The sequence below is a fragment of the Xiphophorus couchianus genome, chromosome 11, assembly GCF_001444195.1.
Source record: "Xiphophorus couchianus chromosome 11, X_couchianus-1.0, whole genome shotgun sequence".
In the NCBI taxonomy this organism is placed as follows: Eukaryota; Metazoa; Chordata; class Actinopteri; order Cyprinodontiformes; family Poeciliidae; genus Xiphophorus; species Xiphophorus couchianus.
In genome coordinates this window covers 14159611-14296039 of record NC_040238.1, presented here as the reverse complement: position 1 = coordinate 14296039, position 136429 = coordinate 14159611, and the positions used below count along the sequence as shown (strand labels likewise).

Sequence of the window (136429 nt, the reverse complement as noted above, 5' to 3'; positions counted from 1 at the left end):
ACTTCAGAACCGGGTTTGTTGGATTCTGTTTCTGAGTCTGGACCTCCAGAACCTCCAGACTGCGGTTCTGGTTCTGGATATTACTGGTCGTGGAGAACCTGGACTGAACTCACGTTGGAGCCAATCACCACAGACATCTTCTCGATCACGTCCACAAAGATCTCGCTCTTCCCTCCCTGGAGAACAACAGAACCACGTCAGTGATCAAAACCAGCGGTCCGGTTCTGGTCGAACACAGCCAGAGTGTTGTTACCGGGTCTCTGCTGGACTGGATTGGTCTGGTGGCAGCAGAACTGGGAGCAACTTTATTCTGCTGGGTTTCCGCTCCAAACTACAACAGAGAACAACCAGAACCATCAGAACCAGAACCACTAGAATCATCAGATCCAGCACCACGGGTCCAGATTCTACCAGATAAGCTCGGCTTCACCTGGAACCTGGACCAGAACAACGAGTTGGATACGTTGGTCCAACTCAGCTCAGACTGGCTGGACCTGAAGAGCAGAACCTCTGCTGATGGAATCAGAGCCTGATGTGGTTCTGATCAGGTTCTGATCAGGTTGTGACCAGGGCCCGGCTGAGAGGGAGGTAATGACTCGGGGGCCCCAGTAGGGGGCGATACGTACCAGCCCCACGTTGCTGAGGTCAAAGAGGCTGAAGGGTTTGGAGGAGATGGCCTCTGATTGGATGAAGTTCTTCAGGACGTCTGATGATGTCGTCTGAACGTAGCCGTAGTCCTGGAGACATGGAGTCACAGCCTGAACGCTTTCACATGGAGCTAAATGATTATTCAGACTGACAGAGGGATTCATGTCTAGAGCAGGACAGATGGACAGATGGACATGGATCCTTCCTCGGGTCTCTGCTGCTTCAGTATTGATCAGTTTTCATGTTTCTCATTAGTTTAAAAACAGTAAAATAATTCTGATTATTACAACACAGAGACTGATCAAGTTTTTAACTTTTGTATTTTTTATATTTATATTTATTGACATTCTTCACACATTTTCAGTTAAATATCTCGTTACTATGACTGACAGTAACACAAAGCGCTCTGTGCGTGTGGGCGGAGCTACGGCTCTGTGCTGGTGGTCAGACCAACAGCACAGCGCCCCCTGTGGCCACAGACTCACCAGCACCTCGTCCAGCAGCTCGTAGATCAGGGCGAAGTTCATCTGAATGGCCTTCTCTGACAGGCTGCCGCAGTAATCCTTCACCAGACTGCTGAGCCTGGAGCAGAGGTCAGAGGTCACCACGGCTAACGGATCAGCAGCTGGAGGCGAACCAACACCAACCTGTTCAGGAACTCGATGATGCTGAATGGAGAGGAGTCAGCTGTCGTCGTGACAACCCAGTAGAGACCGCCCTGCCTGATGTGGACGAAGTGGAGGTCTTTATGGCTCTGCAGGAAAACAGAGGGTCAGATGGAGGGATGAAGGGAAGGAGAGAGGGACGGCAGCATTACCATGACAACAGGCGGCTGGTCTCCCGTCAGCGCTGTGACCTTCTCATAGAAAACGTCGATGACATCACTTCCTGCCTCTCCACGGTCTGAGTCTCAGAGTCAAGTGTTGAACACAGAAAAAAGCTGCACTCTGATTGGCTGATGCCAGGCTGACCAGAAACAGATCCAGACCAGGACCAGAAGCTAACTGGGTTAGAAGGATACAGTCCTTGTAGATGAGGTGGTCGCCCTTGGAGGACAAGATGAAGAGCTGAGAGATCATCATCGTTGTCGTCTTGGTCCCTCTGAGACAAACAGAAGGTTACCACAGACTGAGCTCCACAGCGCCCCCTGTCTGGCACGAGGAGCCACAGAACTGACCCAAACCTGACACAGCTGAGGCTGCATTCTGATTGGTCAGAAAAGAGCCCAGTTGTTTTTACTGGGAGCTCAGCCCGTTTAGGCCAGAACCAGGTTTGAGACAGGTCCAACCTGACCCGGTTCTGGAGTCTAGTCAGATACGGGCCAGATGATGACATCACAGCTTTACAACATTAAACGGATCAAATGTTTTTAATTTAAAGCAACAATTATTCTTCCTCTTCTCCGCCTGTTTAAATCCCTCTGTTGGTTCATAAATCACTGAATGGATTAAAGAGCTGCTGCTGCTGGATCAGAACCAGAACCAAACACGTAGGAGCAGCATTCAGTTTCTATGCACCACAGATCTGGAACAAACTTCCAGAAAACTGAAAACCAGATGAAACATCGAGTCTCTTCAAAACCAGGCTGAAACCTACCTGGTGAGCAGTGGAGCATCATAACCTGTGTCTGTTTTTCAACCTCTTGCCTTGTTTTTTTCTCGTTTTATGTTCCTTCTAATCATGTAAAGCTCTTTAAATTACCTTGTTGCCGAAATCTTTTATAATAATAAAATGACCTTGCCTCTTTTCCAGAATCTTTGGACCTTTGACCCCAGTCCCTAACGTCCTCTACCATCTTTTATTTCGATTTTATTTACCTCTGCTCCTGTAACGTTTCACTTCCACCCCTCAGTTCCACCAAACATAAACCTCCACATTCAGAAACTGACAAGAAGCTGTAAATGACCTCCAGCATTCGGGTTTAAATTAAATGTACTCACCACTGAAGGTAAGAGCTTGACCCGGTTCAGTTCGGTTCGGCCTATTTACATAAAAATCCTGAAAGTTTAAGTTGCCTCAGTTAACAGCAGAAGAGCTAATTTAGCAGCTAGGTTATTACATTTAGCTAAATTATATTAAAACTGAAGATATTTCATGACTCTAGCTCACATCAAACTGATCAACGTCGGAATAAACCATTTTCCTGAAATATTTAGAGGTCAAATTAGACATAAATGAAACGTTTACGAGCAGACCAGGCAGACTTTTAACCGGCTCAACAGCTAACAGCTAGCTTCACAGCGCCCCCTAGAGGAGGGGAGTAGAATGGATTGTTTTATCTGGTTTATTGAGAAGGAAAAATACTCAAATCTCATTACTGTTGATTTAATTTAAATTATTTAATTATTTCATCTTTTAAACTCTCATATTATTTACAGTAGATGCGTTTTAATAACCAACTAGTACTGTATTAATCTGACCGGTAGGTGGCAGCAGAGGAGAGTTTTGAAGCGGAAGTTGTTCATGTAAACAGAGTAAACCGTTTCCTCCTCACGCCGCTTCCTCCGAGCTGTGTTAAACCATGAAGTAAGTGATTTTCTCCTTCATTCAGGCTGCTTTTCTGCTGGTAGTGAACCGATGACCTGAGGACCTCTACCTGCAGACTGTAGCCGACCTGCAGCCGCAGCTGGTCCGGGAAGCAGCCGCTCTTCCGCTCCTCCCCGGACCTCATTCACAATCTGATTAGTTTAAAATTACGTGTATCAATAACTGGCTGATAAATCAGAACAAACCCATACTAGAACATCCCCAGAGACACAAATATTATGCTCTCTAATTCGGCTCACACAATAACGCAAAAACTTTATAATTTTAATTCTCGATCGTTTTCTTCCTGAGGATTTAAAAATGATTCAGCCTTATTTAGTTATGTGATTTGATGTGAAAGGTTCTGCTTGCTACCAGACGTTTCATGCTGGTTGGACTGGTTTAGTTTTTGTGGCCTTTAACTTGACGGCAGGGTCTGTCCTAGGGTATAACCTCCAGGGGGGCTTAGCCCCCTGAGGGCAACAGAGAAGGAGAAAGTCCTCAGTAAGATGGGAAATAAATCTGACCTGACTTCACACCGGAGGATGGATGAGACTCATGTAGAACAGCTCCTTTATCTGTTATAAGGAGATACATATTTAAACCTTGCATGGATTTATTAAACTTGATGTCCTAATTTGTCCAGTTTGGTTGTTGAGTCCGACTCGGCGGTTCTGTTGTGTCTGCAGTCCGCTGACGAAGGTGAAGCTGATCAATGAGCTGAACGAGCGCGAGGCCAACCTGGGCATCAAGGAGGCCGTGTCCTGGCACAGCGAGTACAGGGACAGCGCCTGGATCTTCGTCGGTGAGGTCTTCACCTGACACATGTTCCTACAGAGGCCTGAAGTGGCCAAAAATCTGCAGCTACTACAGGCACGGCTCAGCTAGGATAATAAGGTCCTTACTCACAGGTGTCAAACTCCAGTCCTCAAGGGCTGCAGTCCTGCAGTTTTTAGATGTGCCACAGGTACAAAACACTGAAATGAAATGGCTTAATTACCTCCTCCTTGTGTAGATCAGTTCTCCAGAGCCTTGCTAATGACCTAATTATTCTATTCAGGTGTGGTGCAGCAGAGGCACATCTAAATGTTGCAGGACAGCGGCCCTTGAGGACTGGAGTTTGACACCCCTGTCCTAACTGATGTTTAAATCGTTTACTATTGTTCTGTGAAACATTGCATTCATATTCCCTGGCTTCATTTCTAAATATAGTGATTATCCATTCCTCCAGTTTTTAACAGTGACAGATAACTGTGAGTTTATCCCGAATTTTCAGTAAAAATGCTGAAAATCATAATTTAAGTGACTCTGTCTCTGCTACTTCTTCAGCCTGACTTGATGTCTAGTTTTCATTCCTGATCAAAGTCTTTAAAGAATAAGAATTTTAAATTTGTCTGCTTATTTATTTTTTCTCAAATTGATTCTATTTGTGGATTTTGAAGGGAACATTTAAAGAGGAAAAATGTTGCAAAATTGTTAGTAAATATTTCTAAAGTAGTTCCACAAAATAATACATTTTGATTAATAAAAAAACAAAAAAATCACAAAAACATTCATGAAATCCTAAAGAATTTGCAATGATTGTTTAATCCATTAATTAGTACAAAGATTACAAAAGGAAATGTTAAAAATCTTTACGACAAGACATTAAAATGTAAGTAATAATAATGCAGTTAGCTTTCACTGTTTTAGTCGTCCGTATTTCCGTCCAGGTCCAGACAGGAAGTGATGTAACAGGGTGTGAATGATGACCTACACTGTGAGTGATCAGCTGTGTGTGTGTGTGTTGTGGTCCTGCAGGCGGGTTTCCCTACGAGCTGACAGAGGGCGACCTGATCTGCGTCTTTTCCCAGTAAGTCCCGCTCGCTCTGACCTCCAGAGGTCGTCCTGGCAGCATGGGGCTAACGCTACGTTCCGGTCAGGTACGGCGAGATCGTTAACATCAACCTGGTGAGAGACAAGAAGACGGGCAAGTCCAAAGGCTTCTGCTTCGTCTGCTACGAGGACCAGAGGAGCACCATCCTGGCTGTGGACAACTTCAACGGCATCAAGGTGAGCATGCTGAGAAACCCTGGTACTGACATGCAGCTTCTGGTACTGACATGCTTCTGGTCTCCAGATCAAGGGGCGGACCATCCGGGTGGACCATGTGAAGAACTACCGTCCTCCCAAAGACCACGAGGACATTGATGACATCACCAAGCGTCTCAGAGAAGACGGCTGTGCACCCACTGAACCTGCTGCTGCCGCCCCCTCTGAGGAAGACGAGCAGGAGGACGTCCCTGTGAAGAAAGCCAAGAAGGGTGAGGTCACTTCCTGCTGGCAAGGAACTCCCGACCCAAAACCAGACGCCTCTTAATTTCTTCTTTTGCTGTTTTTATTTCCCTCAGATAAGAAAGAGAAGAAGAAGAAAAAGAAAGAGAAGAAGGAAAAGAAGAAGAAAATGAGCAGAGAGTCGTCTTCCTCGACCGATTCGTCTCCACGTCCTCCTGCAGCCATCCGGGTCAAAGAGGAGAAACAGGACGCCGCCTATGACAAGTACAGCCACCAGGGGGTGCAGGAAAGAGGGAGGGACAGAGAGGACATGGACAGAGAGATGGACAGAAGAGAGGACAGAGACAACAGGCACAGAAGGAGAGACGACAGAGAGACGGAAAGGAGGGCGAGAGACGTCAGGGACAGAGAGACAGACAGAAGGAGAGACGATGGTAGAAGAAGAGAGGACAGGAGAGAGGAAGACAGAGAAGACAGATGGAGGGACAGAGAGGACAGCCGAAGAAGAGACAGAGACATCAGGAGACAAGAGACAGAGCGGAGATGAAGACGATGGCTGCTGAAACCGGAGCTGGAAGCTTGTTTTAGTTTCTCTTCAAACGTGTTTCCTGTGATGTCACATACTGCTGCTGCTGTAGCTGCATGGCACCAGCCACCAGGGGGCGCTGGCCAGAACCCGCAGCAGAAAAAAAGACTTTTACAGATCAGTTTAATAATAAAAAATAATAAAATGCTGGCTGAAACTTTCATTTCTGAGAAACGTTTGAAGTTCAATAGAAGAAAAAGCAGCTGGAAAATGCTGAGTCACTGGTTACTATGGTGATAACCTGCTTTTCTGACGCACTGGTCCGGACCGGGTTCTGATCCGGGTTTATCCAGACAGAACCGAATGTTTCTGAGACAGAAAATAATAGGAGCAAATAAAATCATTGTTTATTCACTTTTATTTGGTTACAACATCTGAAAAAAATGAACCTACCTCCAGACAGCAAACAGTAGAAATAATTTCTTCACACATTTTCTGTTTTAAACTGGCTAATCAGAATAAAGTGGCCGTCATGCCACACCTGATGCACACGCACAAGTCCATCACCACACTGCAGGTCAGAACACACACACACCTGTGGGTGGGCTTAAGGAAACAGGAAGTGTAATTTTAAATCAACAGGAAGTCAGTCTTTGATGTCATGCCAACTTGATTTTGTTTCAGTTGCAAGTGAAAAAGTTATAAATCCTTATTATTGCACCAAGCATCCAGGCTAACGATAATGCTAACACTGTTAGCATCTCTCCGGGTTCTACAACATGCTTGCTAACCAAACCGGGGAGGTTCAGAGGTCAGACCTGAACATTTAATGTCCATCTGGGATCAATAAAGACTTTTTTACCTGAATTAGCTCCCATTAGAGGAAACATAGTAACAACAGATGAGATCAGTTTATGTGAATGAACCTAAAACATTTTTAGTTTTAATCATTAAAACGTCCTGATAGTATAGCATGCTGGGTGTATAGCTTTAAATCATGATCTGATTTACTGCTTGATTTATTTTCAGCTACAGCTGCCACAAAAACTGCTGAAAACTTTCCAGATGAATCTTGTATCAGTATAATTTTTATCAAAGTTGAACCCAACTCAAAACATTCAGCAGTTTTTAGGGTTTAACCTGTTACATGCCAGCTTAGACACCTGATATCTGTTTTTATTTGAAAATAGAGAAAATAAGTTATTTTCCATAAGGAGTGTTTGAAGGGATTCAGACAGGACTTGGACCTGTCTGCATCCGATTTTATTCAGATTATCTCAGAGAGGACTGAACCCCAGACAGCTGCGGTCCCGGTCCGGACTAGCACACTGGCCCAGAACCGGTTTAACCAGATCACAGACCAACTACAGGACAGTGTTTATGTTCAACATCTGAAGTTCATCTCCTCATCAGTCAGAAATTTATTTGGAATCCAAAAGCTAGCATGCTCACGATGCTAAGCTAGCCTCAGCCAGTGGAACCCCTGACAGTGTAATGGTGGGCTGATGGAGCATCAGGTAGGTTTTATTCCTTATTGATGTTTTTATGGTGTTTTACATTCATATGTTGATTGAAGGTGTCTGTGAGGTTTAATTACCTGGAACGATTTAAAGGGCCGGAGGTTTTCTCCGGCCTCAGCAGGAAGTTTAAAGGTCCTAATAACAAAAAATGTTGTTGATGTTTCTTCTTCTGCTCACATAAACTGATCTTTATAGTAGCTTCAAATATTTTAAGCTTGAACTTTGACCCCAAATCTGCAGATTCTGCTGAACCAGCGTGTTCTGAGCTGCAGTTAGGGTCCAGTTCCCGGCATCTGAGGGATTCTGGAGGAGTTCTGAGGTATCTTCCTGCTGCAGTCATTAGTGAACCCGAACTGTTTGTATTCTGGTTCTGTCTCGATGGTTCTGTAGAGCTGAGCAGTACTCCGGGTCCAGCGGGTCTCATCAAAACTTCAGCAGCACAGAAAGAGGGCAGCGGTAGAAATGTAAGGCTGTGGTGGTGGACTGTTCGCTGCTGAATCAGAACCAGCAACCTCCCAACCCCAGGGTCGGTCCGGTTCAGCTCAAGAGCCCTTCAGAACGGAGTCACGAACACATGGTTCTGTTGGGTCGTTCTACTGAACCAGATCCAGCGGTTCTGGTTCTGCAGCCAACCTGAAGACATCCTGGAGGTTCTGGTTCTCCTCTCAAAGCTGAAGGGAAACACCAAAACCAGAACTGGTTCCGTCCCCTGCTGCCCCAAAAGAGAACTTCTGCAGGAACCAGTTGGCGTGGAAGTTCTGCCAACAGAAGGTCAAAGATCATGTGACCAAGCCCATTCAGGGTTCTGTCTGTCCAGAACCGAACCCTGGAGAAACGGGCCATCAACCCCGAAGGTTCTGCCAGCTGAACGGGTACAACAATCTGAAACGGTTTTGTCTCTGAGTTGGGACAATGTTCTGATCCACAGATCACTGACCAGAACCAGAACCAACAGAACTTTTATTTCAACAGCTTTTATCAGACCCGATCTGGACCGGGTCTTGTCGGTACCGGGCCGTCCTCAGCACATGGAGATGGTGACGTTGATGCCCAGGTTGCCGTTGTCGGCAAACAGGTGAGCGACGGACGTGTCGAACACCAGGCAGTCACTGTTCAAGATGGCCGCCGCCACGCCGTCATGGATGGAGTGGGGCGTGGCCTCCCAGGTGAGGCGGCGCCGGTTTCCGTTGAGTTCTAGGCGGTAGGCGAAGTTCTGGGCCTGCTTGCGGGCGCCGATGAGCAGAACCACTGCGAAGAACTGCTGGTGGCCCTCGAACTTCTCCTGCTTCTCCAGAACCAGCATGAAGTGGTGGCTGAAGCAGGACTGCATCATGACCCAGTCCACGGCGCCGGGGAGCGAGATGTCAGTCGCCAGGAACACGATGTCCTCGCCCTGCGGGGAGACAGCATGCTGACCTTTGACCTGCAGCTCAGACACAACCACACACACACCCAGGGCTGGACGCTACAGCTAGAAAACTTTATTATATTGATAATTATTGATCAGTTTTTTACTATCGGACATACAGCAGAGCTGGTGATGTGACCTTTAACCTTTTGTCCAGTTTTCACTCTATATTTTGATTTCAAAGCAGTTCCAAGGCAAAGAGGAGGAACTTGAAACTGCTGTTGCGCCATGTACCCAGCAGGCTGTTGCTAGGCAACCAAAGTCAGGGGGAATTTGAAACTGTCTGTTATCCTGCAGGCTGTTGCTAAGCAACCAGAAAGTGGGAGTTCAATGACCCAGGCTAAGTGGCTAAAGCCTACATCTCCCAGAATGCTGTGCAGTTCAGGATCAGAGATCAGTGAAAATATTGAACATTCATTCAGATCTTTTATTTATTGATAATGGATCATGTTTGATCTATTGATCATATCTATTGATATTGATCACATCTTTACCCCGAGGCTGTTCACATCGTCTCCATCCATCCATCCATCCATTTTCTGTTCACCCTTGTCCCTAATGGGGTCGGGAGGGTTGCTGGTGCCCATCTCCAGCTACGTTCCGGGCGAGAGGCGGGGTACACCCTGGACAGGTCGCCAGTCTGTCGCAGGTTCACATCGTCTCTGGGGACTTTAATCATGCTGATCTGAAATCAGTCCTCCCCAAATTCCATCAACACGTAAAGTGCACAACCAGGGGTGATAAAACTCTGGACAAGCTGTACACAAACATCAGACAAGCATACAGGGCTAATCCCTTAGCACACCTTGGCCAGTCTGATCACGTGTCCCTGCTACTGATCCCTGCTTACACCCCCCTGTGGAAACGTGTCCCCAGTACAACCCAGACTGTCACCATCTGGCCTGAGGATGCCTCTCACCAACTACAGGACTGCTTCCAGAGAACTGACTGGGAGGTTTTTGCACATCAGGACCTGGAGAACTACACCTCAGCAGTCTTAGACTACATCAGGTTCTGCACGGACAATGTCACCGGGAACAGACTCATCAGGATCTATCCGAATAGGAAACCCTGGATGACTAAGGAGGTCCAGGGCCTCTTGAAAGCCAGGAACGCTGCTTTCAGGTCCGGGGACAAAGCACTCTACAGTTCTGCCAGAGCCAACCTGAGAAGAGGCATCTGCCAAGCTAAGGCATCATACAGAGGGAGAATAGAGAAGCAGCTCAGGAGCAACAACAGCAGGCAGGTGTGGCAGGGTGTCCAGCACATTACAAGCTACAGATCCAGCAACCAGCCATGCACGGAAGGAACCACTTCCCTGGCAGAGGAGATGAATATCTTCTTTGCCCGCTTTGAGGCGACACCTTCCACAGCTCCATCACAGCTGCCTGTCCACAGCAGCTCTGCTCTCACAGTAGAGGAGTGTGAGGTGAGGCAGGTGATGAGGAAGGTGAACCCAAGGAAGGCTGCGGGACCTGAGGGTGTGTCGGGACGGGTGCTTAAAGACTGTGTAGACCAACTGGCTGGAATCTTCACAAAGATTTTTAACCAGTCCCTGTCTCAAGCCACTGTCCCTCCCTGCCTAAAGTCCTCTACCATTGTCCCCCTGCCGAAAAGAACCAACATCAACACCCTGAACGACTACCGTCCAGTGGCACTCACACCGATCATCATGAAGTGCTTCGAGAGACTGGTGCGGAGTCACATCCTGCTGAGCTGGACCCTCTCCAATTTGCCTACAAAGCAAAGAGGTCCACAGAGGACGCTGTATCCACTGCACTTCATGCTGCCCTGACCCACTTAGAGAAGCAGGGGAGCTATGTCAGAATGCTCTTTGTGGACTTCAGCTCAGCATTTAATACCATACTTCCCCAACGTCTGGTGTCCAAGCTAGCAAACCTTGGGCTCCCATCAGCCACCTGCAGTTGGATCCTGGACTTCCTAACAGGTCGCTCCCAGAGGGTCAGACTGGGCCCCCACACCTCCACTGCTCTGAGCCTAAACACCGGATCGCCACAGGGTTGCGTGCTCAGCCCACTTCTCTACACCCTCTACACTCATGACTGTGTCTCCAACCACCTCAGCAACAAGATCATAAAGTTTGCAGATGACACGACTGTTGTTGGTCTCATCTCAGGCGGGAAGGTGGAGCTGGAGTACAGGCATGAGGTGAAGCGGCTGTCAGAGTGGTGCAAAGTCAATAACCTGCTCCTCGACACCTCCAAAACAAAGGAGCTGGTGATCGACTTCAGGAAGAACAAAACGGACATCCAGCCTCTCACCATCAGTGGGACCTGTGTGGAGAGGGTCCCAGTGTTCAGGTTTCTGGGCATGGAGTTGGAGGACAAGCTAACCTGGAGCACCAACACCAAGGAGCTGTTGAAGAAGGCACAGCAGAGACTGTACTTTCTGAGAATACTCAAGAAGAACCGTCTCCCCTCAGACCTGCTGCAGGCCTTCTATCACTGCTCCATAGAGAGTGTGCTCACGTACAGTCTGTGTGTCTGGTACGGCAGCAGCACTTCCGCGGACAAGAAGGCGCTCCAGAGGGTTGTTAGGGCAGCAGAGAGAACCATAGGCTGCCCACTATGGAACAGATTTACACTTCCAGGCTCCACAAGAAAGTTTTGGACATTTTAAATGACTCTTCACACCCTGGCCATGGTCTCTTCCAGCTGCTGCCATCAGGCAAGAGATCCAGAGCAATAAAAACCAGGACAAATCGCCTAAAAAACAGTTTTTACCCGATGGCAATCATGGCACTAAATTCAAAGGCATAAGAACTTCTGCTCTTGACAACACTTTGTTATAAATGTAAATTCTGTTGCGACACCTCTAGGCGCTGCAACCATCTTCTGATGTCTATTTATTTCTCATTTTGTACTATTTATTTCTTTATCGTTGTATATTACGTATATACACATAACCTGCATCTTAACTCGAGTCGAGCAAATCTCAATCTCGTTGTAATCTGTTGATGACAATGACAAATAAATCTTATCTTATCTATCTTATCTAAAGCGTTTGTTATTGATCTATTATCCAATCAGAACCCGTCGTCTGGGTTCTGATCAGAACCATCACAACCAGTTCTGATGAAAACCTCCATGAACTCAGAAGTTTACATACATCTGGTCAGAATTAGGATGACTGAAGGGAGATATTGATTAGTTTACTGACAGCTTACAGGCGTTCAGTAGAACTAGCTCTGCTGGTTCTGACTGGACTCCAGACAGGTGTGTGTGTGTTCTGACCTGCAGTGTGGTGATGGACTTGTGCGTGTGCATCAGGTGTGGCATGACGGCCTCCAGAGGCCCCGCCCACTTGCAGGTGGCTCCAGGACAGGGACAGGTGTACGGCCTGAACTCACACAGCTCCTCATGGTCGGCCTTCTGGCTGTGGTGGAGGACCAGCAGGCAGCCGGAACCAGAGTACTGCAGGGAGAGAGGAACGAACCGGAGCCGGGTCACAACCAGAACCGAACCAGAACTGGATGTCTGGGTTTTGCAGCTGAGAACAGGTTCTGGTTCTGCTGCTTCAAAATAACATCTGAGTTTTTCCCCTCACTTTCTTTTTCTTTCTGAACTGCAGCGAATCAGAGTTTCATTATGAGAATAAAGTCTAAATTTGACCAGAAAAAACATCATGAAACTATATATATATATAAAAAAGCTTTTTTTAATGAGAAAAAATCTCCTAGAGTTAAGAGGACACACTTCTGATGCTGATGTGTAGAACCAGTACCAGAACCCAGATCAGGTCAGAGGTCAGGACTCAGATTTCTGTCCAATCCACTTCAACTTTAATGTGTCTGTAACAGAACCAGAGACGGCAGGTTCTGTTACACTGAGGCTGAGCAGCAGAACCAGGACCTGACTCAAACAGCCCCAGTACCAGAAAAACATTGAATTAATAATAATATTTATTCCAGATAAGGATCGTACTGAACCCCGTCTCTGGTTCCTGAGGGACCAGAACCAGAACCAGACGCTCTGACCACCTGAATATCTCATTCCTGGTTCTGTTTCTGGACCAGAACCGGACGGGTCCAGACTCTAGCTTTGTTTTGGTTCAGAAGGAATCCCCTTGACGTCACCCGACGCGCTCGCATGCGGCGGAAGAGTCGAGCGGAGTCTTCCGGCCCGGCCCGCCTCGAACCGGTCCGATACCTTACCTTGCAGGGGAACGGCAACGTGGAGGCCACATTCTCCATGGCCAGGTTCCGGATGCTGGGGCTGAGCGGGCCGCGGCAGGTCGGGCAGCAGCTCAGCTTCTGGCGGCACGGGTTGCAGACCAGGTGACCCGCCTGGCACTGCAGGATGGGCGGCAGAACGTAGTCGAAGCACACCGGGCACTCGAAAAGCGCCGTCAGCTCCGAGGGCTGACCGGGGAGAGCCGCGGCGGGCGGCAGCGACCCGGCGGAGGACGCGGCGGCGGAACCCGAGCCGGGGACGGAGCCTACACCGTCGGCAGCTGCCACTGCTGCGGCCGCGGCGGCGGCAGCAGCGGCGGCGGCGGCAGAAGCGGTGCCTCCGTGCTTTCCCCCGCCTGCTTTACCGGCTCCCAGTCCTCCACCTCCGGCTGAGGACGGACGGCTCATTGCGTCCTTCTGTGGTCCGGTCCAGTCAGCGGCCCAGCGGGCGGTACCGTCATTTACTATTTACGACCGGACGTCCCTCCGGGCCGCGGAGACACAACATGGCGGCAACATGGCGGCGGATAGTTTGTATTAGTTTGTATCTTGATCCGCGCACTACCATTGGCTGGTTGTGTTTGGAGTGACGGTCCGCTCAGCCAATCAGAGAGAGGGGGCGTGGCATTACATAATATTCAGAAGTGAAAGAACAAACACACAACGTCCCATATAATTTACCACTGATTTACATTCAAATCTGCTTATTTCTTAAGCATTAAATCAAAGTAAAATTTTATTTCATATAAACATTTAACTGAAGCATGAACAGTTATAAATCAAATTATTATAAATTATTAATCCTGTTTGGTCAATTCAGAAATGGTTTATTGATCCAAAGTGGACATTAAATGTTATACATGTTATAGACAGGAACGACCTCCTGTAGCAGTCTGTACTACAGCGGTCCTGTGACACTTCTGACTGAAGAGTCCTTTACACCATCACCTTCAGACTTTCTCCGAACCAGTACCGTCCGGAACAGAACCAAAACCAGAATCAAGGACCTGAAGAGGCTAAACAACCTGATGAAGAATGCTGATTATGTTATGGTTCTGCTGTGGTTCTGGTTCTATTCCGGTTCTGGTGCTGCTGCCCATCAGATCAGAATCAGAATTCATTTATCATCATTGTGCAAGACGCCAAACCAAATTTTAAAAAAAACAACTCCAGAAGGCAGAGCAAATAAATCAATAATAATAAATCAATATATGAATATCAGAAACACCCAAAAGCAACATGTAACGTTTGATCTGCAGCCTGGTGGAAACCCTAACCCAGCAGCTGAACCTGATCCTGCTGATGTAAAAGTCTCTGGCGCCCCCTGCTGGACAGTCAGCTGACGTCACATACTCCGTCATTCAGCAGCTGGGAAACTGGATCAGAAACTCCAGAACCATCAGCTGGTCCTGGTTCTAGTCCTGGTACTGGTACTGGTTCTGGTTCTGTTCACAGCAGGAATCTTTGATCTTCTGCTCTCATGAAAATATTTTATTTTGTTTTTCTATTTTAACATTTCAATGGAGGAATATTAAATCAGTTCAGTTTCTATGGAAACCCAGCAGAGCTGCACCTGGCCAGCAGGGGGCGACAGTAGAGAGGAAACGCTTCACTTTAACAGGAAAAAACCTCCAGCAGAACCAGAACCGGGTCAGTACCAGCGGCCGTCTGACCCGACTGGAGGTTTGAAAGAGCAGAAGAACTGAACCAGGAGAACTTTCTATGTTACAGTGAACAGTTATCAGCAGGAGACAGAAAACTATTAGGAGATGGCAGCATCATGACTGCTGATGCCCCGCCTCCAGGAGGGAATCAGCCAATCAGAACACAGAGCAGGTGTAGAAATAACTGAGAAAACAAAAAGTTAAGAGCTGGAATAACAGCAGATAATGCAGACTGGAGAGCAGTAGGAGAAAAAAGTCAACTTGTTTTCCTGTTTCACCACGTTTTGATAAACCTCTGCAGACTTTGACGTTGACAGGTTCTACAGGTCCGTCTGCATGATGAGCATGTTGCTGGGTTTCCTTAGAAACTTTTTAATCTCATCTGAACAATGATTTTAGCTTTGTGCACTGATAACCAGGATCCACTGGAATGAATAGATGAATGAACTGAACTGATGAACTGAACTGATCTGAACTGAGCATGCTCAGGCAGAAATCTTCAAAAGATTGAATCGGTTCATCTGATTCAATCGTGAATCAGATGAACTGCAGTCTCTTCTTTAACTGGATCAAAGAGGAACTGACTGATGGAGTTTTGGGTCAGCAGAACCAGACCTGGTTCTGTGGACAGAACCAGGTCTATCCTCCAGGCATGGTGGACGGTGTCCTGCAGAGTTTTGTCCTAACATGGTGCAGAGCCAGAGGAGCACTAACGACTCCACATACATCAGAGACCAGTGCTCTACTGCACACGCTCAGACCTTCATCACCATCCTCTGCCTCAGCCCCTCCTGCTTCCTCTCCTCCTCAGGCTGGACCCAGTCCGACTGTCAGATCAGAACCAGGATGGAGCTCTGCTGCAGAACTTCGGCCGTCCTGCTGCTGCTGCTGCTTCCAGGTAAGAACAGTGTAATATGGGTCTGTGCTCGGGTTGGACCAGGACCAGAACCAGAACCGGACCCTCCACTGGTACTGGTTCCTGAACTGAGACACAAAGTTCTGATGCTTTATTCTGAGAACAGAGCTGGTTCTGTGGAGGTTCTGGACTGACAGAGTCCATCACGTCCCACCTGGAGGACAGAAGTCAGGACCTTTACAGACTTTATTATTACTTATTACTATTATTATTACCAATGATATAATAATAATATTAATAACTGTACTTATTATATTACTATATTAATATTATAGTTAATAATATTTATTATTATTATTATTGTTTTTATTATTATTATTATTATTATTATTATTATTATTATCCAGTGATGCTGGTGGATTATTATGGGAAGCTAACGGCTGTTAGCTGTCCATCCATGTTAGCATTAGCTTGGTGTCTGGATCATTTCAGAACCAGGTAATCGGACCTGGAGCAGCCATCTGTCCGTCCAGCAGAACCAGAGTTTCCTCCACATTTCAGACAGAAACAGGAAGTTGGTTCTGGTGATTTGATTGGACCCAGGATTGTTTCTCTGAAGCTGAGGGAAGAAGAAGCGACAGACAGAGCGGCTCTGATGACACTCGCCCGCTTCACGCCTCCTGACGCATAAGATTCATTCAGTTACCCTTAATGAGTAAATAAATAAAATGTTTCTTTAAGTTATTGGTAATTATTGGGTAAATGTTGTGACTTGAGGACTAAGGCGTCACCTGATTGGTTCCCCTGAAGCCAGCGGAACCAATCAGGCGTTGGGGTTTATTAACGAGGCAGCAGCAAATATGTCATGATGTAATGCAGCACAAGTTTATGGTGACTTGATCTGTATCTGATTCTGGTTGTGATTTGGTCCTTAGATTTAAAGAGCACCCTGAGTAATAAGGGTTAGAATGAGGTAAACAGAGGGACGTTGAGCAGGAAGTTGATCTAATCTGGAGGTAAATAACCCCAGAGACAAGATGGCCGCCAGAGAGAATCAGCCTAACAAGGTAAATGTTTAGCCCAGAAAGACGTGGGAGGCGTCCCGTCTCATATTATCTCCCAGACGCGCTAAAGGCCGCCAGGTTCTGACAAACAGCCCCAGCTGGTGCAGATAGTGGGCCAGAACCGGGTCAGAACCGGGTCCAGTGAGCATGTCCATGTTTGTCCAGAGCAGCAGCGTCTCCTGTCCTCAGGAATCTGAAGGTCAGCGCCGCAGCAGCCGCTCCTTTTTAGTTCAACGAGCTGCTGCTGAACTCAATGAAACATGAATCGGACCCAGAACCGAGCCGAACAAGAACCCAGTTCAGTTCCAACGGCCACAGAGAGTAACTGGGTTTTTATTCCTGTTTCCATCAGAACCACATCAGATTCATTCATATTCTAGTTATAATTCACCTGGACCTCATTTCATCAGAACCCAGCAGCTTTGGGCCAAACCGGGATCACAACAGAACCTTAGCAGGCCCAGTTGGTTCTGCTGATGGTTCTGGGCCGTTCATGGATTTTATTACTGATTTATGGATCTGCAGAGTTTCCCTCCACCCTTATGAGGGTCAGAGGAGGAGACGGGAAGAACCGGAGATCAGGTTCTGATGGATCACCTGCAGGGTTCTCTCATCTGATTGGTCTGCAGCTGCAGGCATCCAACCAATAAAACATAATAAATACAGAAATATGAACTCATGAAAAATAATGCTAAACAACTTTAATTTTTAAAAGAGTTGAATCAGATTCTGATCCTGTTCCTCATTAATGAGTGGATTAGTGTAATCCTGCTGTTCCAGATTAAGGCTGAGGTGATGATCAGGTTAATTAAGGAGGGAATGAATCAGCTGCAGCAGGAAGCGCTGCGGATTAGAAACGATTCACAATCAGATAAGAGGACAGAAACTCCTGGAAACAAGTTAATGTTTGAAAAGAGAAATTAAAGAAACATGAGAAAAAGTTGTAAACTAAGTCTTTAAGAATGAATAATCCAGAGTAATCCGGTCTGCAGGGTGTTTTTCGGCCCATGGCCGCTTTGCCCAGAAGCTGCTCAGCGACCTTTTCTCCAACTACACCAACGCTCTGCGGCCAGTGGACGACACCGACCACGTCATCAACGTCACGCTGCAGATCACGCTGTCCCAGATCATCGACATGGTAACCACACCGCCGCCACCATCTGAGCGCGCTCGGCGGCTCCCCACTCTCACCGCTCCGCTCTCTGCAGGACGAGCGGAACCAGATCCTGACCACCTACCTGTGGGTCCGCCAGGTGTGGATGGACGCCTTCCTGAGCTGGAGGAGAGACGAGTACGACGGCCTGGACGTCGTCCGCATTCCTAGCAGCTACGTCTGGAGGCCCGACATCGTGCTCTACAACAGGTGAGCGGGGCTACGTCAGGTTGATAGAGTCTCTAGCTCCACCCTCTAGGGGAGAGCTACTGCAGGGGCGGGGATAGGGCACAGGGTGGGGATGCTGTAGGGTGGATAGTGCTTGTGGTCTTCAGGCCCTGGTCTCCTCCAGGTTTAACCCTTCCCTGTCTTTAGTGTGGATGATGAGTTCTCCAGGTGGGAGGAGTTACAGTATATGGGCGGGGCTGTGTCAGGTGAGCGGGGCTTGTGATTTCCTTGGGGTTTAACCCTCGCCTCTCCGCAGTGCGGACGATGAGTTCTCCAGCTCCATGGAGACCAACGTGGTGCTGCGTAATGACGGCCAGGTGACGTGGGACCAGCCGGCCATCACTAAGAGCTCATGTTCGGTGGACGTGGCGTTCTTCCCCTTCGACGTTCAGCAATGCCACCTGACCTTCGGCTCCTGGACCCACAACGGGAACCAGATGGACCTGTTCAACGCGCTGGACAGCGCCGACCTGGCCGACTTCGTCCCTAACGTTGAGTGGGAGGTAGGCGGTCACCGGCCGGGTCGCCCGCTGCCCGGCTTGCTGTGACCGACCTCTGACCCCTGTCCCGCAGGTTCTGCGCATGCCGGCCAAAAAGAACGTGATCCTGTACGGCTGCTGCTCGGACCCGTACCCGGACATCACCTTCACGCTGCACCTGAAGCGCCGCGCCTCTTTCTACATCTTCAACCTGCTGCTGCCCTGCATGATGATCTCCTTCCTGGCGCCGCTGGGCTTCTACCTGCCGGCCGACTCGGGCGAGAAGGTGTCGCTGGGCGTGACGGTGCTGCTGGCCCTCACCGTGTTCCAGCTGCTGGTGGCCGAGAGCATGCCGCCGTCCGAGAGCGTCCCGCTGATCGGTGAGGAGTTTCCTCTGTCCTGAACCTCAGCAGAGAACAAACGTCTCTGACTGGAGGATTCAACATGTCTGCTATCAAACATCAACATAAAACACAATTAAGACAGATTACCTTTGGGTCCAATTACAGACACACTAATGACTCCATCATTCAAGATATAATAAGCTTAAATATATAATATTATATTTGTGCAGATGAAACCTAATGATGACTCATCAAAACTAACTTATAGATATCTGGAATTCCGACTCGTCATAATTCGTTATGTCTTCGAATGAATTAGATATATTTAATCTAGATGGTTTTTCTATTCCAGATATGTTGAATGGACATTCCGACTAGTCAGGAAACATCACTGATAATTATTCTGTCAAAATGTCCCAGATTTACATAACGTATTAAAATTTAAATTAAAAATCAAATATTGTTTTAAGTTGTTTGACTGCAGCACTTTTATCTCTTCTAATAAACAGGAAATTCTTTGCGGATTTCAGCAGCCGTGGCTTCGATAACTAGAATGTAATTATAGATGAAACTGATTTAATGCTAAAACGGCCTGCCATACAACAACAAGAAGTACTGTATGTTTTATTCAGAAATGATCTCAGGCAGAAATGTTAATATTTCTCTCTGGTTTTTATATCTTCAGGAGAAATAAATATGAAAGTTAATGTGATGCAGTGAGAGATTATGTACATTTCTATGATTCTTCATTAGATAAAAAAGCAGGTTTTTAATTTCCCCTGTTGCAGTTAAAGCTGCAGGCAGATGAGGCTGATGCTGGATCCAGGCAGAGGTTTAATGTCAGCTTGTATCAGTAAAACAGCTGAGTTCAATCACATTAATAATCACATTATTATCACATCAATAATCATCAGAATCAATCGTACAGAACAGAGACGCTGCAGTTTGATCTAATAAACCTGCCTGGAGGCATAAAGTTATTTTCTCACTGAATCCTGTAATTTCTCTGAGGGAAGTTTTAATGAGCAGCAGCAGCGTTTCAGTCCGACTCCGTGGAGGAAACGGCTTCCAGATAAACAGATAAAGCCTCCAGCTCTGCTCTGCTGGGGGGGCGAAGGCGTTGCTCCTAATTAAAGGATTTAGATTCCTGGCCCGGATCCACATCGGGTCGCTCCATCAGAGCAGAACCAGGAAGAGTTTCAATCCTGCTGAGTCAGCAGATCAGCCGTAATGACTGTGGCAGAGCAATCAGCAGGAAGCCGGCGGGTCGATGCTTCCTGTCAGCGAATCCACCAATCACAGCTCAGGATCCGCCGATCCATTCAGCACCGGGTAGCTCCGGCAGCAGCAGCTTTAAATCCTCAAACACACCCAGTCACACACACACCGAGTCACACACACACACCTTGTCGCACACACACTGAGGACGGAAGAAGAAAGGAGCAGGCTGAAATCAGGCTTAATAAATATTCAGCTTTAATAAATTCATGTCTTTTTGACCTCGTTGCCGTGGTTACGATCATACGGATGAAATGGGAAAAATAATCTGTTTGTCAGTTAGCTGTGGTCAGGGTTGGTTCTGTTTAAAGGAGCAGTATCACGTAAAATCAGTTTTCATCATGTTGTTTTTCCCTGCAGGGCTGGTTTGATTCTTTCATGTGTGAGAAATCCTTTAATCTCCATGACAACCATTCAGCTTAGCAAAACGCCTGGGTGGACCTAGCCCTGCCTTCAAGGCGCAGCTCCTCCCCCTGTCAGCTCCTTCAGACTAGCCAGCAGCAATTAGCAGAGAACTGGTGGAACTACTGAGCTCATTATGGGAGCTACTTCTCAGAGCAATGCTGGTAATAATGGTAAAGGGTTAAAAGAGGAGCCATGTTGGGATGACTTCCTGGAGGCGGAGCTTCAGAGGAGATTCTTAAAGAGACAGAGGCCCAATTCAGAGCATTAAATAAGGAAGTAGCATTTTTTAAGTTGTACTTGATATTTTTATAACATAGTTACTGAGCTGTAAAATGGCACTATGTCCCTGGAAGACATGGTACCAGATCTTTAAGTCTGACCCGGTTCTGAGTCCATATGGTAACCTGTCTGTGTCCCACTAGGGAAGTACTACATCGCTACCATGACGATGGTCACCGCCTCCACCGCCCTCACCATTTTCATTATGAACATTCACCACTGCGGCTCCGAGGCCCGGCCCGTCCCAAAGTGGGCGGAGCTCCTCGTCCTCAACTTCCTGGCCCGGATCTGCTTCGTCAGCGAGGTGGGGGCCAGCTGCCTGGGGGGGGGGCCGTCCAGGAAGCAGCCGCTGTCCCGGCAGGAGTCCCACAGCCGGTCCGCCGACAGAGAAAGAGGAGCCAGCTGGGACGTCAATGGGCGGGCGTGGGGGGGGCGGGGCGAGGAAGAGGAGGGTCCAGGGGGGCAGGAAGTGGGGGAGCAGCAGGCAGGGGGGCAGAAAGCGGTGTGGAAGGAGGATCTGCTGGTCACCATCGACCACTCCGAGGAGAGAGAGGCAGAGCAGCCGGCCGGCGGGGCGACCCAGAGGGAGATCCGGGTCAGAACCAGGTGTGTGTGCCAGCACCAGCGGCTGCTGCAGAGCGTGGAGTCCATCGCCGGGTCGTACCAGGACCAGCGCGCCGCCCAGAGCCGCGTCGCCGAGTGGAGGAAGGTCGCCAAGGTCATGGACCGCTTCTTCATGTGGCTCTTCTTCGTCATGTTCTTCTTCATGAGCGTCCTGATCCTGGGCAAGGCCGTCTGACGGATCCGACCAGAACATCTGGTCACCTCCACTCTGCTGAGGTTTCTCACCTTTACAGCTCATCAAGTTTGAAGTTTTTCACCATGTTTTGCTTCGTGACCTTTGAACCCAAACAGAACCAAGCAGAATCTTATCCCACAACCTTTAGAGGAAGTCGGGTTTTCTGGAAGTGAAGAATACAGTCAGATTAAAATATTTGAAGCAATAATGTGTAGCTATTTGAACCAGGAGAACCTGGCTCCGGTTCCCTGCAGGTCCAAACGGCTCCGTTGGTTCTAGCTGGGATGAGTCGTTCATGGACCTGAGAACTTCCAGAACTTCCTCATCTTTGTTGATGATGTTTAGCTTCAGAGGTTTTTCCATTCTGATTCTTGAGACATTAAATGCCAACAGATTATCCGTTAATCTGATCATTTAGTGCTTTATTAAGGACATAAAATCATCTAACGTCCTAAAACCTGGGAGCTTTATTTTGGACCGGAGTCGGTTCTGATTCTTTAACATTTTATCCTCTTTATAAACCAACACTGCATGAGTCGCTCACTGTTCAGTCAGTATAATCAATCAGCTGAACCTGCGATTGTATTGATTTACAATAAATGATATTTATAATTATTCCCTGCTTCTGATTGTAATCTGTGACCCAATGAACTCTGGACCGGACCTGTTCGGTTCAGAACCGAGATCCAGAACGGGAGGACTGCAGCGCTCTCTGGTGGTGGATGACATACGAGTCACCCCCCCTGAAAGCATAAAATAAACAGAAGACAAAGCTAAACTAGAACTCCAAGCAGTTACAATCGGCAACTTTCCAGAATGGTTTTCTATCCCGCGAGGTTTCAAAAGCAGGACAGTCCTGAAGATTAAAGCACTGTGGATGTTCAATGTGAGCCAAACTGTGTCTCTCGTCACTTCCTTCAAGGACCAGGCCAGAGTTGTATTTGAAGAGGATTTAATGCGAAAAAGTGTGAAACTGAAACGAGACAAAACAGAAAAATGCAAATCAAACTGCGGTCGAATAAACATTACATAGATCTGATGGCTTAAACGGTTCATTTAAAGAAGTGAAAATGAAAACATTTACTGTTGATAAAGGGTGAAATAAGTAGAGTAAGTAAGTAAATTCTGCGCTCACAGTGAGCGCAGAATTTTACTCGAGTAGTGATGCTTCAAAATAATATTACCCAAGTAATATTATTACTTGTTCCTGAGAAGCTACAGTGCATAACAGCTTCTTGTAGAAGTAAATTTTTGGCAAAAAGTTATTCGATTTCATGTGTCATATCTTTCCTGAAGAGTCTACAGAAAGACACAAACACGCCCACAGGCTTTTAAGAACATCCGTTTGCGAAGGTACAGCCCCCTCTGATTTTGTTACTCTCAAAAGTCAAAGTCGCAAACAAATTTTATGCGACTCCATTTTGGGTCTTGACCACAGGCTGATATCTACAAAGCTGCACTGGTAAGGTCAAGTTGGCTTGACTTTTGATGCTGTTGGTATTTTATAAAACTTTAGCTAAAGTCGTATTGTGAGAATCACATATATAGATGTTACTTTCATCACTCTTCTAAACCGAAACTATAACCAGGATATAGTTTCACAGATTATTTAAGGGGTAGCTCTTTTTTATTATTTATTTATTTTATGTAGTGATTTTTTTTAAACTCACGAGAAGGCCTGATTCTTTAGGTTTACCATAATGACTTCCTTTCAAAGTGACGTTTCTAGCTAAATCAGCTTTTTGGGAACTTAAAGTTTTACTACTGATGAAGAAAGCTTTAATGTTCATTAAAAAAATAGACTTAATTTAATGAAAGTTGTACACTCATTGTACAAATAGGAACTGTACTTATAGCTGTAGGCTTTTATATATCAGGACATAATAATGGTGTGATCTTCAGCAGGTTCTAACATTTTTAAGTCTAATAACTGTGCAAAACACCCACCAAATTCAAGACTTTCAATATTTCTTAAATAAAATGTAAAAAAAGATGACTTCTTACAGCCTTGCTTTTTTCTTAGAATTGTAGGAAGGAAGTAGCAGCCATGAACTGCTTAGATGTGGCACCTAATGTGGCAACCGCTCATCAGGAAATGTGACCAGATGTTTGGACAGTTTGGTGGTTTGAACATAAAGCTTTGTTCTGAAATAATACTAAGATGGAGAAACATAAGCAATGACCCAAGAGAAGCATCTGTTCTGATGGCGGTGTTAATTTCAGTCCCTAGCACAGCTTTTTGTGAGAAATCTGCAGTGCAATCTCAACATCCGGATATAGCCAGGAGTTAAAACACAATGTTCTTCAAAAATAAAGCTGGCAATGTATCATTTCTGGTAAGAAGCAACACTTTTTCTTTTTTATATATACAAACATATACATATACCAGTGTTGCAAAGGCGTAGGAGACATGACTTTTTAATCTTGCTGATCAGCAGTTTCAATTCCTGATTTTGGGACGAAAAACATCAGTGTGACAAAATGTTTATGAATCAATGGGTAAAGTTTATTTCAAAACTATACTTCTCTATAAGATATATGTCAATATATCAGAGTAAGTATCAGAGTAAAATTATAGAAATATGAAGATGGGAGATGACAAATCTCAAACATTTAAGAGGTAACAATTCTAATGGAATAAATGTGGGAGTTTTAAAAGATATAATTTTAGGTCTAAATGTCTCTGATTAAGACATACAGTATTTCTAATACAGTCTTTACTTACTGCAACTTATTATAATTATTTCTTGTCTGGGGATATTAAGGAAATTAAAAAGGGGACTGATTCTTTAAATGTTGTTACAACATTATCTGATAAAGATGTACTAAAATTAATTTTTCTCTCAGTACTCAGTGTTCAATGAGTTTTGTTAGACAACACAGGAATATTCACATAGCCTTGTGCATATATTTGTGAATTTTGCATTTAATTTTTTCATGCAAGTAAAGAGAGAATGAGGAGAACATGGACATTTCATGCAGAAAAGCCCCAATTGGGATTTAAGTGGCCCGTTTATCTGTAGCATCTGGTTGAATCCACTTTTTATTTAACAACTTTTAGCACATAGAATCAAATAAATGTCAGAAAATTTCCTCAATACAGATTTTAGTCTACATTCATATGTTAATATTAGGTACAAATTAAGTACAAGGCCTTGTTCTGTTAGAAACATATTGTGATGGTTAATATATTGACCAAGGTCAATATATTATGTGTTGAGCTGCATGTGCAAGCAGATTTTGGCCAAAACCTTTTCAGTTATGTTGGATGTATGCAAGTGAATGTATGAATATATGTAAGTTAGCCTTTTTAGTTATGTTACATATCTGCAATAACCTTTTGGACATGGTGAAGCACAAGTTATCATACAACTAACCTTAATAAGGTAATACAGATGATAAAAATAACTAATGTCTGTCTATACATTTTGGGGAAATAATTGCATATGGACGTGTAGTTTTTCAACCTTTTGTCTGTTTTGTTCAGACTTGTATTAGTCGTGTAAGAGTTTCAACCCAGGCCTCTGTGTGTAACTTATAGGAAAATAGATTTTCTCCTAGCTCTAGTCTGACTTCTATATTTCTTTAATGTGCCACAGGAGAAACACCAGACATGGAGGATGATGATGACTATAATTACATGCTCTACCTGCAGAATATGAATATAACAGAGGACCCGAGCCACGTGGTCAGTGAAGTTGTCCAGCTGTGTGCCAAAAAGACTGTTAACATGTTTGGTGCAAAATTGATCCCGGTGTTCTACTTTGTTAACTTCTTCCTGAGTTACCTTGGAAACGGCCTTGTCCTCCTCATTATCTTCAAGTATGAGAAGCTCACCACAGTCACAAACATCTTTCTGCTGAATTTGGTGCTTTCCAATCTCCTTTTTGCCTCCAGTTTGCCTTTCTGGGCTACCTACCATTTGTCTGAATGGATCTTTGGAGAAGCTCTGTGTAAAATGGTCAGCAGTGCTTATTTCATCGGTTTCTACAGCTCCATCCTCTTCCTCACTCTCATGACATTTGACCGATATCTAGCTGTGGTGCATGCGCTTGCAGCTTGCAAGCGCAGGAAGAAAAAGTATGCCATGATATCGTCTGTCATTGTTTGGTGTATCAGTATTTCAGCAAGTGTTAAAGAGTTGGTCCTTCGAAATGTGTTTGTGAACTCAATGCAAGGCAAAATGTGTGAAGAATCAGGGTTATCAGCAAGCAGTATGAGAGTCTGGCGTTTGGTCAGTTTCTATCAACAGTTCATGATTTTCTTCCTCTTACCTCTGATAATGGTCATGTACTGCTACATTAGGATCACACTGCGAATTCTCTCCACCCGGATGAAGGAGAAGTGTCGAGCCATAAAGCTAATATTTGTAATCATCTTCACATTTTTTGTCTGCTGGACACCCTACAATCTTGTATGCCTTCTTCGAGCAATTCATATTTCAGCTGGCGAGACAGACGAGGAAGAATCATGTTCCACCAAACAAAACCTAGATTATGCATATTACTTGACCCGAAACATTGCATACTTGTACTGTTGCATTAGTCCAATGTTTTACACATTTCTAGGGAAAAAGTTCCAGAGTCACTTCAACAAACTGGTGATTGAAAAAATTCCCTGCCTGTCCAGACACATTAGCTTCAACAGCCAGAGCACTAGAAGCACATCATAGAGAACACCTCACTCTGTTTACGAATACTGAGCAAACATGGAAATCCTGATCTTTTAACCGATACAGAATGTCATAATGCGCTCTCCTGACATGATACAATAATAAATAGTCTTCTCTAAAGGCTTGGCCATTATGATATGCTACACATTTAACTTCCCTTTTTCTCTGCAGGTCATTCCAGACTGTAAGCCTTTAGTTTCTATTTTGAAGGGAATATGTTGTTATATTCAGCCCCACAGCCATGACCTGCCAGATTTAAAACTTTGTGAAGCAGTTATATTTGAAACCTGGTCAGTTGAATTATTACTGTTGTGAAAAAAAAAAAAAAAAAAATACATTGAATGGTTTTGAATTTCTTCTTAAAATGGGTTTTAAATATACTGATATGTTTACAATGATCATTTTAATGTAAAGTGTTTTCAAACTGTGGCCATCTGGGAACAAACTCATATGAGTGATTTTGACAACTGTTGCCAACACATCACACTGAGAGCGGTCTGAACTGTTCAGAGAGGAAACATTGCAATGACTCATCAGAACAAGAAGTAGCAGAGAAAAAGGAACACAGCAGCTGAGATATGTGAAGGTCCACTCTCAGTTTGTCAAGCTGAAATGCCTTTGCAGCATCGTCATGTCACTTGTTTATCTGGCTGCATCCTTCTTGACATTATTACTTATACAGCAGTATATTTTTTATTGCCCTAATAGAGTATATGAAATCTGATTTTTTTTTTTGTCTTAATCGTTACAGTATTACCTAACTAGTCATTGATTGCATTAGCTTACTTTTTAACCCTTTCATGCATGAATTATAAGCCTTTGTGTCAGAATTTTTTTTCCATTTTTAAAATTTTTTTTCTTAAAAGGCATAAAAAAAGGTAGGAAATTTTTTTTTTTGTAAAAATAATTTTTTTATTTTTATGTGATCAATTGTAATTTTGTCCAAATACAAAGTTGTTATTTGAAAAACACATCAGTAGTATTGTTCCTTAGGGGTTATCTGATGTCACAATATTTTTTTTACTTGCAAGAGTCGTCTACAGTAGAAGGAGGGACCGGGTCGGTTCTCATGCTTTTTTGTCTGTCGGCCATATTGGATTTAACAAAAATAATTTCTTGCATTGCAGCTGATGGCCAGTAGTTGATGGTATATTTTATGATGCATTAGTGTCCACTTCAGTGGTCTGTGTGCATTTATAACATAAAAATCCACAGGAAGCACAAGAAAATGGCTTTTAGATAGCTGTCCACTGTAGTGACCACTATGCATGAAAGGGTTTTAAATTGTCATCTTCTCTTTTTTAAGTATGATTACTCTGTGTAACAGGTGGAATAGTCAGTAAACATAGCTTCTGATTAAGATATTAAGATAACAGCATTTAAAACTAAGATATAAATTATCTTCCAAATGTCAAACGCTTATTTTCTGCATTTAATTTCTTTCATGTAAACTTAATGGAAAAGATATTCTGTACCTTGTCTTATTGAATGTTATTTTTGTGGATATGAATTATAAAGCTTCTGTTCTGTAATGGACCATGGACATGTGTTTAATACATGCCAACATAAAACACATACGTCACACCGCAGTGCTGCGACAAAATTAATTTAAAAACACTTTCCTCTAGATTCCTTTAAGTCGTGTGGTACACTGGAAATTATTTTAATAGTTCAATCAAATGTTGAATTTAAAAAAAAAAAAAATTTTAATTCAAAGCAAGAGGTTGTTATGTGGTGAAAAATCTGTATACAAATCATGTAAAGCAGCACAAATACAGGATGTGTCAGCATGCTTTAAAATTACATGACAATTGTAGGCCTCATTCAGGATAACAATGAGGTGAATTACAGAAAAGAGGAACAACATCTTGTGGACTGGTGTAAAAAGACCAACGTGTTCCTGAACGTCGACAAGACAAAAGAGATCGTTATTGGCCTGGCTTATTTACAGTAATGTAAATAAATAAATTTACAGTAATGTAAATAAGGCCAGGGTCTTGAATAGTGTTAAACTTGGGATTCCCCATAGATTAAGTAAGACAAGAGATTAGCATGTTGAAGTTCAGACATGTTGCTGGCCAAGATAGATGTGGATTTGGCTCCATTGTATGGCCAAATAGAATTACTACACTATAGTGGAAAAATGTTTGTCTGTTGATCAAAAATGAATTTTAAGACACAAGAAAAAACTTGATAAAACACTGTAAAGAAATGTTATGAAAAGAACCATAATAATGTGTTGGTATATTATGATGCATTCAGGCAGCACTGCATGGAACAGGCCTGTGCCGCCTGTTCTACCCGTTGTGTGTGGGTGGGCAATGCAAGGAGGGACCTGCTGGGTGGGGCGAGAAACCCATTATATGTGCTTGCAGTTCTGGTTTGACGCCATAATTAAATATTTCAGATTTTCAATATCAAAGATAACCTGACTAATTTTAATTTTAATACCATAATTAAGGGAAGATAAATCAACAGAAACAGCAGCTCAGCTTTCTGCTCTCTTATTCCACACAAACTTTCTGCTTGTTTCCAGGTTTTTTTTTTGATTGGTGCCAAATATCGTCTTCATAATGACTTGAACAATTAACCACAACTTTGGAAAACTGAAAACAATTTATTCTCATCCAGGCCCGATCAGAACCTGAACTTTACAGATGTAAAACAGCAGGACATCCTGCTCCGATCTGAAGAGCCTGAACAACAGAAACAAATTTTTTTCCAGTTTTCTAGAAACGCCTACAGAACTGAGGCTTTGGTCTCCAGAGAACCTGAGTCAGAATCATGATCCACACCTGGACTGGTGGAGAGGCCGACTGACCAGAACCACTCCATCAATGACCCAGAACAATGAATCTCCATGACAACCACCAGACTCCAAACGTTTTGGCATTTGTCATTAAAATGGTTTTCCTCCTGCAGCGCTCGTCTCTGTATTTGGGCCCAGAGACGAGTTTCACTCGTTTCACTAATAATATTAATATTCATGCAGCAGAAATGGATCCATCTCTTGAAGATTTAATGTGGTCCAGTTTAGCCTGCTAAAGTTTGATAAGCAGGACACTACAACGTTCATCCTCTTGATCTGATCAAAAGAAAAACATTTTCCCATATAAACTCCAGAGTGCAGTGACGAATGGCGGCCAGCAGAGGGCGCCAGAGTCCTGCAGATTAAATAAACCGGGATTGCTATTGTGAAGGTTTGAGTTCATTAGAGCAGGACAAACAGGGAATCGTTCATTCCCTCAACATCTGATCCGACATTGAGTCTGACACATGAACCGGGTCAGTACCATCCAGGTCCGGTACCATCTAGGTCCGGTAGTGCCCAGGTCCAGAACTGTTCTGTTCAGTTGATGCTAAAGGATAAAACCTCGTCTGATTATCCACAGGAAACCAGCAAGCTGTTACCAGAGCAACCAGTTGAGATAACCAGAACTAGGACCAGAACCAGAACCAGGTCCACCCGATTTCCTTAATTTCGGTGGATGGTGATCGGCTGATACTTACATGCAGAGGCCGCGTTAACGAATATTTTCCGCATTTGACCATTTTTTCTTTTTTCAAAACGATACAAAAATTTGAAGCCGTTCTTCATTTTGACAGGTTATAATTAAGGTTCTCTCCAGTGTGGACACATAAATGTAACTACTAATACCCAGCTGGAAAAAACTATTTTTAACTAGCTTAACGAGACTTATTGTCGTTAACTAGCTAACATTGCGTCCAACAGCATTACTCTACTTACTCGGTGTGTTTAGGGGGAAAAAGTGCAAAGATGTTTGCGTTTTAATGGTTTTGTGCCATGATTGTTGCATAGCAACATGTTTGTCCTCAACCCACTGGCGCTTAACGCTAATGTTGCATTTAAAGGCGGCTCGGAAAAACGCATTACTACATTTTATCAACGGATTAAACCGTTTTAACGACTGTAAAAGTGCGGTGGACAGAGGGCACATATAATGGAAGTGCAGGAGTCTTTTCCGTATCATATGAACATACGAATAGTGGAAAGTTCACCACTCGGAGACAAAAACAAAAACAAAAAAATAAAATAAACAGCTTCGAAGCCAGGACGGGCACGGCTAACACTGTGGTTGGACATGCCACGGAGTTAGACCTTATTGTTGGGTAACAATAAGGTCTAACGCTCAACAAAACATCCCATTCTCCGCCGAACTACATATGCAGAGCATTATAAGCAAGCAAAGTCATAAAAACAAAACAAAACAAAGAAAGGCTCTCACTAACTGAGATTTGAGTCCTCCTGTTCAGGGCACAGAGCCGTTAAAATAAAGAATCGGATTGTTCCTGAACGTCACATTAAACTCCGCATGGCCGACTAAAATTAATATTACATGATTAATGCAGGCTCGGTTTGTCCTTACAAACATGCTAAGGGTGAGAACTCCAGGCCTTTATTGTGAAGGAGGCAGTTAAGACCATGTGAAAACAGAACCGGATCAGATCTGCATTTTATTTTGTTTCATCAGAGAGTTTTTATTAATAGGACATAAATCCATAATGAGTCAGTTTATCTGCTTAAAGCTGTAAAATGAGGGCGCTGCTGAGCGGTCAATGGCGCAGAAGTGGGCGCTGGCAGCTCCTGCCAATTTCGTTTAAAATTCTTATTCAACTCTGCTTTTCATTGTAAACCAAGTCTTTTGTTATCTACTTTTTTGCATTCTGGTCTTGTGTATATACTTTTGCACCACGTGGCAATGTCAGGAAGGGGAAAACCTCGTGCTATTCAGACGCAGCTGAAGTCATGCTCACAGGCTTGTTTGCCGCTTGACCCACGTGTCGTAACCGCGCCGACTCAGATGGACCGATGATGCTGATGAATTAAAATGGCTGCATTGGTTACACTCGAGGTTTTATTCTCATGAATTCAAAAGATGGGTTTCCTGTAAAAACCATGTCTGCTTTCACATTTTCTAGGTGAGTAATTATCATTTTTATTGTTTTTGCCCTGATTTTAAAGCCACACATTTCCAAGAACCAGTTTAAGTTTCTGCACATTTATTTCTAAACTTCTTCATCTGAGGATAAAATCCAGATTTGATTTCTGAGGATAAATCCTCAAGTGATTTGTACATCAACATGTCACTTCATTTCTTGTGTTTGGATGGACATGTGACTCACCAACATGCATTTAAAGGAGTTTTCTCGGAGCGTTATTTTTATTCCAACTGGTGATAATATTGTGAAAATGAGTTTTCCCATTTCTGTTTTGAGACAAAAGCTAGATCACAGGGTCTTACCCCAAAAGACATGTGGATGACTGGTATAGTTGACCGCTATAAGAATAGGCCGAATGATAATATGTTTAATAATATGTTAAGTTGGCTTCAGATTATAGCGTTTTGACAAAACTTGAGAAATGTAGAAATGCAATAAAGTTGAATAATGACTTTGGTTTTATTGCAAAAAGAATTTGGACAAAACCAGCAGCTGTTCGATATGCGCGTTTCTCTGAAACAAAAGAGCCAGAAAAGTTTTACCAAAGCATAATGCAGTTATTTCTACCTTATCGCTTTGATAGTGAACTCAAGCCTTCAAGTTGTGCAACCTTTGGTGAGTTTTACAGAACTGGTTTGTTTGGATTTGTTGATGGAACAAAACATTCAGTAAAGTCTGTTGTAGATTTAAGTAGGAGTGATTTTGAGTTGGAATCTGTGGACAATGTTACTGGTGATGTAATGCTGGAAGACGATGGGCTGAATGGTGTTCTGAGGTTGAACTGGAACGCTTGGAGTGTGTGGTATTACAAAAAGGAAGACAAATAGAAAACAGTGATCAGGAACAAATCCCTGATTTAAGTCTGCAGATTCTTATGGATTCCTGTCTGGGGCTGGATAAGGATCCATCCCAGTAAGTTTGGTGCAGCTCAGTCGAAACATGTGGAATCTAGAGCCAAACATATGGCAATGGTGTTACAGGTCACTTCGCCACGCCGCCACGCCCACCTACTCCATCGAAACCAGTCAGGGTTGGAATATACAACCACTTATACCACAGCAGGTACGGAAAACCACAAACGCAAAAATTCTAATTTGTAGAAATCTACTGTTAATCTCTTCATGTTAAATAAAAAATATTACTTAATATTTAAGTATTTAGTCATTATTTCAGCTTGACTCATTCAGAACTGTTCTGATCGTTTCCATAGCAACAATCAGAAGCAAGACCTTGCCCCAGAAGTCCAGTGAGCTCACTGATGAGGTCATAGATGACATCATGTACATCACAATAGATCAAAGAAGTTCTAAAGATTTAATGTGGGCTCCAACATTGAGCTCACACACTTTTCAGAGACCAGGAACAACGGCAGCCAAGATGAAGATCCGCGATCGCCTTAGAGCGTTTAGGGAAAAACTCCGTTTCCACCCAAAGGCGATTGTGGAGAGGGAGGACCCACTAAGCCCCATAAAGATCACAAAGAACATGAGACGCCTTGAACGAGACTTCAGACCTGTGGCACACCTTTCTAAAAACCTGTCTGCTTTGTCCAGCTGGCACTCTGTGTACATGAGAGCCTGTTTTTTCTGTCTGTACATGTGCACAGTGTGGTTTAGCTGGACATTTTCCTCCATCGTGCTCCTCGGGATTCTCCAACTTTCCATAAATTATTTAATTTCCAAAGGCTGGAGGATCCCGGGGAGCATCATACCCGACATGTGTGAGCCAGGGGAACATCTGAAAGGCACAAGTGTCTTACAGATGGTTCACTTGGCTTTCAATTCTGCTCAGAAAACCCAGGAGCTTTTTGGAAACATGGCCGACACGCTTGAGAAGATCAAAAATCTGTGCATTTGGGTCCGGCCAGAGCTCACAGTAAAGATCTACGTGGGACTCTGGCTGGTTTTGATCTTCTCATGCGTGTTGCCATGCCAGCTGCTGGGTTTTATCATAGGTGTTTCTGTAGGGATCAAGATTTTCATCATTGACTTTATCTTTGAAAGGTTCCCGAAGCTGCGGCAGCGGTTTAACACCCCCTACAACTTCTGGGCTAGTTTACCCACCGACCTGCAGCTGAGGGAGCCCAGAAACACCTGGTGGAGCAGATGGATTGCCACGGCAAGGGCCCGATGGAGCTCGGCCCGAAGGAGCATTTCTAATGCTCTTCTCGGTGCCAGAGAGAGGCGTTTTCTCCCTCAACGCTCTCGATTCATTGGGACCTTCCAAAAGTGGCGATGTCGGGTTAGGAGAAGGTAGCGGACAAAAGTGTGCCCCAGGTCTGTCTGGACGACGGCAGCAACTAGTTTTGGAAAGGCGTTTCAACGGCAAGGAACAACCGGCGGATGTCTTTGGGAAAAGGTAAGAAATGAAATCACACCTGACGTTACAGTTTCTCCAGCCCCTCCTCTTCAACATGATCAAGGATCTTTTGGAGAGGAGCTAAAAATAACAAATTCGGAAGATAAAAAAATCCCAGAACAAATCATTATTGACCATTTGAGGCTGGAGAAATCTGACTGGGACTGAACACTTATCCTGATGTGTTCAGTTAAATGAAATTATGGGATTGAAAGGTAAAAAGATTTGACAGGTTTCCTGTTTGCAGGTTTCTCTCCGGGTGCTCCGGCTTCCTGCCACAGTCTGAAATTGAGACTGTTTAGTTAATTGGTTTCTAAATTTTGCTTAGGTGTGATTTCTTTTCTTTTCTTTTCTTTGAATAAGACATTTGCCTGGGTCTGAGTTCCTGCCTGGGTTCTTTTGTCTTTATGGGGTTTGCATTTTCCCCAAGTGCATTAGTGGGTTCTCTCCGGCTTCATCCCAGAGTCCAACAAAATGACTGTTGGTTGATTTGGCTTGTCTAGTTGACCTTTGCCCCCTCTCTTCAAAAAGTAGTTTCCGGTTTGCAGGTTTCTCTCCGGGTACTCCGGCTTCCTGCCACAGTCTAAAATCACAACTTTAGTTAATTGGTTTCTATATTCTGCTAAGGTGTGATTAAAACATTTCTTTTGTTTTCTAAAATGTGGATTGCCACAGCAAGATGGCTGCCCCTTGCTGTGGTAATCCATCTGCTCAGGAAGGTGTTTCTGGGCTCCCTAAGCTGCAGGTCGGTGGGTAAATTAGCCCAGAAGGTATAGGGGGTGTCAAACCGCTGCCGCAGCTTCGGGAACCCAGCCTTGGCTCTTCTGTCTTCATGGGGATTGAATGTTCTCCAAGTGGGGCCAAAACTATCCATCCATCCAGCAAGGGGGCAACGTTGGTGGCGCAGGAGACGAATCCCTGAAGGCCGGTCCGGCGGACAATGTCGGCACAGGGGCCGGATCACCTGGAGGCGACGAGGGAGCCCTGGGACCACCTGGAGGCGACGAGGGAGCCCTGGGACCACCTGGAGACGTCGAGGGAGCTCTGGGACCACCTGGAGGCGATGAGGGAGCCCTGGGACCACCTGGAGTTGACGAGGGAGCCCTGGGACCACCTGGAGTCGACGAGGGAGCCCTGGGACCACCTGGAGTCGACGAGGGAGCCCTGGGACCACCTGGAGGCGACGAGGGAGCCCTGGGACTGTGGCTGGCCTTTATCTTCTCATGCTTGTTTCCATTCCAGCTGCAGGGCTTTATCATAGGTGTTTTTGTAGGTGTCTCATAGGTGAGAGATGGTGAGAGGCGTCGGGCAGGAGTGGGCATACTTGTTGCTCCCCATCTCGGCGCCTGTATGTTGGGGTTTACCCCGGTGTACGAGAGAGTAGCTTCCCTCCGCCCTGGAGGCGGATCCGGCGGACAATGTCGGCACAGGGGCCGGATCACCTGGAGGCGACGAGGGGCGGCGGGTCCTGACTGTTGTTAGTGCTTACGGGCCGAACGACAGTTCAGATTACCCACTCTTCTTGGAGTCCTTAGAAGGGGTACTGGAGAGTGTCCCTCCTGGGGACTTCCTTGTTCTGCTGGGGGACTTCAACGCTCACGTGGGCATTGACAGTGAGACCTGGAGGGGCGTGGTTGGAAGGAACGGTCCCCTTGATCTGAACTCGAGTGGTGTTCTGTTGTTGGACTTCTGTGCTCGTCACGGATTGTCCATAACGAACACCATGTTCAGGCATAAGGGTGTTCGTATGTGCACTTGGCACCAGGACACCCTAGGCCGCAGTTCAATGATCGACTTTGTCGTCATTTAATCTGCGGCCGTACGTCTTGGACACTTGGGTGAAGAGAGGTGCAGAGCTGTCCACTGACCACTACCTGGTGGTGAGTTGGCTCCGGTAGTGGGGGAGGATGCCGGTCAGACCTAGCAGGCCCAAACATGTTGTGAGGGTCTGCTGGGAACGTCTGGCGGAATCCCCTGAGACGGATCCCATCTCTGGCAGAACTTTGAACACGTTCTGGGGGAGGTGGGGGACATTGAGTCTTAGTGGACCATGTTCCGTGCTTCCATTATTGGAGCTGTGGCCGCAAGGTTGTTGGTGCCTGTCGCAGTGGCAACCCTCGAACCTGTTGGTGGAAACCTTCAGTGAGGGATGCTGTCAGGCTGAGGAAGGAGTCCCATTGTGGCCTGTGGGACTCCGGAAGCAGCTGATGGGTACCAGCGGGCGAAGCGGCATGCGGGTCAGGTGGTTAATGAGGCAAAAACTCGGGCGTGGGAGGAGTTTGGAGAGGCCATGGAGACATTGGGACATTGAGGGCCGGTGGGTAGAATACTTCGAAGACCACCTCAATCCCACCAACATGCCTTCCATTGAAGAAGCTGAGCCTGGGGACTCTGGGTTGGGCTCTTCAGTCTCTGGGGACGAGGTCGCTGAGGTGGTTTAAAAGCTCCTCGGTGGCAGGGCCCCGGGGGTGGATAAGATTCGCCCGGAGTTCCTTAAGGCTCTGGATGTTGTAGGGTTGTGTTGGCTGACGCGACTCTGCAATATTGCATGGACATCGGGGGCAGGTCCCCTGGATTGGCAGATTGGGGTGGTGGTCCCCCTGTTCAAAAAGGGGGACCGGAGGGTGTGCTCCAATTACCGGAGTGTCACACTCTTAAACCTCCCTGGCAAGGTCTATTCAGGGGTCTTGGAGAGGAGGTTCTATCGGATAGTTGAACCTCGGATTCAGGAAGAGCAGTGTGGTTTTCGTCCAGGTCGTGGAACACTGGACCAGCCAAGGTGTTGAGGGGATCCTTTTTGGTGGCCTTAGGATCACGTCTCTGCTTTTTGTGGATGATGTGGTCCTGTTGGCTTCATCAGGTCGTGATCTGCAGCTCTCGCTGGAGCGGTTTGCAGCCGAGTGTGAAGCAGCCGGGATGAGGATCAGTGCCTCCAAATCCGAGTCCATGGTCTTCAGCCAGAAAAGGGTAGAGTGCCTTCTCCGGGTCGGGGGTGGAGGGGTGGGTGTAGGAGGTGTCCTGCCCCAAGTGGAGGAGTTCAAGTATCTCGAGATCTTGTTCACGATTGAGGGAGAAGAAGGGAGCTGGAGATCGACAAGCGGATTGGCGCCGCGTCTGCCATCAAGCGGGCGCTGTACCGGTCTGTCGTGGTGAAGAGAGAGCTGAGTCAAAAAGCGAAGCTCTCGATTTACCGGTCGATCTACGTTTCCACCCTCATCTATGGTCATGAGCTTTGGGTCATGACCGATAGAACGAGATCACAGATACAAGCGGCCGAAATGGGTTTTCTCCGTAGGTTGTCTGGGCTCTCCCTTAGAGATAGGGTGAGAAGCTCAGTCATCCGGGAGGGACTCAGAGTAGAGCCGCTGCTCCTTCAACGACTACCAGCAGCAGCTGCAGCGCCGCTGCGTCTTTTCCGACTGGCTGGCCCGCGGCGCCGCCTGCAGGGTGGAGGAGGAGGTGGCGCTGGCGGGGAAGGGACGCCACGCGGAGGCGCTGTTCAGCTACCTGACGGTAGCCGCGTCAGCGAGGCTTGCCAACTCGACCAGAGGGAAGGTGAGAGGAGCGGACAGAACCCCGGGTTCTGTTGGAGACCGGCAGAACCTGATAGTGAATTTAAACTGGAGCTACAAACAGTGTTTGGCAATGTGTGTGTGTAACCATGGTGATGTGTGTGTTTTTGCGACCACCGCCAGGCCCTGCACCTGTACCGGGCCGGACACTGGAACCAGTGCCACCGGCTGCTGATCCAACACCTGGCCTCAGGTACGCCTGACCCGACCGGCTCACCACGCATCACGTGACTCAACCCGTTTCTCCCGCAGACTGCATCGTCAACGACAACCATGACTACCTGCTGGAGTTCCTGGAGGGCCTGGCGGTACCAGAACACAGCGCCAGCATCCAGGACTGGGAAACGGCCGGTATCAACATTTTGTTAAGAGGGATTTCACCTTTTCTACACAATCAGAGTAGTTCTACGAACTGCTGGTATGAGTTTCATATCAATAGCATAACATTTGAGGAAATTAGAGAGGCCATGCAAATATCAGCAGGCTAATAATAGGTTTGCTGTAAAATGCATGCCCTGCTAACATTGAGAAATAGAGTTAAGAGTGAAATTACTTTTTCTACATAATCACATTTGTTCCCTTAACTACTAGTATAAGTTTTATATCAATAGAATAATATTTGGGGAATATATACTGTATAAGGCCTTCATACATTGGCAAGCTAATAATTTGCTATGCCAAAAAATGCATCACCCTGCTAACTTGAAGAAATGGAGAGTTAAGATGGATTTCACCTTTTCCACGTAATGACACTTATTCTCTGAGCTACTGCCATAAGTTTCATATCAACAGGACAATAGACAAGGGATACAAATATTGGCAAGCTCAGAAATTAAAATGCATCCCCCCTTACGTTAATAGACTAGACAGTTAAGGATGATATAAAATGTTCTATATAACGGGCTTCTGCTTTGTAATGCTTTAAGCTATTATGGTGTTAAAAGAAAAATCGGGGAATTTCAGACCATCTGTGGAGAACATTTTCATCAGACACTGACTGAAAAACGTTCGACTCATATGTCTCAATAAAGCTGTAAAAACCGTATTTATTTCAATTAATCTGCGAAATAAAACCCACCGTTTTAGGGCTTACATGGTTAAGAGACGTGATAATGTTACAAATATCTTTAAAAGTTTCCTCTTTGGTCATATTTTAGTCCGTTTTCTCATCAATATGCGAGAGTTTAGAGCGATGCGCGCTCCCGAGACAGGGCATGCAATTCTCGGCATAACACCTGTTACCCAAAATGTTGAAAGAGCCATATTGGACCAAAAAAAACAAAAACAACCCAAAAACAAATCTGTTTGGAGCCGCAAAAAATTAAAAGTCTTATATAAGGCTTATAATAAAGGCAACACAGGCTTCAAGTATTTATATTAGCTATTCTAGCCTATTATCAAAGCGAATAAGTGCGTACATTCATGATTAAATGTTTATTTTCCTGCTGTGCGTCCTGGAAGGAATGACGCACCAGGTGACTCTGTTGTACGATGGTGCCTTAAGTTTACCTACAATATGAATGTGTTGTGTTTCATTGCATTGATGAAATTAAATAAATGCAATCAGAAAATCAGTTTTTTTAAAATGTCATTTTTATTATGAAGATTTGATAGGGAAATATATCGTTCCTTTTAAAACTCGTAAAATCTGCTCCCAAATGCAGTTTGCATAACGACGATCGCTCCTTGTAAACAATCACGTTAAGTGTGCGACCGAAAAAAAACAACAAAACGGAACGTGCTTAACGTGCCGCTTCTCTGGGCAGCAAGCGCAACCTGCAGTTATACAATAAAACAGCAGCCGCCTGAAAAGATAAAGTATATACAAATAAATTAAATACAGTTTAAGTTTGATTTCTGTGCAAATGCCAGAAATTGCACAGTGCAAGGGTGAAACCCTTTTTCCAGCTACTGAGTTTGTATTGCTTGATATTGTTGCAACTATAATAAAGCTACATTTCAAAGAGAAAAGTTTCGTTTTCCAGTGTTTCAAAGAATATTATAAAAATAAAAAAGCACTCTGTTAAAGTGCATGAAGAATATTTTTTAAAAATCGGATTCATTTGTGGTTAATCACGAGTCAGCTACAAACACTCGTCAGATTAAAAGAGATTAAACACTTTACGATATATACATCCTTAATAAGCACATTTCTACTAACATGACGTCTCATTATTATTATTCTAGATGCAAAGCATAAATTCACTGCAACAAAAGGAATTTTAGTGAGACATTTACACAGTAAAAAACAACCACATCCTAAAAGTTGGAACTCACGTTTTATTGGGTATACAAGAAAAATAAAGTCTGTGTCACTATTTGTTATTTTTTAATTGTAAACATTGATGTGACTTAATTTTTTCAGATAAAAAGTTGCGTATTTCTTTTGACTGGACACCATAAACAATAGTGTTGAGGCTTCCAGGTATGATAAAAAACAGAATGGTGAGGATTTTTCTGTAATATGAGTACTGCGGAAATCGATGCAGAGCAATAACACTAAATCCACTGAACGACAAAACCAGGTAGACAACCAGGTGAGTGCTGCAGGTTTTCAGGGCTTTTTTCTTCATTGATTTGTTCTTACTGGTCAGACATATCACAGCAATCTTCCCGTAGGTTAGAACAATGGAGCCGACCGATGCTGCCAGCAGCAGCACGGTGTAAAAGAGGCCATAGATGTTATTGATCTCCACACTTTCACAGGAGAGCTTAAACAATGAGGCGTTGTCACACAACGGGCTTGAGACAAAAGTCCTGCATCTGTTGAGCCTGACAGAGAGTCCGATCAGAACCGAAACAAACAAGAAGGGAACGCCCCAGGCGGTAACCGTGAGCTTCACCAGCATCCTGCTGGTCATAATCGCAGAGTAACGCAGAGGGTTGCAGATGGCAACGTATCTGTCAAAGGCCATGATCATCAGCAGCGTGTGGGAAGTGCTGCTCACCCACTGATTCAGAAACGCCTGAACCACACACTCATAGTAGCTGATGAGGCGCTCAGATGGAGGCCTCAAAATATCCACCAGCAGGCGAGGAAAGACTTCTGTAACTGCAATGATGTCGCTGACTGTCAGGCTGCAAAACAGAATGTACATGGGCTGGTGAAGGCTCTTCTCAATAATGATTAGAATCAAAAAACCCAAGTTAAGAGTCATAGTAAAAATATAGAAAGCTAGGAACAAGAAAAAGGCGATGTACACAACATCCTTTGTGAAATCTATGCCCTCCAGCTGGAGCATAAAACTGTTGTAGGTGACGTTTTCCATCAGTCTGAAAAACAAAAGCTGAAACCAGTAAGTCACAACACAGTAACAAAAGTCTTATCATAGAATCAATAAAAATAAATAACAGTAACAGGCAGCGCATGGAGAGGAGCGTGGTATCTGTGGGAAAATTTTACCATCTGTCAGCAGCAATGCTCCTGTTGGTAGATATAGTTTATCTTTGGATGGGTGTGCTTACGGTTGCATGCTAACTGATGTAATGTTAAGAAATCCATGTTGTGACTACAACTGTCTCAAAGGGGTTTGTCTTTGGAAAGGTTTCTTCTTCACACTTTAATTTGTACATCAGGTAATACTTCATTACCTAATGTAATGTACGTAATGTCAGTCTTATGCATGTAATGCATAAGACTGACATGACACTGTCATAAACATGACATAACACCTGTCATGAACTTGAATAATTCTTCATAAATATTTATGACTGTTGTCATAAAGTGTCATTTGGTAAATAATGACATTTTGAAAGCAAATTTGGCATTTGGTAGGGTGTAGATATTCTTCCATACTGAGTGATGTAATCCTAAAAAAAATCATGTGGTCATCCTTGCAGCTCAACAACAACACTTGGCCATTACATGTGCATCTAACCCTACATTTTTAACACAAATGATATCAAAAAGTTTGTTTCTCATTTTAGACGTTCCATGATTTTATAAGAAATTGTGAATCTGTTGAAACTGCTAAAATTTTGGACATGAACTAATTTTAGTATGTTTCTTTGAAACATTCTCTACTACTAAAAGTAAACAGTAAATAGAAAATTATGATTAATGTAATGTTTAGCTATAGGAGTTTGGGTCTATCTGTAAAAGAAACCGTTTTTACATTTAAGAGAATTTTCTACTGCTGGTTTCTCAAAGGGAATAAAATGTTTCACAAAATGGAGCCAGACTGAAGTCTAGCAAACTGAAGAAGCCTCCAAAAGTAAACTACAACAACAATAAAATTTTTTTTACTTTTTACCAAAGGACTGTTGATCTGGGGTGTGCCCTGTCAATCATCTATTGGCCCCCATGGATAGGTACCAAGCTTTTCATGACCCTCCAAGTGCCACTTACTCTGAAATCTTAGATCAGTTCCCAAATTTCTCACTTGAATTGGTGTTGAGTATTGATAACATCCATCATTCTAATTATCATATACACATTTAAAGCTACACCCTAAATGTAGCTCTGGCTGACCTAAACACTCCTACATACTTTTATATTGACCGGAGAAATAACTGTACCTCACAAGATTGTCCTATCCATTTTTTATAACTTTTGAGTTGGGAAGCCTTCTCAATTGGGGAGTCTGGCACCCAGACCTTCATAATTAACATTTGTGACATCACACCACATGTACTACTACACAACAGTCAGGTTTGGGCTGTGGGATAATGGATCTTGCAGACATGGAGGGTTGTGCCAGTCTGTGGTTGGCTCTATCCTGCACCTCAATTTTCACACATTGAAGACACCCAGTGCCGCCAGTCCCCTCATCCCACATCTTTCTTTCTTCTCTTCTTCATCAGACCCAACATCTCCTGGCCTGTTGTTTCTTAACTTCACCGAAAATATCAATCAACACATAACGCTTGGGATTCACAATTGACTAACTAGACTGTATTATCAATACCTGCAATCTGCATAGAAGTCTGACATGGAGAAGGCCTTGTGTCTTCCATGTCAGATAGGAGTCTGACATGGAAGACCCCCGTCTTCTCCCAGAATTCATCTGCACCCCCAACAGCACAATACAGGATCTCTGTGCTAATTCCTAACAGAAATACTACTACTGAAAAAAATGCAGTCGTCTAAAATAAACCTAATTCTGATGTTATGAGATCCCTGTCTAGAGCAACCTCAAATTTAAAAATTATCTACCATTGTGTCTGGCTTTGCTAAATATCAGATGTATATCAGGAAAAGTACTCTTAGTTAACAACTTCCTCACTGAGCATAACATTGATGTTATTTCTAACAGAAATAGTTGGATAAAACCATTGAAGCACTTGTACTAAATGAAGGACTGGAACTGAAAAGCACTGATCAACATGTAAAACAGGGAACCCACAATTGAGTAACACACTCTGGACTTGGTTATCAGTAAGAGTTCATGCTCAAAGTCAATGAGTCAATGCAAGTGACTGTATTTTGTCTATTCATGCTCATCCAGGAGAAGTGAATGCTGCTAGTAATCACCAGCCTGTCATGATCTGTACTGTTCAAGATAAAAGTGTTCTTGTTTTAATGACTATTTTATCTCCTCAACACTGGCTTCATTGGAACAGACTTACTCACTGATTGACTGTATGTAGCTTTGTTTGGGACTTGGCTGAAATGAGGCCTCTCTTGTCCCCTGAGTCTTAAAGACCAGCAAGCAATTCAATTAAATCTGGAGTGTTGTGTTCAGAGACTGTCATGAAGAGAGTTAATGGCTCCAAGTGGCTTTTTTCATTAACCTTCACTTCTCATTCTTCTGTGAATAAATAGTGTTTGACTTTGGTTAACATTTATTTTTATTTACTCCGTATTTAACCACAAAAATAGCTAATTGCCATTAAAAATTAATTTTCAAGTCACCAAGAATTTCTGCGATTGATTAAAACTGACTTCCTCAACTTCAAGAACTAGTCAAATATGAGTGGAAAGTCCTTATGTCCACTGATGCTAAAGGCTAGCATGCTATGATCAACCATAACTTTATAATGAAGCTTTACTAGCCTATTTACATGTGAAGTTCATAAGGCATCTAGTCAATATATGTGGGTTATGAATAGATGTTTTTGAAGGCAAGATGATTTCCAAAGCTGGGAAATTCAAATTTGATCCATAAAGAAATAACATTAAAACAATACTTCTATAAGATTTCTGAGAATTTATCTAATATGTGTCTGGTATTGATTTTCTGACAGTGACTCAAGAGGGAGGAATTTGTCTGAAAAAAGTTCCTGGTTTGAACCCCTGCTCTGTTCAGTCTCACCCCCTGAAAGAGTAAATAAATTATGTAATCCTGTTCATAATCAGTGATAAGAAGTTTATCAAACTTGAACAGAAATGTAAGTCCTTTTAGACCTTCGGGAATGTCACTATTGCCCTCCTGTATTTTGGTGTTATTCTCTGAGCCCTTATTAACGTCTAATTCTTGGTTTCCATGTTTCTCTCTAAGGGCTAATTAGCACCAGAAACTGTTTGTAAATGTTTGTTAGAGAACAGTTCACTGTGGACCTCATTAATGATTACATTTGCTTGAGAAACAACATTGCTTGTTCTTGGCAGTGACAACTAGAACAACCAGTGATGAAACTAGTGCATCATATTGAATCATTGGAGTGTTTTGAGCAAACTAATTGAAAAGCAAAAGTTGACAAAGTAAATACAATCGAAAGTCTTTACTAAGTAGTCTTGCAGCAAGTTTAATCCTTTGATAATTCTGTTATCAAGTAAGAATTAATAAAAATATCTATTCTAAAATAAAAATCATTGCCACGTAAGACTTGATTGCAACAATGACAAAGAAAGACAAACTGGTAAGTATGCATTGTCTGTAAAAACCAAAAGCTCCCTTCAAACCCTGCACTAATATCTGTCCCGGACCCCCATCTCCCAAAAGAAAAGCCCGAAGGCCAGATTTTCCTGTTATAATTAAAACATACTTCCAAAGTTTCCTGCTTTTTATTATACCCATGATGGTAGGATTTAGGCAAACATTTAAACCCTGTCAAGTGAGGGTAATCCAGGTTCAAAGCCTTGGCTCCAGATGTGGAGGAACTGACTCTCAGCCTTCCTGCTCATGCTCAGCTGTTAACCACTGCAGTGGTTAAAATATACTTTCAGACCAAAATCATCTGCACTAGGGGAACCCATGGTTTTGAAACTTGAGACTCTTCCACCATGAGCAGACCTTCAGATTCCATCCATTAACACTAAAGACAGCCTTGGCGTGTCAGAGAGCAAACTTGACTCGGTCAAACATGCAGACACCTGTTTAACACTCTGATTGTGTTATTTCTCAAGAGTTTCTCATTTAGATTTCCTTTCTTATTCTACCTTTGAGTGTGTGGTTCAAGCTTTTATTGCACATGTTTGGCACCACTTCCCACACAGTGCATATGGCCATGGCCTTTGACAGATACGTGGCCATTTGTCGTCCCCTTTTCTACAGAACAATAATGACCAACAGGATGATAGTAAAGCTGATAGTGCTGTCCTAGTTTGAACTGGTTGGGATTCAACTGGCTCTGACTGTGAGGCTAAATTGATGCAGGACGCTCATCGCCAACCCTCTCTGTGATAATTCCTCACTTTTCAAGCTCTTCAGTGAGAGTATGATCATTAATAATATTGATGGTCTAACGTTCACTGAGCTTCTGTTTGTAAAATCTATTGGCTGCATTGTTCTCAAGTATGGGAGCAAATTGTAGAAATTTTAATATGAGTTTCCAAACCAAAGAAATGGCGAAGAGACAAGCCGTCTTTGTGAATTTATTCTTGTAGACTCTGACTTGCAGATTCCTCCCCCTCTTCCATTTTCGAGGACTCTACAAGCTGTGAAATATAATAGCATCCTTTACAATACCCTCCAATCAATAGGACATCAATACTGTCCTATCAATTGAACATGTTCCATAACTGTCGTGTGTATTCAGGCTAAATATCCAGTTAATTCAACTTTACCAACATACATACACACACAGTCGTGTTTTCATATCTTGTGGGGACATTGACTTTCATTCATTTTCTGCATTTTACCCTTTACCCTACCCCTAACCAATTATTATTATTATACAATTATTTTATGACTCTGTTTTTATAAACCTAATCCCGTTTATATCGTGAAACAAAGGAGATTTCCTGGTATTGTATCCAGACATCCGTCTTGATCAGTTTCTACTGGCTAATTCAAATATATGTCTCTCTCCCAGGAATCCTGTTACCGGATATATATGATGACGTCATATCTCATTACCAGACTTCCTCTTTCCAATCACCGCACGTCCCGCCTACCGCAAAATGAAGTGACCTGTCAAAAGGTTTGATGGAAGGTTTTTTTGGTGTGTTTTGTCATGTTTTTAAACATCCATCTGTGGCGTTAACATATATAATTGTTTCGTTTAGTAATATAGTTCTTGAAATAAATAGGTTTTCAGGTTATTGTCATGTTATTGTATCCAAATGCTGAACAAGTTGAGCCATTGAGTTGAAAAATTTATAAAAAATGATCATCATTTTGTTTAATGTCTTCTTCATCAAGGAGAAGACAAGGAGCAAGAACAAACAGAGACTGGGTGCAGATGAGATGGCATCTGGGGGGTAAAGAGAGAATTCAGCATTAAGTGATTAACCGGCGCTTTAAAAAACAGAGGAGCTTGATTACTGACAAGGAGCAGGCTGGTTAGGAATGAGGTGCAGGTGAGAGAGGGGAGCAAGAAATGGAGAAAACATAGTTATAATAGGATAAATAACTAAACACAATGAATGAATACCATGAACATACCTATGGATTGATCTGAAGTAAAACAGAAACCAGGTTAATCTAATCAAACTAAGACAGAACACAAAAGGCAAATGAACAAAACTACAAACACAGAAAAACAAAAACATAAGATCCTGACAATAATACTTTAATTCATTGAATAGGAATGTAGTGTGAGGCACTTTTGGGTTTTTTGAACTTGATAAAGCACTTCACAAGTACAGGCCGTTAAAACTAGTAACTGTAAGCGAGACTGCTAAGCAAATGTTGAAATAATATTGAAAACTAATGAAAGACTAAAAGTGAAACAGTAAAAATATCCAACTGAAAATCCTATCAGGAAATTGATGCAATGATTGATTTATAATTTTGCAGGACCGTTTAATGCTCAGAGCTACACCAAATGCCCTGTAGGTTACCTGAAATTGGCCTAATGAATAATAAGTATCAACTTATTTACTAGAGCTTACAAAGGTGCAGCCAGAATCAACTTTCTTTTTGTCAAAAGCCAATCAATGCAAGAACACAACTCTGATAGACTTGGTGGGAAAAAACTAAACAATAAAGTTTGAGATCATTAGGCCTGCAGAACCAATAAGAACTGTCTAGTGACTGTTGCAAGTAAACATTGCAAAAGATTACATCACACGTTATCTTGGCAATTTGACCCTTCCCTCTTAAAGTTAAAAATGCATCAAGAAATACAATCGACATCAAGTAATCTGGAAAACAACTGTAGTACTCTACATGAATGCAGTGCGTATCAACCTGCTGGATGTACTGCTCTTTTAATATGTTAGATGTCAATTTCTTCTACCTTTGTCTGTAATTATTGTTAATTAATTTAATCTTTGTAGTAAATCTGTTTAAGAAATTGTAATTTAATGTAGCTTCTCGACCAACTGTCTGTTGTCTTAAACATTGCTTTGTTTTGCAGCCAGATGGAAAACTACACCTACAACAGTCCCACACTTCAGCTGGAGGGCTTGCAGTTTGCAGATTACTCAGTGAGCCTTGTCTTTTTCCTGTTTCTGTTTTCCTACATCATATTTATGATTATGAATCTGGGTATTTTAATAATCATTGTCTTTGAAAAGAACCTTCATCAGCCCATGTATCTGCTGTTTGTCAACCTGACGGTCAGTGACATCATTGGAAGTACGCATATTTTACCCCGTTTGCTTTCAGACATCTTGCTGCCTCCATCTGAGCGTCTCATCAGTTATTATGAATGTGTGGTTCAAGCTTTTATTACGCACATGTTTGGCACCACTTCCCACACAGTGCTTATGGCCATGGCCTTTGACAGATACGTGGCCATCTGTCGTCCCCTGTTCTACAGCACAATAATGACCAACAGGATGATAGTAAAGCTGGTAGCGCTGTCCTGGGGCGTGCCGTTTGTGCTGGTTGCTATTCTGCTGGGTCTGACTGTGAGGCTAAACCGATGCAGGACCCTCATCACCAACCCTTTCTGTGATAACGCCTCACTTTTCAAGCTTTCCTGCGAGAGTGTGATCATTAATAATATCTATGGTCTGACATTCACTGTGCTGCTGTTTGTAGCGTCTATTGGCTGCATTGTTCTCACCTATGGGAGCATCACAGCAGTCTGTCTGGCCACTAAGAACAAATCTTTGAACAGTAAAGCATTTAAGACTTGCAGCACACATCTGGTCGTTTATCTTATTATGTCCCTTAGTGGCGTCATGATTGTTGTTCTCCATCGGTTTCCCCAATATTCAGACTACAGGAAACTCTCAGCTGTCTTGTTCGTCATTGTCCCAGGGACCCTCAATCCCGTTATTTATGGTTTACAGTCCAAGGAGATACGAAATTTTTTATATAAACTTTTTATTTGTAGAAAATGTTTTCCGTCATGTGAAAGTAAATCTTTGATTAAGCCTGTTTAAAACGGTTGAAATAAATATCATCAAAACAAACAAGCATTTGCGGAATGAATCCACTTTTACCAAAAGTCAGTCATTCTTTTATTAGCATTCTTACAACTTACATATTAAGGATATAATATTAAATCACTATTTTCTCTAGATACCTCACTTAATGTTCTCTTTTCTGTCATTTTACCAACAGAGACAAGAAAATTATACACAAAATAATTGCTGTTTACAATTTAAAACATTCAGATGGATTCTTTGCATCTGACTTAAAATGATTATCAACAAAAGTTACAAACACAACTCCAGCCTACAGTAACTTCGTCATGAGTTGTTGTTTGGTGAGGAAAATGGACGTGGTGAACCCAGGTTGTAGAGCAAATGATGGTTTTAACAATGATAAACAACATAACACAAAATCTAGGCAGCACAGGTGGCTGAGTAAGCAAGGAACTGACAAACTGGTAGCACTGGAATTTAAACAGGCAGCGATGGCAAGGACACAACATCAGACAAGGTCAGATGGGGAAACAGACACAGGTGAATATAAATACACAAGGAGATAATCAGGGAACAAGACACAGCTGGGAACAACTAAGGCCAAGACACACAGACGCAGGGACTAAATTAACTAATAAACTCACATAAAAACCCAAATCCTTACAAACTTTAAAATAAAATATTTTGCAATATTTGTTTATTTGGTTGAAAGTAATTATTTTTGGCTAAGTTTTGCATACTATGTGCAAGTCAGACAACACACAACAAAACATTACTGTGGGTTTTGGGGGGACTGATGCTAACTTTAAAAAATATGCATGATATTTTCTAACAAAGGAGACAAAATATGTCTGATTCCTCACTGGACATTTATAAGGAACATCAGAGAATATGGTCCATGTTCCTTGAAAGGGTGTAAAGATCCATACACCCTTTATGAATACTGGGTTAGGGCTGGGATTAGGGGTAGCAAAGGGTACTGATTTAACATCTAGGTTCAGGTTATACACCAGATATATTACATCAAACAAGATAAACATAATGTGTTATTTCAACACAGGGGATGAGATCCAGGTTCCCCTTCTTTTCTAATTCAGAATTGAAGATTTGGTCTTCAGAATGGCAAGTCACCCGACTCCTCATGGTCAGCTTGCTGAATCCAATTTATTATAGAATTTTTAATATGTGTTTCAAAAACCAAAGAAAATAGTGAAGAGACGAACTGTTTGTCAATTTATTCTTTGCAGCAAGGAGAGTTTACTTACACAGCTTCTTACAGAAAATAGTACGTAGTTCTGGAAAACAAAGATTACACATTTTCTTTTTATACACGTAATTGCACCAAAAGCAATATCTCTGCATGCAGGTGTCCTACTTTAACTAGACAAAAACACACTGCAAGATATGCATGTTAAAAAACAATTTCAAACAATTTCCCTTGGCTACACACAGTTCACTCGAAGGAAAATGTTAAAGGTAGATTTTCCCTGACACTCACTAAGGATGAATCTATCAGGCTTCCCTATGGCTGCTGTGGCTGCAGTGTAGTTTACCACCATCAATGATGAATGGGTGAATAACAAAATGTACAATCACATTTAATAAATTAGAGAATGCGTTCCAATAATGCCCATTTTTCAGATTAGAAGTACCATTTGAAAATAACATTGGAGCAGGATACTTTTCATCAAGCCATACCTGTATTAAATAGTATTTTAATTTTATGGTGTGATATTCTAATTATAAATGTCATTTTTATTAACTGAAAATATAAAACAATTACTAACAGAAATAAAGGGTTACAAACATTCATCTGTGTGTAGCTGACATTTATTTTGTGTTTCACTGAAAATTCCTGAAGTAAATAGACTTTCAGGTTATTGTCATGTTATTGTATCCAAATGCAGAAGAAGTTGAGCCGGTGAGTTGAGGGTAAAGAATTCATGTAAAATTGATTAAACAAAAGCTTAGCAAAGCATGAAGGAAAAGACAGGGAGCAAGAACAAACAGAGCCTGGGTGCAGATGAGATGCAGTGGCGGAGCCAGAGGGGTGGCAGGGGTGGCATTTGCCACCCCCAACAGAGCCCTTGCCACCCCTACTGCCACCCCACTGGAAATGGTAATTTTAAAATATAATACTTATGAGATCGGCAAAGATTTGCCAGGAAAACTGTAATTTCCGACTGTCCCCGAAGGCAGCCCGATGCAGTAGCAGCTGCTCACTGACGCTGTTCATTGGTTAAGCTGACATGTGGTTCCTGCTTGATCCAAAACACACCCGCGGCTTTAGAGTTGAGGAGTTTTACAACATTTTACCGCTCAGCGGTAACCGCTGCGTTACCTTCCTAATGAGAGGCGGCACTTGTCATACATTTCTAAAAAGAAAAAAAAATGGTTGTGCACCGCTCCGTAGTGCCTCGTTTATTATATTAGCCATGCTAGTGCTGATAGATCGTGTTTTAGACAGATTCTTTTAACATATGTTGTAGTGCACATGCTGCCCTGTAATGTTTTATTCATTTGGCCAGGATATATCTCCCAGCTCTTGCTTGAAATGTGTGTGGTAAGAATATGTGAAAAACCATTGTTAAGTTTTAGAATGACTGAAATGTAAGTAGGCTATGTCATATTTGAATTATAACCTAACTAGTTACATTAATTCATTTAATTAATCTCTTTTTAATTTAGTATTATTTTAGCTAGCTACAGAAAACTAAAAACTATAGTTTAAATAATAGTTAAAATAGTGTTGTCTCTGCCAAACAGTCATGGAGTCTAAATACCAGGCTGTCTTATTTTGTGTAGAGCCCAAATGAAGAGAAAAGGGAATATCTCCCAGTTCTTCTTACAGAGGCAAAAACCAGGGACAGGCCAGGACCAGACAGAACCCTGGAGCAGTGACCAACCAGGAGACACCAGGCCCAAGTGTATCACCAGCAGGTTAGAGGCTGTGACAGAGAGTTATTAAGTAGTAAAATGGGTTAGAGAGACCCTCTACTTTACTCGACTTTGTTGTGTTCCTGGAACCTTATAAAGAGGTTTTTCATGAGCTGTTTAGACTTTGTAAGATTTCAGTTGTTATCCCAGTCAGTACTGCATCCTGTGAGCGAAGTTTTTCTGCTCTAAAACTGATCAAAAACCACCTTAGAACAACTATGGCTGATGACAGGTTAAGTCATCTTGGCATTCTCAGTGTTGAGTCAAGGAGGGCACATACCCTCAACATGGATGACTTTGTAAAACATTTTGCTTCTTCCCACCAAAATTGGAGAATTATGCTCTCTTGAGTGTGTCCTGGCTTTGAGTTTGCAATATGTTGTTCCCATTCAAAGCTTATTTGACCATAGCAGTGTTTCTCAAACCTTTATAAATACCACCAGGGTAATGCTGGTCAGCTCTGGTGGTATTGTCTTGCAGTTTACTATTTGGAACCAGTTTTATTTATTTGTTTTTGGTCATATTCTGGGCTCTGAGTTTACATTTACATGTTCACTGTTCCATAGTGCCGTTTAACGTCTTGTTTGGTCATGGCAAATCTTTGTTAAATAAACCATTTTAATTTGAGTGCGTGTGAGAAAATATTAGTTTCCTTTCGTTCATCATTTGTATATGGACCCCTCTGATAAAGCCTTGCTCACCCTTTGGCCACCCCTTGAAAAAAAGTCTAGCTCCGCCACTGATGAGATGGCATCTGGGGTGTAAAGAGAGAATTCAGCATTAAGTGATTAACCGGCGCTTTTAAAAACAGAGGAGCTTGATTACTGACAAGGAGCAGGCTGGTTAGGAATGAGCTGCAGGTGAGAGAGTCAACTCTTACAGGCAACTCTGAGTTGGTGTTTCCATGGTACCTCTATGTTTGGAAATGTGTTGAAAACACGTGGAGATCCTTTAAAGGGACGCCGGTTTTCATCAACACCTCAGACAATGTTAGTGCTCTCAGCAGAGAGGAGGCTGACTCTCTCCATCACACATAGAGCAGTAATTACTTGGTGTTACTTGGTATCATCTGAGGTTTAATCTGCTCTGCTTCTTTAGGGCTGTACTGCTTTGGATGGAGAACCAAACCTCGGTGATTCCTCTCAACCAGCCGATTGTGTTTGAACTGCAGGGCTTTGATGTTCAACCAGGCAACGGACCGTTCATGTTTCTGTTGGCTTTGCTCGCCTACATAGCGGCGCTACTGGGGAACGGTGTGGTGATCTGTGTTATTATGACAGACAAGAACCTGCACAGACCCATGTTTGTTATGATCTGTCACCTCATGGTCTGTGACCTGCTGGGGGCCACAATGGTGCTTCCTCGCCTCATGATGGATCTGTTGATGGAGCTGAAGAAGATCGCCTACATCCCAGCCATCGTCCAGGCATTCTGCGCTCACACATACGGTGCAGCAATGTCGACTGTTTTAGCTGCGATGGCTAAGGAAAGATGTAAAAGCAGAGCAGTTCATGGTTTTTGACTGCAGACTCAAAAATTGATGTCAGTTTAATCACACAGTCAATCCTAGTTATAAATCAGTGCAATAAACTAATTTTTTGTCCTACATTGACTGAATTATTATCATTACATCTGAGAAGATTACATGGGAGAATTTACTGTTGTATCTGAACGCTTGTAATCGTTGGTCAATTCAGTCATAAAACCTTTTTTTTTTACCCCTCCAGGGGGTCTTTTTGTGGGCTCTAGTGTCCCTTAAATGATAGTGGGCTGACAGGAAACGGTGAAGGAGAGGAGGGAAGACATGCGGCAAATATTGTCGGGTCCGGGAGTCGAATCCGCGACGGCCGCGTCGAGGACTCAAGGCCTCCAAATACGGGTCGCGCTAACCGCTACACCACCACGGCCGTCATAAAATATTTTAACTGCTTTTGAGGAAATTTTAGATATTAAAAAGTAATTTTAGCTTTAAGAAACTGCCTTCAAATTCAGGTTTGACATTGAACAGTTTTAAGGACTGTATGTTTTTCAGCTTTAGGGATTTTGTTCCCTGACAGCTCTGTCTCTCTGCAGGTATGTGGCAGTGTGTGAGCCTCTCAGGTATCACTCCATCATGACTTCGGCTCGGCTGCACAGCTGCTGCGCTGTGGCCTGGATCGTTGCTCTGCTGCTCATCGCTGTGCTCTTCTCCTTCCACATGAATGTCCCGCTGTGCGGTCGACTCATCCAAAATGTCTACTGCAGCAACCGGGGCATCCTGAACCTGGCCTGCATTCCCACTCCTGCCAACAACATCTATGGTCAGTGCTTCACTTTTTTAGACCAGAGGTGAAATACAAACCTTACGAATATGAAACAGAAGAAACAGTTTGGGGAATACTTCCATCGTTTTTTAAAATTTTGCTCTTGCCTAACATCAGCAGCTACATTAATATAGTTATTTTTATTTTTATTGCTATGATTGTACAGCAATCCACATGTTTGGCTATGATAGCAGTGGCCTCCCAATTTATTTTCACTTAATTTCCTCTTTGCATGAGTAAATGTATTTCCTCTTGGGACCCAAACAAAAATCTGGCCACAAGTGATACTTTAGAATTTTCTTGTAATATTTATGATATATAACCGCTTGTCTTTATTTCTTTTCAGGTCTAGCGATGACCTGGACTTTAAGCACAGGGACCTTCATCATCATCGCCTATTCCTACATCAGGATCCTGACTGTTTCCTTAAAACAAGGCAGAACAAACCGCAGCATCCGCAGCAAGGCTTTTCAGACCTGTGCTCCACACATTGTTGTTTACATTCTCTTTCAAATCGCTTCACTGATTGTGATTTTAATTCAGAGGTTCCCCTCTCTTTCCCAAAACATGAAAAAGTTCTTCAGCATCCTCATCTTTATCGTTCCCCCGATCCTCAACCCCATCATCTATGGACTGGTCAGTAAGGACCTGAGGGTCAGCTTTATCAAACGTTTCTCAACCAGAGTAAGAAACAAAACTTAGCGCTAACACTGCAGCTGCTGTTCTCACATTATCTAACTCCTCTGGTGGAACTTATGATTCTTATAGATGCTGTAAAAAGTTTAGATCGCTCATGATCTAAGAGGTCGCACATCATTTGGTATCTGTGACTGATAGAGGTGTGTATGCATGTTTTTATTTAACCAGGAAAATAACTTAACTGAGATTAAAACCGTCTTTTCCAAGAGTTACTGGGCCAACACAGCAGCAAAAAGCAGCAAATCCAAAATTTAAGACCAAATACACACAACCAAGAGACTGCGTTTAACCAAACAAAGGTTTAGTACCAGGAGGTGAGGGATCTGATGCCTCTGCCCTTCATAATGGATTGAATTGCCCCAAGGTAATAAGAGGTGATAACTTTACATCCTTCAGTTTACTATTCCAGGTGGCAGAAAATGTGAAAGCCTTTTTACCCAACATGACACATAAAACCACCAACAATCCATGTGCAAAGAACACAACAAGCTGCTTTGTATTTAAACCTGACACTCATTGAAATAATAAAGCACATTTTATTTAACGTTCCACGTCTGTTTATTGCAAGTTAAAGGAAAACAGAACAGTGTCTCTTCTTCGCTGGTTTATCCAAACATTCAGAAGTGGATTTCTTGGTCACACAGCCGTCCTGCCACCTGCCGTCCTTCTTCACGCAGAGAAAAGCCAATGATCGCACAGTGAGAACATATCGCGTTAACAATGATGAAGGTCAATGATTGGCTGGTTCAAACGATGAGGCAACCTGTGTCTACTCCTGGTGGATTGTCATCAATACAATTATTTTATCAACTGGGATAATTATTTAGTTTATTCTTTTCTACAAGTTTGTCTTATTTAAGTTTTTACCATAGACCATTAGACATTAGCTTAGCATCTGTATTCTTCCAGAAAGCATCTGGCCTCCAGCAGCACGAAACAGGACAGTACGCATCCAGATCACTGAGAGAACATTGATGGATAGCAGAAAAAACTAAATGCAGCATCTAAAGTCAAACCTCAACTGGAGCAATTATCCAGCAGAAAGTCTCTGTCAAATATAAGATCATCATCAGGTTCTGCTTCATGACTTCATCACTGAGAATATTATGGATGTTGTGTTTGGCGTTGCATGTTTCCAACAGAAACATTGTTGGATGACAATAATAAATCTGTACTAACTGTGGCAGCACCTCCTAATTACACTTTTTAAAGTAAGAATAGAAAATATAAAGGGGTTGCTGCAATTTTTATGCTTCATTAACTGTGAAAAGGTTTTTCTGGGAAAATTTGACTCTTGAATATTTGGAAATAAGCTCTGACACTAACTCTGCACAAAACCCCAAAATATGTGGACATTGTATTCATTGATTACGACTGTTTAATAATTGTGGGAGATTTCAATGTCTTTGTCCCTCTTTGTTGACAGAGGGACAAAAAACTGTGTGATACTTTGGTTTGATTCAACATGTCAGTCTTGACTTTATTAAGAGTTCCCAAACTCTTTGTAGAGTCTTCTCTTTGTGTTCCCAAAGAGAAGACAACACCCGGCGTGTTCTGCAGGGTTTGATCATTTTGGTGTTTCTGTTGGGAGACATCTGTGTGTCACTCCTTGTGACACACTCTCATGACTTGCAAGGAGAAAAGCTTCGTAACGCCGGATCGTAAGTCTTTGCTGACCAGACCGTAGATGATGGGGTTGAGAGCTGGTGGAACTATGATGAAGAGGATGCTAAAGAACTTCCTGATGTTCTGGGAGACAGAGGGGAACCTGAGACTGACAATGATGATAACTGAGGCTATCTGATAGAGCACATACACAACGAGATGAGGCACACAGGTCTGCAAGGCCTTCCTGTGAACGCTGCTGTTGCTCCTCTGCCGTTTAAAGGAGGCACTCAGGATTCTGATGTAGGAAAAAGCAATGATGACAAACACCCCGGTGCTCACAGACCAGGTCATGGCCAGACCTGAAAAACACAGGCAAGACAACTCAAACATTTCCATATGCAGTTTCTGATCGAACACGGAGCTTCCCTCTTAGTAAATGTCCTGACCGTAGATGTTGTTGGCAGGCGTGGGAATGCAGGCCAGGTTCAGGATGCCCCGGTTGCTGCAGTAGACATGTTGGACTAGATTTCCGCACAGCGGGACGTTCATGTGGAAGGAGAAGAGCACAGCGATGAGCAGCAGAGCAACGATCCAGGCCACAGCGCAGCAGCTGTGCAGCCGAGCCGAAGTCATGATGGAGAGATACCTGAGAGGCTCACACACTGCCACATACCTGCAGAGAGACAGAGCTGTAAGAGAACAGGTTTTTAACTAAATTGTTTTTTAAGCTGCTTTCTCAGGGATCCCATTAAGATGCTCTTTGTATTTGACATTTATCTGTTTTGAATTTATTTCTGTTAAAATAAACAGTTAAAGAAAGGGAAGTTCCTCTTTGAGGTGAAAGATAATATATGATCCAACTATTTCATTGTTAAGAACAATTATTAAAGTTAAATGTAAATTAGTGAATCCACCAAATGCTCCTGTAATGCAAATTTTGAACATTAAAAACTAAAAAAACATTTGCATCCCTGCAGTTCACAATGTTCTCACACCTGACCCGTTTTTTCACCTGTCAATAGCCATCACTCCCAGAATGGTCTGCATTGCAACGCCGTACGTGTGAACACAGAAACCCTGAGCAATAGCTGGGAGGTAGCTGATCTTCTTCTGCCCCATCAGGAAGTGCATCATGAGGCGAGGAAGCACCGCCGTGGCGCCCAGCAGGTCACAGACCACCAGGTGGCAGATCATCACAAACATGGGTCTGTGCAGGCTCCGGTCCGTCATGATGACACAGATCACCACACCGTTCCCCAGCAGCACCACCATGTAGGCAAACAGGGCCAAGAAGAAGAAGAGCGGACCATGTCCTGGTGGAACGTCGAAGCCCTCCAGTTCAAACACAATCGGCTGAGTGAGAGGAGTGAATGTCAGGTTCTCCATCCAAACGAGCACGAGCCTGTCAAAAATCCGAAAGATGACACCATCCGGATCAGGTTATTCCTGCAGAATCAAAGGAAACAACAATATTAAAGTGATAACAAAACAGCCTGTAATAAACTAAAAGATTATAAGGATATATACAAGTGACTATACTGTTATTTTCATAAGAAGCTGATTAAACATCAGCAAAACCAACAACCTTTAATATCCAGTGAAGCACATCAACAGAAAGCCAACAGTAACATCAGAGTCTCCTGTTGGTTGGCAGAGCTCTGATTATTGAGGAGTGTGTTGTCCATTTAATGATTTCACTTTTTAATGCCACCTGTTTTCAGTTGCACCATGGAAACACCGCGGCCTCTCCCTACCTGCAGCCTGAACATGCATCACTGAGTCAGGCACCAACAGTAAACTTCATGATTAAACAATCACTGACAATGTTCCAGTTTATGAACCTTTCTGACCATGACATGAATCTTGTTTTGCTAAAATCCCTGGTTGAAATTCAAAAGCCTTCATTTTTAATTCACTTGACCTATTTTTATTTACTTGTGAAAGTGTTGAAAGTGGTTCCAATTTCATCCAGTCAACTGATTGATATGAATGGTCTGTTTATAGTTTTTAGGTTTGTGGTTAGAGTTCGTCCTGTAATCGGTTGCTGGTGTTCAGAGGAACCCAACAGGTGGCACCTTCAGAGGGTTCATGTCTGAAAGTAGTGTGAAGCACTGTGGACTTGATAAAGACTATTTACTGCGGCTTTTTGTGGCTTTATTTCTTCGGTCTGTTCTGTGTCTTACATGAGTTAAGCTTTCTGTAGAAAGAGAGAAAAAGAAGAATTCACATTTTAATGTCCAGGCCCAAAGCATGCCGGATAATATCAGCCTGCAGCTAAAACCACAGAGGCCGCTGTGCAAGATTTGCTCCAGTAGTGGCTGAAACTCCCATGAAAAGTACTTTCCTTTTTGTATTGTCTTACTTCAGACAAACTATGTCCACCGCTGTAGCTCGTTCTAAGGCATCCCAGAGCATTCTCTGGATTTATAGCCTCAACTGGCTCCTCTCAGTGTGAAGGAGCAGAGGCTCTACTCTGAGCCCCTCCTGGATGACTGAGCTTCTCTCTCTAAGAAAGAGCCCAGACCCTGCAGAGAAAACCCATTTCAGCTGCTTTTATCTGTGACCCACAGCTTATGACCATAGATGAGGGTAGGAATGTAGATCGAAGGGTAAACTGAGAGCTTCTCTTTTGGGCTCAACTCTCTCTTCGCTAGGATAGAGCAGCTCAAGTCCAACTCAAGACCACGGCCTCGGGTTTGGAGACACTGATCCTCATCCTGACCGCTTCACACTGGGCTGCGAACCGCTTCAATGAAAGCTGTAGATCATGACCTGATAAAGCCAGTAGGACCACATCATCTGCAAAAACCAGAGACTGGATCCTAAGGCCACCAAAGCGGATCTCCTCAACACCTTGGCTGGTCTGGAAATTCTGTCCATGAAAGTAATGAAGAGAATCGGTGACAAAGGTCAGCCCTGGCGGAGTCCAACTCTCACTGGAACCGAGCCCGACTTACTGCCGTACCGAGCTCTGGTACCGGTCCTACAGGGACCTGCGGGTGTAGAGCTGCTCTAGTATTCCTCAACCAGAACCAACCGTCCTTCTTCTCCAGAACCGCTGAAATTCCTTTCTTGTTAATTGATAGTGTTAAACTTTTATAATGTAAAGCGACAATCAATCCAGATGATTGTCTTATCTAATCTTATGTAATCTGGACAACCACATAAACTCTGGTAAAAACCATCTCAGTACCGTCGTAGGACAGTGGTGCAGGAATTTAGTTTATTTTCGTAGATGAACAACTGTGAACATTTTCCTCAGAGAAGGTTCCCTTGTTGTTGTAGCAAGTTGTGTTATAACACAGGGTTACATGCAGGCTAAGTGAGTGGAGGATGTCACAGCTTTGAACATGAAACCTTTGACAACACAGTCATTGTTTAGAATGATGCCGGTATCTTCAGATTGCAATAAAACATCCATTTTTAAAACATCAGTGAATAAATGGTTTCAGTCTCGGGTCTACACCATGTTCTTCCTTCAAAGCAAGGTTGGCATCTGCAACTCGAAGTGGCTGTAAAAAGATTACACTTTTTATTTTTGCAAACTTGTTTAAGATCTACATATTTACAAAAAAACATCAACAATGTAATTAATGCAGGTTTCTAGATTCCGCTTTTCATCGGCCCTGTCCAACCAAGGCATCTGTTAAAAAACCAAAGGTTATAACAGCCTTTAAATAATAACCCGAACATTGAACTGCTGGACTTTGCTCATACTGAAACTTCAAAGTACCGAGAAAAACTCAGTGATTTAAAATATTTGATAGTTTCATAAAAGTGAGGACAATCAATCAATTCAATTTAAAGTTTTTCTTCAAGTGTGAGAAACTGACACGATGCTTGCATAAATTTGAGAATGAAAGAATCATCAACAGTGATCCTGTGACCCTTACTCTGGATCGGCGTTTATAACTTCATTTTTACATATAGTGAATATGAATCTGCTCACCATCAAGACAGTCAACAAAAAATGCCTTACATTCATGTGTCATGATTTATTTTCGCTATATGTGGGATACTGGGGAAGATCCTGCTGTACATGAAACCAGTTACAGATTATTGACCTTTTATTTTGTCTTTCATGTAGAGATTCTGCCTCTAAAACTATGAGGTCAGCAGCTCATTACAGCCTGGTTTTCACGTTCTGCAGACAACAGAGCCCAAACAGACCTGCTTGTACAACATTGCATTATTACTAGCTACCGTTCCTCCAACACCTTATGAATATAACAACAGGACAAAATGAATCAGTTCTTGCGAGCGGTTCTGGTAGAAAAGTGCTTGATGATGCTGGAGCGCAGGTCCTTACTGACCAGCCCGTAGATGATGGGGTTGATGGCCGGAGGGACGATGATGAACAGGATGCCGAGAAACTTATTGATGTTTTGGGAGGTGGATGGAAATCTGTAGTTAACGACTATAATCAGTGTGGCTAATTCAGAGAAGACATACACAACAAAGTGTGATGCGCATGTCTGGAAGGCCTTGGTGCGGATGCTGCTGTCGCTCCTGCCCTGCTTCAGAGCAGCTCTCAGGATCCTGATGTAGAAATAAGCGATGATGACGAACATCCCTGTACTCACAAACCAGGTGATGAATAAACCTGTAAGACACAGAGAGTTACAGGACCAGTCAGTATACACCCTGTGCATGCAAAATGACAATAAAGTCAGTCTAAGTCTAAGTTTCCTGCAACTGTCAGAAGTGGGAACTGTTTCAGTAAGATGAGCTTTTTGTTGTTCCCCGTTTCACTCTGATGGTCGTCTGTTTTTAGTTGCTCATTTGCACTGACCGTAGATGTTGCTGATAAGAGGCGGAGCGCAGGCCAGATTCATCATGGACTTATTGCTGCAGTAGACGTGCTGAATGGTTCGCCTGCAGTAAGGGAGATTTACGTGGAAGGAGAAGAGCACAGCGACGAGCAGCAGCGCAACGATCCAGGCCACAGCGCAGCAGCTGTGCAGCCGAGCCGAAGTCATGATGGAGTGATACCTGAGAGGCTCACACACTGCCACATACCTGCAGAGAGACAGCACAAAACACACTTCTATCTGTACTATGCATATTAATGTAGGATAGTAGTTTAACTCTTGGACAATAGAAGAAAATATCAATATGTTAGCACGTAGAAAAAGTCAATACAAACATAGATACCAGCAACAATTTCATGATTTATCATCTGTCAACAGCCATCACCCCCAGGATAGTGTGCATTGCAACTCCGTACGTGTGAACACAGAAACCCTGAGCAATAGCTGGGAGGTAGCTGATCTTCTTCTGCCCCATCAGGAAGTGCATCATGAGGCGAGGAAGCACCGCCGTGGCGCCCAGCAGGTCACAGACCACCAGGTGGCAGATCATCACAAACATGGGTCTGTGCAGGCTCCGGTCCGTCATGATGACACAGATCACCACACCGTTCCCCAGCAGCACCACCATGTAGGCAAACAGCGCCAAGAAGAAGAAGAGCGGACCATGTCCTGGTGGAACGTCGAAGCCCTCCAGTTCAAACACAATCGGCTGAGTGAGAGGAGTGAATGTCAGGTTCTCCATCCACAGCTGGACGGCTCTGTGAAACACAAGCAGGTTAAACTCTGCTGTATATTAGACATAAAGCTGCTATAAAAAGACAGAGCAAGTTTATCTGCATCAAAAAGTAGGTCACAGATTGTTAAATAATACCTGAAAACTAAACACCACTTAATGGAAAATCTTAGAGAAGCTAAAATCTTCATGAAAAACATCAACAGAAACAACAAAAGGTGATGTTAAACAATGAAGAGAGGATGTTCACATCTGATCTTGTTAGAGCATCAGTGTCTCTCCGTCCTTCTGGAGGTTTTCCATTTAAATCATTTCATATCTATTGGTTTCCCATAGCACCATCTCTCCCCGCCTGTCAGCCAACAACAATACCCTTTAATGTTATTCCAGTTTTAGAGGACAAAGTTCAAATTTACCCTGATTGTCTCCCTTGTATTTAACCCCCCCTGTGTTCCTTGTTCTTTGTCGGATCCTTGTCTCGTCATGTCTAGTACGTCTAGCCTTGTCTGCTGTCACTTAGTTTGACCAATTGCTACCAGAGATTAGCTACTAGCTCAACTCACTCTGTGTTGCCTGGATTTTGCATTGTTCATCATTAAATCTCCATTTCCTCTCCTGGGTCTACTGCGTCTGCCTCACCATCTCATACTGCAAATCGTGACAATAACTTTATTTGTGATAATCAGATTGGTTTGTTTTGTCTCATAGAAACCTGGCTGTAACAAGAGGATTATGTCAAATCAGCAAACCGTTTTTAATTCTTCTACATTCCTTGTGGTGCAGAGGTTGGGACAGGAGTAGAAGCCATTTTTCTGATGTATTTATTAATCCCACACCTGGCTACCGTTCTGTTGAACACCTAATCCTTTAGTCTTCAAATAATTCACCGTCCTTTTTCTCTTGTCCTCAAACTTTAGACCTTGTGCTGATTTATGGCATTGAGTGTCAAGAAATGGCAGAACTTCTCCAAAACCCTGTGCTGTAAACTCAACCATTGAGTTTATTTTAACTGAATTCTTCATACCTGAGAAAATATCGTTATATTAGATCTTTTTCAAACGTATAACAAATTTTAAAGAATCTCTTCCATGTTCAATTTCATCAATCTCAGACAAAAAAATGTAATCTCCAGCTCTTCACAGATTGATGTTCCACTTCACAGCGTTTCTTCCTTATTGCCTGTGGCATTAGACAATAAGCAGTATCCAAAAGCAGTTTAATTATGAGTTGTTTTCCTCTCCTCATTATTTTATTCCTTTTTAAGAAACTTCATTAAGCAAAAGATACAACAAACAAACATAGAAAATACATGAACAGACAAGCCTGTGTGATAATTAAATAATTATATGCAAAAATTCACATGAGTTGTGAGTCTGTTCTCTCAAAGACAAAAACGTATGAATGTCTCTACATGGATCCAAAGACAAAGACTCTTTTTCCAGTAAAGCCTAAAATCCTTTGATAACTTTTAGTTTCTCTGATAAATTTGTGTGGCTGAAAAAATAATTCTATGCTTCAGTTTAGGGTTTAGTATCCATCTTGAGTTAGCATCTGATAAGGATAAAATTGGCACACAGACGTTAGTAAAACTTGGTGATGGTGTGACAGAAATGTCTAGACAGGAACACAGCGCAGACCTGGAGGCAGTTTGAGGCGCTGAGCTGCGTAATTTGGGAGAAACCGCTTCGCCTCCCTGGTCCAGTTCCCCAGACAAACTGTAAACGCTCCAGTTGCTGAAGGCCTTTCTCCCAAACCATCCATGGTTTATTTCTGGTACCAGACCCAGAAACACAGATCTCAGTAGGACGTGGGAGGCGGGGAATCCGTTTCCATGGTTTAGTCGACAGTGGTAATGAATCATATACAGTGACATCATTTAACGGACATGTCAGTTTGCTCAAAAATGAGACCAGCACCAACGTGATGAGAGAGGAGAGGAGGGCGCTCCTTCATCTCAGACTGAAACTTTAGTTCTCTGCTGCTGAGGTGATCGCTGGCATATACTAATTCTTTACATTTCATTTTATTACCTTTTGGTTTACATTCTGTAACATAAAGAGCTGCATCTTTTAAGTTTTATAGCTTGTACTGAGCATCAATATAACATGTTTGTTGGTAAATCTATCACAGTTTAACCTGCTTGTGTTTCACAGAGCCGTCCAGCTGTGGATGGAGAACCTGACATTCACTCCTCTCACTCAGCCGATTGTGTTTGAACTGGAGGGCTTCGACGTTCCACCAGGACATGGTCCGCTCTTCTTCTTCTTGGCCCTGTTTGCCTACATGGTGGTGCTGCTGGGGAACGGTGTGGTGATCTGTGTCATCATGACGGACCGGAGCCTGCACAGACCCATGTTTGTGATGATCTGCCACCTGGTGGTCTGTGACCTGCTGGGCGCCACGGCGGTGCTTCCTCGCCTCATGATGCACTTCCTGATGGGGCAGAAGAAGATCAGCTACCTCCCAGCTATTGCTCAGGGTTTCTGTGTTCACACGTACGGCGTTGCAATGCAGACCATTCTGGGAGTGATGGCTATTGACAGGTGGGGGGGTGAACCAGTCCATATCTTACTGTTTATGTTGTTCCTGCAGTGTTTTGTAATGTATAATATATTTATTGCTAATTCCTGAACATTTCACTGCTCTGTCATTCAAACTGCTCTTTAATGTCACAAGCCTTCATGTTTTAGCAAGAATGTAACCAGGGCAGCAGCCTCCGTCTGAAGGTTGTAGCTGCTCCTAAATGACTGATTTCTGTGTTCAATTCAAGAGTGTCATGTAACTGATGTGCTTTTTTTACATTTTCAAAGAAATACAATTGCACGTAACTATTCTGTTTCTAAATTCATTGATAGTTGGTGTGCATATAAAGTTACATCCCCTTATATTTCGCCTGGTCCTTTAGAATAAATTTGTGTGTGAGGGCTGTTCTCTTACAGCTCTGTCTCTCTGCAGGTATGTGGCAGTGTGTGAGCCTCTCAGGTATCTCTCCATCATGACTTCGGCTCGGCTGCACAGCTGCTGCGCTGTGGCCTGGATCGTTGCTCTGCTGCTCATCGCTGTGCTCTTCTCCTTCCACATGAACGTCCCGCTGTGCGGCCACATCCTTCAACACGTCTACTGCACCAACCGGATCATAATGAATCTGGCCTGCACACCCACTCCCATGAACGACATCTATGGTGAGTGTAAATAAAGTATTTTAATTGATGAAACCCAGACTTCAGTTCTGGAAAACATCAAGACTTAACACCGCCTCATAAAGCAGAACAGTCTCTGCTCTGTCGCTAGCATTTATTTACCGTCTGTAATTCTGTGCCGTTCTGTGTTTTGTAGGTTTAGCCATGACCTGGTTTGTGAGTACAGGGATGTTCATCATCATCGCCTTTTCCTACATCAGGATCCTGGCAGCTGCTCTGAAGCAGGGCAGGACCGACAGCAGCATCCGCACCAAGGCCTTCCAGACATGCGCGTCACACCTTGTGGTTTATGTGTTTTATGAAATAGCTTCGCTGATTATCATCGTTAGCTACAGATTTCCATCCGCCACTAAAAACATGAAGAAGTTTCTCAGCATCCTGTTCATCATCGTCCCTCCGGCCATCAACCCCGTCATCTACGGGCTGGTCAGTAAGGACCTGCGCTCCAGCATCATCAAGCGTTTTTCTACCAGAACCGCTCGCAAGAACAGACTCTCTGTCCCACAGTGAATATTTGTTTCAAAAGCATTATTTATAAATAAATATGACCAGTAGCTCACAATAATGTAATGCTGTAAAACCCGAGTGTTTTTTTATTTGTCATCAGTAAAATCAGAGAAACTTCAAAGATGCTATATAATATTTTTTTTTGTTTCCAGTTGTTATTTGAACCAGTTTGTTAAAAATGGCAAAAAATATTAGAATAAATTGAAAATACAATATCTCACAGTGACCTTGATGATGAACCTTTCAAAGTCTCCAAACCACCAACAGCATGATTACAGTCCAACCAGCTGCCTCTTCATGACAGACATCACTTCACTGCATCGTTTGGCTTCTACATTCAACCTCCACTCATTTACCTGTGTGTTTGTCTGACATGTTTAAAGCTCAGACATGTGGAAGAAGACCTAAAGTAAAGAGCTGACTGTTACTGAAGGAGAACCGTTCAGCAGGAGTCAGATTGGGTCGGCCACCGGGAGTATCGGGAGGTTTCCCAAAGGGCCGGACTGAAATGGACTCTGGTTTGGAATCTGTTCTTATTTCACCCCTATAATGAATGACATTAGTGCTGCCTTCATGGCCAGTTTGGTGCTTTACAGGCAGTGAAACGCCAGTCTGGGTCGGTCTAACGTTCTGTGAGCAGACCTTCCCAATTTGAGGAGTAGAATAAATTCATCAGTTCATCAAAGGAGAAAAGAAGACCTGAATTTGAAAAACCTGTGATCAAAACCAGTCAATGCAGGACGCGGCCAAATGCACCAAATTAGCAGATATTTTCCATAGGGGAGGGGTCAAAGGTCAGTGACGGTCGGGATCAAGCAGAGGGACTCCAGCACTGCCTGCATGGCTCCGTCAGCCCATCGCCGACGTGTGTTTGTGTTTCTGAATGTGATCAGGGTCCACAAAGTTACACCAATCATTCATAAATAATCATTCTGCCTGATCAATTAAAATCAATCCAGACTGGCTGATGAAAAGGCCCATCTATTTACTGAATCTGTTTCCAAAGTGAAAAAGATCATATCTGAATATACAGACTCTCCTGTTTGTTTTCTTTTTTCTTCCAGCTCAAGGAAAACACAAATAGTCAGTAAATCAGTTGCTGCGTTTAGTACTTTTCTTAAGGTGATTTTTATATTGTTTTCTTATAACACTATGAATTCTTTGACAAACTTTAGTAAAAATTATTATTGTTGCTGTTAAGCAGCTGACAAGAACCATGTCAGCTGTGATCACAGAGTTGTAAAAGAGAGACATGACAGTCGGAGAAGGAAGAAGAAGAAGGAACCACTAAAAATGTTACGGTTGCAGCGTTGGCATTATGTGTTTCCCTGGTATCATATTAACCTCTGATAGAGTTTATAAATTTTAACTCCAATAGTTATGTTTATTTCGCTAAAGGCCACCTAAAGGTCAAAGGTGTGAGATAAACAAAACTGTTTAAAAGCACGACGGTTAATGTTGCCTCACTGATGGAGAAATGAAGCTTGAAAGAAGAGATAATAAAATCCATGCTGATGTAAAGAACACAGTGCTGCCTGTAGTCACAAAGCTTTGATGAGGCTACAAGCTGCTGCGTTTATCAGCAGCTTGTACAGATCCTGTTACTACTGGTAAAAAAAAAACACAGACATTTCAACAGACTGAGGGCTTTTCAGTGAACAAGGTTAACATGGAGCGACTGGTTGCCAGGGTTGGTTCCTCATGATCCATCCCATAATACTCTGTGGTGACGTAAAGAGCAGCTCCCTCTGAGCTCAGCAGCCTTTCTAAAGCTTAAACGTCTGATTCCTTACAGGGAGAAAAGGAAGACATGTCAGGAAGAACACGGACAAATTCATGTTGCTGTTCGTGAGAAGATTATTAAATGTGTTTTTATTAGTGCAGTTTTTATTCACATGTTATTTTTTTGTGTGATTTGAGGCACTGACAGTAAAATCAGTTTAAAGAAGTCTCATGATGGAAACCTTCAGCTTCAACACAGACACACACGGTCATAACGAGTGGAGGACCAGCATGAATAACAAGTAATTATTTTTAATTATGTAAAAGTTCATGTCGTCAGGTTAAGCGTTCACTGTGTGATGTTTGGAGCAAAGGTTGGCGGTGCTGAACAGCTGGAATCATCCAGAAACTTTTCTTTCAGGTCGGAGGAAAGCTACGTCTACAACAGCAACACGCTGCAGCTGGAGAGTCTAAATGTCTCCGGTGGATCCAGATATGCTGCGTTTGTCTCCATCCTTCTCTCCTATGTGTTCATCGTTGTTGCAAACGTTGGGGTTGCTGTCCTGGTTTTTCTGGACAGGAGCCTGCACCAGCCCATGTACCTCCTGCTCTGTAGCTTATCGGCCAACGACCTTTTTGGGAACTCTGTCGTGTTGCCCCGCATGCTGCTGGACGTCCTGCGGCCGCCCGCCGCCCACCTCATCGGTTACTACGAGTGCGTCCTCCAGGCCTTCATCGTCCACATGTTCAGCACCACCTGCCACACGGTGCTGATGGCCATGGCCTTCGACAGGTACGTGGCCATCGGCAACCCTCGGCGTTACTCTGCCATAATGACCAACAGGATGGTGACGAAGCAGACGGCGGGGGCCTGGGGAGCGGCGCTGATTCTGGTCGGGATCCTTCTGGGTCTGACGGTCCGGCTGAGCCGCTGCAGGACGTTCATGAGAAGCCTGTACTGCAACAACGCCTCATTGTTTCTGCTTTCGTGTGAGAACGTTTTCATCAACAACGTGTACGGCCTGGCCTTCACCGGCGGGCTGTTCACCGCTTCCATCGGCAGCATGGTGGTGACTTACACCAAGATCACCGTCGTCTGTCTGACCAGCAAGAGCGCAACTCTGAACAGGAAGGCGCTGAAAACCTGCACCACACACCTGCTGGTTTACCTGATCATGTGTCTCAGTGGGTTAATCATCATTATCCTGCAGCGCTTCCCTCAGTATGCAGAGGAAAAGAAAGTTGCAGCCGTTTTGTTTCACATTGTTCCTGGCGCCTTGAATCCCGTCATTTATGGCATGCAGTCCAAAGAGATTCAGAAATATTTTTCTAGGATGTTTTACTCCAATAAAGTTTTGATGTCGCCTTAAAGACACCTCACACTGTCTGAAAGCTCTTTCCTTTCAAAGAAATAACAAAAGGTATTTTATTATTGGAAGCTCCAAAGTTAAACCAGAGATTTAAAAAAGTCATTCTTATAGCAGCCATATATTTGTTCCTTTCCTTAACTGAGTTATTAATTAGGTGATTCAGTTCAGAGAATGTTTTAGTGATTTTTAACACTTTGCATCAGATTCACAACAAAACAGCCATCGTCTTTGAAATAATGAAAACGACTGAACTATTTTATCTTCACATTTCAACCAATACGATTGATAAGGTCAGTGGGTCTAACCGAACTTTGGACAGTTTATTCTGCACTTTGTCCGGCCATGGCCGGACTTTAGATTCATTTCTAACTGTTTGAGTCGAACTCCATGTTATCTGATGGTTTTCTCGACAAGAACAACCGGACCTGGAGGCCAAACCTGAAACGCTTTTCTGAAATCCAAAGAGGAGTTAAAGTATTGTTCCTTTGTTTTAGTCTCTCTAAGCTACTTTTGGGTCAGGAGGAGATCATGACTGACTCGATGCCTGTAGCTGTAAACAAGCCCGCAGCATGAGCCCTCCTCCCCCGTGCTTAAAGGCAGAAGGTGATGATGCTGATTAGCTGTTTACTTTCTGCTCTGCTGTGAATTATGATGAACAGATTTACATTCACGTTGAGCTGACTCGCATGTGCAGAGTTTTGTTTTCAATGTAAGCTGAAATAAGACTATTCCATCTTTTTGAAATTAAGGCTAAGAAAAACAATATTTTAATATTTCATAACTTTTTCACAATAAAAGCATGTTTTAAAGACGGTTTTGTGTTTTCATTAAGATATGTCTGCTGCTAAACAGAATATGGGCATCGTTATTCCAGACCTGCAGCACAGAAACCCATGTGACAAATTTTTAGTACCGAATCAGGAGAAACTTTCTGTCAGGATCTGTGTTTTTCTGTGTTTATTTAGAGTTTTCTGTGTCTTTGAGTCTCCGTGTTGTCCTGTCTCCCCCTTGATTGTTCCCAGATGTGTCTCGTTCTGTGATTACCCTCTGTGTATTTAATGCCACCTGTGTGTCTGCGTCTTTGTCGGGTCCTCATCTTATGTGCGTTCAGTCCTTCGTGTTGTCCAGTCAATTTACCAGTTGCTACCGGCGTTGAGCCCTGGCTTCTGCTCAGTCATGCTGCCTGGTTGTTTTTGGACTATTTTGGACTTATTTATCATTAAAACCATCATTTCTCACTTTACCTGGGTCTGCTGCGTCTGCCTCACCACCGTTACATGACACGTTCCAGGGTGTGGATTCATGAAATCTCTGAAGAAGGCCCACTGCAGCAATCACTCGGTCCATAATCAGTCCATGCACGCCTTACATGACGGATGACATGTAGCAAAATGACCATGACTACTTGTGAACAAAGTGATTTCAATCGGTTCTGTTGGACATTCTTCATCTTAAAGACTCGACTTCATTCTCCAACCAGCAGAAATGTAGATTCCTTTAATTTTCCATGTGCAGAAAAACAACAATAAATGACATGTTCTTTACTTATTGCTGCTTATTTCCACACAGTCAACGGTTAAGATGTTTGATCCAACACATATTAATGTAATTACTGGATCAACAGTAAATCAGGAGCAGCTTGCAGCTGTTGGCTGTACTGTTAAGTGTTTCTGAAGCCAGGTGGCTGGACGGGATGATGTCCAGGGATTTTAATGTAAATGATGTTAAATTAATTGTTAAAACATTTGGAAAATATGTATGATGTTCCTTCCACTCCTCGGTTGTCTCTGCTTTGTGTCCGTAACATAAAATCCACTCAGGTTTGTGGTAGAAGGAGGTCGAGGGGTGTAAATACTTTTATAAGCCGTGTTTAACCAGTAGGTGAACAGTAACCAGTCAGCGGTGCAACTGGAGCTTTTCTGTTTCTGGCCTTGGAACTTTCTAGAGCAACCAGCATCACGGAGACCAAGGAACACTTTCAAAATAACATCAAGTCAACCAAACAAGAAACAAGCTCAAATTCAAAAATATTCTATTGATTAAATGTTATTGTAATTCATGCTAATCATTGTAGATGTTGATGGTTGTTGTAAGGAAAGAGCTGTGGCTGTGTTACAGCAATCTGAGGAACCAGCAAGGAGGAATTAAGAAAGAGTTGAGTTTATACTGGGGAGGTTGATTACTGAATAAGAAACTGACGTCTGAAACAGACAGAGAGAAAGTGGCACAGGGGCTTTCAGACTGGAAATATGGGAGTAAAATTCCCCCATATAGCATCACATATGCTTTCATCTTTCTGACTTTCAAGAGACGAGATAAAGCAGGAAGCTAAATTAGGAAATGGGCTAAGGTATTGGTCAAGTTTCAGTGACTGGTCAGAAGAGAAGGAAATACTAAGGCTAAGGTGATTAAACCAAATTTGCAGAAAAGTTGCAAGTTTCAGCAAAATTTACAAAGGTTGAGTGAATTTGCATAAATAGTTTTGATCTCATCTTCCTGGATAATCATATGGACCTAATTCTGGTTGGTAGCTGGAGAAGCTATGGGGTTTGCGCTCAGTGACTAAGCCAATTAGCATTAGCTTTACAAGTCAGCACCAATGTATTTTTATTTTAGACATTTAAAGTGTCAGAGTGTCCAGGACCAGATGTGTGCTACTGCTGAGGTTTGTTTGCACATTCCAGCTGCAAACAAATGGTTTGTTCCTGCAGTTTCTCCAACATTGTGTAGCCAGCAGTTACACAGAGTTACACCGGCAGGTTGGACAGGAATATCGGAAACATTTTTTCAGTTTATTAAGAAAATGTTAGAGTTTGAAAGGAAAAATGCTCTCTCTTGATTCTTCATGGCTTCAAGTTCCTTTTTCCCTCCATCTGCTGAGGAAGGAAAAGTCTGATCGGTTTTCCTTCTATTTGTTTTACTGGAACAGAAATGATAAATATTTAGCCTTCCAGAGTCAAACTGAGACGGTGACCAGTGGCAGAGCAGTGAATAAAAACAAGCACAATCATATTTATAGAAATATTATTTATTGGTTTATAATGTTTATAGATATCATAGATATTTCTATGATTTAACCGTCTTTGCTTTCTTCCATTGACAGTAATGTGAAGTTACTGAAAACAAAGTTGCAGGTTTGCATTAGATTTTAAAGGAAAAAGATTTTGAAGCATTTAAACTCATTTTCTGGGTTTATTATTATTATTATTTTTAATTTCATAATCATGGTGGTTGGTGATGGTGAGAGTGGACTCCCCTAAATTTAACAAATGTCGTCTTTGTTTCTGTTTTTATTCAGGCGTTGACTGAGGGAAACCATATTCTGATCCATAACAGGAAATTCAATCCAAATTCATGAAGCTCATATATTTTTGCAACGGACCTTTTCAAACTCTTTCTGCTTCAGATAAAACAATGAAACTGTTGTATGTTGCTATTGTCTCTTAGATTAATGAGTCTTTTTGCATTATTGACATAGTTGAGATTTTAAGTTAATCCAGTCTGGTAGGATTTATTATCAGGGTTAAGCTGCTCGATTAATGTTCTTTAAGTTTCTTATGTTTAACTACATCTGTTCCCTAATAAATTAAAATAGTGTCATTTTTTTCCAAAAAAGTTAAACATCTAGAATTTCTTTTCATAGCAAATAACAAAATACAAACCAGGAAACTGACCTTCACGTTCCTGAAGTATTTCAAATTCTAAACTTTAAAGATGATACTTTCATTAAATAAAGTTTTTATTAATCGGGCTGATTTATAATTTTAGTTTTTTATAATATATGTTAGATGGCTGTGTGTTCTCCTCATAGTTTGCCTAATAAATTACAATTATAATTTGAAAACTGTATTCTGTTTCTCTTTACATTACCTTTGTCTTTTTTTCACTGTATGTGAGAACATGTTCATAATACTTAATAAAACAGAAATGAACACTAAAGTATAAATATGTTTGAATAAACTGCAGTTCTTGTGGATGTTTCCAAGTGCAGTTAAAACTCAAATTCAGTTCATGAACAGGTTCTGAAAAACCTGTTAGATAAAAATTTAGGAATAAAAGTTAAATATATTCTGAATATTAACAGATCATCATGTTGCAGTTTACATTTGAGTGCTTTTTCATTTTATCCCTTCATATCTGCCGTTGTATTCTTGGTGAACAGGATGAAAATCTTCTGGCGGACAGCTTTGATCTGCAGACCGTAGACGATGGCGTTCATAGCCGGAGGAACGACATGGAACAGGATGGACGCCATCTTCCTTTGGTCTGATAAGTCAGGGAATCGATGGAGAATGATGATGAGGGCTCCTGAAAGGAAGGTGATGATGTAGAGGACGAGGTGAGTGCCGCATGTCTGCAGCGCCCTGGTGCTGTTTGTCTTGCTGCGGTTGGTGAGGCACACCATGGCGATGCGCAGGTAGGTGAGCGTGATGCTGCCGAGCGACGAGCCCAGCAGGACCACGGTGTAGGCCAGGCCGTAGACGTTGTTGACCAGGATGCTCTCACAGGACAGCTCGAACAGCGAGGGGTTGTCGCAGAACAGGTTGAGCACAACCGCCCGGCAGCGGCACAGGCTGGCGCTGAGCCCCACCATCACCGCCACCAGCAACAAGCACACCACCCAGGCTGACACGGACAGCTTCACCACCATCCGGCTGGTCATGATGGTGGCGTAGTGCAGCGGCTTGCAGACGGCCACGTAGCGGTCGAAGGCCATGATCATAAGAACGGTGTGGACGACGCTGGCGTGGAAGTGGGCAAAGAAAGCCTGTAGGACGCAGCTGCTGTAGCGGATGTACCGCTGCGCGGCCGGTGTGAAGATGGTGCTCAGCACGGGGGGGATGATGGTGGAGGCACCAAGCACGTCGTTGGCTCCCATGTTGCAGAACAGCAGGAACATGGGCTGGTGGAGGCTCCTCTGCAGGGCGATCATGGTGACCAGGCCGATGTTGCACAGCATCACAAAGACATAGATGAGGAGCAGCAGGATGAAGGCTGGGATAGACGAATAAGGAGTGACCTTTAACCCCTCCAGCAGCAAGAGGTCTAGATCTAAAGTTGTGTTTTCCATAAAGGATCCGATTTAATGACGCCTAAAGAACAAAATCACCAGTTAATGTCAAAAGCAGCCAGTCTCACCTGCAGAAATCCTCAAATTTTCTCCAACCTGATGCATCTCTGCCTTCGCCTTCACAGTACCTGACATTAATCCAGTTCCATTCAGTGTATTTACATATCAACAATTAAACACAAATGTTGTCTGGAGGCACTTTACAAACAAAATGTCAGTTCGGTGAATTACTGTACTGTGTATAAGTGTGCATGTGATAAACTAATCTAATGTGCCACACCTGCACCCCACATATCCCAGCAGTGACACCAATCATAGTAACACTCACTCCAAAGCAATGTGTTATGGCTGCTGTGGGTCTCTGCCCTTTTTCCTTGTAGGGTTCTGGAGACAAGCCTTCTGCAGGTGTTATGTTTTTCCCTGATTGGTGCTCTGCTGCTTTAAAAGCTGCCATGCTGCAACAGACTGGAGGCTTTTCCCCTCTCCCTCCTCAGAACCCCATTTGGTTTGGTTTGTATCTTATGGTTGAGTTTTGTTAGGTTTGTTTTGCATTTGCTTATTTCTGGTTGGTTATGGGTTTAATTTATTTTGGTTTCTCATTTCAGGTAATTCCCTTTTCAGGTTTTATTTCTGTAGTATAACTTAATAAATTCAATTTTCATTTAATCAGAAAATCCTTGTGTGGTCTCCTTTAATGTTACCCCACCAAACGAGCCTGGTGGACGTAACAAATGGCACTGGCAACAACACGTTCAACTCAGCACTCCGGTTGCTTGAAACCTGAAGATGAAATCCACAGCTTGTCCTGATCTGAAATCACTTTGGGTGATTAGTACCTGAAAACCTGAGAGAACTCAAAAATTTTAGATCTTATTTTCAGATCCTCGGTTAATTACAGAAAGGTAACGTACCCCCGCCATGAAGCTGCAGAGCCCAGCTTGATCCCAAACACAAGCTCTGTTCAGAACCAGTACGCATCAAATCAGACAAACTGGAACCACAACGCCCCCTCACCTTTTCACACGCTGCACAACATGCACTGTTATCAAACCGTGCGTCTCTTAAAATCATCAAATCTCAATGAGGAATACCTGCTTCAATAAACACTACAAATAAAGCATGCGATGAGGCGAAGCAGTGGCTGCGTCAATATTTCACAGGAGGTGCTGTCAAAGTTCAGCTAATATAACCAAAAACAATCAGGACATGAACATTCATCTCTGCTTTGTATAGAGTTGGTCATTAGAAAGTGAGTACAGTAAAGAGACCAGATGTGATGATAAATGTGAAGCTTAAAGCAAAACAAAAACACTTCAAAACATCCTCCTCATCACTGGAGAGTAAAAACGGTTGAAGGTGAATCAGGTGATGATCTGGTGTTACAGCAACCTGACAGCAGATTCATCAGATCTCAACTGGGTTTTCCTCCAAGCAGTTTTCACTCAGTGGCCTGGAAAATGAAATGCCTAAAATCTGACAATGATGTTAGAAACGGAGCCATTTCTGCTCAAAACTCCAGATGTCGGTTTCTTTACTCTTGGTTCCTTTTAAAATGTTGATGAGGATGAACATGACTGGGTAGACATCACTGCCTATTATCACTACGATATTATCAGTACAGAAATATATCATGTGTAAACAGAGCGCTGCCAGCAACAGGGCCAAACTTGATGCCAAACACAGTAAAAGTCTGAATCGTAAAACTAACAGGAGACATTCAGTCCGACACTCACCTGTTGACAGAAACCTTCTCATCCACTGACTCCTCAGCTCAGCCTGCAGATTTATAGCAACATCGTCAAACTCGGGTGAAGCGTCATCACTGAACGTAAACAGCGATAAGTTGTTTCCAGATCCAGACACAGAGATGTTTCAAAATAAAAGCAGCCTTACATGCCTGTATCTGCTGCAGCAGAGACACATCCTGTCTCATAATCAGCTGATGGAAAACTGACTTTATGAAGATGAACGATGTCAAAATGTTTTAGGGAAATATTTAGGAATAAACCTAAGATGTGTTAAATTACATAAACCTATCAGCGTTGTGGGTTTCATCTGACTGATACATATTTTCTCTTTATTTGCATCACAAATAAAAAAGAACTAGATCTCTGTGCATTTCTCAAGATTTATTTATTTATTTTCGACTAGGCAGAGACTATGAAATATTGTATTCATTATAACGCCATCACTAATACAGGAAGAATAATTATTTTACTGAGTGATGTCATTCAACATGTCAATGAGTCTAACTGCACCAGTAACTGGAAACATCCATCGCTTCGGCTTTAAAGTCTCCACCAGGCTGCAGGTTGTAAAGTGATTCAACTTTATCCCAATAATTAAAGGTTCAATCATTTCTATGCAAACTGCTGTTCAGCGCTTTATTGACATAGCAATAAACATTTTTAAACAAAATAAGCAGTCCACTAGTTTTGAAAAGAAATGATCGTATGTCACAGGCATGAACACATGCTTAAGGTCACCAGAAGGGGGCAGCATAGCAAAAGGAAGAAAGCTTTGAAAATGGTAGAACTGCAGTATAATTAGCAAGAAGGAGATTAATGGTCAGAATACCGGAAGAGTTTCCTCATAGACAAACTGGGATTGATAAAACTATTGTCTGAGCTCATGAGGAGATGTAAGAGGAACACTGAGCAGCCAAGCACCTGGACCAGTCAGCAGGTTGGCCCAGTTTAAACCTGAGGCTCATTCTGGACCTCCTGACTGGTGGAAGGCGTGAAGACCAAAGTGAGACCCAAAGATCCGCCTGAGGCCTGAGTCAGTCAGGGAGATCTCAGAGGAACCATGGGAGGCATTCACTATAACCAGTTCAGCTGGACTGTCTCAGGAGGCAAGAACCATCAGAACCACACCTAACACCATCAGAACCAGAACCAACAGAATCAGAACCATCAGAACCAGAACCATCATCTTTATCTTTGGGTTTGATTTTGTAGCAGGTCTTTCCTCTAAGAGGAAAACCTGAAGCCAGACTGAAGTTTTCCAGTCAGAACTGGTGAACTCAGGACCTCTGGGATGAAGCTTCAGAAACGTTTCACATGTTTTCAGTAAGCAGTGACTGTGAAAACATTCACTGCCTTAGATGTTTTATTATTGTTTTGTTTTGTAAATCAGTCATGATCAACAAAAAGTGTTGCTTTTATAAGAAAACCTAACAATATTACGGCCTTAAAGTCACAGCATGAAACTTTTATGAAAAATCTGTTCTGTAACTATTTTTTGAAAAGTCACCTTGTGACTCATTAACATAAGAGACAATCTGTGAAAACATTTAACTTATCCACCTGAGCTCCTACATTAGTCACAAAAATACACCATTCCTGCTCAGTCTGTTTAAATAAACATTTAAATATATATATATATATATATATATATATATATATATAAGTTACATGCAGCAGCATTAATTGTCAAAGTGAAAACTGCTGAAATAATGAACTTGAAATAAAAATATTTCACATCAATAAAAAAAATCCTTGCATAATTGTTCCCTCCTTTCCAGTCAATATGTAGTTTTGGCACCTCTGGCTGCAGAGAGTCAGTCAGGCTGCTTAGTTTTCCTCATTCTTCCCACTAAACTGAGCCACTTCTGCTAGGTTGCTGGGGGTCTGCTGTGAAGAGGTCTGGGCTTTGACTAGGCCACTCCAGAGTCTCCACCGTGTTGTCGTCTAACCGTCTTCTAACCATGCAGGGAGATGTGAAAGCTTCTTAAGAAATCATTGTGTTGGAGCTTAATGTTGTGGTTTCTTTAAAAATGTTAGTGTGAGAATTTTTCACAAATTTGACCAAAGAAATTGAAACTGATATGTTGCTGGTAAAAAATAAAACAATAAATAAAATAAAAAAAGCCAGAAGAGTTTCTCAGCTAGGTTGCCTGTTATGGGTGGACACAGAGAAGCGGTTCTGAGAAGCAGAGTTCAGTTCAGCTGGTCGGAACAGAGTCCGGAGTGAAACGGATCAATCCGGTGAAAACCTGTTACTGACCTCAGAAAGGTTTTTTCATTCTGCGGATCCAAACCAGCGACTGTCTGAATCACACAGTGGAGAATGTAAAGCGCTGAGGAATGAATCAGGATTTCTGCCCAGATTAACAGGATTCTAGTCCAGCTGGCATCACTGTAAACTAAAGCTGCTCCTGTTGCCATTTGCTGGCTGATCTTTAATATGCCTGACCTGCAGATTCTGATGCCTTTTTTTTTTTTTTGTTGAAATGTTGCTAAATGTAGGAAGATTGTGCTGAGTTGGCAACAATGGGGTGACTATTGTAAACATGCAAACCTGACCTAGTGGGCCGGTCTGCCAGTCAAACGTCTCTCATGAGACAGCAATAAGGGACAGTGGCTCTGCAGACCTTTGCTGAGGTAAATGAGATCGGAGGATAAGATCGATTTCTCATGTAAGTATCGGCCGATCGCCAATCTCCTAAAATTAAGGAAATCAGGGCCAATAAATCGGTACACTTCTAAAGTAGACAGCTATCCTGGATTAACTTCCTGGACACATTAGTTTTTAAGACCAAGAAAAAATCTTCCTAGACTGAAAAAACTTGGACAGGAATTTCTGAATTTCTTTGGTCTGAACTCCATAAATGATGGGATTCAGGCTGCTGGGAATGATATGGATCAAAATGGCCGACAATTTCCTCTGGTCCGAGTACTGAGGGAAACGATGCATAGCTATAATAAAAATACCACAGAAAAGCATGATGAGATACACAACCAGGTGTGTGCTGCAGGTCTTCAGGGCTTTAGTGTTTATAGACTTGTTCCTGCTGGTTAGACAGACCATGGTGATCCGGGTGTAGGTGAAGACGATGCTGCCGATGGAGGAGGTGAACAGAACCACGGTGAAGGTCAGGCCGTAGATGTTATTGATCACCACGCTCTCGCAGGACAGCTTGAACAGTGAGACGTTGTCACAAAATGGGTTGGTGATCAGAGTCCTGCAGCGGCTCAGCCGGACCGTCAGGCCCAGCAGAATCCCCACCAGAACCAAGGCCGACCCCCAGGCAGAGACGGTCAGCTTCATCACCATCCTGTTGGTCATTATCACAGAGTAACGCAGCGGATTACAGATGGCAACATATCTGTCGAAGGCCATGATCATCAGCACCGTGTGGGACGTGGTGCCTAACATGTGGGAACAGAAAGCCTGAACAACACACTCATAGTAACCAATGAGGCGCTCAGCCGGCGGCAGCAAGATGTCCGACATCAGGCGGGGCACCATGTACGAGACACCTAGGATGTCGTTAAGCGGCAGGTTACAGAAGAGCAGGTACATGGGCTGATGGAGGCTTCTGTCCATGCAAATCAGGATCACAATCCCCACATTCAGCATCATTATTCCCAGGTAAGAAAGGAGAAAGAAGAAAAACACAGGATACAAAAATTTCTCTGAGACATCTAACCCTTCTATCTGGAGGGTAAAGCTGTTTAAGGTGTAGTTTTCCATCAACCTGCAGAAGAAACAGGAGGACATTTTTAAATGCAGAGATCATTCCCAAATAAATTAAATAACTACAAGCATCCACATCAAGAAGGCCAACTTACGAGTTCATAACACAACTATAATCATTTACCAGTTAGTTCCCTTGGTTCTGTTCAGAGACCCAGAAACCGACTGACTGAAAGGAAACAGCAGCTTCACTCTCAGTTTTATAAAGAGCTGGATCATCAGTGGGAGAGTCTTCAGAGTAAAACTAAACCAGTGGGGAGCGGGAGAAACTGTCAACAAACCATCCACCCAAAAACACCTTGCAACATTCGTCACGCATGTTCTTCCATAAACTTTAACATAAACTTACTTCATAATGGAAAGACAGCGCTGGAGGCATTCACACCTGAAATCCTGTTTCTCTTCATTCTGGTTTCTTCTGTACAGTCTTTGATGTGGGACCTGCAGGTTTTGGGCAAATCACCCCAGAGCTTTGAAGAGTCACCAAATTGGGTACAGGACAATGTATGAAACATAAAGACAGAAACTTTGACATAATTTCAGTTCAGACCTTCCTCATGCTCACAATTCATTCATCTTTTTATACTTGTTGCAGCTTTGCCATAAATTTAGTTTGTTCCAGAGTTGCAAATCTGTTTTTCTAATATGGAAGTGTGTCATGCTTTACTCAGTTAGCTGGTCAGTGTTCAGTGATTAACAAAGCCTGAAGGATTCATGACACAATGTCCTTCCCATATTTCCATCTTTATATCCCCATTGCAGCAGCTGCGTTTGGCCTTCTGCTCATCCCATCATTCACTCATGTTTGCTGATCAGTTTGCTGTTACTGCAGCATTTTGTATTGGTCAGTTTTTCTGTAAGATTCTTTGTGGGCGTCCAGCCCTCAGAGCTCATGACATTTGGGTTTGAAGATTTTTGCTCATTTTGGGCACAGTAAGTGTGCTCTGGTTTTGCCTCTCCTCTAATCTGGCCTTCGGCTTGTCTGGTCAGTAATTTATTCAATCCAGTGATTGTTTGTTTGTGCTGTGAAGACCACGGTGGTGGGCAGTGCAGTTGGACATCTGGAAGCACAGGAAGGTCCTGGGTTTTGAGTCCTGGCTGGGGGTCATTCTGCATGGAGGTCGCACATTCTCCCTGTGAATATGTGGGTTCTCTCTGGGTACTCCGGCATTTTCCCGATCCTAAAACATGACTGTTAGGTTAAGTGGCCTCTGTCGATCTGTGTGAGTGTGTGCATAGTTGGTAGTCCTGTGGGCGACTGGAGATGCCCCCCAATGACTCTTCTGATGCTGCATTAAAGAAGTTTATGTTGGTCTATTGAAAGTAATGAGGACCTCAGAAATCTCTTGCCTTCCACTGTGACCAGTGAGATAATTGAATTAGAACCTGAGGTGATCAGGGGACGATGGACAGGGACTCTTTGTCTCATTATGGTGCCAGGTGGCCTCCCTAGTTGTATTTGTGTGTTTTAGGTTCCCAGATGATCTGGTGATCATTTGAGCCAGAGTCGTCTGGAGATCGTCCAGAGATCTGAGTCCTCTTGGATGGTTTCTACTCTTAAACAAGAATGATGTTCCTGTAGTGGTTTGGTTTTATGTTGATCTTCTCTCTGCTTAAAGATCCAGTGATTTTCAGTCTTGACCAGACAGCTGCTTTTTGAAATTACTTCTCTCCTGAAACTGAATTATTATTGTCTTTATTTAAATTGCATTTGTTTTAAGACAGACTGAAAATGTTCTCTTTTAGCACTTTGTCTCCTTACAAGTTTACATGACAAACTTTCTTAGATTCCGATTTATGTTTTGATTTGTTTCCCTGACTTCTAGTCATGACTCGAACTTAGTTTGAGTGTTTCATAAAAGCTGATATGTGACAACATGTGAATCCCTACAGAAACGTCTCCTGTCACGTTTCCTCCCAGAGGACTAATTATCATCAGAAACTGTTGATAGTTAGTCCTCTGGGTTTTTATGGTGTCGCTCATTAATGCTCACTGTTGTTGAGAAACATGAATGTTGTTCCTGTTTGTTGTTGGACCGCAGACTAATGAAACCACCAGTGGGCCCCTGAGCCCCAAACACCTGAAACAGTTTGACTCCCTGAACACAAACAGGTGAGGAGCAAGACCTTCAAAGTTCAATCTCTTTACAAATAACTTTTTATGCTTCACTTCCTGTTTGCTGCTTTGAGTCCAAAAGCTTCCTGTCCTCTGACATCTACAGGGAAAAAATCTCTGTGTGCTTCTTGAATTGATAGTAATTTGGGGTCAGTGGGCCCCTCAGAGATGCAAATATAAGACTCTGACATATTTATTCTAATAAGATGATTCATGAACTAAAACAACATATTTCAAATTCTTTTTTATCCTTTTTGATCAAAACTCAGCTTGGTCTTTGAAGTTGGAGAGCCTCCGTACCATCACCCTGATCTAGAGCTCATGGACTCTGGCTGGAAATGCCCACTGGCTGTTCAATAATGTTAACACTACTTCCAGCTCAAAGGAACAACTTGTTGACCGTCATTTATTTTCAACTTCAACTGTCCAGGAGTGTGTATTATTCTGGAGTTAACTGAATGTGAGGAAACATGGATTTCTTCAAGAAACCTTCCATGTTTTTCCTGCTGCTGTTTCACATCCTCTCTTGATCTTTACATTGTTCAATAGTATCTACTTCCCCCTTTTATGTGGAGACATTTACTGATGTCCCAACATGTGTAGGTGAAGGACTGAATCCAGAAAATAAAAAAAGACATTTTAAAACCGATTCAATAAAAGGAAAATAACATATTAGCACAACTGTTTTTCCTTCTATTGCTTTAGTTTTGTAAGTTACGAACAGTAATCCAGGCCCCTGCAGGCCTCAAATCTCTCAGGTGTGTGAGTGACCAGGACTAATGAAATCAAACAGATTGATTTGACCTGGTTCTCTGTCTCTGCAGACACTTTGGTCTGAGTTTGCACACGTTGACAGCTGCATGTCTTCACCGCTGCCGTCTCTCAGGATTTAGTGCCCCTGAAATTATTTGACATGTTTATTGTTTTGTTTGATTTACTGCAATTTATTGAAGAGCTTGTTGTTGCCAGCTAAAGGAGAAACACAAGCTCTGTGTTTTCAGACTGAGACTTTGGAAAATGTTCTGGATCCTTTGCATGAGACAACGCTAACAAAATAAGTTAAAGTCTTTCACGGTTTGAGGATCCCAGAGGAGATCTTTCATCAACAGTTTTTGTAGTCAGGTTATTGTCTGAACTGTAATAAACATCTTTTAGTGTTTCCTCCCTCTGGGTTCATTATCAGAAACTGTTGATAAGTGTTTTTATGGAGCAGCTCACACTGGGAGTCATTAATGATTTTCTTTGTTCTGGAAACTTCCAACACTGTTCTGTTCAAAACATACTGATGAAACTTGCTGCTCACCAGGGGGCGCTGTGTCCCCTGAGCGCCTGAAACAAAGTTTGACTCTCTGGACACAGACAGTCCAACTGAATGTGTTTTAGCTTCAACAGGAAGGAGTTTTCAGAAACACTTTATGTTTTAAACGAAACTTTTGAATGAAACTGAAGGCCAAAGATAGGAACAATTGTTGGTATTTAATTGGGAAAAATACATTAAATTACTTCAAATGGGTTTTAAACTGGGATGTCAGGTTACACAAAGACAAATGCAAGCCTCTAAAATCTTTATTCTTTAATCAAAGAGATCGAAATGTGACAGAAAATTGTCCCGAGATAAAAAGGCAATTTTACATCACGTAAGCATAAAAATGACCAATAAAAGTTCTGTATTATATAAGAAACACACACACACAAAAAAAAACAATTCAGGTATTTAAATTCAGACTTATTATTATTAATATAATATTATTATTAAATCTTGGGTCATAAAAATAAATTTAAAAAACTAGCTGCTTGCATTTAAACAAAATATTTCATTTCTCAATTCCTATTAGACAACTTTTGTAAACCATAAAATATATTTTTTTTCAAGATGATAAAACTTTTCTAGATCTGAAAGCGTTAGAGAGGAATCGTCTTATTTCTTTGGACTGAACTCCATAAATGATGGGATTCAGGCTGCAGGGGATGATGTGAAACAAGATGGCCGACATTTTCCTCTGGTCCGAGTACTGAGGGAAACGATGCAACAGGATGACCAGTATGCCACAGAAAAGCATGATGAGATACACAACCAGGTGTGTGCTGCAGGTCTTCAGGGCTTTAGTGTTTATAGACTTGTTCCTGCTGGTTAGACAGACCATGGTGATCCGGGTGTAGGTGAAGACGATGCTGCCGATGGAGGAGGTCAACAGAACCACGGTGAAGGTCAGGCCGTAGATGTTATTGATCACCACGCTCTCGCAGGACAGCTTGAACAGTGAGGCGTTGTCACAGTACGGGTTGGTGATCAGAGTCCTGCAGCGGCTCAGCCGGACCGTCAGGCCCAGCAGAATCCCCACCAGAACCAAGGCCGACCCCCAGGCAGAGACGGTCAGCTTCATCACCATCCTGTTGGTCATTATCACAGAGTAACGCAGCGGATTACAGATGGCGACATATCTGTCAAAGGCCATGATCATCAGCACCGTGTGGGACGTGGTGCCGAACATCTGAGTGCAGAAAGCCTGAACAACACACTCATAGTAACCGATTATCAACTCTGAGGGAGGCTTCAGGAGGTCCGACAGCAAACGGGGCAAAACAATTGAATTCCCAAAGATGTCATTAACTGGAAGGTTAGAGAACAGCAAATACATGGGCTGATGGAGGCTCTTATCAATACAAACCAGGATTATAATCGCAATATTCAGTATCATTATGAACAGATAGGAGAAGAGGAAAAACAAAAAGACAGGGTACACTGATGTCTCTGTGACCTTTAACCCCTCCACCTGGAGGGTCAGACTGTTAAAGGTTTCATTTTCCATCATCCTGAAAGAAAGATCAAATGAGAACATCAAGATTTCTTCTTGCCACATGAAAAATAATTATGAAAAATTTGACAAGGGCACCTTTCAGAAGGAGCAAAATGATTTGTTGGTTTGGAAACACAGACACCAAATGTAGATTGATGAAAGCAACATATTCAAAAAGTTTGAGTATAACCCCAACATTTACCTGGGATTTCTTACCTTCTCAGGCTCGCAAAGATGAACCACCTTGACTGTAGGAGAGGACTGTCTTGCCTGATTTTTATATAAATTTGTCTATTCATCTGAGAGTAGCGATGTAACAACATGCTAGTAGTCATGGAGACTAAAACCCGCAGGCCACGCCAATGAACTGGTGTTGCGTCAACAAATGGTGCCACTCCATTTAACCAGCATTGCTCACTTAATTATGACAATTTTTAAATTTGAATGGTGAAAATGGTGTTGAATGTTTCCGTTTTCTAAATGTAGCTATGACAGATTTAGAATCAACTGGTGAATCGTGGGCTGATGTAATAAAGACAGTTACAAAGTCGGCCTTCCATCACCTGAAGAACATTTCCAGGACTAAGATACAAATGTTCCAGCAAAATGTAAAGAAACTCATCCAGGCCTTTGTCTTTAGTTGCACTGATTACTGCAACTGAGTCAATGCAACTGTTGCACTGACCCTGCAGATGTCACTGCAGTTTTATAGACAGGTATGCCTACAAAAATCAACAGCTGCAGCTAGAGTTCCAACTGAAACCAGAAAGATGGAGCACATCATCTTTTAAAGTCCTTCCATAGAAAATACTGATGTTAGTTTATAGATCCTGAATGTCTGACCACCACAGACCTCTGAGGTCTTCTGGCTCCCCAGAACCAGAACCAAACACAGAGTCATCTCAGAGTACTTGAATTATGTGCAGTTGATAAAATTGCAGCAAATCAACAGTTCAGATGGCAAACCATGTCCAGCACAGAAATGTTAATGATTACCTAATCGAGTGGCTGCTCATTGCATGTGTAAAACAAAACCAACCTTGCTGCTCACCTCATCGTCATAAGCAGTTCTACCAGAGGCCCTAGAGTTTGAAGCCTTTGCACAGGATCACAACTTTACAGAGGACTCTGCTCTTCTGGAGAAATTTGAGACGTTTTTCCTGAAATCTGTCAAGGCAGGTTATGTTAGCCATAACCTACCAGTCTGGATCTGGGAGTCCCAGATGACTATTGTCAAGGACAATAGTCTTCCAGACCAGATGACCACTGCCATCTGACAACTAAGGACAGGGACATGAGTAACTCTCCTGGGCCAGTCTGGATCTGGGGTGTATTAGAGCTTTCATTTTCAACCTCTCTTGGTGATTATTTTTACCTTAACTGTGGGAGGTTCAGCCATATTGGACAAGCGAAACCTCAAAGAGGTAGAACTTCCTGGATCATCTCAATACAGAACTCAGGAACAACATCATGAGATGGAGAAGAACCTTTCTGCACACATCCAGAAGACCCCAAAGTGCTTCACACTACATTCAGTCATTCACACATTCATGCACTGATAGTGGCAAACTGCTGCATAATAGCCCAGCTGCTCTGGCGCAGTCTGAAAGAGGCAAGGCTGCCATGCAACAGCACCACCTGTTGGGCCCTCTGACCTCCACCAGGCAAGGGGGGTTGAAGTGCCTTTGCCTTAGGAAACAACAGAGGCAGATGGATTGAACTGTCAACCCGCTAACTGCAGTTCAAACTCCTTCTCCCATCTCCACCATGTCATCTGACAACAATAGACAGGAGCATAAGATGGAGGTGAACTCTCCTGGGCCTCTGGCTGGAGAACTTGGAAGCAGGAATCTTTACAGCATTTAACTCAGCTGGTGTTTTCCAGCAGCTCCTGCTGTCCGACAGCCTCAGAATACACCAGTAAAATAAAGTTCAGACCAGCCTAATTCTGTAGAGTTTGCAGCTTTTCCCTTTGAACTAAAACATTTTAACTGAATCAACACACTTGAGTTCGTGCTGTCTAGTTGTAAACAGATTGAAAACCTTTGATCATCTCCAGCGGCAACGCCTCCATGTTGGGACTTCCCCTTTCCACAGCTCCCTTGAATCCGTCATTATAAACTGGGGAAGGATGCTGGGATTTTCTGCAGTGCCAGTTAGATAGCAAGTGAACCTCATTATAGAAAGTCAGGAGAAACTAAAGGTACAATCTGGACCAGACATGGGCAAACTACGGCCCCCGGGCCGTATACGGCCCGTTAGGCTTTTTAATCCGGCCCGCCGAACTTGTCCAAATTATTGTAAAAACCCATGGATGTGTAAAATCCTGATTCATTTCCCTTTCCCCTGCAATACCCTCGTTTCCCCGATAGACGGCGCACTAGTCTAGACACACTTTCCAGCTGACATTTCCCCCCTTCGGTAAAAATGAGCGGACCAAAGAAAAGAAAAGTGGACACTGAGTGCCGAGTGTTTAAAAAAGAGTGGACAACAAAATATTTTTTTACTGATGTCCGATCAACGGCTGTATGTCTGATATGCCAAGAAACGGTTGCAGTTTTCAAAGAGTACAATATCAGCCGTCACTTTGCCACAAAGCATGCTAACTATGCTAGCAAGCTGTCAACACAAGAACGGGCGGCTACTGCTCAGAGGTTGGCAGCTAATTTACAGACTCAGCAGAATTTTTTTCACCGACAAACTGCGATCCAGGAGTCAAGTACCAAGGCAAGTTTTTTGCTGGCATTCAAGTTAGCAAAGGCTAGCAAGCCTTTATCCGAAGGCGAGTTTTTGAAAGAATGCATAGTAGACACAGCAGATCTCTTGTGTCCGGAAAGCAAAGGCAAGTTTGAAAAAATCAGCTTGTCACGCAGGACAGTGACTCGGCGTGTGGAACTGATTGACGAAGATATAGTCAGCGAGTTAAACAAAAAAGCGGAGTCCTTTAATTTATATTCACTAGCACTGGATGAAAGCAACGACATGAAAGACACTGCTCAGCTCCTAATTTTTATCCGAGGGATAAATGACAGTTTTGAGATAACGGAGGAGCTTTTGAGCATGGAATCGCTGAAGGGGAAAACGCGAGGAGAGGACTTATATGAACAGGTGTCTGCTGTCATCGAGAGAATGAAGCTGCCTTGGAGTAAACTTGCCGGTGTCACCACGGATTGATCGCCAAATTTAACTGGAAAAAACGTTGGGTTGCTGAAGAGAATCCAAGATAAAGTGAAAGAAGAAAACCCTGACCAGGGTGTTACTTTTCTTCACTGCATCATTCATCAAGAATCTCTGTGTAAGTCTGTATTGCAGCTTAATCATGTTGTGGATCCAGTTGTAAAACTTGTTAACTTCATACGAGCAAGGGGACTTAATCACCGTCAGTTCATTGCGTTCCTAGAGGAAACCGATGCGGATCACCAGGACTTACCCTACCACTCTCGTGTCCGCTGGTTAAGTTTGGGGAAAGTCTGCCAACGAGTGTGGGAGCTCAAAGAGGAGATTCGTTCGTTTTTGGAGCTAATGGGGAAATCCGACGAATTCCCTGAGCTGAGCGATGAGGACTGGCTTTGTGACTTTGCGTTTGCTGTGGACATATTGTCACACATGAATGAGCTGAACGTTAAGCTGCAGGGGAAAGATCAGTTTGTGCACGATATGTACACAAATGTGAGAGCCTTCAAATCCAAGCTGATTTTATTCTCCAGGCAAATGTCAAACAAATCTTTCGCTCATTTTCCCACACTGGCCATGCAAAAGGCCACCCGAAACGTGAAGAAATACTGCAAATCACTGGACGACATGCACAGAGAATTCTGCCGTCGGTTCACTGATTTTGAAAAAATTGAAAAGTCACTTCAGCTGGTGTCCTGTCCCCTGTCACAAGACCCCGAAACAGCACCGCATGAGCTGCAATTGGAGCTGATCGATCTTCAGTCTGACTCCGTCTCAAAAGAGAAGTTCCGATCTCTTAAACTGAATGACTTTTACGCTTCACTTAACGAAGCCACATTTCCAAACCTCCGGAGGACGGCACAGAAGATGCTGGCATTGTTTGGCTCGACCTACGTGTGTGAGCAGACTTTCAGCGTCATGAACATCAACAAAGCCCGATACAGATCCCGGTTAACTGACCAACACCTCAGATCTATTCTGAGAATTGCCACAACAAAACTAACTCCAGACTTTGATGCACTGGCAAAAAAAGGAGAACAACAACACTGTTCCCACTGAAATGTGAGTTTTTCTACTGTTATGAAAAAAATAGCAACTTGCGCATTTACGCACAGCAGCGGTATACAGTAGCTTAATTAACATGCCGCACATCGCTCTCATTTTAAAGACCCCTTCCTTTCGTTGGGTAATAATATGTTCTGAATGTTGAAAGTGATTCCATTGATTTTTTTTCCCACTAAATGTTGATTTCTTTAATTTTTTTTTAATACATTTCAATCCCCAGGTTTAATCAATTACATTGCTTGTCCAAATGCTCCTGGCCCGGCCCCTCTGTCAAATTTTAGAACCCATTCTGGCCCGCAAGTCAAAAAGTTTGCCCACCCCTGATCTGGACACTAAATTACTGAGCTTTTCTGATAGACTTTGAGCGCAAACTCCTATCAGTCCTGCAGCTTTCTGAAAAAAGATTTAACAAATTTCACACCTTTCAACAGTGATTGGTGCTCATTGGTTTTTGCATCTAGTAATGATGGAAAACTACACTTTCAACAGCTATATGCTGCAGATTGAAGGGTTAAATGTGGAAGAGGCGTCCAGGTACCCTGTATTCTTCGTGTTGGTGTCCGTCTATCTGTTCATTATGATGGCTAACATTGGGATTGTGGCTCTGATTATCCTTGATAAAAGCCTCCATCAGCCCATGTATTTGCTGTTTTGCCACCTGCCTTTTAATGATATTCTGGGAAACTCTGTCATGTTGCCTCGTGTGTTGATGGACATTCTCCAGCCGCCAGCTGAGCGCCTCATTGGTTACTATGAGTGTGTTGTTCAGGCTTTCTGTTCCCACATGTTCGGCACCACGTCCCACACGGTGCTGATGATCATGGCCTTCGACAGATATGTCGCCATCTGTAATCCTCTACGTTATTCTGTGATAATGACCAACAGGATGGTGATGAAGCTGACCGTCTCTGCCTGGGGGTCGGCCTTGGTTCTGGTGGGGATTCTGCTGGGTCTGACCATCCGACTGAGCCGATGTAGGACTTTCATTGCTAATACTTACTGTGACAACGCCTCACTGTTCAAGCTGTCCTGTGAGAGCGTGGTGATCAATAACATCTACGGCCTGACCTTCACCGTGGTTCTCTTGACCTCCTCCATCGGCAGCATCATTGTCACCTACACCAGGATCACCATGGTCTGTCTGACCAGTAACAGCAAGTCTCTGAACAGTAAAGCCTTGAAGACCTGCAGCACACACCTCTTTGTCTACATGATTATGTTTGTTTTTGGAAAAATGAACATTGTGTTGCATCGTTTCCCTGAATACTCAGAGTACAGGAAAGTGTGTGTTATTCTGTTCCATGTCATCCCCGGCAGCCTGAACCCCATCATCTACGGCGTTCAGTCCAAAGAGATGAAGCGGTTTCTGTCCAAGCTGTTCCTCTCCAGAAAGGTTCTGTCGTCATAATAATGAGTAAAATTAGTTTTAAATTCTGAAAGCTGAGTGCGACTCGTTAGGTTTAAAACATCTGACAATGAAATGCTTGTATGTAAAAAAAGATAAAGGAGAGAGATAGAGAAATCCCCATTAGTTGGGAGTTTCAGAAAATGTAGGCGCTGACAGTTCTGGAGGGGTTTAGTTTATTGAATATAGAAATGTACATAGAATTGTAAAAACAACTTTATTGACCATCAAGAAAAAATCATGTATGCTTGAAAGTAAGGAAATATTCTGAGTATATTATGAGTATTTTTTAGCCAAAACATGTTTACAATGTCCTTAGACTACAATACGGTTATATTTATATACTATATTAAAGTCAAAGTTTAAAATATGTTAAAATTGAGTTTAGAACAAGTTCAGATTTTAGTCTTAAATTTGTCAAAGAAATGTAAACTGTAGTGGATCCAGACATACAATTGACCATGTTTAGGTTGAACAGCCCTTCCTGTTCGTCTACTGAGGGACATACAGTCACTGATACTGTACAGTAAACGTCTATCAGAGGCCATGTATGTTGGACATAGCTCAATGTTATGACTCATATTTTTGTCACTTTCTTTCACAAATAAAAACATTCCCCTTTTTTACAACCATCCTCATATGTTTGTTTTCAGGGAAGCCTCGTCTCTGAAATTCAACTGCAACTAATTCCTTGGTTGGTTTACTACAGATTGATGAAGGCTTTCCCATAGGTTATATTGGGAAAATGTTCAAGGTTCACCCCGTAGCACATGTTCCTGGGTAAGACTGGCCCAAAGAAACTTTCACCCTACTCTTGAATTAGAAAAATGTCAGGCAAATGTCCCACAAAGTTTTACCTAATCCAGTTCTTTAACCCTGGATTGATGGGTCTTTGACTCGGCTTAAGTGTGCTTATCCAGATTCAATTGGAGGTCCAGGTAAGCCCCCAGGAGGTGCTTTCCAATACTTCTGATCCCCAATTTTGATTCCTGGAATCAAAATTCTCCACTATCCCTGGAGAAGGGACAGCTCACACTGGCCTGCGAAACCTGGGACATTTGCCTAACACTAATTCTAATGACAGGCGTCCAGAAATTGGAGCATTTTGGGACACTTGTCAGACATTATAACTGCAGAAAGTGCAGGGCAAATGTCACTGACACCTGGGATCACTGTGGACACGCCTCATACATCCCACTGTTGTTCCCAGAAGTCCCATGCTTTTCCCATGTGTCCCAGGCAGCATTCAGAAAACTGTAACTTGCAGCCTGGTCAAAAATTCAGGCTCATTACGACATATCTTAACAAGATATTTGCTCGTTTAAGAAATATATCACCTTCTGCTGCTCCTAGAAACTTCTCGTCTTTGCTGACCTGACACACTCAGTCCCACCGATAAAATACATTGAGTCTGCGCAGCCTGCACACTGCCAAGCATCAAAATCTGACCTGAGAACCATTTAACATTTATCTGTCCTCTGGGGCCTTTTGCCACTTTTGTCCAACCTTCAAACTTGACAAATTAACATAATAATTAATGTTCTCCATTTTGTTCTCAATTCATCAAAACTGCTAAACATATGTGATAGGTATTTTGTTTACCTAAATACAAAGAAAGAACCACAGACAACGTTTATGAGTTTTTAACCAAGCTTCTGCAGAAGGAGAAAACACAGCAAACCACTTCTTCAAGGTGTTCATGCGTTCTGACTCCCTGCAGCAGAGCCTGTCTTTTTATTAACCAAAAGAAAGAAGGGAGTCGAGAGTGAAATGTGGGAGAGTGATAAAGCAAAGAATGGCTATTCTGAAACAAGGAAGAACACATAAACTAAGACACCGGCCCTTTAAGGAGGATCCCTAGATTAGAAAGCAGCTGCAGCTTCAAGGTTTAGGGAAAAAGCAAAGTTTGTCTTTCACACGGTTTAACAGATTCTTCCTCTCTGGGGTGTGAATACTAAACCTTTAAATGAAAAACAAACTAGTAACTACTTATGTAAGAATGATAACAAAACATAATTATTCTAACAATATGGACTGACGTAAGGTTTTGTTTTACTCACTTTGTGTTTTGTGGTATTTTTGCTGGATTTATAAATTCGCTTGGCTTGATGTGGCCCTATAGAGTCGAGTCATTTTTAATTCTGCGGTCTAATTTATAAAACATCGTCCCCACGCCTTGGCAACATGTCAGAGTCCTGATCCCGACCTGGCGGAAAAACTTTAGGATGAATTAAACCAGAGACTGCGAGTCCGACTGACACCGATGAAGCTAACGATGCTAAAGCTGCTTCAGGGTTGGCCAACCAAATTAAACCCTTTATATTAACTGTATTAACGGTGGCATCCAGTTTCAGTGTGTGAATGCAGGTAACCCAGCATACTTGGCCTTATAACGTGTTCCACACTAACCTAACCAATAGCGAATAACAGTTAGAAAAAGGTGAACTATAAATGGAGAGAAGGGACCTCAGAATCATGGGGGAATGTTTTGGTCTTTGACCCAACATGATTCACTAAGAGAAGACAGAATCAGAGATGATGTTTGACCATCTAGAACCAAATATTTAGATTTTCATCAGGGCTTTGCAGAGTTTGGAGGCAGAAATCTACATCTGAATCAGTCAAATCAGTCTGATTTACAAAAACAGTTCTTTATTAATAGAATCATTCACCAGTAATGCTGGTAACTACTTCAGGGACACATGACACCATAGTCAGTTAATCCAAAAAACGAAGACAATAAAGCAATTAAAAGACAAGTTGATTAAAAATATTACCTTTCATGAACTTTCTGTTAATGAATCAGAGAACAAGAACTGTTCCTTTGTTTTGTGTTCATTAATTAGGAACTTTATTTTGAAATCACATTTTCTACATAACTTTTTTGTATTTCAAAGAAAATAAATTAGCTTTTGAACTAAAACATAATTTCATATTAGTATTTTCAAAGACTTATACATGAATATTTATGAACAAAATTCAGTTAGGTGCAATGACAGCAGAAGATTTTAATTATTGTCTGGATCAGATGTTTAAAACATCTAAATACGGAAAATATAAAGTAAACATAAGAAATGTTTGAAAACAGAATTAGAACGGTGTTTGGATATCCATCATTATGATGACAGAACCTTTCTGGACCGGAACAACATGGACAGGAATTTCTTGATCTCTTTGGACTGAGCTCCGTAGATGACGGGGTTCAGGCTTCCAGGGACGATGTGGAACAAGATGGCTACCAGCTTCCTTTGGTCTACGAACTGAGGGAAGCGATGGACCACGATGTTAAACTTTCCACATACAAACATGATCATGTAGACGAAGAGGTGTGTGCTGCAGGTCTTCAGGGCTTTAGTGTTTATAGACTTGTTCCTGCTGGTTAGACAGACCATGGTGATCCGGGTGTAGGTGAAGACGATGCTGCCGATGGAGGAGGTCAACAGAACCACGGTGAAGGTCAGGCCGTAGATGTTATTGATCACCACGCTCTCGCAGGACAGCTTGAACAGTGAGGCGTTGTCACAGTACGGGTTGGTGATCAGAGTCCTGCAGCGGCTCAGCCGGACCGTCAGGCCCAGCAGAATCCCCACCAGAACCAAGGCCGACCCCCAGGCAGAGACGGTCAGCTTCATCACCATCCTGTTGGTCATTATCACAGAGTAACGCAGCGGATTACAGATGGCGACATATCTGTCAAAGGCCATGATCATCAGCACCGTGTGGGAAGCAGTGCCAAAAATGTGTGAACAGAAAGCCTGAACAACACACTCATAGTAACCAATGAGGCGCTCAGCCGGCGGCAGCAAGATGTCCGACATCAGGCGGGGCACCATGTACGAGTTACCAAGAACATCGTTAAACGACAGGTTACAGAAGAGCAGGTACATGGGCTGATGGAGGCTTCTGTCCATGCAAATCATGATTATAATGCCCACATTAGATATCAGTATGAACAGATAGATGGAAAGGAAGAAGAAAAAGAGAGGGTACATCGACATTGGAGTCACTTTTATCCCTTCCATCTGCAGAGTGAGGCTGTTGAAGGTGAAATTTTCCATCAGTCTGAAACAAAAGCACAAAATAAGAGATAAGAGGACAAGTCATCACAAATATGAAGTTCTTGGAACGTTTTAAATAAATTAAATTAAAAACTGTAAATATTACCAGAGTTTTCTTCCTTCCTCTTGATTTACTGGACAGAGTGGCGACAGACCTCCAGCTCTGTCAGTTTTATAAAGACGTCCGTTCATTAGAGAGGCAACGTCAACTCTGTGGTCATAGCAACAGAAATCAACCAGGAAGGTTCCATCATTGCTCAACTGTACTTATTGAAAGGTTAAATAATTATTTCATATGTTTTGAAAGCATCCGCAGTAATTTTATCCGACTTTTCCATTGTTAACGTGAGACAGCAGAAGAAGAAAGATGGTCAACCTGATAATGAAGAGATGAAAGGAGTCTGAGTCAGTGAACGCATCACATCCCAACTGACCGCTCCTTGTCTAAGTTCACATCCAAACAGAACCGGGTCAAAACCGGCTCAGAAACTGCAGACAATGCTCCACTAAAGGCCGTTATTGTTAGCTGTTAGCTTTTATCAGCTTCCTTCATCTGCCGACTAGCTGCTGATTGTGCCGTCTCTCTCAGAAACTTTACAATCCATCAGAGATGGCGGCCATCTTTACTGCCGTAAACAGAGCACTGCGGCGGCCATCTTTACTGCTATAAACAGTGTGCTGCGGCGGCCATCTTTACTGCTATAAACAGTGTGCTGCGGCGGCCATCTTTACTGCTATAAAGAGTGTGTTGGGCTGCACCATTTTGATGCTTTACATCGTTCAGTAGTTTGTCGAATGTGAGTTTCAAACGTGTCCAGTGGGACAAGAAGAGTTGAAATAGCTCTGGAGTGTAGAAACTCGTCTCCGTTTAATCACAAACTTCCCTTCTTTCAGTCTCCAGTACGAGGAATGAAACCCTTTTAGGGCAAACATGGCTACCACAACACAGCCTCACCTTTCAAAATAAGAGCACACAACATAACCGGAACTCCTCCATTTACATTACGAACAACGACACAAAACAAATTCAGATTTCATCAAATAAAAACTTTAAATGTGGCCTAAGTAAGCAGGTTTGGAGTAAAGTGTTCAGAAATGACACAGGTCTTTGTTTTCCTTCCTCTGGTTTCCAGCAGAGGAAGGAAACCAGGAAACTGTTACTGACTGGTAACAGTTTCCTGTTGCCAGTCAGACAGTTCTGCTGTTTGGTTCGTCTTCCATAAATTGGGAGCTGCTTGGATCCTGAAGGCTCTTTTTGGATCAAAGGAGTAGTAAAATGTACTCTGTAAAATGATATGATGACGTTTATTGTTTGAGAATCGCGGCAGATTGTGAGACTGAACTTCGAGTCTGATGAGGTCGTTGTTTTCCTCTACATGGTAACTCTATGTTGTGACAGTTTCTATGGGATCCATTTTGATGCAACTCTCTCGGTTGAATAGTTTCTGATATAAACAGGATCCCAGGCTGTGTCTGCAGCCAGATGGTCGGCTCTGTTTGGAGCCACTGGAAACCAGCAGGCACCAGCTTGTCTTACTGGTTCTCATGAAACAATAACCTGTAACTCATAGATTTATTGTTTTGCTGAAGTTGGATGATTGAACTGTTGAGTTTATTTGAGAAAATGTTGAATGTGTGTACATGCTCTGTTCCAGGTGAATGGAAAACTCCACCTTCAACAGCCTTACGCTGCAGCTGGAGGGGCTGATGATCACCAAGTTCTCCAGGCTCCCTTTGTTCTTCTTCTTCTTCTTCTCCTTCCTGTTTGTTCTGGTCGCCAACGCTGGCATGATCCTTTTGATCTTAGTTGACAGAAACCTCCATCAGCCCATGTTTCTGCTGTACTGCAGCCTAGCATTCAATGATGTTGTAGGAAATTGTCTCGTGTTGCCTCGCGTCATGTCGGACGTCCTGAGGCCGCCGGCTGAGCGCCTCATCGGGTACCATCAGTGTGTGGTTCAGGCCTTCCTGGTCCACATGTTCGGCACGTCAACGCAGACGGTGCTGATGATCATGGCCTTCGACAGATATGTCGCCATCTGTAATCCTCTGCGTTACTCTATGATAATGACCAACAGGATGGTGGTGAAGCTGACCGCTTCTGCCTGGGGCTCGGCCTTGGTTCTGGTGGGGATTCTGCTGGGCCTGACCATCCGGCTGAGCCGCTGCAGGACTCTGATCACCAACCCGTACTGTGACAACGCCTCACTGTTCAAGCTGTCCTGCGAGAGCGTGGAGATCAATAACATCTACGGCCTGACCTTCACCGTGGTTCTGTCGGTGGTGTCGGTGGGCAGCATGGTCATCACCTACGCCCGGATCGCGGCCGTGTGTCTGAGCCGCCGCTGCAAGTCCCTCAACAGCAAAGCCTTGCGGACCTGCAGCACACACCTCATCGTCTACGTCATTATGTTCACCAGCGGGAAGGTTTCCATCGCTCTGCACCGCTTCCCGCAGTACACAGAGGAGAGGAAGCTGGCCATCATCTTGTACCACATCATCCCCTGCAGCCTGAACCCCATCATCTACGGAGTTCAGTCCAAAGAGGTGAAAAAGGTTCTGACCGGGTGGTTTCAGCCCAGAAAGGTCCAGTCATCAGTCTGAGTCCAACAGAACCCGACAGCACCATCTAGAGGTTTACTGTGAATGAAAGCAATGATTCTGTTCATCCTTCCACATCACAGGGAGAAACTCCACAATCTATCAAAAACGACTAACAGATTATTATTAGTTGTAGTTGTATTGTTGTTGTTGTTATTGTTAAACATTTTATTGCTCAGGAGTTGCTGAATAATAAAATTTTTGAAATTAAAGGACTAATTAGTTTCCATTTATATTAGTAAATAACTGAAGAAGCTAAATATGAAAATGCATAAAAGCTGCTGAAAAAAATGTTTTTTCTGAAAACTATTGCAATGTTTTTAAAATGAAAGATTTAATTAACATAAAAATTAACGTCTATATTCTGGGTTTTACTCTGTTCGTTGTATTGCTCAGAAATATGGTGAAAGGCACATAAAACTATTAACATATTTTTTAAGTTGCAAAAATGGCAGTTATGCTTAATAAATGGGATATTATGAGCCAACTAATAATTTTTTTATTCAAAGCAATACTTTAAAATTTAAGGACTTTGTATTTTTAAAAATATTAGAAATAATGTATAAAGCACTGAACAAAAGTCTTGATTTTACTTTTATGTAATGCTGTTTATTTACCAGAATAAAGTGAATCTGAATTTTGCTTTTGACTTAATTATTTTAAGGTCGGAAACATTCAGTCACCATGGCAACCCTCTGGTCAGCGTAACAAAATGTAATATACAGTTTCAACACAAAATAACTTCAAATTTCAACAGGCAAACTTTACAATTAAACATTTAGCAATGATTTTAACTACTAAGACATGTTAGTACATGTATCTAGATATGTTCATTCATCTTAACATGCTGCTTTTTAAGTTTTAAATACTTAAAATTGGACTTTATCAAAGCTAAACATGAAGTTGCATCCACACTAAAACTGAGTTGCACTAAAGTAAACATATCTTTAACCATAACAAACCTAATTAACATAACATCTAAATTAATTTAAAATTACTCCATTATGTTATTTTTTCTCACTTTTCTTCGTGCCACCATAAGCAGGACGGCTAACTCCAATCCAGGGTTGGTGTTTTTCTTTCAGATCTGAATCAAATAATCATAATTTTAGCAGGACTCTGGAGAACCTGGCTGCACACTGACATTATTATTGTTGTTTAGACAATCTAGACGTTTCAGGACAGCAGCCCTGAAGCACCTTGAGTTTCCACCTTCGCTTTAAAGGGTCAGTTCAGATTTCAAGAAGTGAGATTCAGTAAAATAATGCCAGTGAGGTCACAGGTTTGAGATTCACAGCTTTGTTTTGTTTTGTTTGTTTTTTTTAGTAATGATTTCTGTCATTATAACGAAAACACACAATTTCCTCATAAAGTGATTTATTTTTACAATAATATATATTTGATGATGTATGTAGAAATCTTTATTTTATGGATAAAAAGAAAGGGAAATGCTCTTGGGAGCCCCCTGGTGGCCGCGGTAGGTCATGCACGCTTATCCGGTAATTTGAGCTGCGTGCAGCGTGCAGAGCTCCGGTAGAAGATAAGTTGGCAAAACAATGTCTCACAAAAGGACTTATCCTTCAAGGAGAAAGAAAATAGGACGAATATAAAAAAAGCCAAGATAAAGTTTGTTTGAATGTGTCTTGGTAATGTAATGCTTATAAAAAAAGATTTGTGAAGCTGCTAATAATTAATTAGCTTTATAGCGACCTTGAAGGGTTCAGTTCAACAGCCAAACATTTATGCTAGGGTCTTTGTGTTTGGACTTTATCAAAGCTCAGGGGATAAGATGAGCTTCACTTGTAAGGATCAGCCAATCATGATCCCCAAAATTAAGGAAATCGGCTCCCAGAAATCCACTGACCAATAAATGTTTCCTATATTATACATGTATATAATGCAAACAGCACCGTCAGAGATGCAATAAGTTTATAGCAGGTGTGCGAATGATCTAATCCTCTAACTGTTGATTGCAGCCAGTCCACATTGTTGGCAGAAACAAAGGGCCCCAAAAACAAATTTTACTTAGGGCCCCATGGAGGCTTGAGCCGGCCCTGATTTTATTATATGAAAAATGACAGAAATTGAATATAACACGTCTTAAGTTTGAACTCACATTTATCTACAAGTGTACAAGAGTCTTTCTAGCTGAAGGGGCAAATGTGGCCATTAAAGTGGATTACAGATGATAGAGAATAAATGTGTTTATGTTCCAACCAGCAGGATTTCTTCAGGAGTCGCTTTGAGTTAACAAGTTCAATTTAAGCTGTAAATGATCAAACTATTTATTTTTATCAATTAAAGCAATGTCAACACAGATTATTAACGCCAATGTAAAGATTTTTTCCACACTGCCCATGTAGTATAACAGATCCTGTTTTCGTCTTGCTGAAGAGCGTTTTCTGGACTGTGGCGCCCCCTGCTGGTTACAGCACACATAGCAGTCCCATCTGAACAGTTCTCTGGTGTTTTTACCAAAGTTAACATTTCATTCATCTTCACTTTTCTAATACTTTGAATCTAAAAACTGTCCTAATTTCATATTCCAGTCTTTTTTCCTTTAACCCACATTCTGAAAAACACGTTTCAGCTTTTTGTTTTCATGGAGGAAGGAGGCTGAGGTCAGGTTTCTCTCGGCAGAAGAGGGTGTGTAACAGCTAAAGGATGAGCGATAAATGTTTCAAGCTTGATGTGAAGCTTAATGTTGGCCCGGATGAAGACGGCCTGATGGTGGCGCTATCGGACCGCCTTCAGCCACGAATCCTGGCCGTTAGAGCCGACGTCCTGCTGATGTAAGGGATGCAGTTTGACTTGATTTATTTTTAAAAGTCTGAGTCTGATGGAAAAACATGACAGGAAACAGGGAGGATGTCAGCAAACACAAACAGGAAGTGAATGTGGAGAGATGAAGAAGAACCGGACAGTTTCAGTCTGACAACAAAACCCAAGAAAACATCAAATCAACTCAAAGAGGAAAACCTGAGAGACTTGCTGCACAAGAGTTAGAAGGATGGACTGGTCTGGGCTGAATTTAGATGCATGCCACACTTTTAAGATTTTTCCCCTTTTAAAAGACACCCTGACTTTAGGCTGGTTTATCTCACTGTTTCTGATTGGAACGGGAAATGAGGAGGAACATGAGCGGATACATCTGCTGGTCAACATCTGTTCACTTTTACTTTGGAGGAGTTTTATTTCCTCTGATCACCAGTTGTCAGTACACCTCCCAGAGCTCCCAGTGCTCCCAGAGCTCCCAGTTCTTGATGGTTTGGGTTCAGTTATGTTCCAGAGTTTTAGGTCAAAGTTTTGAAGTTGACCTGCCTCCTGGAGTCTGGAGAGAAAAGATAAAGCTGTTAATAATGAATAACTGGAGGAGGAGAGAGGGAGGCATGGTCAGCCTGCACTGAAAAAAATGAACAGCTGATCCAACTTAAATATATATACTATATTAATTGGTCACAAGTATCCATCCATCCATTCATGTTCTGGGGTCAGGAGGGGTTGGTCACAAGTAATCAAGTTCATTTATGAAGTTTATTAAAGGGGAAGTTTTATGTAAAATCATTTTATCTTTAAATCATGTTTTATAGTTTTTCTCTGGAGTGTTGCTTTGATGTTTGAGAAATCCTTTAATCTCCATGGCAACCATTCGCCTTTGAGGCGCAGCTCCTCCCCCACTCAGCTCCTTCAGACTAGCCAGCAGCAATTAGCGAACTTCTGCTGAGCTCCTTATAGGAGCTGCTGCTCAGAGCAACGCTGGTAAAAACATTAAAAGGTTAACAGAGGAGCCATGTTGGGATGACTTCCTGGAGGCGGAACTTCGGAAAGAGCAGGAGTTTTTTAAAGAGACAGAGGCCCAATTTCTAGATAAATTAGGAAGTAAAATTTATTTAAGTCATATTTGACATATGAAGCCTTTTATAACTGAAGGTAACACAGTTAGTTGATTGTGAATGTCGATGTGGCTGGAAAACACGCGACACTGCTCCTTTAAGAAGTCAAGTTAAACAAATCCAGATCAAATAAGTTTGATAAACTTCATTTAGTTCCTTTTGACCAATGAATTTATTTTCAGTCTCCAGCAGCGTAACAACTGCAGCCGGTCCACCAGGTTAATAAAAGTACAGCTTTAACCTCACAGCCGGTTCGGTTTAAAGGGGAAACCAGACTCCTGGTCCAGATTCGGAAATATTAATCCCGCAGGATAAGATATGGCAGAACCAGTTCGATCCTAGATCCAGATGTGAAGCGGGTGGGCCGGCCGGAGGAATCCGCTCCACTGGGTCAAACAGCAGATAAGCGGGTCCGACCGGTTCTGATGGGTCTCTGCTGCAGCCGAACAGAAGCCGAACAGCGTCTCCAAGCTTCCTGGTTCCTCCCGCCGCCCCGCCTTCCTGCCGCTGGATCGGCTTCAGGCTGCAGCAGAGGAGCAGAACCAGAACCAGCGCCGCCGCTCTGCTGAAGCCTTCACAGTAAGTCTTCCTCTCTGTTTCCTTCATCTTCATCATGACGGGTCTTCATGCTGCTGCTGGTCTGACCGTAAAACGACCTGCTGGGTTTAGAGGAGACCTGAAGCCTGAAGCAGCTGGAGAGACGCGGCTGTTCTGATTTCACTGAAAACCTTCAAATTAGATCAACTCTGAATTTAATTTAAAATAAAAAAAACAGCTGATCAATTAATCAGATCACCATCTGCATGAAAACCGGAAATGTGAAACTTTTTCTCTTTTCGCATTTTATTCCAAATGTTTGCAACGCGACCCTGACGGTCTGCTGTAAAACCTCCTGATAACGCCGAGAGTTACTGATTAACTCAAACTGCGGGACCTGCAGGAGTTTCTGCAGCACACAGCCTGTCAGAACCACCGGGATCCGGTCCGGTTTACTGCAACTCCAAGAGGACGAGTCGGAACAATCAGAAGATTTGAGCATTTAAAATCAGCCAAACCAGAAAAGATACAAAAACACGCAGAGATGAAAGATTAAATGAATCTCAGGTCAGCTTGACGTGATGATCGGAGTCCCCTGAGAGCATCAGCCTTTCTACAGGAGACCCGGTTAACGGGAACAGCGACTAAATGTTGGATTAAAAAGAAACAATCAAAACAAGAAGAGAAGTTTAACTCTGGACTTACTAGAGTTCAGGAAAAAGATTTAATTTCTCAACCGAGTCAATCGATGTTTTTATGATGTTTTTATGGGTTGTTGTTTTTTTTACCTTGTTTTACAATGTTTTTGATTTTTAGCTGCGTTCAGGTTTGCAGATCACAATTCTTATATTTATTTCCATGCCTGAAGTAATAAAATGTTGAAATCAAAGGGGTGGTGAGCTCAGTCAGCTCAGAGGGACGATGTTTGAATTTCAGTCACCTTCCAAACCGGAACCCTACAGAGAAATTTAAAAGCTCTGGGGTTGTTCTGCTGACCGCAGAGAACGAGGAGAGGCGACAAACTGAATCGAAAGTTCTGACTGAGTTCAGAGAGCAGCCCATTTCTGCTCCAGTTCTGACCAGCATTATTACCCTGATGACCTCATCGCTCCAAACAGCTAGCCTGCTACCTTAGCGAGTCCAGCGGTGAGGCTGTGTTTGTCGTTCTGCTGGTGACCGAGCTGCAGCCGGACTCAGGTTGGACTCCAGAGGAAGTCATGAAGCTTCGCCGCTGCTGATTGGACAGGAAACCAGTCCAACCAGTTTGACGACATGTAGAAAGTGTTGCTCCATCTTAAGCTGACTCATTAAGGTCAGATATCTAATCTGGTTACCATCCAGATGAAACCATTTCTGAGCTCTGATAAGGAACTGCTTCCTGTTGAAACAGGAAGTTAAATCACCTGGAACAGATTACTGAATAAATAAAAACATGGCAGAGGAGAATCTGAATGATAATCGATCAAAGAAATGTTGAAATGATCTTTTTATGGAGGCTTTTTCCTCCATAAAGTTTAAACAGAACCTGAGCTGCAAACCTCAACAAGTGTAAGGCTGGCCAAAGTGCTTTACACTTAAAAACATTACAAACCATTTATGAAAACAAACATTACATTTAATCAGATGCCCAAGTTCAGTGTTTTAACATTTCTCAATTATGTTTGAAGCAAAATTATTTTCTGAAAATGAAAACCCGCAGATGTTTGGTTTGAGACAATAAAACATTCTCTTAAGTATTTTTTTGAAAATGTGTATTTTTTTTACATTTCAAGCTTACAAAGTTCAGCATGAATCAGATTCATCTTTGTGCTGAACATCACCAAGCAGAGACCTGAGGATTACCACCACATATTTATAGATAGAAAGAAATCAGAAATTTTGATATTACACTCAGAAATAAATAAAATAAGAAGAAAGTTTAAAATTTGATATCGAAAAAATTGATTTTTTTGTAATTCATTATTTTTGGTTAGAAACCAAAATAAGCAGAATTGTTCTAGAAAAATCGAGTTTGAAAAGTTAAAACTTTGTTAGAAAAAATTGCGAAATTTTAAGATTACTCTGAAAATTTCTAGAAAAAGTCGTTCTGCTGGTGACCAGTCAGAAACGATTTCTGACTTTTGAAACTCGGAAATGTCCATGTTGTTTTTTTGTTTGTTTTTTTTTTAAATAATTTTTCTGAGTTTTTGGCGGACTGATACCGCGCAGAGGACAGACTCTCAGCTCCAGCCTGTTTTTATTTAAATGCTGCAGAAAACGATCCACGGACGAATTCAGACCAGTTGCAGTGTGAAACACTGGTTACCATGGAGACGTGGGGAATTAACTTAGAGCCGCGTTAGGAAACGAGCTTCAGATCCTTCGCAATAAAAGCCCTGTTGTGTTTCGTGTCGGCGGCGCGCGGCCCCGATGGAGGCCCTTCGTGGAGCCCAGAGGTCGGGTCTGACTGCCACCAGGACTTGGAGGGTCGAATCTGATTTCTCCTTCAGTTCCTCTGCAGCTTCCACTCCTGTCTTACTTTTCTCCCTGAGGTTTGCAGAAATGTGATTGTGTGTGCAGAGCAACGTGAGTGTGAAGAAATGTGTGTGGGGGCGGCGGCGGTTCGGGACCTAATGACAGAATCCAGAACCGGGCCGCACCAGTCCCGCCTCATCGCTGTGTGTTTTGCAGATTCGGCTCTCCTGTCCGCACCGGCCGCAGAGAAGAAATGGTGGCCGACAGCATGAACGCCGCTGGGTCCGCGGGCCGCCGCTGGAGCCCATTCCGCAGCATCAAGGTCGGTTTGGGTTCAGGGTGGAGCAGCAGACGCTGCTGACATGATGGATGGTTGGTGGGAGCCAACATTCACTGTGCTTAAACACACCGGCTTCTGTTCGCTCTGCTTACATTTAAACAGAGACGTAAATCAACAAATACAATTCTGGCAAGAATTTTCTGACTCAAGTCGGTTTGGATTAACGAAATTCTGAATCTAAAAAAGATTCGTCTTTTTTAAAGTGCGACGTTTAAGGATTACTCGGTTATGATGAGGTTTTCTTAAGCTTCTTAGTTCATTCACAACATTTGAGCTGATTTGTGTTTATAGCTTTTTTTGTGACGTCATAGAAAATTATTATTGAGACTTGAATAACATTTTTAATCAAGTTAATTGCAGGCCTTGTAATTAATTGAACACCAAGCATTTTAATCAAAAACCAAAATAAGCAACATTTTCAGTTCAAAGCTCATTTTTGCTGCCATTTTTATCCAACAGATTGGATCAAAGTTTTGTTCCAAGAGCTGCATGAAAGTAATCAAGTTATAATCAGCTTAACCAATCAGACAGCAGGTCAAACTGCCGTCAGTTGTAGCATTAAAGTGCTTATTACACAGAGGCATCCTGCTCTGAAGCAGTTCAGTTATTGCTGCAATATTTGAACAGCATTTGTTTAACTGCCTGTTAAAGTTGTTAGTGTGGCCAGAAGAATGTGGAGGAGATGAAGAGAAGCTGGTCTGTTGTTCAGCTGAAGCTGCTTGTTTTTCCACTGAAGCAGAGCGGCGGTTCTTAGCAGTTAGAGCCTGAAAACCCTGGATATCCCGGACGAATCCTGCTGCTTCCTGACGCCTGGATTAACCCATCCAGTCATCGTTCTGTTCATGTGAATGTGAAGGTTTCAGGTCTAAAGACCCAAATAAACTCTGTGTTTGACTTTCAGGACATTTTGTTTTTGTTTCCATTCTGAAACTCTTGGTCCAACCTCCCGCACTTTTCTATTTTTCTTCCAAGCGGAGTTTCCTGGAATGGAAAAACGTTTCCAGTTTCTAGTGGTTTGCAGAGAGGGGAGGGAAATCTGGAGTGGATCAGGACTTTCTTGAGCTCTTGTGTTGAAAAAAGCTGCCATGCTGTCTTCCCTCTGCCTGCAGGTGTTTGTGCTGTGCCACAGTCTGCTGCAGCTGGCTCAGCTTCTCGTGTCAGGCTACATGAAGAGCTCCATCTCCACCATCGAGAGGCGCTACGGCCTGTCCAGCCAGAAGTCCGGGATCCTGGCCGCCTTCAACGAGGTCAGTGCCGCAGCTGGAGAGCTTCTCCTCGATTCAAACCCAAACCACCCAAAGGTCTCAGGGTGATGTCGGCTGGAGACGGAGCATGGAACCGCTCCAGCACCGAAATGTTACAAAATAAAATCTGAGGCAAACATCCTACAGTCCTCAGTCACTAAACGAGCAATAAGCATTTAGTCAAACGCCATCATCACGCAAATACATATTAAATATGTTGAATTTATTACTGATCATCTCTGACCAGGTTGAAGTTTTAGCCTTGATCTAAAGGAGCTCAGTGTTTCGGTTGCTTTGCAGTTTTCTACAGGTCTGTTACAGATTATGAGCTTCACAATTACTCTTCCCTCTGCTGCGTCTTCCTGTCCTCCACCCGTCCCTCTGCTCTCGTGTCCAGGTGGGGAACACCGTCCTCATCGTCTTTGTGAGTTTCTTCGGCAGCCGCGTCCACCGGCCGCGGTACATCGGGGGCGGAGCTCTGCTGGCGTGCTTGGCCTCGCTGCTGATGGCGGTGCCTCACTTCCTGAGTGGAGAGTACACCTACACGGACAAGATCACCAGTAAGAACCGTGCTCTGACCTCTGACCTCTCATCCAGACTGGACCTGAACGTTACCTCCTGAGACTGAGGCTTGCTTTGCTGCTTGAGGCTGAGCCTGCCTGTTTTCCTACAGCATCCAGCGGTAACAAGTCTGGCCTCTGCTTCTCCTCGTTGCCCTCCAACCAGACGTGTCAGAAGGAGGACAGCGACACCCAGTGGGCCGTCTACCCGCTGCTGCTGCTGGGCCAGCTGCTGCTGGGCATCGGTGCCGTTCCCATCCAGCCCTTCGGCATCTCCTACATCGACGACTACGCCAGCAGGAGGAACTCTCCGCTCTACCTTGGTAGGAGGCCAAAGATAAACTTTAGCCCAGTCGAGAACCACGTAGATTCTGTTGCTGGGCAAATTTAACCAGCTCAGAGAGTGTTTGCGTTTCTACCGAATAAACTCTCGTACATGAACTGGTTTCTTCAAACGTTGGTGCTTCGTTGAGAGTCGACACCCGTTTCCTCCAGTTTGGGGAACCCAGCTTGCATCATCAGCGGCTGGTGTTACACAACACAATAGCAGGAGACAAGATGGCGGAGCTGTTACTGCTTTGTTTAAATGTCTTCCTTTAACTTAGTAATCTGCAGGCCGGAGAACAGCAACCAAGAACAGAGAGACTGAAGTCATAAAAGCAACAGAGAAGCTGATAACTCTGACCAGCGATAATGGAGCCAGTGATAGATTTGGTTTGTGTTAAGGAAACATTCAAGACTATTTCAAACACTCGGACTTCAGACTGCGTTGGTGGAAACGGCCTCCCACGGTTCTCATGTCTCTTTGAGATATGAGAATATCTTGTAATATCAACAAGACTCTGAAAGCCGTCCAGGAACTCGCTGAGCTGTTCACTGGAATCCAGTAATATCTGTAATGAACTCCCGAGGACGGCATTGAGATGCTGCAGAGACAAGTTCAGCCTCATTTTGAAAGACAAACTGTTAGCTGTTTCCTCCTGCCGTCCCATCATGCCTCAGAGCTTCTGTCCAGTTTTCTACTGGACCAGATTAATCTAACATCAGTTAAACTAGAGGTGGGACTCGATTAAACTATTAATCAAATCAAGAGGGTCTGCAAGTCATTAATCACATTTTAATTAAAAACCACATGTGGAGAAAATTAGCAACATTTTCAATTCATAAACCTATTTTGGTGCTAAAGTAATGAATAGCTAGCCGTCAGAGCTCAACAACAGAGATATTTATAATTTTTAATCTTCAGGTTCTTCAACCACCAGACTGGAGCAAAGAGTTTCTCATTCATGGAGCTTCTTTAGAAATCTGGACTGTGGACACTAACGTTAGCGTCAGCTGCTACATGTTAGCATCAGCTGCTTCATGTTAGCATTCAGATGCTATTTTAGGCTAGCATTGCTTTGCTGATAGGCTAACTCTTTTTAGCACACCTTGAACACAGCAACAGCCTTTCCCAGGGTCCAATCAGATCGTTTAGAAGCAGAAATTAACCCCAGTGGGACCAGAGGAGACACTTCGCTGTTAGCTTAAGACGCTGTGCGTCATATTTACAGGAGTACCAGAAACACACAAACACAAAGCTTCCTGACGGAATTTGCAAATAATTGCATTCAAAAAATTTATAAGTTAAAATCTATGTAATTAATCAAAATTAGCATGTTAAAAGTCCAGTCCCAGTCTAAACATACGGCTTTACTTTTAAAATGACAGAGTGTAAGAGAGTGTTGTACATTTTATTCCTCAGACTGATAGCATGGCTTTGAGAAAAATACCAGCTTGCTCTATAATGACGACCTAAAGGCTGGTATGAACGACATGTTTCTGCTGGATAATGAGTCTCTCTCTCTGTGTTGTTGAGATCAACCTGGAGGCTTCTAAGAAAATGTTGCCTAATTATCACGACTGTAGTTAAACATTCTACAGACAAACCAAAAATGTTTTGTTAATCTGTCAGGCTAGTCAAATAGCAACACTGATTAAAATAAACATTTATGAAACTGCAGCCCCTCCACTTATCTGACTGACCTACTTTAACTGGTTTCCTGGAACTGAATCTGAATCCCAGATTTAAATCTCACCAGTTCTTCTCTGCTCAGCTGAAACTCCTTCATAGTAACTTGATGTTCTGATTCCGATGACTGTTCACATCCACATTAAAAACTCAGTAATCACAATGGGCGAAAATACACAAATACACCAACAAACAGAACATTTGCTGGTTTTCATCTGGGATCCCTGAGCAACAACATGCCATGTCTGTAATATTATACATATTGGTTATGAACAAGGTTCTGAGTCTGAACTGATGTATTTCTGGTGCTGATTGACTCAAAGCACTACAGTGAGGTTTAGTTGTTTGTTTTTCTCTGAAGTTTTGCTTTGATGTGTTGCTGCGTCTTGCAGGCATCCTTCTGGCCATGACCTCCATCGGCCCGGCGATCGGCTTCGTCACCGGATCCTTCCTGCTGCGCTTCTATGTGGACTTTGACAAACTATCCAGAGGTGAGGATTCACTCTGCTGACGGGTCCCAGCTGGACCAGACACAGACTGTTCACTTGTTCAACATTAGCAAACAAAAGGGAGGACTTCCTGTTTAACACAGTCGATAAAGTGAAACAGAGGAATGGATGGGGGTCACTCATCAACAAACTGCTAAAGCTACCAGGAGCAAAACATAGACGATTAAAGTCAAATGTAGGCCCTTTGGGGAACTCGGTGTTTCCTTTTTCTACAGAAATTATATTTATCGCTGGGGAGTGGGCAGGAAATATGACAACAACAAACATCAATTTGAAACCGTTTCCTGGAATCCAGCAGTTCCTGAAGAAAACAATGACTTCCTACAAGCGCGCTCCACTTTTAGTTCAGCATTTGAATCAGACGTGCAGCAGCAGCGCTGAACCCTCAGGGTGTTCAACGCTAACAAAACAAGAGCAACAACAACCGCCAGAGAAAATAAACCCTTCGGTTTCACAGACCGAACGGTCTTCAGTTACAAATATCTACAGCTTGATTTCAGAACCAAGGAAAGCCTCACACTTTGCTACTGGTGCAGATAGTAAAGGTCAGAGGTCACTTAGCAGCATGCTACTTTTATCTTAACAGGAGGCGCTTCCCTGCTTCTTCAAGCTGCTTTACAGCTGAAGATAAAACGCTTCATTATTCAGTAAATATTCATTCAGCAGCTCGGAAGAAAAAAAGCAATGCAAAAAATCCCTAATTCTCAAACACTCAGCTAAAATAAATCAGTATTTAAACACTCTGTCATTCATGTGAGCTCAGATTCAGCAGGGATATAAACAAACTGTGGGCTCAGGAAATAAAAACACATTTTAGTAGGTTTTAATTTAGCTGTTGTGTTCTGCAGATTGATGTTATCTCAGGTGTTGCTCCAGTTCGACATGTTTATGATTAATAGATCTACAGTTGGCAGACCTGTCTGAACAAAAATGTGTTTCCTCATACGGGCGGGTGTGTACAAGAACGACAAAATGTTGCAACTCTTATTGTGTGTGATAGGTGTGTGGGTTGTGTTCAGTCATCATAAACCAAGACTTTGCACCAATTCAACTCAGTTCAAAGGTTTTCATAACTGAGTAGTAAAAGAATCTGGTCAATAATTAAATGTACATCCTCCAATGAATGATCACTCATCAAATAATAAACTGGGTAATTTTTAGATTATTTCAGTTTCCTACTTTTTATTTTAAGAAATAATCTGGCCTCAATCTCTGCATAAACTCAGTGGAGGACAACAGGAAACACAGCCAACATCATTCTGGACCATTTAACCTGTAAGGGAGTGAACATACTTTTAATGTTTAATTGAAAGTAAACTCACTGATCTTTTACTTTCACTTTGAAAGTGAGGACATATTTAATCATTGAGACAGTGTCTTTTCCACATTTATATTTCTTCATTTTATTTATTTTAACAGCAGAGGCTCATGTAGTTCTAACTTCATCTCTCTGAATCCTTCATTGGCTTTTTATATAATTCTTAAAGTGAAACTAAACTTGTTTTTGCTGATTAACTGTCTAAATACTTTCCTCATGTGTAGTTCACACTCCATCAGTAAAATGTTTTTATGTAAGTTGTATTTTGTGTTTACTCTGCTATATAATGACTGGATTTTGCCCATAATAACTGATTTCCATAAGAGCTCAGATGAACACCTTCTGCATACTGAGACTTTTGTAAAAGAGATTAATAATCTCAACAGATTTCTTTCCTGGAAACAAGTAAAATAAAAAAAAACAGAAGTAGCTAATATGCTTCGATGTAACCTAAATATTTGAATGTAGTAACAAAATGGATCCATTTTAACTAGCTAGATTATCAACAGGCTAAAAAATTATTTGTTATGACCTGCTAATTTTGTTTAATTGGGCAATATGGCCAGAAACTTTCTTTAAGTTCTTCACAGTTGGAAAACCATTAAGCTGACAAAAACAAACGAGTATTATTTTGTAAGCGTGTCATGACTTCCTGACATCTGCAACACAGAAGAAGGAGCGGAAGTTGTTTTCTATACGTGGCGAGAAGAAGAGATGCAGTTATGTGCTGCAGCCATACAGACAGACCCAGACCCTAGTCTAGATGTTACCAAGCGCACCCAGTGGATCGCTGTGATTCTATTCGCTGGAATGGTTGCTAGGCAACAGTACTACCTGACCCGCCAGAGAGCAGAAAATAATTTGCAAGCGAGCAGAAAGGTTTGCGAGTGCAGAGAGGAATGTTTAGATGGGAGGAGAAAATCTGAGGGAGGACAGAGAGTATTTGAAAGAGAGCAGAAGTTTTGAGTTCAAGAATTATAAGTTTTGAGAGCAGAGAGATGAAATCTGATTTCAAATTGAAAACGTAAGCTCTGGACTTATGGCGGGAAAATTCACGCAAACAGAACGACCGACTACAGAGTTGAGGGAGAGTGACGGGTTGAAGGCAGCACCCGCTGCTCACTCCAGATGGAGCGCTGCTGCTGTCGCCATTAAACCCTCCAACAATACAGAAAAAGTCTCCAGAAGGTCTGAAGAGTCACCAAATGTTGCATCGTAGACAGTCACTAAGTTGGTTTTAGTCTCCTGGAACCGCCCACTGTTTGTGTTAGGGGTTTGTTTTCACAGGGGCTATTAGTTAAGAAATGTAATGATGAATGTTCTCATAAAGCAGTCGTTCATCAAGGTCCCTGTGAACACACAATGACAGGAATGTGTGTGTTTGTGTGTGTGAGTATGTGGGATTATGAGATCATTTTGTTCCTCAAGCGTTCTTTGTTGTGTCTTTGAACCAGATTATATTCCTAAATCTCTGTGCCTTTGAGCTTCAGTTTGTCCGTTAGGGTTGGGTCAAACTCTGATGGCTGACCCAGTGGCCTCCACTGGTTCTGGTTCCTGTTCTGCTGTGGCAGCAGGCAGCAAGCGCTAAGATAAAGTATATTTGTTACGGAGTTTGTTTTACTTTGATGCTGAGCTTCACATTCTGTGTCTGATTCACTGAACAGGCGGTTTCTTAAGCTCACTCATCTAAAGATGAATTTTAACAGAGAAGCGGCTGAATGGCATTCATAAACACCCAGGAGATAAAGGTTTAAATCGGCAATCTGATAAATTTGTGGTTTCCAAACGTTTCACTCTCCAGGTCACTGGTCTTATATAATGTCAGTTTGAATAACGTCACCAACCTGTCAGTGTTTCAAAGAAATTATAAAATGACTCATGATGACTTTCACTTTGCATTGTTTTTCAATGCATCATCTGGAAGCATAACTGACTCTGCCAAGCATTAATATGAATACCAGGGAGCGTCATCATCTGCTGTCCTAGTTTTCAGGTGTTGGTGAAATTAATTCTCCAGGCTTTTTGAAGGTCTGGGTTACAGTTCTCCAGAAACTGTTTACTTTGCCGGATCCGTGATAAAAGGACCTTTCTTTTTGAGTTATGTGGCAACAGAAACAGAAACAGTCTTAGCAAAATTAGTTCAACTGATCCACATTTTTCATATTCCCCTGAAAACAACGAAGGAGAACAGAAAATGAAAAACAGATGGTTTAGCAGAAATGTGGTCCCAGTGCAGACAAACTGCAGTAAATATCTGTTTCAGCTTCAGACACAACGGGAACAGACTGAAGCTGATCAATTAGACTCTGATTAAATAGATGACAAAACTTTTTATGGAGAGAAATGAAGAACGCTGGTATGTTTCAAAATATAGATGTTTGTCTTGCTAATTAAATGTTTAGTTTGAAGTGAAGTATTTCTCTCAGATCTTAATATTTTGGTAATATTCTAAATTCACTTGCTAATAAGTGGAAGTGAGCTGCAAAAAGTTTTTTTCTTAGAGATAAATATTTAGCTTACCAATAAAACATTTAGTTTGCAGCTAAATATGTAGTTTGCTAATTAAATATTTAATTGAAACTGTGACATCTATAAATGAATAAAAAATATAGAGAAACTATTGCTTTGAAAAATCAACTCCCATTTTCTCCCCATGTCAGACAAATGACCCAAATTATTGCTGCTGGTTTTTGACTGTGGAATCATCGGCGCCCCATTGGGCCGTGTACCACCTCTCTCCCAGTAACCACCGGAGAGTGGGACCAGTTGATCAATTGAGGAAAAGCTTCATGGGATAGTTGATGCTTTGCTGAATTTGACAGGGAAATAAAGCATTTCTCCCAGGCTTCCAAGAACCCCTGTTCACCATCTTTGGCTTTCAAAGTTCATGTTTCTTAGTTCTTGTCAGCTTCTGTTAGCGTGTTTGTGCAACAACCGCTCTTTCACTTTCTGTGGTCACACGTTTCTGATTTTTATTGTACCGTAAAATCAACTGATATCAAACAAAAACATCCAGACAAACTGTTTCCCAACCCGCTCATGCAACCGCTGTGAGCCTCCAGCGTTCACCGTTCAAGTCTGGTTCTGTAAAAGCAGAGTACAGCATGACAGCGTCATCTGCATGAGAAAACATTTTCATTTTTAAGTTTTTTAAGTTTACCTCTGCTTCTTAGAGAGAACTGTGGTTCATAAACTGGAAAATAGATTTCATAGTTTCACCTGGATGAAACGCTGAGCACTGCAGCTGGTAACATTAAGAAACGTGAAATATGATGTTAAAAGTCAAACTTCAGCAAATAAGGGACTAAATGTCCCTTCAGATTACATTTGCTGTGAGCTGGCACATTGGAGGGCAGCCATGCTGGACCTGGGCTGGAAGCTGTTTTTTTTGTTGTATTTTTTACCTCAGAGTGATAAACTTTCTATTATTTCTATCGCGATTTGATGCAGCAGAACCTCCCACACTTCCTCTCTGTCCCCCATATTTTTTCCAGTTTCCCGCGACAACGATTTAATCTGTTGTTATGTTGCAACGTGTTTTTCAGAGCCGTCCCTAAATGCAACTGGAGATTAAGATGTTTGCACTGTTTTTGCACCTTTAGGGCCGAGACTGAGACGTGTGCAGAACTGCAGGCTGTGTGTAGTAGAATCATGGCAGAAAACGAGCAAAATGCAAAAACCGTGGCAGATTTTTCCAAACAGACCGAGTTGAGTGATGCTGCTGGATGCAGATGAAGTTAGCAAAACTAGCTAATCCAAGCTAATATATAATCTTAAACTTAACAAGAACGTGTTGCTAATTTTATTGTCTATGTTCAGAGGTGGGTAGTTCTGGTTACATTTGGTTTAGTAACTTTTTGTTAAAAAGGGTAATTAGGAGTAATTTTACTACACTGTACTATTTACTTTTACTTGAGTAATATTAATGTTGCTACTCTTACCTGAGCAGATAGATTTTTTATTTAAAGAAATAAACTTCAGAGATGGGAAACACTAGTTTTTCTACAGGTTGCTGTTTACGTCGTTATTGCTGATTTTGTATTATTTTATATGGTTATTTTATTTGAACATTAGTTCATGTATTTATTTTACAGTAAAAGCCGGATGACTGCCCAGCTATAGTGCTCTGGAGCCGGGTCTGGCACCTGATCAACGGTAGATCTGTAGAAACTAAAATCCTGAGAAAGTAAAACTGGGAGCGTTGCTGCTGGATGGGTTTGAACAGGTTCTGATCCAGTTTCCATGGAAAGTCTCAGGGGAAAGTGACAGAATGCCAACAGTGATTAATCATCATTTATTATCTCAGATCTTCCTCCCAGACAGACTCTATCAGTTAAACAGCAAATAACACACGGCTGTATGGTGAAATATGTAACATGTTGTTTGAGATCATTTCTCTTCAGTTCGGAGGATGTTTAAAGTAAACGTAAGTTGTGTTTTGTGTGTGCGGTTCCAGATGAGATAAAGCTGGATCAGAAAGACCTCCGCTGGGTCGGGGCCTGGTGGCTGGGCTTCCTCGTGGCCTCCAGCTTCCTCTTCCTCACCGCTCTGCCGTACCTGTTCTTCCCCAGAGAGATGCCCAAAGAGGTGAGTCAGGATCAGCCGGCGAATCGGTCCACCACCGTTTCACCCCAGAACAGACACTGTTACTCACCACAGCAGAATCTGGAATTACATGAAAAGTTACTTTACATGACAAGAATGTTGGAGGTTAAGAATTATTTAAAAATGAGTGATGATTCTGTCTTTGTCTGCAGAGTGTAGAGATGAGAATCAGGACTTTTACATTAGGACATTTTTTATGATTTCTCCCGTTTTCATTCCACTGTAAGTTACAACGTGTTCAGCATCTCCATGTTTATCTTTGGTTTGGAGGGTGGGGGGATGCCTCTCCACCGTTGCCTCTCCACCGTTGCCTCTCCACTGTTGCCTCTCCACTATTGCTTCGCCACTGTTGCCTCTCCACCGTTGCCTCTCCTGTGTGACTCTGGGTTGCTCTGTGATGAACTGGGGATCAGATCAGTCCAGGGTGGACCCAACCAGCAACTGTCTTCTGCTCATCTTAGTTTGGTCCCGTCAGGTAACGGGTCTAGCAGCGAAACCAACACATTCTTCTGCTCAGTGACTCTCTCCAGCTCAGACCTGAAGGAGGCACAGTATTCTGGGTCTGCCACCGATGGGCCATGACTGGAACACCTTCAAACCGATCTAGATCCATGATGGATGACAGAACTCCTCATCTTATGAGTCCAGAGGTCCTAGAGGAGCCAAACAGCTGTGAACCTTTGCAGGCTGCGATGAAGCTTATGGCTTTAATCCACCAACAGAGCCAGACGTCTCAACAAAGGAAGCAACCTTCAGAAAACCTCGTCGTCATGACTACACCACTCCAGATGTGGTCCAGTCCAAGCAAAGTCCAACATGCACTGGGAACCAGTTTAACTACCAGCTGAGGATACAGATAGCTCCTACTGCAGGTTCACAAGGATTGGAAGGTTGTCAAAGTAACCAGGTACCCGTTACCCCCCACAGAATGAGGACCCATTAGTGAACAGATCAACACAACTCTTGAGGAATTGGCCACCTCAGCAGATCTCTGAGGTGGCCAATGAGGTGGGGATAAAAGCCCCTCCGCTCCTCCTGACCCTCAGGCCCTGGAGCAAGGCTTTCCAGGGAGGCCTGGACCGTTGGGTCCCATTGTCTGGTCCCTTGTAACTAGGATTGCCTCTCTGATCAGTCTCTCCTTGGGTGTTGCTTCAGTTGCGACACTGAGAAGCGTGCTAAACACCTTGATCCATCGTTGTCCAGAGGCGTCTGTCGCTCGGGGCTAACCCTGTTTCTCTGTGACTCAGTTGCTCTCAATGAAAACAAGCACTGTGGATCAACAACATGATGATCCCTGCAGAGTCTAATCTGTGTGATTAAAATGTTTGTGGGCAAACGTAGCTCCTGCAGGCCATCAGTCAACTGTGTGAGGAGAGGGGAGTATTCACAGCTCTGGGAGGATTTTTCCACAGGAAGTAATTTCCTTGAACATAGTTTATGTGCAGCGGGCCCCCTGTGGTCCGCTGCGCCCGATGGAGATCTGCTGAGGTCAGTGAAATGGTTGAACAGAGGATCAGGTTTATTGACAGAAGAGGAGGCAGGAATGTCATTAGATATGACTTAGTGGAGCTCAGTCCTGCTGCAGCTTGTCGAGGTAAAGAGAGTTCAGCGAGCTTTGGCTCCGACCCATTTAGCAAGCAGCAGCATAAGCATTATATAAACTCTGCACATGTTTTCACCTAAATGATGCAGCTGTGTAGGAGGTTACGCAACAGAATTCCAGTTTGACCCCTGTTTCGAAAAAGACTTCAGCTGAAAAATAAGCAAAAACTTTTCCTTTCTGTTTCCTTCTGGAGCGAAACGTCCTGGAATCTTTATGAGAATCTGTTTCTGCTTCCTGAGCCACAGAGGCAGCACAAACGAGACCCAATCACGTTCAATCTATCACAATGTTAAAACAGGAAAATCCATAAGTACATTGTCGGACGACGGGCTACGTCATTGACTATATGGAATATAAATTATAGCGATGAAACACACATGGATTTATTTGTGAAACCTGTTCAGTCTGGTTCCCGGTGGAGGCAGATAAAGTGAGAGCGCAATGGAGGGAAAATTATATTTTATAAGTGTAGTATTCAGTATTCAGCTCCGTGTCGTGTAAATGTGGGTCAGATCAGCAGCACCAGGTTCTGACAACATGAAACCGGGTCAGGAAAGGTTCTGACTCAGACATGAGCTTCATTCATCTGTAGTGAAAATAAGTCAAACTGAGAATCAGTCAGTTTGTCTGGATTTGGACCTGGTGTTAAAACTGAAAGTCGGAGACTTGGCTCTGACACGGTGTTGTGCAACAACCTGACAGAGAGCCAGCTGTTCAGAACCAGCTGAGGAGTCTGCACGATGCAAACGGGTTCGGTTCATTGCCAGAGACAAACCAGGAAACAGATGACAGAATATTATCAGTTTGAATAAAATATTTTTCTGTTGAAATGAATGTCTGCCAGCCAGTTTCATGAGAATGAAAGAAAGAAAGATAAACTCTGTTTTTGGTCCTTCAGCTGTCAGTGAACGGTCGTTTGCCAACCAGAACCGTTCATCTGGTTCCTCTCTGTGCAGAACGGAGCGGACGACCAGGAGTCTGGAACCGACATCGAGCCGCCACCGAACACCGACCCCATGAGGGATCTCACCCTGCTCCAGTTCCTTAAAAGTAAGAGTCAGTTTCCCCACTTCCGTTTCCTGCCTGACGCCGCAGAGGTCACTCTGGGTCAGGATGCTGACCGCCTGCTTTCTCAGAGCCAGGAGCTCTTAGGCTTAGGCCCAGTAAACATGTTTACTGCGTGATGAACGATGAAAATGTTAATCTGGAAAAACGTTTCCAGATGACTGACCTAAAGATGAAACCCAGAGTGTTTACATGTCCCAACCAGTCCAAGCTGAAACTAAAACATATCTGATTCCCCAGGTTTCCCTCGCATTGCCCTGCGGACGCTGAGCGGCCCCATCTATCTGCTGGTGGTTCTGGCTCTGGTCAACATGGCGGCGCTGGTGTCCGGCCTCGGCACCTTCATGCCCAAGTTTATCGAGAAGCAGTTCAGCCAGACCATTCCCTTCTCCAACATGATGATTGGTGAGAGCGCCACCAATGCCAATGCTAACGCTGTCGCTCCAGATGGTTCTGAACTCAGCAGAACTCAGGATGTTCTTGTTCTGGTTCTATGACTTTGTGTTCCTGTGTTTTGTGATGTGAAGCTCTTTGAACAATGTTCTAGAACAGGGGTGGGCAACTCCAGGCCTCGAGGGCCGGTCTCCTGCAACGTTTAGATGTATCTCTATTTCAACACACCTGAGTCAAATAATGAGGTCATTAGCAGGACTCTGGAAAACCTGACTGCACTTGGGAGGTGATTCAGCTGTTGAATTCAAGTGTGTTGAACCAGAGAGACATCTAAGAGTTGCAGGACACCGGCCCTCGAGGACCAGGATTGCCCACCTCTGTTCTAGAATAATAAACTTGATTTGCTGTAACTGGGCCTCCCTGCTTCAGGAGGAATCGGGATGCCACTGGCGGTGCTGGGTGTGGTTCTAGGCGGAGCTCTGATGCGACGGTTCAACATGTCAGTCAGCGGTGCCAGCAAGCTGTGCACGGTGGCCATCTTTCTCTGCCTGATCTCCGCCCTGCCCATGCTCTTCATCGGCTGCTCCACCCAGAAGGTCGCCGAGGTTTACCCTGTCAGGTAGCGTCTCCATCCGCCTCCATCAGTGATTCATAACTCACAGCCAGAGTCTTTAGTCAGCCATGCTCAGGAGATTCTGTTGGACCTGGTTCTTTTTGGGGTTTGTTTTAAACTGCTCCACCAATGTGCGGTTCTGGTTCTGATCGCAGTTGGGTCAAATCAGTCTCTGTGTGTCCCCAGGTACAGTTCCCCACAGTGCAGCGCTAGCTGTGGCTGTCGTCCGGACGCTTTCAATCCCATCTGCGGTTCCAATAATGAGGAGTACAGGTCTCCTTGCCACGCTGGCTGTTTGGCCAAAGAAATGGACGCCAGCAACAAACCCACGGTGAGCTGAGTCATCAGTCACAGAGTTGAATATGGATTCAGTAACTCCAGATTCACACCGTCCAACAGAACCATCAACTCTCAGCCCAATCTGAGCGTTCTCCAGTCCATTACTTGATACTCCATCCCAACTCACCCACTGATCTCCTCGGGCTCAGTTGGTGCTTCCACGACGTTCTGATGATCTGCAGAGGTTTCTCCACCTGCACCATCAGCGTCAGCCCTGCTGTGGAGCAGAAAACACCTCCACTACCTCTGCGTAGTGTTCAATAAGTCATCCTGCACAGCCACAGCTATGGCAGCCGACAGGTTCAGACACAGTAAACAGCAAAAGGATCCACAAATATTTGAACAATGCAAAGTCCAAAAAACTAATTTAACAAAAAAAGCCACAAACAAAAAACACTGCAACATCAGGAAATACAAGCAAAAGGGAAAATCCTGCAAATGGCAAAAACAACTGCAAATATGAAATATAACGTCCTCCACTAGGGGGAGTCTGGAGTCTGTGATACTGCCAGAGTAAATATCCTGCTGATTTTCAGACTTTTTGAAAAAGGCGTGAAGCACAACAAACCTTTTCTTTACTGAGGGTCGGGTCTCATATGATCTGCTGATCGACTCCCCCTGCTGGACTGGAGGACTTCCATTATGGAGGAACTTTTCAGTGTTTCATACTTGCAGTTGTTTTTACTGTAATCGCAGCGTTTTCCTCCAGGCTTCCATTTGCTTTGGTTGCAGCATTTTTCATGTGCATGTTGGGTTTTTTTTGTGGTTTGGTTTTTGCATCATTCACATGTTGTTTTCACCTGTCGGCCATACTGCCCTCTCAGCAGGGTGACCTGGGTCAGGCAAGCAGGTGGTGGGGTTCTGATTGTTTCTTATCCATTTATGAGAATAATAATAATAATAATAATAATACGTTTTATTAAACAAAATAATCTAATACTACAAGCTGTATGGTTTTCAGTTGTGACGTGAGGAGTTGCAGAGAGGAATGAAGGTGGATGGAGAGGATTGATATTCTTTGTTTTTTGTTTTATATCAAATTTATATGATAAACAAGCGAGGACTGAACCTTGAAGAACAAGAAAGAGTTACTGTAAGATGGTGTCAAAAGTTGCTCAGAGTCGTTAGCAGATCATGATGGAAATGATTCTCATCCCAAATGTTTAACAGAACCTGTCTGCGGTTCTGATTCTGTTTTCAGAGCTTTGAACTCCCAAAAAACGGTTTTATCGACATTGTTTTTAAAGTGAGATACCAGAGCTCAGGATGAGGAATGTTACCATGGAAACAGTGTCCTCAACATTATCCCGACCATCTGTCTGTTTCTATAGAACTTCACAGACTGTCGGTGCATCTCTAACGGTTCTGGTTCGGCCCGGCCCGGGACCTGCGGCAGTGGCTGTTCCCACCTCCTGCTGCCCTTCATCGTCCTGATGGGGATCACCAGCTTCATCATCTCCTTCACCCAGACGCCCTCCTACGTGATGGTACTCAGGTAGGAGAGCCACAGCTGGTTCTGGGTTGTTTGAATATTTGGTTGTTTGGTTAGTTGGTTGGTTGGTTGGATATTTGGTTGGTTGGTTGTATGTTTGTTGAACCAGTCAGAGAACCAAAGATCAGGAAGGGAATCCCGTTGTTTTCCTGCAGCTCTGTCCTTTTCTGGCTCGTCTGGAGCTTCACAAACCTCCCATTCCATTCCATGTTTCCCTTCCTCACATCCAGAATTTCATGCAGTCTTGAGTTTTAAAGCTTTTTATCTTGAATGGTTGACTGGAGAGATTAAAGAACAGGTCCGGTTGTCTGGAAGGAAATCAATTAAACCTTTCTGGTTTGTTCAGAGGAAATCACTGAAATAACAGATTCTGTTCTGGGAACTGTTCATCATGTTTGCGTTTGTTCTGCAGGACGGTTCCGCCTGAAGATAAGTCCTTTGCTGTGGGAGTTCAGTACATGCTGTTCAGAGTCCTCGGTGAGTCACAGCAGCCCGTCAGAATCTCCTGCATGTTCTGCTGTTGTTCTGCCATCCAATAGAAAACTGGCTCAGTTCTTAAGTTCACAAACATCCGGCTGCTGCCAGATGTTTGTGGCCTTGTGAGCACTGGCGCCACCAGAAGGTCAACATGTGCAATGTTTTTGTCTGTGCAGCGTTTCTGCCCGGCCCGGTTCTGTACGGCAGCGTCATCGACACGACCTGCATCCTGTGGGGTGAGAAATGCGGACAGAGGACTTCCTGTCTCTACTACAACCTGGACAACTTCAGACAAAGGTACATGCTCCACCCACCGGTCATCCTAGGAACGTTATTCACTTCTCAGTAATTAGTTGAAAAAATCTTATTGGTATCACTTCAACCAGGTTGGAAGGCCTCTGCACCATCACCCTAATCTTTAACATTTCTTGTTCAGAACCAAACTCAGGTTGTTTATCCTCCTAATGGTCCAGTAGACCCGGTTCTACTGGAACCAAAAGTTCTTCATCTGTTCCAACTCCAGCTGCTGTGGTTCTCTTTCTCTCTGTTCTGAGTTAAACCAATCAAATCACTTGAGCTACCTGTTCCCCTCCTGGCCTGTGGGGGCACTGCACCAAGAACCACTGAAGGAAACAACACATAAAACTTCCTTCTTCACCAAAAGGAAATTAAAATGGAGGCATCAGGCTTTAGTGGTTGGAGGATTTCTCTTTAGTCTTTGGCTAAAGACCACGAGCCATTTCTCCTGCTAGCACTGGGCTAGCACATTAGCTTTGGCTATATGTACCCAGAATGCCCTGCGCTGTAGTCCACTTCCTGCTTTTAGAGCGGCCTCCGGTCCGCTTGGCGTTCACATTCAAATCGAACCAGAGTTCACTACAACCAAACCCAGGCCAACGTTTGGAGGACCAGAGGTCAGAGGTCGGTTAGCGTTCACACCTCACCAACCGGACCCGACTTTTCTAGACAAATGGACTGGAGTTGGGTTGAAGTGGACTGAACAGGGCTGGTGGGGATGCAGCCTGAATCCAACAGGGAGACCTGGGCTCAGTCCAAGTTTATCAGGTAGACATTCAGCATTGTTCACTCCAAGGTTCCCCAAAAGGTTAATGCAGGAACTCTTTTGTTTTAAATCATGTTCAGCTGAATCGTGCTGCCTTAGCAGGTCATCCTTCCCCTCCCTGTGTCTCCCAGCAACCAGCACAGCTGAGCAAAGGTACAATCTGGACATGTGCGCTCATTCCCTGAGCTGAGAGTCATGCGCAAAGGATGAAACAAATTCTTAATCTGTTCAGAAAATGATTGCATGTCTTTGAATAGTTCAAAACCCAAAGAGTGTCTGATTCCTCTGGTGATTCAGGGAACGGTGAACCTGTAGCACCTTCTCTGCCTCTATCACCTTCAGCTTCACGCTATTCGAGTAATATTTCAAGAATTTCCCAGCAGTCAGAGTTGGTGTTAGGTAGTGACTGCAGCTCTGTGTGTGCAGGTTCCTGGGTCTGATGGTGGTGTTTGTCTGCGGAGCGCTGCTCTGCTTCCTGCTGACCATGGTCGTCCTGAGGAGAAGAGGCGGAGCTTCCCAGCTGCCGTCCGGAACCAAAGCACGCTACGAGATGGTGGGAGAGCAGGAAGCTCCGGAGAAAGAGCAGACCTCATTGAAGACCTGAAGAGAGGCAGCCGGAGGACAAGCAGGAAGTGCTCCTGACCGGAACAGGAAGTGCTCCTGATGGGAAAAGGAAGCCCACTGGTTTTCCTGATGATGGCATAAAGAGCCGGTCGGCCCTAACAAGACAGTGTTTCTATGTTTGTGCCTCTACTACTCTGCACCCTCTGGTGACGTTTGCTGTGAGTTTTTGTACACAAAATGTTTTTGTGCACAATTTTTTACCCATTCTGTGTAACCTCAGTGGGTTCTGAAGCCCGATGCAGAACAAAGACAGTAAAGTGAACTTTAAATGTTTTTTATGAGACTTTTCTTTGTGAAATACAGCGCAGCTTTCAAAGTGAATACAGAAGCATCGTGAAAAGAAAATATAAGCTCCTTCCATTAGCAGTGAACTGCAGTACTGACCTGAACCCGGTTCATTCTGTGCATAAACCCAGACTCTGTCTCAAAGGCTGCTCCAGTTCATCGTTCAGACATCTTCTCTCTAACCTGACAACATCCACTTTAGACAGTGACTTCAGAAATCTGCCTTTAAGTAGCTGCACTTCTGCTACCATCCACTAGGTGCTGCTCAAACGATCAGAGCTCTAAATGAAGAGGAAGATGAGGTGAACGGCTGATGAAGACGTCTACCAGACTCTAAGAGACGAACAATAATCTGTGAATTCTTTGGATCAGAGCAAACGTCCCGACTTTCCTGCTGCTGCTTCATGTTTTCAGACGTTGAACCAAATTTCAGGCTCAACGATACTATTTTATATATCTCTACTGCATATAAAATGTATTTTTCTACAAGTGTGTTTAAGATTTTTGATTGAAACTTCTGGACCTTTTCAAAAATACTAAAGCTTGTTTTATAAACTGTGTTCATTTTTTGAATTTTTTCTGTCAGAACTTAAAACCAACAGAAAAGATGTTTACGGAAAAAAGGTTGGTTGGTTGGTTGGATGGATGGTTGGTTGGTTGGTTGGATGTTTCATTGGTTGCTTGGTTGCTTGGATTATCTCCTTCAGGATTTCATCTCTCCATCGTTTTTCTCTCGCTGATGGCGTCGTGTTTTTGCGCTCGCTCATTCAGCGTTCCTCTAATTCGTCTCTGGATTCTCCATCCTGATCCTCCTGATCTCTCACTTCCCGTTTCTTTCAGTTCAGCCTCAGCTGAGGCGATTCAGGAAGTTCTGGTTGAACTTTTTCTGAATGTTTGTTGTGTCAAATTCTGTGATTCAGGCAGGATGTGGTGACTGTTTTATGAGTCGTCATGTTCCAATGCATGATGACAGCATCGGTGCCGTCATCATGCCGCTCCACCTCCTCCATCTTTAGATGATTTTCTTCTGTGGAAACATTTCAATCTTCACCATGTCAGCAGATCAGCAGCTAATTCTGTTTTATCTGATTCATGGTTCAGTTTTTACTCATTTTACTTCCTGAAATTCATTGATTCTCTTCCTGGAGATGAAACTTGAACTATTCTCCTCCACCGCTGGTTCTGATCTGGTTCTGACAGTTCGGATCAGAACCAGACCAGAGTCTGAGGTTCTGAAGGAAGATCTTCCTGCTGGCAGGTAGACGATTGGTTCACCTCAGTCAGAGCATTCCTGCCAGGCGGACGGGTTCAGACACAGAGCGGCTTACAGGAACACAGTGCAGGTCCAGACCCGCGGGCCTGGAACCGGTACCGTTCATACCCCAGATATTTAAACAGTCATTCACACACTTTCACTGTAGGTGATCCGTTTACACAGAACCTGACGGAAAAGACCAGAAGTATGTGGAAGATGAAAACAAAACTCTTTCATTTAATTAATAATTAAGATATCATAAAATATTTATTTAAGATTTAATATTTAAATGTTGGTTTTTTTCAGTGTAGATACTTTTATTGCAGTTTTTCTGCCTTCAGCTGAACGATTATCATTAATTACTGATAGGATTGATCAGAAATGCTTAGACTTGTTGAGGTTGTTTTGATATTTTCCCAGCAGGCTGAGTGACATTCTGATTCTGGATGAGGTCAGGAAACAGGAAGTGCTGGTACCGGTCCGTGACGACCCGGCTCCAGACTGAGAAAACCTGCATCCGTTTATAAGAAGGTTCGGCTGAGCTGTGTGTGCAGCGCTGCAGTAATCCAATCATGAGTAATTGTTTACGTAAAACTGGAAATTAGTTCAGCAACATGAGTCAGGACCAGAGGTCAAAGGTTAAGCCAAGGTACTGAGGACGTCCAGGTTTCTCCTTCAGTCCAGACTTCGCTCTGCAGCAAAGAAATTATTTCCATTTGGGTGAAACCAGGCGAACAACTGGGGATCATCTGCATGAAAGTGACCAGAGACAGAAGGAGGCCCACAGCATGACTCCACCACCACCGTGCTCCACAGCTGGGATGAGACTGAGTGTTTCTGGTTTCCTCCAGAGTCTGATGAAGTTTCCTCAATCAGACTGAGGTCAGCAGAGTGTCGCCCAAACAGGAAGCAGCGTTCTAGTCTAAAGGTTGTTTCATCACACCGGGTGGTCAGCCCAACAGGAAGTCAGCTTCTCTCTCTGAGAGACGGCCGCTACACCGGCCGGATGAAACCAGCAGAATGGTCCGGGCCGGTTCTGGTTCTGGTAGATCTGACCCCCATGGACTCAGTTCAGACTCCACATATTCATTAAAACAAACTAAACCCTTAAGCATCGTATCGTAGTGAAATGTTGTTTAAAAGTTAAATTTTTCCATAGAAGAAAACTGTCCCTATTTACCTGCTAAAATAAATTAAAATAAATTACATCTTAAAGGCAGAGGATTGAAAAATATGAAAATCTAATTGTAATGCAAACGCATAAAAATGTCCTGGAAGTCAGCAAACAAATCAGCCAGATTTAGTTTAAAAGACAAAAAGAGGAACAAAAATAAAAATTTAACCCAAAAATAAACAACCGGGATAAATTTTCTCTTTTTACACGAATATACTTGAGATTCTGAGCTGATCAAATTTAAACCAGACCCAGAACAAAATGTCCAGGAGGCCAGAAGAGTTAAATTGCCCCCTACTGGACGGTATGGTGCAGGACATTCCGGAGTTTCATTTTCCCTGTGTTGATATAAAATCTGAAGATTTCTAAAGACATAAATAAAGCTTATAGGTAAACTGGATTTTAGTCCATCAGGCTGGAAGCTTTCCTTCCTCTGTTTTATCTTTCGGCAGAAGGCAGTTTTGTTTATGTAACTCAAACAGTTACAAAGATTTCCTCTTAGATTTTCAATCATTTTTATTATTTTATCAGCAGAAAAGAGACCGAGGTTCAGAAGAAGAAAAAGACATGAAAAGATAAGAAAACATTACAGAAATCAGATTTCTTCTGTTCTGATTTCTGGGTTTACAGGCTGTTTGTCTCCCTCTGGTGGAGACAGAGGCGCATCACATGCTGAGTACTGCAGTCATGACTAAAGGTGATTGCGGCTGGGATTTATTTAAATCTGCTGTTTTCCTCTGAGAACCTGCTGAAACATCTTCAGTTGTTCATGAATCTGAGTCCTCCACTAAATTTGACCGTCTGCATAAACTTGGTCAAACTTTAACCCTAAGTCTCATATCCCGTCACTCTGGCCTCTCGTTCCCTCATATCTGGTTCTGTTCCTGACAATTCAAAACCTGTAGACATCACACCAATACTTAAAAACCTGGCTTAGTTCCTGCTAATAACTTCATACTCACTTCCAACCGAAACGAGATCCTGACCGGCTCATGTCCAACATCAGAAAACACCACAAAACATGTGCTGGAGTTTATTGTCATGTTTATTGTTATTAAAACAAATGGCGATATCTGATTTCTTACAAAACATTTCTTAATGTGGATTATTTCAGGAGTATTCTCAGATTAGCATGATCCAACTGTGTTTCAACATGAAAAATAAGATCAAATATTCTCGAACCATCTGCCATCACAAACAGTTGGAACCCCTCCTAGGACCTGCTAAGAGTGTGTGTGGGTGTGTGTGTGTGGGTGTGTGTGTGTGTGTGTGCGTTTGTTTGTAATACCTTGTGGGGACCGAAGCCTGGTCCCCACAAGTCATAGTAATGTGGCTTTACTACACATGGACGGTATGTGTACCGTCCATGTGTACGGTGTATGTGTGTGTGTATATTTGTGTGTGCGGGCGTGTCTGTGTGTGTGTTAAATTGTCAGGACTTTGGGGTTGACCACCTTCCCAATGAACAGCAGTGCTCCTGACGGTTCGTCTCGGATCAGGTAGACGAAGGGCCGGTCCACTCGGTACGTCAGGTGGGAGGGCACCAAGACGGCGCTGGGGTACTGGACTCCTTCGGGCGCCGTTTCCATGACAACCTTATGATTGATGCTGGTGAGTTTGGCTGACTGGACTGAGATCTTCTCCAGTTCTTGGTTGTCCAACCAGTCATTGAGGCCTGCAGGAAGGAATGAGGAGAGTGAGGATCGACTGATGCTCCATGGTGTCCCACTGGGTAACCACTGCCTCGCACAAACCAGACACCTCTGCTTTTAAATGCTGGGAGTCATTCAGCTGTGTGGCTGAATGTTCTGCCAGGTTCCCCAGTTTCACTGACTAGTCCCTTAACTTTCCCTCAGGACTGTCTGTCCTGTGTCCTCAGTCATGGACTGAGTGAAATGGAAGGTCTTTGCTCCTCTGGGTGACTCACCGAGGTCGCCAAGCAGTGGCAGCAGGTCGGTGGAGTAACTAAGCCTCAGGACAGGCAGCGTCAGGGACACCAGAGCCGGCTGCAGCGCCATGGAGAGGTCCTGAACGAACTCGGCCGTCAGACTCTCCTCCAGCAGTGTGGTGTTGGTCGTCACGTCGTCGGGTAGAAAGACAAACATGCTGACGTCGTTCTGCATCTGGATCTGAGCGATCTGCGGGAGGAACCACAACATTCCTGAGATCTCTGCCAACAGCTCCTCGGCTCTGCTGCTCACAACACTCACAGTGCAGCTCAGGTCCGAGTCCACGCCCATCTTCACCGGGTAGTTATCCTGTTGCATCATGGGAACACGGACCGGAGCCCCGTTTTCCACCTGGAAGTCCTGCTGAACTCCGCCCTGACTGAAGCGGGTCACCCATCCCCCTGTTGGAAGAAAACCCAGACGTCAGTCCGGTTCTGGCTGCTGTAACAGCCGGTGGCTCTCTCAGGGTCCGGCATTGGAACCGACAACCCTGCAGGGTCTGACCGCCAAACGTCAGGAAGCATTAATACTGCTGCTGCTGATGTGAAATATTCTCCGTCTTCCAGTCCGACTCATTGATAACTCTGATGATTCACCTCCTAACCGACCATTCCTGCCCCCTGGTGGCCACTCCAGCTCATTGAAGATCTAATTTTTTACTTTCCTACCAATGATCTACGATGAAGTATCAGAGTCAGACTAAGACTGAAAATATTAACTGCAAGAATACTCAAGATATTACCAGAAAAAAACAAAAAGTCATTCTGTGAAAAAAAATAGCTGTTACTATGACGACTTTATTGTCATATTACTATGACTTTATTCTGGTAATACCACAACTTTATTATTGTATTATTATGACTGGTTCAGGCCCAGTTATTGTTGTACAATTAACACTTTATCCCTGAACATTTCTCCTGGCTGTCTAACTGGTTCTAAACTTCTTGTGACCAAGATGTGAGTCCAGTGTGATCTTTAGGAAACTCCTCCATCTGTCACGTTTAAACACCAAACCAGGTTTTTCCTCTTCCTTCATGAACGGTCGATACCTTTGAAGTAGGCGGCGCTGATGGCATTGACGCCGGCGGTTCGAGGGAGACCCTTGGTCAGGACCTGTTGGACCTTCCTTCCCGTCTGCTGAGACACCCAATCATTGATCTCCTTCGTGTCTTTGGCTCCACCCAACAGCGCTTTGGGGCGGACGCCATACTGCTGCTCCACCAGCTTGAAGAAGTCCTGCTTCAGGCGGAGTCCTGAAAACCAAAGGAGCGATGGGTCGGCATGGCTTTGGGTTTTTCTAGAAGATCTGAACTCTTTCAGTAAGTCAGAGACACCAGAACCTTTTAAATTGTTTGGGTCATAAACATGGACTCACGTCGCGTCATGTAGAGCCGAGCGGCCGAGCTCAGGCCTTTGCCTGAGGAGTTCACCGTGGCCAGCAGGTCCTTCAGGGTATTCTGGAGCTGGGGGTCCTGCAGGCTGTGGTACCGGAGCGCCCGGTACAGCTGCCTCTGGGCGTTCTCTGAGCCCCCTGCAGGACAGGAGGGGAAGTGCAGAGTCGCGGGTTATGACGATGCTTCAGTGCCTGAAGGTTCCTGACTAAGGGGAACAATCAAAGCAAACTGGTTCAGGCCCAGTTAGAGCCAGTACACTCACCCATGGACAGCTGGGTCAGAACCGAAGACACGCTGATCGGAGACAGAAACAGGTTGGCCGAAGTTTCGCGGCTCGTCAAAGCCCGGAACAGGTTGTAGCCGAAGTCCGAGGTGGCGGCGCCCATCTTGGTGGCGGGCGTGGTGAAAAGCTCCACATGTTCCTCCTCCACAGCCGCCTCCTCACCGCCGGAGTCCGACTGCACAGAACCAGGACAGAACCATCAGAACGGACCGGCGCCACACCCAGCTCTGGCTTCACAGCTGGGTTTACTGAGCAGAACCAGAACTAAATCCTGGAGGTGACAAATGTCTGTACTGGAGATGTGCTACTGGAACTTCTCCTTCTAAACTGGTTTAGTTTTCTCACCAGGAAAATGAGCCATGTGCACAACAGTTTCACATTTACCAACTTTCATTTAAATGATTACATTCAAACAACCTGACCTGCTAAACAAGCTAAACAAGCTAAAAACTCTAAACACACTTCATCATAAATGAACCAAACGTGTCTGCAGATTGTAAAAGTTGTTGGTATTGGTTTCGTCTGTTTGTTTTCAGTTTATCCCAACATCAAATCTGAATTATCTCTCTGTCATAGTTTCCCTTTTCAACACAAAAATCTTCCGATGGCCCAAAGATGATCATAGCTGTAACCGTCTGCTATCAATACATATATTTAATATGTTACATTATCAGCCAGGATAGCAGGATAATACAGTTTTTAACCTTGATTATACTCACAGGGGACGACCGGCACACACACACCACCAATGCACACACACACACTTTCCAACTCTACAGGACCTGGATCCCAGAGAAAACCCTCACATGCTCAGGGAGAACATGCAAAAAGACCCAGACTGGGATCTGAACCCAGCAGGAGGTTTTTACTGAAACGCAGCAACAGAAACCACGAACTGAACGTTTTCACTCCACAAATTAAACAGAGTAAAAGCTGCAGGAAGCTGAAGACCCTGAAACACGAGGAGACGTTCTGTGGTTACCTGAGCCCAGCAGAAGCTCAGGACGGCTGCCAACGCCAGCAGGAACGTTGTTCGCATCATCCTGAAAAACAAACAGATGAACGCCATGAAGAATCACATGACTTCCTGTTCTGCCTCTCTCTAAGGCCTGAGGTTGTCCTGATGCGTCTCTATTGTTCTGCAGGACAAACTCACCACTCCTCCTGTTTTCTTCTCCTACTACTCCACTCTGCTGTACTTGCTGTTATTTCAACTGTTAACCTTATGTTCAGTTATTTTCTCTCTATAGAAGTTATACCTGCTCTGGCTTCTGATTGGTTGGTTCCTTCCTGGAGGCAGAGCATCAGTTTGCATGACGGTGCCATCACCTGATCACTCTCCTTTCCTGCTCTGAACTTTTTACTTTAACATATAAAGTTCTCCTGGTTCTTGTTGTGTCTTCTCTCAGAGCCAGTCTGTCGCTGGTACTGAGCCCGGTTCTGGATCTGAGCCCTGGACCTGGTTCTGCTGGAGGTTTTCCTCTCCACTGTCGCTACATGCATGCTCAGTGTGAGGGATTGCTGTAAAGGCAACGACACAACACAACATAGGTGGTTGTCTACTGTCGCCCCCTGCTGGTCAGGAGGAGAGAATGCTGAAAGTCTGAAATGAGTTCTTCTGTAAATCATCTCCAGGCTTTTGTTGTGAACTGGAGCAAAGAAATGAACTGAGTCCACATCTGCTGAGGAGACGTTTCTCCTCACGGGTCAGAAACCTGTTTTCAGCAGGAGGAGACAGAGGGCGTTTCTGTTGAGCTGACACAGACAGCAGACGCTGTGATTACAGCCTCCGCTGCACAATGGCTGCATTCTGCTCACATCTGGACCTTCTTCAGACCAAACCTCAGACCACACAGGAATGACGGAAAACCCAGATGGAGCCGGAAAGCAGCTTTTTTCCCTCTAAGACTCGAAACGAAAACAAGAGCCGTGGAGCGGAGAAAGTGATTCAACGTTTCCTGACATGAAGCTCAACAGAAACAAACTGAACTCAGAAACAAACTAAACTCGCCCAGCGCCTCCTTCTGTCCGCCAGGGCCGTCCTGATCTTATGGTTTATTACCAGAATCATCGTCTCACAGTGTGTGCAGAACGAGCCCACATCATCACTCCTCCACCACCATGCTTGTTTGTTTGGTCTCCTTAACCAACAATCACTAATTGTTTCTAAAATACATGAAGCCCAAACCTGAACTGGAAAGTTTTCCCAGAGAAATGCCCTCCTACTTCGGCTTTTAACTGGTAAAACATTTTATGTCAAATATTTTACTTCGTGTGGAATCAGAATTAGATCATGAAATATGAAAACAGTTGAAGGCATACAGGAATAAATATGAGAGTTCTTCCGAGGTTCTCGTGGTTCTGATGGTTGAAGTTGGACCAGAGCTGCTGCTGTTTTACATTATATAAACCTCGGAGTGGAAAAACGCCGCAGCTGTTTGCAGTTTTTGGCTCCGCGGCGCAGAAGGAAGACTTCGTATTTCAGCACAACTCTCAGGAAAAAAAAAACGAGCATAAAAACTGGAAGGATTCGCTTCGGATTTAAATGTAAAAATTCAATCAAAGCGGTCCAAATAAGCACCAAGTGTCTTTCTGACAGTTCTGAGTCACTGGACCCAAAACTGCAAACTGGAGCCTGGGTCCAGTTTGCACCTTTTTGACCATCAGCGGATAATTTCAGTTTCGGGAAAAACGCAAAAGAGAGGAGCAGCAGTTCACTCACCTCTCCGGTCCGGACGGTCCACGTCGCTGCTGCTACTGTCTGTCTGTCTGTCAGTCTGCTGCGGAGACTGGTGGACCCGCGGGGGCGCGCACAGGCGGCGCGCACACGGGGCGCGGGAGCTTTTACGAAGCTGCATGCATTCAGCTTTAGTTTAGGTTAAATAAAACCTTTTCACAACATTTATTATTTAATCCACAAATTTCCTTTCATTAGCTTTGGAAGCAGATAAACTTAGTTTCCTCTGTTTTAATGTTTCTCACTGATTTAGCTAGAAAAGTTCAAAATAGATTAAAAAAAAAAATTAGAATCAAACACAAACTGGAAAAAAGAAGCAAAAAAAGAAGATAAGCTATAGCTTCTTCCTGTCCGTTGTTGCCTGTGGCAACATGGAACCGTCCATCTTTGTCGGTTCCGGTCCAGAAGGTCCATCAGACAAAAAAAAACAAAAAAAAGAACAAACCTTATTCAATAAAAACGTAAAGTTTATTTAAATGAAGGGTCCAAATGCCAACCAATCAGCTGCCAGATCATTTCATTATTGTTTGTTTTTATGAGGGTTTGCACTTCGTGAATGTTTATATGTTTATATGTAGAATCAGATGAATGTATCCAAACCTCTTTACAACAATAAGGTATTTTATTTCACAGTTACTGATGAACCTGGTAGCAGTTTTAAAAAACCAACAATATTTCCTATCAGAGGCTGTTTTTACTCGCTGGGAGATATTTTTGAAATTTAATAAAGAACAGACGTTGTGTAAAAACAGAACATGTAAATCATAAAAACATTAGTCACAGACCTGTGTCAGGGCAGAATATTGTGGTTTTAGCTAAACTACGATCACGTGATGCGTCTGTCTTCTAACAGTGAGACATGAAACAAGCTAACTTAGCTTTCAGAGGGTTTACAGAAGCCGTCCAGTCTGTTATCTAGTCACTGTAAGTTATTGGTTGTATTGACCTGAAAGGGAGACGTCGGAGTTTCTATTTATCTGAAGAGATGTTGCATAATTTCTTTATTATGATTTTTTTCACACTGGGACTAAGATTTCTGGTTTGGAGCAGGGCTGGCCTCCTTCAGTCTTACTGCTGCTGCCATCTTGTTCATCGACCTGCTGCAGCTGCTCCTTCCCCCCACCATGGGCGCTGCAGGACTGAAGAGTGCTGCCCTCTGCTGGCAACCTGTTGAGCTCGACGTTCAGATCTGTTTCCCTGGCCGCCTCGGTTCCAGGCTGGTCGTTCATGGTGTTGTTCCCGTTGGGGTCGTCGTTAGGCATGGGGTCGTTGTCGGGGGCGGGGTTTGTGACGATGCCCATGAACAGAGGGGCCAGAGAGAAGTCATCAACAAGGGCAAACAGGAAAGGGGAGTTGACAGAGAACAGGGAGATGGAGCGCATCGCGGTCACCACGGTGGTGGCGGACGCTTCGACACCTTCTTCGCTGAGCTCCATGGTGGTGGCGTGACGGACGCTCGACACCCTGAGGGGCTGCTCAGAAATCCCAGAGAGGTCCGGACCCGAAAACAGGGAGCCAAGTCCTGACAGACAAGCACAACAGGAGAAAAAAACTCAACAGAGATGTAAATACACAATGTCCTCCAGGGTGTCTATGGTGCTCCAGGAGCACTGGACCAGACCCTCAGAGCAGGAAACCACACGACCACCAGCAGATTGGCTATTTTCAGAGGACAGATCAGTACTTGTCCCTTCTTCACACATTCTACACCTATAAGGCATAACATTATTACCACCTGCCTAATAATGTGACGGCCTGACCTGCGGACGTAGGAACTCCACTGACACCATCAGTTCTTTCCACTGGGCCTCTGCAGTGTCATCTGGTATCCTTTAAGTTCTGGAAGTTCCCAAGTTGGGTCTTCACGGGTCAAACTTTTCTGTCCAGTATTTCCAACAGGTTGCTGATTCTTAAATTTGGGGGTAAGGCCAACACTTCAAACAGGCTCTTGTGATCCTGGAACCATTCTTTGTTGTGTGAGGATGCATCATTCTGCTGAAGGAGGTCACAGCCTGCAGGGAATGCTGTGCCTATCAAACGGTGTATAACCTGTTGCTTAGCTTGGTGATGAATAATATTTTTGGATTGACACCTACACTAAAGGCTGGTTCTCCCAGAAAAAACAATGTCCAAACCATCACACCGCCTCCTGCTTGCCTTCTTCTTCTGGTGATGTGATTTCCTCAGGGAACAACACAACATCCATGTGATGAAACCAAAACACGGATCAGAATAGACACCTTCCTTCTTTGCTCCATGGTCTAGTTCTGGTGTTCACCTGCTCGTTGTTGCCTCTTTCAGGGGAAGTCATGGGCAACTAATATCTTACTGCACTGGGTGCTCAGACATCCTCCTGTCAGAACCAAAACAACTAATTTGACTGCCCACATGGGCCAACAATCATTCCTCCTAACTAAACCTTGGCCAGCCATGACTATGTTCTTGGTTCACCACTGTTCCTTCCTTAAACTTGATCATGGTGGACCAGAAACCCATCACAGGAAATGCAGCTTTAGAGCTCTGATTCAGGCAGCTTGGCCCTGGTCAAACTTGCTGAAATCCTTCGCTCCCAATTTTTCCTCCTTCTAAGACATCAATTCTGAGAACAAAATGCTCACTTGATGCCTGATACGTCCCACTTTTGACAGGTGGCTTAATGAAAATGTTATCACCTGTTGGGGATCATAATCTTATGCCTGATTGGCACATGTACATGTGTCCTGGCTCTGTCAGCTGGTTCTACTGGACCCTGCTAATGACCTTTGAATTGGTGCATATGCAGAGTGACATCTAAAACCTGCAGTGGGCCATTTGGACCAGAGCTGGACATCACCCTGTTGGTGCTATAAGATGATCAGTGTCTTGGTACTAAATACTGACTCTTGAAGTATGGAAACACGGTGTTGGAGGAAAAAGATGTTTACATCATCAGATTAATGGTTTGGATTGATCCATGGTGATTCAGTCAAGTCTATTCTACTTCCTGATGCAGTGATGCAGAAGTTCCTTCAACAAGAAGGGGTGACTGGACGCATCATGACGTATCTGCATTGCATACTACCATACTATGAGGCTTCCAGTCTGTGTCACTGCTGACCAATAGAACCACAGTTAGTCCTGAAACACTTTAACAGGCATCAGTCTACCTGTACAACTAACCAATGAGGTGCCACAAGGCTTTCTACCCTCACCCATGCTGGTCAGTGCCTCTTCAAGCTCCTGTCGATATTGGAGCTTCATCTTTGGTACGTTGACCTGCATTGATTTTTCTTGAGGTAGACGACTGTAGAGGTCAGAAATATTTAGCTTGGGAAGCACCAATGAGACGTTTCCTATGGGAAGGATGACTAGGAAGCTGGTGTTTCCTTTGAAGGGGAAGCTGGCAACCTGCAAGGGACAAAGACTCATTTTGTTTGGATGTTCACTAGAAACTAACCCCAGCATCAGATTTCCATGATGTATGGGGTTGTGATACCTGTGCCTGCAGCTGAGGGTCATCCATCAGGCGTAGAGGATACTGGGCAGACTTCATCATGTCCACTGAGACTGAGTTCTGGCTGTCAAGATAAAACACTCCCTTTGAGGTCACCTGAGGGTCAAACTGGGTCTTCCATTCACCTGACAAACAGATACAGCAAAGACAACTTTTAATCAAGGTCAACATGCAGACTTCTTTAGTTAAATATGACTCCTATGGTTTCAGTTCAAACTCAGGGGAACGTGTAGGTGAGGTCATCCTCTTCCAACACCCTACAATACACTTTTAATTGGTGAGGGATTGATAGAAGGATTCACCTTTGAAGTAAACACCGTTAATGAGCATTAGCACCACGTCATGTGGAATGCTTTCCAAGAAGTTGGGGATGTTTCCATTGGTGACGTTCTCCACCCATTGGTTGACCTCATCCACAGAGACCAGAGGGAAGGGCTGGGACCGGTACCTGAACAGTAAAACGGTTTGAAAACAGATCTGGCATAGACCAGACCACACCAAAGATGGCTGTTTAAATAATTACAAACTTCTCAATGGATCAAACCCGATCTTTCAAAAGTCTGGTGTAGAAAATTATTTTTGATGAAAGATTGATCCAGTTTGTCTAAATACACTGTAGTCCAGTTCCCCCTTCTGTTATCTTTGTAAGGGTTTGGTTCCCAAATATAACCGATACCTGGCCAGAGATTCCTCAACAAACGACAGCTTCACTTCAAATCCTGAGGTGAGGAAGAGGAAAGAACGAGAGTTACTAATGTGTGCTGATGTGAGGAACCACCACCGCTGATGTCCCACCTGGCCTCAGGTACATGCGTGCCGCCATCTCCAGTGACCTGTGGGTTAGATGAGGCACAAGGCTTCCCAGGGCATGATGAAAGCATGGCCGGTTGTGGGCCTGAAGACTTTGTAGGAGAAGCTTCTCGGTTTCATTGCGGGAACCTTAGGAAAGATAAATGAAACTTGTTAGTGTGTTAGCATTAATCTGCAACATTATAATTCAGTATAATTCAGATTCAATCTGGAAAATGAAGCTGGCGAACCTAAGGTGAGGTGAGCGAGGGCGAACATCAGGCTGAGAGGGGAGAGGATGACGTTGGGCTGCTGTGGGCTGATGGCAAGCTTCTCAAGGATCTTCAACCCCAACTGCTCCATAGCGCCCCCTATCGCCCGGTGTTCCTCATAGGTGAATTTTCTGCCACAGTTACTGACATTTTTCTCCTCTTCCTCATCTGTGACTGGAGAGACTTCAGGAGCTGCTGTGGCGGGCTCTTCCTGAACAGACATCAACAGAGTTCAGACGCGAATGCTAACGAGAGAAACGCCACGAGTCGGTTCTTCTTACGGTCAGTCCCTGGCGACTGAGGCACAGCAGCAGCAGAAGAAGACGCAGCTTCATTTCCAGAGGGCCAGCCTGGAAATACAGACAGAGACATGACTGAACACCAGCTCTGCACAGTGGTCAGCACACTTTCGTTAATCCGCTTATGCGCTAAGAAATAGTTTTTCATTTGGCACTTTATTATCTCATCTAGTGCGCTTAGCTTCTCCTATGTACTGTTTTGTAGTGCATGTTGTGTCATCAACATGTTGGGTATCCATATGGTTCAATTCATATTGTTCATATTGAACCATAAGGATTAGCTTTTGTTTCAACTAAATACTGTGTTTGTCTAGTGCTTTAGCATTAGAAGAACTAACTTTTTGGTCAGCAGTGTTCGTCTTTGGTTCTGAACATCGATTCTTAAATTCAGGCATGCAAAAGGGAATGTTCTGTTCAGCCTTGGCAGACTTTAACTAGACCTGTCCAGCATGTGCTAATGGCAGGAAATGATGTGATGTACGGCTTGATCGTTGAGGTCCCGGCGTGTGTAACATGTATTTTGGGTTTTCATCCTTTGTAAACTATGATCATCAAAATGAGCAGAACCAAACTCTTGTTATTGTGCTGATGTAACTATGAGACCCTCCAGGTTAAAGGTTTGGATCCACCTCCATTTCTCCACTCTGTCATGTGATCCATTAGATTTTAGAACAATCAGATTTCCTAACATCCTGTTTTACACCAAGCTGACCAACGGCTTTCAGAACCAGCGATTACGTAAATATCCAGTCAGTGCAGAGCCCAGACGGGTCGGTCCGGGTCGGAACCAGTGGATGGTTCAGATGTGGCGGCTGTGTTTACCAGGAGACTAAAGGTTAGTGTTTCAGAACCGTTTTTGGCTGAACGGCAGTACGCTGAATAAACACAAAGCAGAAAACACTGAACTGAGCATGAAAACACAAACACTTTCCAACAGCTCAGGTTCTCCGCAACAATCATAATTCAGAGATCAGTGGATGATCTGGATACATTTATTACACTCTTTGTTAATCTTTACAAAACAGACTTTATTAATGTAACTGATTTCTCCCCAAACAGCCATTCAGACAAAGTTCTGATGAAATGCCCAAACTCACCCAAACTCACCTGGACTTTGCTTGAGAAGAGGAGATGAAAAACGGAGAATAATAAAAGAAAATCCAGATGTGATCAACCTTCCTCAGGCTGTTCAGCGTAGTGGACCCAACAACTGCCACCCCCATGTTAGCGGGTTAATTATCAACCCTGACCGGATTGTTGTGGAGGCTGTGGTCACTGCTATAGGTTCCAATCAAATGATGTTAAAGTTAAAATGCTTGTTTACCAGGATCCAAATGATCCACAGGGAGAAATTAAATCGAACTAAATTCACTAATTAATCTTTGCTGTGTCCGATTATTTATGGAGCATTCAATCAGAATACAGTTGATTGACGGCTCTAAATTATTTAGTTTGATAACTTTATCTGAATTTAGTCTTTATTATAAACTGACCATTAATAACAGATCACCACAGAGAGCAAAATGTATTAGTCAAGAAAAGTTAAACATAAATGTTGAGAAAAGGTTGGGTTTTTTAAAAAATATGAACCAAAATCATAACAAAAGAAAATCTAACACAAAACGTATTACAACTTAATGCTAAATGATAAAACAATAAACCTAAACATGTTTTTCAAAGTAAAACTGAGCGATTAGGATCTAGTTACAAGAAAACTAGTAAGACTGTGGTTAGCAAACAGGCTAATCAGGCTGTGATTCTACATACTTTTGTTTTCAAACAATAAAATTTAGTATTTTTACTCACTAAAGAGTTAACAGCACAGAAAGTGACTGATTTAATGACAAA

General features: G+C 43.2%; 20 protein-coding genes, 1 long non-coding RNA gene and 1 pseudogene across 24 annotated transcripts in view; 10 read left to right on the top strand and 12 right to left on the bottom strand.

Annotated features, from left to right (window-relative positions):
- ap4m1 (adaptor related protein complex 4 subunit mu 1) overlaps nt 1-2899 on the bottom strand; it is an 8878-nt gene extending 5979 nt beyond the window's left edge. Inside the window, exons 1-8 of one of the 2 annotated variants that reach the window (XM_028032250.1) lie at nt 2589-2899; nt 1670-1749; nt 1466-1551; nt 1296-1402; nt 1140-1230; nt 627-737; nt 254-331; nt 114-176 (exon numbers count right to left, since the gene is read on the bottom strand). In XM_028032250.1, coding sequence (XP_027888051.1) covers nt 114-176; nt 254-331; nt 627-737; nt 1140-1230; nt 1296-1402; nt 1466-1551; nt 1670-1730 — 597 coding nt within the window. In that variant the 5' untranslated portion in view covers nt 1731-1749; nt 2589-2899. Of the gene's footprint in view, nt 1-113; nt 177-253; nt 332-626; nt 738-1133; nt 1231-1295; nt 1403-1465; nt 1552-1669; nt 1750-2588 lie in introns of both variants that reach the window. The other variant, XM_028032249.1, reaches the window with a different exon arrangement.
- Nucleotides 2900-3058: 159 nt separating this feature from the next.
- On the top strand, nt 3059-6184 carry rbmx2 (RNA binding motif protein X-linked 2). The gene is made up of 6 exons (XM_028032254.1): nt 3059-3174; nt 3864-3979; nt 4975-5026; nt 5097-5226; nt 5294-5477; nt 5565-6184. The coding sequence occupies exons 1-6, from the start codon at nt 3170-3172 to the stop codon at nt 5993-5995; spliced, it is 918 nt and encodes a 305-aa protein (XP_027888055.1). The 5' UTR covers nt 3059-3169; the 3' UTR covers nt 5996-6184.
- Nucleotides 6185-6374: 190 nt separating this feature from the next.
- On the bottom strand, nt 6375-13648 carry siah2l (seven in absentia homolog 2 (Drosophila)-like). The gene is made up of 3 exons (XM_028032253.1): nt 13077-13648; nt 12157-12336; nt 6375-8887 (listed from the first exon to the last, which is right to left on the bottom strand). Exons 1-3 carry the CDS (start codon nt 13500-13502, stop codon nt 8516-8518), a joined length of 978 nt encoding a protein of 325 aa, XP_027888054.1. The 5' UTR covers nt 13503-13648; the 3' UTR covers nt 6375-8515.
- Nucleotides 13649-14265: 617 nt separating this feature from the next.
- LOC114153589 (neuronal acetylcholine receptor subunit alpha-10-like) lies at nt 14266-22258 on the top strand. The gene is made up of 6 exons (XM_028032247.1): nt 14266-15656; nt 17671-17816; nt 17887-18041; nt 18316-18562; nt 18633-18918; nt 20988-22258. Exons 1-6 carry the CDS (start codon nt 15446-15448, stop codon nt 21641-21643), a joined length of 1701 nt encoding a protein of 566 aa, XP_027888048.1. The 5' UTR covers nt 14266-15445; the 3' UTR covers nt 21644-22258.
- On the bottom strand, nt 18124-36081 carry LOC114153591 (uncharacterized). Its single transcript, XR_003597351.1, has 4 exons — nt 35934-36081; nt 30055-30058; nt 18842-18854; nt 18124-18135 (listed from the first exon to the last, which is right to left on the bottom strand). It is a non-coding gene; the product is annotated as an uncharacterized LOC114153591 (long non-coding RNA).
- Nucleotides 23000-26886, top strand: LOC114153590 (C-C chemokine receptor type 4-like). The gene is made up of 2 exons (XM_028032248.1): nt 23000-23105; nt 25243-26886. Exon 2 carries the CDS (start codon nt 25257-25259, stop codon nt 26313-26315), a length of 1059 nt encoding a protein of 352 aa, XP_027888049.1. The 5' UTR covers nt 23000-23105; nt 25243-25256; the 3' UTR covers nt 26316-26886.
- Nucleotides 36082-39356: 3275 nt separating the features above from the next.
- Nucleotides 39357-40479, bottom strand: LOC114153440 (olfactory receptor 146-like). The gene has a single exon (XM_028031991.1). It carries the CDS (start codon nt 40474-40476, stop codon nt 39523-39525), a length of 954 nt encoding a protein of 317 aa, XP_027887792.1. The 5' UTR covers nt 40477-40479; the 3' UTR covers nt 39357-39522.
- A 4071-nt stretch (nt 40480-44550) lies between these two features.
- Nucleotides 44551-54290, top strand: LOC114152615 (olfactory receptor 2K2-like). Its single transcript, XM_028030552.1, has 5 exons — nt 44551-45511; nt 46892-46961; nt 51888-52277; nt 52860-53089; nt 53439-54290. Exons 3-5 carry the CDS (start codon nt 51904-51906, stop codon nt 53792-53794), a joined length of 960 nt encoding a protein of 319 aa, XP_027886353.1. The 5' UTR covers nt 44551-45511; nt 46892-46961; nt 51888-51903; the 3' UTR covers nt 53795-54290.
- On the top strand, nt 46896-47867 carry LOC114153246 (olfactory receptor 52K1-like). The gene has a single exon (XM_028031645.1). It carries the CDS (start codon nt 46896-46898, stop codon nt 47865-47867), a length of 972 nt encoding a protein of 323 aa, XP_027887446.1.
- A 1103-nt stretch (nt 54291-55393) lies between the features above and the next one.
- On the bottom strand, nt 55394-56887 carry LOC114153243 (olfactory receptor 52E4-like). The gene is made up of 3 exons (XM_028031640.1): nt 56412-56887; nt 55846-56072; nt 55394-55758 (listed from the first exon to the last, which is right to left on the bottom strand). The coding sequence occupies exons 1-3, from the start codon at nt 56783-56785 to the stop codon at nt 55394-55396; spliced, it is 966 nt and encodes a 321-aa protein (XP_027887441.1). The 5' UTR covers nt 56786-56887.
- A 2759-nt stretch (nt 56888-59646) lies between these two features.
- LOC114153242 (olfactory receptor 52E4-like) lies at nt 59647-60952 on the bottom strand (annotated as a pseudogene).
- A 2148-nt stretch (nt 60953-63100) lies between these two features.
- Nucleotides 63101-64686, top strand: LOC114152616 (olfactory receptor 52E4-like). The gene is made up of 3 exons (XM_028030553.1): nt 63101-63486; nt 63899-64125; nt 64280-64686. Exons 1-3 carry the CDS (start codon nt 63113-63115, stop codon nt 64651-64653), a joined length of 975 nt encoding a protein of 324 aa, XP_027886354.1. The 5' UTR covers nt 63101-63112; the 3' UTR covers nt 64654-64686.
- A 1917-nt stretch (nt 64687-66603) lies between these two features.
- On the top strand, nt 66604-67742 carry LOC114153471 (olfactory receptor 187-like). The gene is made up of 2 exons (XM_028032044.1): nt 66604-66674; nt 66794-67742. The coding sequence occupies exons 1-2, from the start codon at nt 66604-66606 to the stop codon at nt 67740-67742; spliced, it is 1020 nt and encodes a 339-aa protein (XP_027887845.1).
- A 3757-nt stretch (nt 67743-71499) lies between these two features.
- LOC114153441 (olfactory receptor 52H1-like) lies at nt 71500-72817 on the bottom strand. The gene has a single exon (XM_028031993.1). The coding sequence runs from the start codon at nt 72811-72813 to the stop codon at nt 71866-71868; it is 948 nt and encodes a 315-aa protein (XP_027887794.1). The 5' UTR covers nt 72814-72817; the 3' UTR covers nt 71500-71865.
- A 4529-nt stretch (nt 72818-77346) lies between these two features.
- LOC114153450 (olfactory receptor 52D1-like) lies at nt 77347-78318 on the bottom strand. Its single transcript, XM_028032002.1, has one exon. It carries the CDS (start codon nt 78316-78318, stop codon nt 77347-77349), a length of 972 nt encoding a protein of 323 aa, XP_027887803.1.
- Nucleotides 78319-82278: 3960 nt separating this feature from the next.
- LOC114153429 (olfactory receptor 52K1-like) lies at nt 82279-83223 on the bottom strand. Its single transcript, XM_028031975.1, has one exon. The coding sequence runs from the start codon at nt 83221-83223 to the stop codon at nt 82279-82281; it is 945 nt and encodes a 314-aa protein (XP_027887776.1).
- A 4687-nt stretch (nt 83224-87910) lies between these two features.
- On the top strand, nt 87911-88855 carry LOC114153447 (olfactory receptor 52N2-like). The gene has a single exon (XM_028031999.1). It carries the CDS (start codon nt 87911-87913, stop codon nt 88853-88855), a length of 945 nt encoding a protein of 314 aa, XP_027887800.1.
- Nucleotides 88856-91538: 2683 nt separating this feature from the next.
- LOC114153028 (olfactory receptor 52D1-like) lies at nt 91539-93585 on the bottom strand. Its single transcript, XM_028031257.1, has 3 exons — nt 93287-93585; nt 93017-93121; nt 91539-92914 (listed from the first exon to the last, which is right to left on the bottom strand). The coding sequence occupies exon 3, from the start codon at nt 92908-92910 to the stop codon at nt 91969-91971; it is 942 nt and encodes a 313-aa protein (XP_027887058.1). The 5' UTR covers nt 92911-92914; nt 93017-93121; nt 93287-93585; the 3' UTR covers nt 91539-91968.
- Nucleotides 93586-94569: 984 nt separating this feature from the next.
- On the top strand, nt 94570-95599 carry LOC114153027 (olfactory receptor 146-like). The gene has a single exon (XM_028031256.1). It carries the CDS (start codon nt 94570-94572, stop codon nt 95512-95514), a length of 945 nt encoding a protein of 314 aa, XP_027887057.1. The 3' UTR covers nt 95515-95599.
- Nucleotides 95600-102258: 6659 nt separating this feature from the next.
- On the top strand, nt 102259-121496 carry slco2b1 (solute carrier organic anion transporter family, member 2B1). 2 transcript variants are annotated; one of them, XM_028031254.1, is made up of 15 exons: nt 102278-102472; nt 102612-102717; nt 103845-103982; nt 104377-104539; nt 104653-104862; nt 106943-107041; nt 112834-112964; nt 115542-115635; nt 115891-116055; nt 116473-116662; nt 116843-116987; nt 118327-118490; nt 118900-118964; nt 119141-119261; nt 120454-121496. In XM_028031254.1, the coding sequence occupies exons 1-15, from the start codon at nt 102351-102353 to the stop codon at nt 120629-120631; spliced, it is 2091 nt and encodes a 696-aa protein (XP_027887055.1). In that variant the 5' UTR covers nt 102278-102350; the 3' UTR covers nt 120632-121496. The 2 variants fall into 2 exon arrangements, with proteins under 2 accessions (XP_027887056.1, XP_027887055.1); XM_028031255.1 differs by lacking the exons at nt 118327-118490; nt 118900-118964; nt 119141-119261; nt 120454-121496 and adding an exon at nt 117056-117329 and having other exon boundaries at nt 102259-102472.
- Nucleotides 121497-124392: 2896 nt separating this feature from the next.
- Nucleotides 124393-129843, bottom strand: serpinf1 (serpin peptidase inhibitor, clade F (alpha-2 antiplasmin, pigment epithelium derived factor), member 1). The gene is made up of 9 exons (XM_028031546.1): nt 129714-129843; nt 127974-128034; nt 126971-127166; nt 126690-126845; nt 126364-126567; nt 125576-125715; nt 125293-125503; nt 124740-125040; nt 124393-124639 (listed from the first exon to the last, which is right to left on the bottom strand). The coding sequence occupies exons 2-8, from the start codon at nt 128031-128033 to the stop codon at nt 124790-124792; spliced, it is 1218 nt and encodes a 405-aa protein (XP_027887347.1). The 5' UTR covers nt 128034; nt 129714-129843; the 3' UTR covers nt 124393-124639; nt 124740-124789.
- Nucleotides 129844-130328: 485 nt separating this feature from the next.
- On the bottom strand, nt 130329-135820 carry serpinf2a (serpin peptidase inhibitor, clade F (alpha-2 antiplasmin, pigment epithelium derived factor), member 2a). Of its 2 annotated transcripts, XM_028031545.1 has the most exons (10): nt 135689-135796; nt 135294-135393; nt 134564-134632; nt 134262-134493; nt 134017-134160; nt 133898-133940; nt 133524-133669; nt 133204-133346; nt 132920-133115; nt 130329-131250 (listed from the first exon to the last, which is right to left on the bottom strand). In XM_028031545.1, exons 3-10 carry the CDS (start codon nt 134615-134617, stop codon nt 130745-130747), a joined length of 1464 nt encoding a protein of 487 aa, XP_027887346.1. In that variant the 5' UTR covers nt 134618-134632; nt 135294-135393; nt 135689-135796; the 3' UTR covers nt 130329-130744. The 2 variants fall into 2 exon arrangements, with proteins under 2 accessions (XP_027887346.1, XP_027887345.1); XM_028031544.1 differs by lacking the exon at nt 135294-135393 and having other exon boundaries at nt 135689-135820.
- Between the last annotated feature and the right edge of the window lie 609 nt (nt 135821-136429).

Bases quoted from the DNA above. Each gene is read 5' to 3' on its own strand.
- LOC114153028 (XM_028031257.1), bottom strand. From the start codon at position 92,910: ATGGAAAATTTCACCTTCAACAGCCTCACTCTGCAGATGGAAGGGATA.
- rbmx2 (XM_028032254.1), top strand. The intron at 5,027-5,096 runs GTAAGTCCCGCT...CGTTCCGGTCAG, and splicing joins CTGATCTGCGTCTTTTCCCA to GTACGGCGAGATCGTTAACA. The intron at 5,227-5,293 runs GTGAGCATGCTG...TCTGGTCTCCAG, and splicing joins ACAACTTCAACGGCATCAAG to ATCAAGGGGCGGACCATCCG.
- LOC114153429 (XM_028031975.1), bottom strand. From the start codon at position 83,223: ATGATGGAAAATGAAACCTTTAACAGTCTGACCCTCCAGGTGGAGGGG.
- siah2l (XM_028032253.1), bottom strand. From the start codon at position 13,502: ATGAGCCGTCCGTCCTCAGCCGGAGGTGGAGGACTGGGAGCCGGTAAA. The intron at 12,337-13,076 runs GTAAGGTATCGG...CTCTCCCTGCAG, and splicing joins CGTTGCCGTTCCCCTGCAAG to TACTCTGGTTCCGGCTGCCT. The intron at 8,888-12,156 runs GTCAGAACACAC...GTCTCCCCGCAG, and splicing joins AGTCCATCACCACACTGCAG to GGCGAGGACATCGTGTTCCT.
- LOC114153450 (XM_028032002.1), bottom strand. From the start codon at position 78,318: ATGTCCTCCTGTTTCTTCTGCAGGTTGATGGAAAACTACACCTTAAAC.
- LOC114153471 (XM_028032044.1), top strand. From the start codon at position 66,604: ATGATGGAAACCTTCAGCTTCAACACAGACACACACGGTCATAACGAG. The intron at 66,675-66,793 runs GTAATTATTTTT...CTTTTCTTTCAG, and splicing joins AGGACCAGCATGAATAACAA to GTCGGAGGAAAGCTACGTCT.
- LOC114153589 (XM_028032247.1), top strand. From the start codon at position 15,446: ATGGTGCAGAGCCAGAGGAGCACTAACGACTCCACATACATCAGAGAC. The intron at 15,657-17,670 runs GTAAGAACAGTG...TCCGGTCTGCAG, and splicing joins GCTGCTGCTGCTGCTTCCAG to GGTGTTTTTCGGCCCATGGC. The intron at 18,563-18,632 runs GTAGGCGGTCAC...CCTGTCCCGCAG, and splicing joins TCCCTAACGTTGAGTGGGAG to GTTCTGCGCATGCCGGCCAA.
- LOC114153440 (XM_028031991.1), bottom strand. From the start codon at position 40,476: ATGGAAAACGTCACCTACAACAGTTTTATGCTCCAGCTGGAGGGCATA.
- LOC114152616 (XM_028030553.1), top strand. From the start codon at position 63,113: ATGGAGAACCTGACATTCACTCCTCTCACTCAGCCGATTGTGTTTGAA. The intron at 63,487-63,898 runs GTGGGGGGGTGA...GTCTCTCTGCAG, and splicing joins GGAGTGATGGCTATTGACAG to GTATGTGGCAGTGTGTGAGC. The intron at 64,126-64,279 runs GTGAGTGTAAAT...TGTGTTTTGTAG, and splicing joins TCCCATGAACGACATCTATG to GTTTAGCCATGACCTGGTTT.
- LOC114152615 (XM_028030552.1), top strand. From the start codon at position 51,904: ATGGAGAACCAAACCTCGGTGATTCCTCTCAACCAGCCGATTGTGTTT. The intron at 52,278-52,859 runs AAGATGTAAAAG...TCTGTCTCTCTG, and splicing joins TTAGCTGCGATGGCTAAGGA to CAGGTATGTGGCAGTGTGTG. The intron at 53,090-53,438 runs GTCAGTGCTTCA...ATTTCTTTTCAG, and splicing joins TCCTGCCAACAACATCTATG to GTCTAGCGATGACCTGGACT.
- LOC114153243 (XM_028031640.1), bottom strand. From the start codon at position 56,785: ATGGAGAACCTGACATTCACTCCTCTCACTCAGCCGATTGTGTTTGAA. The intron at 56,073-56,411 runs GTGAAAAAACGG...GTCTCTCTGCAG, and splicing joins GGAGTGATGGCTATTGACAG to GTATGTGGCAGTGTGTGAGC. The intron at 55,759-55,845 runs GTCAGGACATTT...TGTGTTTTTCAG, and splicing joins GCCTGCCAACAACATCTACG to GTCTGGCCATGACCTGGTCT.
- slco2b1 (XM_028031254.1), top strand. From the start codon at position 102,351: ATGGAGGCCCTTCGTGGAGCCCAGAGGTCGGGTCTGACTGCCACCAGG. The intron at 112,965-115,541 runs GTGAGTCAGGAT...CTCTCTGTGCAG, and splicing joins CCAGAGAGATGCCCAAAGAG to AACGGAGCGGACGACCAGGA. The intron at 115,636-115,890 runs GTAAGAGTCAGT...CTGATTCCCCAG, and splicing joins CCTGCTCCAGTTCCTTAAAA to GTTTCCCTCGCATTGCCCTG.
- LOC114153590 (XM_028032248.1), top strand. From the start codon at position 25,257: ATGGAGGATGATGATGACTATAATTACATGCTCTACCTGCAGAATATG.
- LOC114153447 (XM_028031999.1), top strand. From the start codon at position 87,911: ATGATGGAAAACTACACTTTCAACAGCTATATGCTGCAGATTGAAGGG.
- LOC114153246 (XM_028031645.1), top strand. From the start codon at position 46,896: ATGGAAAACTACACCTACAACAGTCCCACACTTCAGCTGGAGGGCTTG.
- serpinf2a (XM_028031544.1), bottom strand. From the start codon at position 134,617: ATGAAGCTGCGTCTTCTTCTGCTGCTGCTGTGCCTCAGTCGCCAGGGA. The intron at 133,941-134,016 runs GTGGGACATCAG...TCCTCACCTCAG, and splicing joins ACGCATGTACCTGAGGCCAG to GATTTGAAGTGAAGCTGTCG. The intron at 133,347-133,523 runs GTGAATCCTTCT...TCTGTTTGTCAG, and splicing joins TAACGGTGTTTACTTCAAAG to GTGAATGGAAGACCCAGTTT.
- serpinf1 (XM_028031546.1), bottom strand. From the start codon at position 128,033: ATGATGCGAACAACGTTCCTGCTGGCGTTGGCAGCCGTCCTGAGCTTC. The intron at 126,846-126,970 runs GTGAGTGTACTG...CCTGTCCTGCAG, and splicing joins TCTGACCCAGCTGTCCATGG to GGGGCTCAGAGAACGCCCAG. The intron at 125,716-126,363 runs GTATCGACCGTT...TTCTTCCAACAG, and splicing joins CAGCGCCGCCTACTTCAAAG to GGGGATGGGTGACCCGCTTC.
- LOC114153441 (XM_028031993.1), bottom strand. From the start codon at position 72,813: ATGGAAAACACAACTTTAGATCTAGACCTCTTGCTGCTGGAGGGGTTA.
- LOC114153027 (XM_028031256.1), top strand. From the start codon at position 94,570: ATGGAAAACTCCACCTTCAACAGCCTTACGCTGCAGCTGGAGGGGCTG.